At 40.0% G+C, this 131,012-nt stretch overlaps 6 protein-coding genes and 2 long non-coding RNA genes across 14 annotated transcripts in view; all 8 read right to left on the bottom strand.

The window, feature by feature from the left end:
* Positions 1-3,968: 3,968 nt before the first annotated feature.
* On the bottom strand, positions 3,969-4,490 carry LOC307170830. Its single transcript, XR_013823455.1, has 3 exons — positions 4,459-4,490; positions 4,188-4,325; positions 3,969-4,012 (listed from the first exon to the last, which is right to left on the bottom strand). It is a non-coding gene; the product is annotated as an uncharacterized lncRNA (long non-coding RNA).
* A 502-nt stretch (positions 4,491-4,992) lies between these two features.
* Positions 4,993-7,364, bottom strand: LOC307169291. Its single transcript, XR_013823081.1, has 3 exons — positions 7,287-7,364; positions 5,431-5,620; positions 4,993-5,099 (listed from the first exon to the last, which is right to left on the bottom strand). It is a non-coding gene; the product is annotated as an uncharacterized lncRNA (long non-coding RNA).
* Positions 7,365-15,158: 7,794 nt separating this feature from the next.
* Positions 15,159-23,406, bottom strand: LOC307159152 (uncharacterized protein). Of its 2 annotated transcripts, none has more exons than XM_079872364.1 (4): positions 23,347-23,406; positions 22,386-22,587; positions 20,482-20,741; positions 15,159-18,683 (listed from the first exon to the last, which is right to left on the bottom strand). In XM_079872364.1, the coding sequence occupies exons 3-4, from the start codon at positions 20,537-20,539 to the stop codon at positions 16,582-16,584; spliced, it is 2,160 nt and encodes a 719-aa protein (XP_079728490.1). In that variant the 5' UTR covers positions 20,540-20,741; positions 22,386-22,587; positions 23,347-23,406; the 3' UTR covers positions 15,159-16,581. The 2 variants fall into 2 exon arrangements, with proteins under 2 accessions (XP_079728490.1, XP_079728489.1); XM_079872363.1 differs by having other exon boundaries at positions 23,366-23,406.
* A 13,729-nt stretch (positions 23,407-37,135) lies between these two features.
* Positions 37,136-51,747, bottom strand: LOC307158061 (uncharacterized protein). Of its 2 annotated transcripts, XM_079870256.1 has the most exons (4): positions 51,623-51,747; positions 50,717-51,403; positions 41,350-41,609; positions 37,136-41,010 (listed from the first exon to the last, which is right to left on the bottom strand). In XM_079870256.1, exons 3-4 carry the CDS (start codon positions 41,405-41,407, stop codon positions 38,735-38,737), a joined length of 2,334 nt encoding a protein of 777 aa, XP_079726382.1. In that variant the 5' UTR covers positions 41,408-41,609; positions 50,717-51,403; positions 51,623-51,747; the 3' UTR covers positions 37,136-38,734. The 2 variants fall into 2 exon arrangements, with proteins under 2 accessions (XP_079726382.1, XP_079726383.1); XM_079870257.1 differs by lacking the exon at positions 50,717-51,403 and having other exon boundaries at positions 51,623-51,737.
* A 20,852-nt stretch (positions 51,748-72,599) lies between these two features.
* LOC307163537 (uncharacterized protein) lies at positions 72,600-82,630 on the bottom strand. 3 transcript variants are annotated; one of them, XM_079879622.1, is made up of 4 exons: positions 82,568-82,630; positions 81,607-81,807; positions 76,173-76,424; positions 72,600-75,822 (listed from the first exon to the last, which is right to left on the bottom strand). In XM_079879622.1, exons 3-4 carry the CDS (start codon positions 76,228-76,230, stop codon positions 74,927-74,929), a joined length of 954 nt encoding a protein of 317 aa, XP_079735748.1. In that variant the 5' UTR covers positions 76,231-76,424; positions 81,607-81,807; positions 82,568-82,630; the 3' UTR covers positions 72,600-74,926. The 3 variants fall into 3 exon arrangements, with proteins under 3 accessions (XP_079735748.1, XP_079735747.1, XP_079735749.1); XM_079879621.1 differs by having other exon boundaries at positions 82,587-82,630; XM_079879623.1 differs by having other exon boundaries at positions 81,607-81,785; positions 82,587-82,630.
* Positions 82,631-84,120: 1,490 nt separating this feature from the next.
* Positions 84,121-94,151, bottom strand: LOC307161920 (uncharacterized protein). Of its 3 annotated transcripts, none has more exons than XM_079876880.1 (4): positions 94,089-94,151; positions 93,128-93,328; positions 87,694-87,945; positions 84,121-87,343 (listed from the first exon to the last, which is right to left on the bottom strand). In XM_079876880.1, the coding sequence occupies exons 3-4, from the start codon at positions 87,749-87,751 to the stop codon at positions 86,448-86,450; spliced, it is 954 nt and encodes a 317-aa protein (XP_079733006.1). In that variant the 5' UTR covers positions 87,752-87,945; positions 93,128-93,328; positions 94,089-94,151; the 3' UTR covers positions 84,121-86,447. The 3 variants fall into 3 exon arrangements, with proteins under 3 accessions (XP_079733006.1, XP_079733005.1, XP_079733007.1); XM_079876879.1 differs by having other exon boundaries at positions 94,108-94,151; XM_079876881.1 differs by having other exon boundaries at positions 93,128-93,306; positions 94,108-94,151.
* A 2,563-nt stretch (positions 94,152-96,714) lies between these two features.
* Positions 96,715-105,552, bottom strand: LOC307172048 (uncharacterized protein). The gene is made up of 4 exons (XM_079894075.1): positions 105,509-105,552; positions 104,529-104,729; positions 99,095-99,346; positions 96,715-98,744 (listed from the first exon to the last, which is right to left on the bottom strand). The coding sequence occupies exons 3-4, from the start codon at positions 99,150-99,152 to the stop codon at positions 97,969-97,971; spliced, it is 834 nt and encodes a 277-aa protein (XP_079750201.1). The 5' UTR covers positions 99,153-99,346; positions 104,529-104,729; positions 105,509-105,552; the 3' UTR covers positions 96,715-97,968.
* Positions 105,553-119,242: 13,690 nt separating this feature from the next.
* The window catches only part of LOC307160353 (uncharacterized protein), a 15,930-nt gene continuing 4,160 nt past the window's right edge, over positions 119,243-131,012 (bottom strand). The window contains exons 3-5 of the mRNA XM_079874407.1: positions 123,553-123,868; positions 121,793-123,201; positions 119,243-121,629 (exon numbers count right to left, since the gene is read on the bottom strand). Of these exons, the coding sequence (XP_079730533.1) occupies positions 121,576-121,629; positions 121,793-123,201; positions 123,553-123,775 (1,686 nt within the window). The 5' untranslated portion in view covers positions 123,776-123,868 and the 3' untranslated portion in view covers positions 119,243-121,575. The remainder of the gene's footprint in view (positions 121,630-121,792; positions 123,202-123,552; positions 123,869-131,012) is intronic.

The raw sequence follows: 131,012 nt of genomic DNA, 5'->3' as shown, positions 1-131,012 counted from the left end.
CACACACAAACAACTAATAGGTCTGGTGCTAATTATTAATGTGTGCACAACTACCCATCTATTTGACAAATTCACAAATGTGCGTCACTACATTTAAACTAATACAATACAACTTCTGCGTGCAAAATCCAAAATCACATGAATGTGCAGCATTTTGTACAAATAGAGACATAGTTGTTAATACAAAACCTCGATTTTGTATTAATGTAGGCCAGAATTTGTGCATGCAACAAGTAAGATGTGTATTTGTGGATGAGGTGACACGAATTTAGTACACAATATAGGCCTACCTTATTAATAAAGCATACTTTATAGAGGCAAACAGATTATGAACAACACCCATAGAAAACCATTATAAAATGCTTAACGTGCAATAGCGCGTTGCATGTTCAATAAGGTGTATTGGCTACTGAGTTTAAATATCACTGTCATTACTGCATTAACTTGAAGCTTTTTCTTTATAATATGCTCTATGGGAGGAAAACTATAGCCTACAGACAAGAGCCTATATGAACGCGACGCGCGGCGTTTCACGTTAATGGCATAGCCTACCCTTCCTGAGCCTGTTAAAAAGAAAAAGCTTAACATGGCATAAGCTTGGCATTTTTTCCTGTAAAAAAAAACCGTGAAATTTCGCAGTTGCGTGGCTTATTTTTATCTGACTACACATTGTATTCATAGTAGCTATACAAGCTTTGGAATTTGAAAATGTCTGTTTTTAAATGTTAAAGACGATTTTCGCAGTACATTTGTTTTCCCTTGACCCTTAAGCCACTGTTATAGGCTATAGTCTTACTATAGGACGATGAGTTTTAACAATATGCAACCATTGTATATCGACATGAAATATTAATTGAAAATCAACTGGCCCTACGTAGCTGCATATTTATACATGAGAATGATTTGTCGCGCTAACCACAGCTTATGATGCACAAGGGAACGTCTGCCAATTCCACTAACTGCGTTAAAACGTATAATTTGTTTTAATTCAAATTACTTTTAATATTTAAAAACAGACATTTTCAAATTCCAAAGCTCGTAGAAGGTTCCTGTAAGACTGACTTACAAGTAAAATTTGGACAATACTTCCCTTCATGTATGTAGCCTGTATTCTGCAGAAAAATACTTTAATTCACCAAAAGAGATTTTTTCCTGTTCAAAATGGTTGTAGTTAGTGATGCACCGAAATGAAAATTTAGGATGCACTTGGCCGAAAACCGAAACTGAAGCCGAAAATGGCTTCTTTTAAAAAACTTATACATTTTATATATCTATTTAAATTGCTTGAAATTAATGGATCTTAAATGAAAAATCACAATATAACAATCAAACTTTTATTAACAGTTACATAACAAAACATAAAATAGTTTAATAATAAATATAAATAATAATACCAAATAATATTATCCTTCAAGTTTTATGTTCCATTAAATAAAATAGTTTTTTAAAAGTTGAGCAAAAAAAAAAAATCCACAATTTTGGAGATTTTTGCAGAACAAATGTTATAGCTATATTGCAACTTTGGTGTCCTCACGTATAGGGCTGTCACTTCTGTGAAAAAAATCCTGTTCGATTTTTGAGACATACGTGTTCATTGAATCGTTAGTAAATTGCCTATATTTGGCGTTTATCCGTTTTCAACATAGGCAAATCCACGGACAACTAAACAGGCATTAGGACGAACGTAAAGAGAGCGCTTGAGACGCACACAAGTCAGCAATGTGGACTGCCATAACATCAATGAAAAACATTACTGAAGGCTACATTTATTATGCACTATATTATACATAAATAGGCTATTTTGTGAGTGAGTGAGTGAGTGAGTGAGTGAGTGTGTGTGTGTCAGAACCTGCAGTTGCTGTGTGACGTCCGTTCGCTGCGGGCGTATCGTGACGAGCTGGACGCGCTCCGAGGCCGTTCCCTATTTTTGTTTTCGAAACATGTGTTGGTTAGTCCGATCGCTTGTGCAATAAGTGACAGCCCTCTGACATGCTTAATCTTTGATAGGCAGACGCGTTAAAACAGCTCGACCGTGAGTGAAACCTACCCACACAGCAAAAGGACTCCGCAGCGGATCGGCCGCGGAGGTATCGCGGCTTCCGGAACGGACCCGTGAAACGGACCCGTATCGGCGTCCACTTGCGCGCAGTGACGGATCCGCAACGAAGGCGGATCGCGGATCCGCTGTGGCTCCGCGCTGCATCCGCGATTAAAACCTTGCATCCGCGGCGGGTCCTTTTGGGACCCGAAACGGACTCATAAAAATTCTGGCTCATCTGGCCCGGGTCCGTTTTGGACCCGTTTATCTCATTTTCAAAATCCCTTCTTTTCTTGCTGTAGGATTAACTAAACAATAGGATAAAACCCGAACTATCACTGGGTCTATAGCCAAGGCTACTACAGCAATATAGACCTATATTAAGCTTAAATCTGCATTGCCTTGTATTTTTAACCTAACAATATTGTAAATAGGCTTAACAGAAAAGTTTCAATACAAGACATCAATTTACTGTACACAAATAATCACTACTCAATGGAAATATAAAATTGACATTTACATTTATGGAAAGTTATAGGTTATAGCCTATTCTGTTTTCAAGTAGCCTATGTTGGCTAGGCTAATCTACATTAATTTTGTGGTCAAAACCTAATTTAGTGCTTTATATGCCTAGGTCTGTGCAAACATAAAATATTTTATCTATTAAGCTACAACTTCAATGAAATGCTGCACTATAAACAGCTAAAATATCAGAAAATGAATAACTGGTGAACGACAAGAAGTTCAATAAAAACATGGTTTATTACTCCTATTAATCAGTTTGTCTGGATGGAGGCGGGACACGTCTTCTCGTAGCCCGATCTGTCGCCAGGTTGAACCACCTGATTGCATGCTTGGTGACCTCCGCATCTGTAGCTGAGCGGGTCACAGTATTTTTTCTCACAGCACCTGTAATCAAACAGACAGATATGTTTATGTTTATGTAGCGTCCAAAGCCAAGTATGCTTACACAATACAATATATGAGATAGGTATTAAGGAGATTAAATTTAAAAAGAAACATGACTTAAAGTTATAAACAGGGCTGTGGTGGTTAAAATAAGAGGTGGGTAAACTATGAATTCGTGATCAGGGTAAGGTGTGCCGCGCCTTTCGCTATCGGATGTTTAAAAAAGACATCCAAAATGTTCAAACAATATCAGTGGTATTCAATGGTTCCTTGTTCAGAGCACATGTTGTATGTGGATAAATCAGCGTGGTATATTTAAAGTGTTTCCAAAAAAGGACATCAAACATCAAAAAAGTCTATGGTATAGTAGCCAGTCTAAAAAAGGCTACACGGTCATATTGGCAAGACCGTTGCTGCGAGGCCGCCCTAAAATTTACAAACTATTTACTTTGTATTAAATATTACTTCGAATTATATACTTACTGAAAAGCAAGGTCTTTGTTGCCATTCTACTGAAGGGCTTTTTGTTATGAACACCCTTCCAGTTTATCTGATGGGACACCTCATCTGTGAAGAGCCTGCCCAAGATGTTCCAGGTCACCCTCTTCACATCCTGGCCTCCAATGGTGGCCAAAGAAGAAATCTAAAAGTCAAAGACATATTTTTTCAAATAGACAGCAAGGTAAACATTTCTAAGCTCAAGTTGAATTTAAAGGTGCATTTAAAATGTTTTGTTCCTTTTGAAAGTGTCCAGAGACGTAGAAAAAGATAGAAAACTTCTGTTTCTACTTTTTCCATTAAAGAAAAAAAACTGGAAAACTTTTTCTTTTCTAAATGATGTTTTATTAACAAAGTTCGGGAGGAGCACGTTCAGATAATTAACACGAGTGGAGAGCACTAAGCAATCAATGATAAAAGGTGTATATATACATTCAGCAGTCTCACCTCAATCCATTGACAGTTTTGCAGTATCCCTCCACCTCCACGGGTAGTTCACCTTTGCCATAAGCTGGTCTTGTTGCTGTTTAATGGTTTCCAGCAGGCTTAGGATGTGTACCTCAGCTGCTGTTGACAAACATGAAATATAGCTAAAATGCAGTGTATAAAATATATCACGTTTCAGTGTTTATCCTCATTAATCATAATACTGACATTAGTTATTGACATTAGTTAATGACAAAAGTTATTGACAAAGTTTGAAGAAAACATGTAATGGTTGTATTTGTCAGTTATTGCTCACCAGAGCAGGGAATGGTATCGGTCATTCTTCCCCCTTGCCATGTTGGTCTATACGACAGGCTTGGGCAGGCTTCCTCTGTTCGCCGCATGTTGATGGCTGGTGCGGGGGGTGGAGGGAGTTGTGGAGGGACTGCCATTCCTAGCCCATAGTGAGGTGGGTGGTGTGCGAGAGGGGGGATTTTTTTTATTAAATGGTAGTCATCTGTTAACCATGACTGATAATACACATGGGTTATTTTCTATTCACTAAAATTTCCGAAATCAGTCCCTACCTTGAGTAACTCTCCGCATGTTAAATGCCGGTACAGGGAGTTGAGGTGGTGAAGGGTGTTGCTGTCCTGCCCCATGGTCAGGTGCTATGGGAGAAATGCTATGCTTGGCACTCGGCGAGATGGTGGCGCTGAAGGAATGGATACAAGGAGAGGGGAATATCTTTAGCACTAAGAATGGTAACCATAATATTAATATTATGATTTGTTATTTCAATGTTAAGAGATTATTCCTTACTCTGCCAGTGCAATTGGCTTGGGTTTGAGGCTTCAACTGATACACCAGGCAAGTTGGAAGGTTGTGGCATCCTCAGAGATGCAAAGTCACCATTTTCTGGCTATTTTTCACTCTCATCAGAGTCCCCAAAACGATGGCTGTTAAGTAACCATTATGGTTATTGCAATCCCAAAATTGCCAAATATACATATAGTACAAGCATCTCTGGCCTATTTTTGAATGCTACGGGAAATAACCTTCCTATTACTGTAGAAACAAAACAAAAACAAGACAGAACACCCTTACACTGGCTTCCTGGGTCTTTTCTCTGGCAGCGCACCGTCCTGCTCTGCATCAGACTGTAGCTCAGAGGTGTTGCAGCCGGTCTGATATTGAGTCATAAGCCTAATGGCGTCTTTGTAGTTGTCTAAAATTGAAAATGTTAAAATGAACATGAGTTTCAAATTAGCTGTAGAGCTGCACATAATATTATTATTATTGATGATGATGATTTTAATAATTATTGTTATTGTCATCTTATTTAACCAGGTTGGTATCATTGAGAACACAAAATATATCTTACAAAAGAGACCTGGCCAAGAATATCATCAGTAGATATAAATGGAAAATTTTAAACACTACAAGGCAAAGACAATTTCATGTGCATTTTCAGAACATAGAAATAATACTTTATTCCAAGCAGAAGGAGAAGCAACCATGAAATTATTTTTAAAAAAGAATTTTATGAATTGGCATACCACAAGTTCTGACGACCTTTACATCATATCTTGGCCAGTTTGGCTCATGCTTCTTCTTGTTAGCAGCTGCCCTTTTCACACGTTCAGTGCTCTTAAAGCTGGGCCAGTACACCATCCCGTCGTCGTACCAGTCAATTGGCACAACAGCAATGTACCGCTCGCTTGAAATTCAATTAGATGAAAAGGCATCCTTAATGTAGAAAGAAAGAAAAGGGGTATTTATTAATCATCAAAAAAAGAATAACATGGACTAAAGCATGCACAAGTGTCCAGTGGATGCCGCTTTTAGCCAGGCAAATAAGTTATTATATCAATTTATATACAATTTTAGCACATATTTAAATAAAATAGGACTTCTTCTATTAGTAATTATTTTATATTATTTGATTAAAAAAGCTTTATCAAATATAAATCAAGTAAGTTAACGAAGATCATAGACATAATACAAAAAAACAAAACATTAAGCTAAACTTGAAATTATAAATTTGTACATTTATAAATATAATTTATGAATGAGTGTACATGTTTGTTAAATAATGAAATATATGTACAGAAAGAAATGCCTAGTATGGCGTAATCATATTGTATATTTATTAAAATGTCGCTTGACTTCCAGTTACATGTGATTGGTTGCTGCTACGTTGGACGATACTGATTGGATGCCACAAAATAGCAGGTCCCTCCTAATTTGGCAGGGCTTCCGGTTGGGCAGCTACCCATTTTGGCGGGCAGCTGTCCTGATTGGTTCAAGCGTCTGAGCCGCCTCACCAAAGGTCCATGCAGTTGCTGCGCAACAGCCAATGACCGCGCTAGACACAGTTGCTGTGCAGCTTCACTGCGTTATTTAAAAATGTGGCTTCAATATTCTCGAGAAAAGGAGTTTTGCCTTACGCAATATACAAGAGACCTCTCGAAAGGGAACACAAATTTAATTGAGAAGGGTCATAGCACTTGTTGTCCTACTGTTAGTTTAACTGCTTTTATTTGTCTTATTTGTAAGTCGCTTTGGATAAAAGCGTCTGCTATGAATAAATGCAAGTCACAGGTCTTCAGCTGTTTATGAAAAGTCATAAAGTCGTAATTACACGACTGCAGAGCTGTCTGCTCTAACGTTACTGAATGGCGAGTACTACTTGTCACTCAATCTTATTTATATTAATATATTAGAATATAAATAGGCAAAGTGACAGCGACGAAAGCCGCGACATGAAATCCGCACTCACGTGGGTCCCGTGGAGTATGACATGGAAAATAGCATTGTGGACACTGAATTTGATGAATTTACTGTTTATCAAACCCCAGACGACACAAGAAAGTTAGTGAACTCCACGTTAGTGAACTCTCTGCGGTCCCTCTGCCCGTGTCTCCCCGCTGCGGGGGAGACGCGCTCAAAACCAACATGAAAAACGTAGCTATGTTCACTTAGCGTTTTGTTTAGTTTTTAAACTGTGTAAAATGAGCGGTGACGTTAATCACATACAGTACCGTCAATTTGCTGGATGGTTTCAAGGTAAGACGGTAACGTTAGCTAACATTAGCAGATAAGCCCGTACTTTTTGACGTTCAAACAGGCGCCAATACCCATTAGTTGTCTGAACCGACTCAAACAGTGATTAAAATGCCGAAGCTTAATTTTCAGTATAAAGAGGATGGCAGATAGACACTACACGGGACAAAAATTGCCAAAATGCAAACTTAATAATGCACAGCTAGCTAAAAGCTATAGCGCTAAACCATTATACCACGAGTGAACATGCTAAAGTTGTCCTAATGTCAAACAACGTCATTACAATCATTAGTACACGACGATTAAAAAACAATGTTTACTGTGAATGTCGCAATAAATCAATACTTACTCAAAAGAGGGTTCAGCGCAACCGTGTCCCAGCGAAGAAAGTCTCGACTGATATCGGCTCTTGGTGTGTGTGCGTAGTTCACCCGTTACAGAAAAGGCGCGTGCGCGTCCGAGGATCCGACATGGGTCCGCTCTGGATCCGCTGTTTGACAGTAGATTTTACGGCGCCGCCCGGAGGCGGAGCTGATCCTCTGGGCGGTGCCATAACGAATGTGACAGTCACGCGGGTTTGGCGACTTGAACGCGGATCCGTTTAGGAGTCTCCTGCTGTGTGGGTAAGCGCTTGCGCACGGATGGGAGGGGCGGGTGCATTCACTTTTGGTTTACGTTTTCGGCAGTTTTTTTTATTTCGGCCCGAAACCGATAATGGCATTTTCGGCCGAAAATTTCGGCGACCGAAATTTCGGTGCACCCCTAGTTGTAGTATGTTTCTAGTGACTAGACTGGCTTACTACAGGAGAAATTGTTCAAATACCTCCCTTCATGTAGCCTATTTACAGTAAACAATTATTATTTTATACAAAAAATACTGTAATTAACCAAACGGGTTTTTGGTGACTTACTACAGGTGAATAATGCAAAATTTCACCTGACTATCATTAGGAACGTACTACAACCTTTGGAACATGAATAGAAAAACAATTTACAGTAATTAAAAAAATTGTACTGTTCAATCGAGATATTGGCGAGATATTAGCCTCTCCAAGTCAAAATTTTCTAGTGACTGATTAGAGGTAAAAACTATATAAATACTGTTCGTTTTCTCACATAAACCGCTCGTTTCGTGTCTTAGGCCATCAATGTGTACTTACGATGGGGAATTGTTTAATTTGGACTCTGTGCACGCTCTTTGAGACAGTGACCACAGACCTGCATGAAATGACTGACAGACAAGAACGGTTTGACCTAAAAATATCAAAATTGAAACTACTGTGGAAAAAAAAGACACCTACATCTTGGATGCCCTTGAGGTAAGCTAAAACATACCAAAATTTAATTTCAAAGTGAACTATCCCTTTAAGAATGTTCAGAGATTCACATTTATGCACATTATATGAAAGTGGTAAGAAACAATACTTGACAAATGTAGCAGACTTCAAGTGGTAACCACAGGACACCATGGAAACACGACCACACAACGATTGAAGTGATGATACTCTGGGATATTTATTCACCTTAAACAGAGTAGTGAGGCACAATTAGGGACATTCGAGAAGGCCTACTCTCTCATTCCTCCGCTTCCCCGTCTGCATACACCATGCGTCTGAGCGCGAACACTTCACAAAGGCATTATATAGCATTTAACATGTAAACAATGGTGCTGAATTACCCCACATAACAGGACAGCACTCACAAGGAAAATAAATGGAAATAAAATAAAAAATTTGAGAAAGTTAACATACACACGTTAAATTCACTTAAATGCACATATAAATGTTCTTTAAACTGATTGTTGAACTACTGTGTGTATAATAAAGTTCCTTTTTTACACAAACAGTCTCATTGCTTGAAGATATACACAAGGCATTTTAGTATGAAATTAGCCCTAGTATATACTGGAGGTAACGTTACACAACTATCAAGTTTAACTCACACTTTACATAGTAAACAGTCAAGTGAAAGATCACAAATTGGAAAAACATACCTTAAACAGAGTAGTGAGGCACAATTAGGGACATTCGAGAAGGCCTACTCTCTCATTCCTGCATTGAAAGACGCACGTGAAAATGAGGCTCTAACTTTAACGCGGTTAAAAGAGCAACTTACAAAGAAAATAATCGAATCACACTGATACACATTATGACATAACCTCTTAACAGTGTTTTGACATCATAAATAAAGTGATTTCATTACCGAAAATCAGTCAATACAAGACAAATAGAAGAGAGAAAAACTACCTCCGCTTCCCCGTCTGCATACACCATGCGTCTGAGCGCGAACACTTAAAGGAGAAGCGATATAGTTTCCGTAGGTGTCCCACTAATTAAAGCCCCACATACAACAATTAATAGGAACTCTCGATCGGAACCATTGAGAACAGTACATTGAAAACAAGTTTTGCTGAAGTTAACAGTATATACATTTCTTATTACACATAAAAAAAAATGAAATTAAATAAAAAACTCAAATGCCTAAATTGACCGGCTACATACTTCCCCCTTAACTTCACAAAACTTGAGCTTGCACCTTTGTGTTGAATAAAGGAGCAACTAGGGTAATTAGATTGTTACTTGACAACATCATTCTGTCATACAACATTCATGTTTCCCGACACTCACGGGAAAAAGAACATAAGAAAGTTGATCAGGCTCTCAGATATTCTTTTGCTCAAGAGGTGCCTTATACACCACTCAATGTGACTTAATTTACACTTTTTTTTGTTGTTGCCTCACATTCTTATTACTGGGCCCACATAACTTAAAACCTCTTAAAATAAAAGAGACTTAGAAACATCTTTAACTGCGTTGTGAGTTGTTCTTTGAGTCATATTTTAAATCAGTCTGTTTACCGGTCTAACTAACCTACCAACCCGTGTTCGTACCTGGGTCACATCTTTAACTGCGTTGTGAGTTGTTCTTTGAGTCATATTTTGAATCAGTCTGTTTACCGGTCTAACTAACCTACCAACCCGTGTTTGTACCTGGGTCACTATTTCAGATACATTAGGGGGTGCGCTAGAGATGGACAGGGTGCTGGTGGATCTCAACTGCTCTCTAGCACTGGGCATTGCGTCAACTGCACGCACTTGGTCTTGAGAGTCTGTAAGATTTGATGGGATGATTTGGGAGTCAGACTGAGGGAAATTAATTTCAGACCCTGGGTCAGAATCGGCTGGTTTACTCTCAGGCTTTCCAGGATCCATTACACTCTCCTGTTCTCCTGCATCTAATCGCCCTTCCACCGAATTATCTGTGTCAGGTAAGGAAGCAGTACGCTCTGTTTCAGGAAGGTCGCTCCCCAGTGCAGAATTCTGTGTCAAAGCTTCACCTGACTGCTCCTGGCTGGTTAGGGAGTCATAGTGGAGAGACTCATCTTCAATTTCTCCTTCCTCAAGAGGCAGAAAGTTGGCTTGCAACATAAGGTTACGGTGTACTACCTTCTCTTGACCCGTACTGATATTCTTAACACGATAAGTGTGGCATCTAGGGTCTTTAGAAACCACCACATAGGGCACTGATTCCCACTTATCAGACAGTTTTCTCCGTCCTCTTTCACCCTTGTTGGCTAACAGTACTCTGTCTCCTTCCTCAATGTCGCATCCCTTCACTCTCTTATTGTAGTATTCGGTCTGTCGTTGCTGACTTGCACTAGCATTAGCCTGAGCAAGGTTAAGAGCCTCCTTGAGATCGTCTCTCATTTTTGCAACGTAGCTGCCATAGTCTGTGATGTTGTCATCTCTTCCAACACTACGGAACATAACATCTATTGGCAGACGAGGGATCCTTCCATACATCAGATAGAATGGTGCGTAACCCGTTGATTCATGAGCGGTGCAATTATAGGTGAATGTCAGCGTTTGTAACATCTGAGGCCACTTTTGCTTAACTCTTGGGGGTAAGGCTCGTATCATACTGCCTAGTGTGCGATTAAACCGCTCAGTGTGACCATTCCCCATGGGATGATAAGCCGTCGTTCTCGACCTCTTGACACCTGCAATCTGCATCAACTCCTGGATCAGTTCACTCTCGAAGTTCGCACCCTGATCTGAATGGATCCTCTCTGGGAATCCATAGATGCAGAAATATCTGTCCCACAGTTGGCGAGCTACTTGCCTGGCTGTTTGGTTTTTGCATGCAAAGGCGTGTGCCATTTTGGTGAAATGGTCTGTAATCACCAACACATCAACACTTCCACCTCTGCGATCTTCTGCAGACCAATAGTCTATACACACCAGCTCTAGAGGCCTGGTTGTCTTAACACTCTCGAGTGGGGCTCTTGCTTCTGGCTCAGGTGTCTTGCTCACCACGCAGCGCTTACAGCATCTGACATGCTCTCTGACATCTCGCTCCATGTCTACCCAAAAGAATCTTTCCCTGGTCAAGTGAAGTGTTCTGGCCTGGCCCTGATGACCAGCATAGTCATGTACTCCCCGCAGGACTTGTTGGGTGAGTGAAGCTGGGACGACGTACTGCCAACGTTTCTTTCCTGTTAGCTGATCTTTGCACACACGATACAGAACCCCATCCAACATTTTCAATCTCTCCCACTGTTTAAGAGTCTTCAGGATCTTCAGCGAATCTTTTGTCCTCTCGCGTCTTGATGGCCTTCTGCCACGGGAGACATAAGAAAGAACTCGTGCCAAAACAGGATCTTCTGACTGTTTATCCTGAAGCTCTTTCAGTGTAAATACTGGCAGCGCACTTTGACCAGCTGGAACCAAATTGTGCACATCCTGAGCCAGCCAATAATGCACTTCTCCCTTTGGCCCTGCACTCCACTCTACCTGGTTCATCAGTATGGCTGACACTACATCTGAGGAGAACGAGAAATCATTTGGCTCTTGGTCAGAGACAGGGGGTTCAACACTTTGACACTTAGCACTGATTCTGAAAGCGTGCTGTACTACGTCCTCTTTGAAGTGATTGGCCTCCTCCAGCAGTCTCGCGTAAGGTTCTGTTACCAACCTCCGACTTGCACGTCTTTGGACAAAAGGTTGTCGACTCATGGCATCTGCCACCACGTTCTTGCTCCCAGGGATGTACTGGATACTAAAGTCATATGGTGCCAACTTGGCAACCCACCTCTGCTCACACGCAGGTTAGCGGATTATTATCCGTCCATACGGTGAAGGAATGGCCTTTCAGCCAGTGGCTGAATTTGTCGCAGACAGACCACTTTAAAGCCAGGAACTCCAAGCGGTGGGCAGGGTAATTGCTTTGTGCACGTGAAAGGGCCTTACTAGCGAAAGCGACAGGACGTGCTCTAGTTTCGCCTTCCGAGACTTGAGAAAGTACAGCGCCCAATCCATCCAGAGAGGCGTCTGTTGACAGGATGAAAGGGCGGTTGAAATCTGGGTGTGCAAGCACTACTGACTCCAAAAGGGCTGACTTTAGCTGATTGAAGGAGTCACGCTGTTCCCTCTTCCAATCGCTTGGGTTCAGCTTCCTGAAGGCAGATGGCTTTGTTCCGCTAATCTTTTGTCCCCTCGGTGCAGCGGTCAGTGCGAACAAGGGTTTAGCTATGCTAGAGCAGTTCTGTATGAATCGCTGATAAAACATAACCATGCCCAGGAACGACTTTACCTTTTTTTGAGACGGCGTAACCCCATCTTCCATCATAAGGTCTGTTTCGGATATCGCTGTAATGGCTTGAACTTTGTCGGGGTCGGCCGTTACCCCTCTCTCATCAATCACATGACCTAGGAACCGTACACTCCGACGTAGCAGGTGGCACTTTTTCGGGGCAAGTTTTAGACCATGGGTTCTCAGGCGGCTGAACACCACCTCGAGCCTTTCCATCATCACACTCTCATTTGGTGCAAATACTAGGAGGTCGTCTAGGTAACAGAGAATAGTAAGAAAGTTCTGGTCCCCGAATATGCCCATCATGAGACGCATAAAACTTGCAGGACTGTTGCACAAACCTTGAGGGAGTCGGTTGAACTCATAGAGTCCCATTGGTGTTGTGAACGCAGTGAATGTTTTATCTTCCTCCGCCATCTCTATATTGTAGAATCCTGAGGTAAGATCCATAGCACTTAATATGGCATTGCCGCCAAGCGCAGCTAGACAATCAGCCTGATGTGGCAAAGGATGGGCGTCTTTAGTAGTTCGGGCATTCAGCCATCGATAGTCGACACAGATGCGTAAGTCTCCGCTTTTCTTCCAGACGAGCACTAGCGGGGAGGCCCACTCACTTGAGGATTTACGGATTATCTCAAGCTCCTCCATTTCTGAAAGAACATGTCTGAGCTTGTGGTAATGGGCTGGTGGCACACGTCGGTAAGGCAGTCTAAAGGGGTGACTATCCGCCAGATGTATTCGGTGAGAGAAACCCTTCGCTTTGCCGCAGTCTAATTTACTCTTTGAGAACACATCCTCGTATTTGCATATCAGCTGCACAAGTTGTTCCTTCCAATGCGGTGACACCTCGCAAGATTCAACATCAAGGTCGCTTAAACCGAGTTTGCGCAGTCTATCGCAGAGACTTGAATCAGGGAACCCACTGTCAGCGACTGAAACACCTGTAGTTTGGTTCATGACTTTCAGCTCATTACTGGATAGATGCTGGGGACTGATATCCAAGTCCTCCAAAGCTACACAAGGGTATACGTCAGCCAACTTGGTGTTCCTCCGCAATGTTATGGGCTTTTCTGTAGCATTTAGCACCTTGACTGGCACCCATCTGTCACCACTCATGGATGCTACCACCCGCCCAATGACAATGTTCTTATGTGACTGAGACTTTGCAGGTTCCACAAGGACAGCACTTCCCTCAGAAACAGGTGTTCTTTAAACTGATTGTTGAACTACTGTGTGTATAATAAAGTTCCTTTTTTACACAAACAGTCTCATTGCTTGAAGATATACACAAGGCATTTTAGTATGAAATTAGCCCTAGTATATACTGGAGGTAACGTTACACAACTATCAAGTTTAACTCACACTTTACATAGTAAACAGTCAAGTGAAAGATCACAAATTGGAAAAACATACCTTAAACAGAGTAGTGAGGCACAATTAGGGACATTCGAGAAGGCCTACTCTCTCATTCCTGCATTGAAAGACGCACGTGAAAATGAGGCTCTAACTTTAACGCGGTTAAAAGAGCAACTTACAAAGAAAATAATCGAATCACACTGATACACATTATGACATAACCTCTTAACAGTGTTTTGACATCATAAATAAAGTGATTTCATTACCGAAAATCAGTCAATACAAGACAAATAGAAGAGAGAAAAACTACCTCCGCTTCCCCGTCTGCATACACCATGCGTCTGAGCGCGAACACTTAAAGGAGAAGCGATATAGTTTCCGTAGGTGTCCCACTAATTAAAGCCCCACATACAACAATTAATAGGAACTCTCGATCGGAACCATTGAGAACAGTACATTGAAAACAAGTTTTGCTGAAGTTAACAGTATATACATTTCTTATTACACATAAAAAAAAATGAAATTAAATAAAAAACTCAAATGCCTAAATTGACCGGCTACATAAAGACACATGGCAAACATGAGGGCTTAAATACACAGACTAATGACAAGACAAGGGACACCTGTGAACAATGATCAGACAAAGAAAAGACACATGGCAGGATCACATGACAAACAGGGAATCGCATGACAGACATGGAAACATGACATGAACAAACCCAAAACGTGACAAATAACCGGCAGAAAATTCCACAATTTTGGCTTAGCTAAATAATCGTGTTTTTAAATTATCAGGTACAGTTCCTGATTCAAGACATTTATTTATTAAATTCTAAAAGGTTTTCACATTTTAACAAGGCGAGGAGGAATTACGTCAAGAGAGGAGCCAGTGGGTTTTAGCTTGTTTATAATTCTCTGCAAAGACGAGAGAGAAATTGGTGTGAATTGATTGAAAACCACATGACATGCAGCACAGCTGGGTCAGGTGTTGAAGGCAAGATATTCAATCTTATGTCCCTGTAGGGTTAATAAGAGTGATTCTGACTGGTCAATTTAGCTCAAAGGGATTACTGATTAATTTATAGGGAATTCGAAAGAATCACTTATTACAACCGAGCAAATGACTCGTTCGCGGTTCATTTGAACTGGCTGTAATTCTTCAACGGATATAAATATCCAAACTATAGTGAAACACTATAGTTAACAAGGTAACTTAGATCAGCAGTTTAAGACATTAATGTTGTAAGCACATAACACAAGTAACACTTCTCTTTAAAAATACAAGACTTTATTGATTATTCTAACACAGACTAAAACTAATATCTAACACAAACACACGCGCACACACACGAGTTACAGAAAGGAAGAGAGTGAGGAAAGATTGAGATGATGAAATCCCAAGATTCTATGCACTTATAAGACATAACCTGAACGAACCATCAATTATTAATTTAACCCTTCTTAGGTGGGTTATTAAATCAATACAATACACCAGTTCAGCTTTTGGTCTGGAGGTTACTTGTGTTGTGTTGCGTAGGGATTCCCTTTTGTCGGCGTTCGTTGGTTGATGTCCTCGTGCTTGAACAGATGTCTGGGGCGGCCAATCACGTGGTGTGCTGGCGAATGAATGAAAGTCTTTGTTGAAGCTGGCTTTGCAGAAGAAACGTGGGCCGAAATCTTGTCACAAACTTAACTTAGAACTGAGACTCACAACGGAAAATAAGAAACTAAGAAAAGAAAGGAAATTGAGACGAGAGTAGTTATATGGCTTGAATGAAGCTGTTGAACCCGTTCTTCTGATCTTGATTTGGGTTCTTTGTCTCTGCGCTTCTACATGGTTACTGTCTTTCTGTTCTCTTCTCCCTTCGCGCACCTTTTCAACCTTGTTGAAAATTCTTTCACCGAGAGAGCGCGCAAACTTTGTTCGGGTCTAAGATTTTTAAACTCACATGTTTGTCCAGCATCCTAAGAGAACTGACCAATTAAGACACTGGCTTAATTTAGGAGGTGGTGTTCTCTTCATCTCTTATCATAAATCAAGCTTATCTGTGCTCTCCTTACTCTCTAAGCTCTAGCAGAGAGGAAAGAGGCCACAGTTTAGACATTATTACTATTATAAGAATACGGAACATTTCACACAGATTTCACTCAAGCCATCTTTTGAATTAAGAACATACGATCGTACCGATAGGAAGCACGACACACTTTCATTCAAGCATCTAATAGTTACAACAATTACATGAATTATATGGGATCTAAGCATATTAGACATGCCCACATATTGTAAAAACAACAGAATTATGTAGTTGCATGATGTTTGATTATAAGTCCATCGACAATTGTTCTGAATGACTTGATCCCAGAGTCAAAGTCTCAGTCTCTTTGGTTTGAAGTGATTTCAACACTGGGTCATTCATAGGTCTCCTTAAGGAGACTGGGGTCTGCTTTGTGTCTGTGTGGAGTCCAGCAGCTTCTCTGCTGTTATCTTGATCGAGCACAGAGCTTTAGCCATCTCTGAACCAATCAGTCTTTGGAACCAATCTAACATTGACACGTTCTTCCTTTAGTTGGGCTCATCTCTTTGAAGCTTGCATGGCCATAAAGTTCTTAGTTGGGGTTTTTCGTTGGTTAGCGTAGACTGATTTTATGGCTCTGGATTGGTGATTTAAGTTCTGGAATGTTGAGTCCTGTGTGGAGTTATGTTTGAACAAAACACCTGGAAGCTTCATTTGTGTTTGATTCGCACTCAGTCGTTACACTAGTGTGGATCCTCTCATGTGTTTTCAGAAGTAATGAGTGACTGAATCTCTTGTCACAGTGTGAACACTTGTAAGGTTTTTCTCCAGTGTGGATCCTCTCATGTGATTTCAGATGTGATGACTGACTGAATCTCCTGTCACAGTGTGAACACTTGTAAGGTTTTTCTCCAGTGTGAATCCTCTCATGTGATTTCAGATGTGATGACTGACTGAATCTCTTGTCACAGTGTGAACACTTGTAAGGATTTTCTCCAGTGTGGATCCTCTCATGTGATTTCAGAAGTAATGAGTGACTGAATCTCTTGTCACAGTGTGAACACTTGTAAGGTTTTTCTCCAGTGTGGATCCTCTCATGTGATTTCAGATGTGATGACTGACTGAATCTCTTGTCACAGTGTGAACACTTGTAAGGATTTTCTCCAGTGTGGATCCTCTCATGTGTTTTCAGATTTGCTGGCTGACTGAATCTCCTGTCACAGTGTGAACACTTGTAAGGTTTTTCTCCAGTGTGGATCCTCTCATGTGATTTCAGATGTGATGACTGACTGAATCTCTTGTCACAGTGTGAACACTTGTAAGGTTTTTCTCCAGTGTGGATCCTCTCATGTGATTTCAGAAGTAATGAGTGACTGAATCTCTTGTCACAGTGTGAACACTTGTAAGGTTTTTCTCCAGTGTGGATCCTCTCATGTGATTTCAGATGTGATGACTGACTGAATCTCTTGTCACAGTGTGAACACTTGTAAGGATTTTCTCCAGTGTGGATCCTCTCATGTGTTTTCAGATTTGCTGGCTGACTGAATCTCCTGTCACAGTGTGAACACTTGTAAGGTTTTTCTCCAGTGTGAATTCTCTGGTGCAGTTTTAAACTGCCCGCTGTAGTAAAAGTCTTCTCACACTCAAAGCACATGTACTCTCTCGCACCAGTGTGAGTTTTCTCATGTCTATGTAAATATTGCCGCTGTGAAAAACTCTTTCCACACACAGAACATGAATGTGGCTTCTCCTTCATATGAACTGTCAGGTGTTTCTTCAGGTTTGATGCACAGATAAATGTTTTGCCGCATTGATCACATGAGAACGGCTTCTCTCCGGTGTGGATCCTCATGTGTCCTTTAAGGTGTGAAGATCGACTGAAATCTTTCCCACATTTATCACACTTAAACGGTTTCTCTCCAGTGTGAACTCTCATGTGTATATTCAGTGTACTTTTAACAGCAAAACTCTGTCCACACTGATCACACGTGTACGGTTTCCCTCCAGTGTGGTTCATCTCATGTGTTTTCAGATTTGCTGGCTGACTGAATCTCTTGTCACAGTGTGAACACTTGTAAGGTTTTTCTCCAGTGTGAATTCTCTGGTGCAGTTTTAAACTGCCCGCTGTAGTAAAAGTCTTCTCACACTCAAAGCACATGTACTCTCTCGCACCAGTGTGTGTTTTCTCGTGTCTATGTAAAGTTGGCAGCTGTGAAAAACTCTTTCCACACACAGAACATGAATGCGGCTTCTCCTTCGTATGAACTGTCAGGTGTTTCTTCAGCTCTGATACACAGATAAATGTTTTGCCGCATTGATCACATGAGAACGGCTTCTCTCCAGTGTGGATCCTCATGTGAAGATTAAGGGATGATGATCGACTGAAATCTTTCCCACATTTATCACACTTAAACGGTTTCTCTCCAGTGTGGATCATCATGTGAACATCAAGACCATATTTGCTTGTGAAACTCTTTCCACACTGAGTGCAGGTGAAAGATTTCTTGTCTCTTCTTTTCTTTAAAAGTGTATTTTTAGTCTTTGAGCGACTCAGAGGTTTTTCTCCAGGTTTGACATGATGTTCCTCCTCCACTTCACTCAGTTCTTCACTCTCCTCCTCCACTTCACTCAGTTCTTCACTCTCCACCTTCACTTCACTCAGTTCTTCACTCTCCTCCTTCACTTCACTCAGTTCTTCACTCTCCTCCTTCACTTCACTCAGTTCTTCACTCTCCTCCTTCACTTCACTCAGTTCTTCACTCTCCTCGCTCTCTTCCATCAGGTCTGACATGAAAGAAAAATGTATTAAATAAAATTCAGTACATCAAAATAATTCATTGAAAGAAATATAAATTGAAAGGGCATGAAAGTGAGCCCTAAAGTAATAGTAGAAAGTAGACAACTGTTTTAAATATTATGATCATTTGCTGCCTTTTAATAAATTGATTATTTATCAGTTAAAATAGTAGTGGTGCAACGGATCATCATTGATCCGTGATCCGTTCGGATCAATATCTTCGGTTCGGCACACACGTCATCCGCGGATTAATTTATGAAAAAAAAAACGTTGTGCGCATGTTCAGTCCACACATAGCATGGTCATGGCGAGCGGAGGAACGGAGGAGCTTGAACGCCGGCGTCATTTAAATCCCCTGTATGGGAGCATTTTGGCTTCCCTGGAACACGCGTCTATTTCGCTTCAAACGCTCGCTTTATCATTATACGCGCGCGGTGCGTCCTATTCGCTTTGGACGCGCGAAAGGATTCAAACTGTTCAAGCATCGAACTAGACACGAATTTGACGCTCTATTCGCGTATGGTGTGAACGCAGCAAAATGAACAGGCTGCGATGTATGCTGGAATGTGTGTGTGTGTCAGAGAGAGAGAGAGAGAGAGAGAGGCATGGGCGCGATCGAACAATCACACACACACACACACACACGCTGTTTAAACGCAGCAAAATGAACAGGCTGCGATGTATGCTGGAATGTGTGTGTGTCAGAGAGAGAGAGAGAGAGAGAGAGAGAGAGAGAGGGGCATGGGCGCGATCGATCACACACACACACACACACATGCTGTTTAAAAGCAAAAATTATCTCATCTTTTGGACAATCATCATATTGCATTGGTTTTCATTTCTTGTCCTCAAACAGAGCACTAATCTGTTTATTTTGAAGTTACACATTCTACATTGATTAAAAAAGAAAATCAAATGTGTTTTTAATGGTAGTAGGCTATCATTTTATACAGAAATAAATTTATAATTCAGATGAGAATAACGTTAAAGTTAATTAAAATTTTAAGGAAACAAATATATTGATCTGAAATATAGCAAATTAATTTTAAATTCATTCAGGTAGCCTACAATTACCAAACATATCTCAAGGTCTTTTGAATAAAGGCTGGCAGTCTTTCATTATCAACTGTTGTTGTGGACTATATACTGGAGAAGTATTTGTTCTCCATTTGAGTGAGATGTTTTTATGTGGCTAATTGAGCAAAGTGCTTCCATATATTTTATTATTAGTAGTATTAGTTCAAGAATAAAATAAAAATATCGGATTGATATCGGTATCGGCAAATAGCCCAAGCTGCGGCATCGGTATCGGAAGTGAAAAAGTGGTATCGGGACATCCGTGGAAACACATCAACAGATGTCCCGATACCACTTTTTCACTTCCGATACGATACCGATGCCGCAGCTTGGGCTATAAACAAAAAGACAAAACTTGTGAAAAAGACAAAACACCCTTTAAACAAAAAGACAAAACTTGTGTTTATTTGTCTTGTCTTGTCTTTTTTTTTTTTTTTTTGCTGATCCGAAAAATGATCCGATCCGTGACTCTGATCCGAGAAACGATCCGAACCGTGAGTTTTTTGATCCGTTGCACCCCTATAAAATAGTATTAGCTTGATCTAATGTTGATAATCAATATTAAAATTTCTCAAACCTCCCTTTACTGACCATTTGTTGAAGAAAAACCAAGAACATTGTGTACCATTTCATAGTTGAACTGTTTATCTAAATGTGATGAAGTGCTTGAATGTTTCTAACATGAATGAATGAAGAATAAACACCAACCTCTTTGTTCTTCAGGATCTTCAGTGTGTTTCATTCTGCAGGGTTCTGGATCACTCATGTTCTCACTGTCCTCTTTAATAAACTCAGTCTTTGCAGATTTCAGCTCTTCCTGATGCTCTGATGCTCGTCTTCACTTGTAGCTGATGGGAATTTACAGCATTTATTGGAGAGTTGATGTGGGAGGAGCTTCACTGACCATGTGACTGATGTGGGAGGAGCTTCATTGATGATGCAATTGGTGTGGGAGGAGCTTCACTGATCTGCCCAAAATAAAAAATATATCAGTTACTGAGTTTGTTTTTATACTAACTGACACTTGAAAATTTCCTTGAACGAGGGAGATTGGCATGGGGTACTTTCCATAAGATCATCTCTCAATGCAAATAAAACTAGCTTTTAGGCTAACTGAAATAAAACCATGCCAATCTCTAGGTATGATGAAGGCTATGTGATGATGTGGGGCTATTTTAATTCCAAAGGCCAAGGGAACTTTATCAGGATGCATAGTATCCTGGATCCATGAAGTAACTGGCCTTTAAAAATAAAAATCTGCCTGCCTCTATGGGAATTTAACATAGGGGTGTACACACTTATGCACCATGTATTTTAAGGAAGAACATTTATTTATTTACGATACATTATTCATTCACAAAGAAAATTGGTGTCCTAAAAGGTTGGATTTTTCCTAATTTTTTAAATTAAGGCATTAAGTTCAATTTCCAAAATATGATTTTTTATTCCTCTTTTTAGTCAATTTTAGCATGGGTGTATTCACTTATGCATTGCACTGTATATACAGAAAGACAGAATAAGAAAGTCTCTATGTGCTTTTCAATAAAAAGGAAAGGTCAATGAAAATTTTAGAATAAAGATTGATGAGAAGGAGATAGATGAGGTACATGAAGTAACATTTCTATGGGTTGCTTTAGATTCTCATCTTAAGTTTGATACACATGTAAAGAGACTGTGCAGAACTGTCAGGAAGACAAATTTAAACTGCTTCCCATTAATAAGACTATAGATACTCATTAAGGCAGTTTATGCATTCTCTGATATTTACTCATCCACCATATTGCATTACTGTTTGGGGACAGGCCAATCAAACAACAATTACACCCGTTAGGTCATTATATAAACAGGCATTAAAAGTAATGGACCAGAAACCTGTAAGATGGCACCATTGCCTCATTCTAAGGAAGCATAATGTTTAGAGTTTTGACAATTTTGTAAATTATTAATTTCTAAACCTACTTTTTAAGTGTGTGAACAACCTTGCACCAGAAATATTCTGTGAACTAGTAGTGAAACAAAAGAGCGGAATAAGAACTAGAGGCACAATAAGTGGAAACTGTACAGCCGCAAAACGTAGAACAACATTTGGTCAGACATCATTTTCAGTAAGAGGCAAACTGTGGAAAACATTAATAGAGCTCAAGGTTTTTAATGCACATTTACAGCAATGGCTGAAACTGAAACAATTGTGTGAACACTGACTGTACAGGATACAACACAACGCATACAAACATAAAGTTTTGTGTTGTTGTATTGTTAAATGTGTCTAGATTTCTACATCTATTTAAGCCCATATCTTATTGCATGTATAGGATGTATTTATTGTATGTATTTTAATAGTTATAATCTTTTAAATTCAATACTCTGTAATTTCTGTTTTAATTTTACAAGCCTAACCAGGGACAGGGTTTGCAAATTAGTCATGACTATAAACCTGTATGCATGGCATCTACTTTGTATTCTTTATAAATCAATGTTCTATGCATTTGTCCCTGTTAAATAAACAATAAATAAATAGTGTAACTGTTTAAATCTAAATGTGATGAAGTGCTTGAATGTTTCTAACATGAATGTTCTTCAGCATCATGAATGAATGAAGAATAAACACCAACCTCTTTGTTCTTCAGGATCTTCAGTGTGTTTCATTCTGCAGGGTTCTGGATCACTCATGTTCTCACTGTCCTCTTTAATAAACTCAGTCTTTGCAGATTTCAGCTCTTCCTGATGCTCTGATGCTCGTCTTCACTTGTTTTCCAGCATTTATTGGAGAATTGCAGTGGGAGGAGCTTCACTGATGACGAATTTACAGGAGATCTAATAAATGAGGTGAAAACAGGAACTATTGTCATGAAATAAAGAGTGTTTTCAGCAGATCTGTTCATATTGATGAGCCTCAGACTATCAACACGCATTCAACAAGCCATTCAGGATCATCAGCAGATCATCTCACTTTATTCTGAGTGTTTGCTGTTAGAAACACATTATTTGAGTCAGGATACATGATAAAAGCCTGTAAAACTGCTCTACAGATAAATAATTACAGAAGCATAATATGTACATTTGAATAGTTACATTTTATGACAATCACGAAGTACTTAAATTGTTAAAATATTACATTTTGTGTGCGCTGAAACTGATCATAAAACGTTTAAAAATAAAGAGCATCACAAAGCAATATTGTTCAAAGAGTAAAGCGCTATTCATTTATTAATATTAACATTTAAGAGTTGATTTAATGTCTCACGTGGCTCATTATAGGCTCAACGTAAAGTAAGAGATCAATTCCCCTCACAGATCTCAAACTTTACCTCTTAACTCTTGACATTCAGTAACAGTTCTCACACAAACATCGAGACAATCACACAAACGAACACAAACTCGCTCAGGTCTGAATGAACTCAACATATTCTCCTCATGCTCGCTGCTGCTGCACTAAATGTTTATTTCAGAAGGAAGACGCCAGAAAAGACGCACAAGTATCGCTGTGATCGATGAAAACAATACAGAAATGAGTCTGTCGCTTAATCAAACTGTATAAAGTGTGTGTGATGGTTGTGTAAATATGAGAAATACCGTGAACTGCTCTCCTCACCTCAGAAGACTCGACGCTGAAACTTTTCTTTTTCTTCTTCTGGTGTTTAATGGCGGATTGGCAGACCAACATAAATGGTGCATTTCCGCCACCTACTGATCTGGAGTGTGGAGTATACTTGGCTTTGGGAGAAAAAAATATATAAATCTATTTATTATTCCTGTTTTATTTAGATATTTAAATATTAATTCATGAATTCTTGATTGTCTTGACCCATTTCCTAACAATACTTTTATTGAAATTGTATCAACTCCCATCCATCGTAACTCTTGACTTAACTGTTGTCTCTCCCTTTCATATGCAGCACTTTCTAAAAGAATATGCTGCACTGTTTCTAAATCCTCACAATTATCACAGTTTCCTGTATCATGCTTCCCTATTTTATAAAGACTATAATTTAATGCAGTGTGACCAATTCTTAACCTTGTAATAATGACATCTTTATTCCTATTTCCATATCTTGTCCTCTCATTTCCAACCCGTTCCTGAATTTGATAAAGATGTCTTCCTTTAGAGTCACTATTCCATATCTTTTACTAATTTCAATTGCTATTAATCTCTTGATTTCTGATTTACTTAGTGGTACATTAACTTCTATTTGTGGATGATTTAATGCCTTCTTTGCCAACTTGTCTACCTCCTCATTACCATCCACACCCACATGTGCTGGCACCCAGAGGAAGAATACCAACACCCCTAACTGCCTTGCTCTAAATAAACATTGCAAAACTTCAAATATTAAATCTTGCCGAGATTCAGATTTTCCACCTCATAAGCAGTGGTGGAAGTAACGAATTACAACTACTCACGTTACTGTAATTAAGTCGTTTTTTTGGGTACTTGTACTTTTTTGAGTATATTTTTTAATCTGTAATTTTACTTGTACTCAAATACATATTAAACTAAGTAATCTACTTCGCTACTTGTAAAATCACATTTCGTTACTGAGTAGGCCTACAATTTGAATTGATATCTTTGACCGGCATTTCGGTAGCCAATAAAAATATTCGATCGTAAACGGACCAATAAAACCCCTGATATTTGGACTGAATTAAAGCCGCCGCAGTCGCAGCAGGTTTTGAAGAGCTGATCATAAGTGAAGGAGGCTTGGAGCTGAGTGATTAATGGCTGGACTGAAAGTTTGGAGAAACAACAATCTACATAGTAGTAGGCTATTGTCAAAATATCTATATTTTGATACATATCAATACTTAAATATCTGTCAATGCTCATTTTGGCCAATACACCGATACAATACCAGCTGCGCGTTCTCATTCTCTCATCTCAACGACAGCGAGTTTGACACACCCGCCTCCTCTCAGCGCGGGACTGCAGGTAGGCCTATTACGCATAATTTTATTAATACCTGCAAGTTTCTATGGCATATTTTAATGGCAAATGACACGAGTGCAATATTATAACGCGAGGGCACATTCATGTAATCGCAGAAAACTGGACGCGAGCTCTCAATATACGAATGAACTGGACTCGGATATTGAGTGTGCGCTCTCGGACTGTCATATCGCAATCGCGATTCGCGAATCTCTCCAAGTGGTTCTCACTGCAGACTCAAATGACGTCCAGCTCCAATCTCTCCATGCTCTTAAATTAAACGTTGTCAAAAGTTATGAAAAATCTAGTCTTTTTTGCAAATTAAATTCAGTTTGAAATCAAGCTTCCTTGTGCTGTGTGTGAGCTATTGCAACAGTTAACGTTACCCTATTGTAAAGACAAATACACTTGAGTGAGTAAATATTTAAGTTAGATTATTGTAATGGTTATTGATAAATTTTTAAATATGTAAACAAAAGCCCAAATTAAAATCTCACCGTATAAAGTGGACGTGTCTCTTCAGAAGACTTGAATTAAACTTTTCCATTCTGTTTAAACATTTAACATTTAAACATTACTGTTACAATGAGTGATGTGCTTTTGGATGCTTGAAAATAATGATTGCCTTGACAAAATGGATGGACAAAAATGTAGATATTAAAATATTTAGTATGTGGTAGTTTTCCCGATGGTATTAAAAATTATAGGCTAGGCCTACTGAATACTGACATATTTCAAGGTGTCATATTGAAGTTAGAAATTCCAGTATCATGACCACTAATTAATGTCCTTCGACAATAAGGTAAAAACGTGTTAAAAGTAGCTATTTTCTACATAAATCTATGATTTGGTTGAATATTTATTGGTAATACATTAACTATCGCCAGCTAAAAACTAGTAACTAGTACTCCGAGTAGTTTTTGAGAAGAGTAATTTGTACTTTTACTTAAGTACTTTTTTGACCCCAGTACTTTTACTTGTAATTGAGTATTATTTCAGCAATGTAACTGTACTTGTACTTGAGTACAAATTTTCAGTACTCTTTCCACCTCTGCTCATAAGACTAGTGAGAGCAGCCATTGAATCAGTACATATAGTTCTTGCTGGTTGAACTTCTTCAATCCACTGTAGTGCTAATATGATAGCTAGTAATTCAGTAGTAAATAATGACACATGATCCGATATTCTTTTTGCAATTTTTATATTAAATGTAGGAATGAATTCTGCTGCTGCAGTTCTACCAGACTTTGGTTCCTTTGACCCATCTGTAAATACCTGTAGTATTGAATAATACTCTCGATTTACAAACTGTTTAACTACTAACTCAGTTGGTATGCTTATTGGTTTATTTATTTCTTTATGTATTTGTAAGTCAATTAATGGCATAGGATACATCCAAGGGGGAACTGCTGGTATTGGAACAGAAGGGGCTATTAAATATTCTTTCAATCCCAAGCTGTTTGCCTCCTTCCCTACTACCCAACCAAAGCTTGCTATTTCTTTGTATTCATACTCCCAACACTCCTTCAGAAGTATTTTTACTGGATGACTTTCCTGATGTCCACATACACCAGACCAGTATCTCATCCTCAATTGAAGTCTATGTTGTTCCAACGGTAATTCTCCTAATTCAACTTGTAGTGATACTACCGGAGAGGATCTAAATGCTCCACAACAAATTCGCAAGGCCTGATTTTGTATTACTTGTATTTTTTTAAGTAAAGTTTTATTAGCAGAATAGAGTCTATATTTGACCTGATCACTGCATAGTAAATTATTTTCAGTGACTGCCAACTTGCCCCCCAATCGGCACCTGACAATCATCTTAAAACATTTATTCCTTTTTTACACGTTTCTATCAATTTCTGAATATGAACTCCAAAATTTAATTTATAATCCATCCACATATCCAGAAATCTTACTACTTTAACTTGTTCCAGCTGATTACCATACATTTAAATATTTAACATTACTTTTCTTATTTGAAAAACAAATTACTTGTGTTTTAACCACATCCGAAAACCCCAAATTTGCCCATTTCTCCACCTCCTTCACTGCTTTTTGCATTTTATTTTCTACAAATGGCATATTACGCCCCCTTTTCCACAATGCCCCGTCGTCTGCATACAATGATCTTCCTATTCCAGTCTCAATATTACTAAATATATCATTAATCATGAAGTTAAAAAGAATAGGGCTGCTCACACTCCCCTGGGAGTTCCATTCTCAATTGAGAAACTCCTAGAATATCCAGACCCCACTCTAACTTGAATCGTTCTTCCAAACAAAAAACTTGAAATCCAGTTATACATTTTCCCTCAAATCCCAAACTTTCCAATTTCATTAACAGCCCTTCTTACCACAACATATCATAAGCCTTTTCAACATCGAAAAAGACTCCCACCAACATTTCTTTATTAATTTGAGCTTTTCGAATTTCCGCCTCCAAACTCAGAATTGAGTCCATCGTATTTCGCCCTTTTCTAAATCCGCTTTGAAACGCTGACAGAATACTCTTACTCTCCATTTCATACGTCAACCTATTCATAACCACCCGTTCCATAAGTTTGCATAAATTGGATGTCAAAGCAATAGGTCTATAACTAACTGGCTGGGAATGATCTTTTCCAGGTTTAGCGATTGGAACTATTACTCCATGTTTCCAATTCACAGGAATATTCCCTGAATCCCAAATTTTATTAAAAAGTCTTAAAATTATATTCAATGATACATCTGACAATTGCTTAATCATCTCATAACAGATTTCGTCCTTTCCTGGGGAAGTATGTTTAACCCCTACAAGTGCTCTCTTTAACTCAAATAAAGTAAATTTTGAGTCTAACTTCCTGATGGAATCTTCTTTTCATATATATGCTCATTCTCTTTCACTTTCTGTTCCCTATACTTCTTCATATTATCTGTAATATTATCATTACTATGCACTTTTACAAATGCTTCCACTAACATCTCTGCTTTATCACTATCGTTTATCGCTATTTTCCCATTTCCTACTAAAACTGGAATATTAATATTTCTCTGGATCCCTCCCATCTTCCTAATCATGTTCCAAACATCATTTATGTCAATGTCTTCCCCTATTCTATTGCAATATTCTCTCCCGAACATTCTTTTTGCTATTCTTATTTTCTCTCCTTACCATAGCCTGAGCTCTCTTAAAAATAATGTAATCAGTAAACAATACAGTTTTTCTGGCTTTCTTCATTGCTTTATTTCTTTCCCTCACTGCCTTACTACATTTTTCATTCCACCACGGGACTGCTTTACTACTACTTATAATTGTCTTTTTTCCTATTACTTCCTCTGCCGTATTTCTTAACACTTTAGTTATTTTCATACTTAACTCTTCTATTTCTCCCATTTCATTCATATTGTTATTACACAGTTCTTTAAAAAGCTCCCAATTAGCTTCCTTAAATTTCCATCTTGGCATTCTCTCCACCACGGTTTGTACAATATCCACACCAATTTGACACCATATTGGATAGTGATCACTTCCCGAACTTTGCTTGATTACATTCCATTCACATTTTCTAGCTAGACTTTCTGAAACTAGAGTAATGTCTAACGCTGAAATACGCCCATTACTCACATCTATTCTTGTTATACTTCCATTATTAATACATACTAACTGTCCCCAATCTAGCATTTCTTCCACTATCAACCCATTATAATGTTTTAACACTCCCCCATAATGTATTATGTGCATTTCTTCCACTATCAACCCATTATAATCTGTTTTAACACTCCCCCATAATGTATTATGTGCATTGAAATCACCACACCATACTACCTTCTGATTAGTATTACCTCTTATTCTTTCCATTGCTTTCTTACATAACTTTTCCCATGGATTATAAAAATTAATTATTTTAATACTTTGATTCCCTTCCCATACTTCCATCATCAACAACTCTTGATCCTCACTCACTTCTACATTCCTGTATCCCACCCCTTGTTTTATAAATGTTGCTACCCCACCTCCATTACCTTTTTTCCTATCTTTCCTAATTAATTGATACTCTTGTAAAACTAAATTTAACTGAGGTTTGAGCCATGTCTCCTGCATACATATAATATCTGGTCTTTTATCCAGATCAGAGATGATTTTTTTAAACTATTGTCCATTAGCAATTAAGCTTCTTGCATTCCACTGGAATATTAAAAACACCATTATGAACCACCACATCCTGCTTTTGTAGCATGTCTGGAACGGACTCTCTGACACACAAGGACCAAACGACCACTCAATGATGAGATCCAGTATTTTTAATCTGTAAACAGACAAACATCATCAGTGGATGATGGCACCGGGGCAATGGCTTCTCTCTCACTCTCAGAAGAATGTTCACGAGAGAAGTGACGTGCATGCGCTCATCAGCCTTGCGCAAATAGACTGACCAAATTGTACAATAAAATAAAAAATAAAATAAAAATAAATACATGTAAATAAAAAGCTAATGACAATATATAAATTTCTTGTCTTCCGTGTGATACATCACATTAACATTCTTCTCAACGCACTCAAAATAGTGTATAATACATTACAAGTAATATATTACAATATTTTATATACTAGATTACATTTAAACATGCATTAATTCAAATATTCATATGATATAACATAATATAATAAAAAAATGAAGATGAAAATTAGAAAATGAAACATTCAATAGACATTTAGCACCATACCACGTGCAGGCCTCACCACGCACAGCGCGAATCATCAAAATGGATTCTTACCCCTTAAAACACCATGTACAATACATGTTTATCAACAGTCAACTAGATCTCTTTTCTTTCAAGAACATAACTAATTAAACAACATACCTGTAAACAGACAAATATCATCAGTGGATGATGGCACCGGGGCAATGGCTTCTCTCTCACTCTCTATCTAGACATTGAGCGTAATATGATAATTATGACCGGCGCTAGCGTAGCTAGCGAAAGCGGTCATATAGGGATTGTCAAAGTTTTTTTTTTTTTTTTTTTCCCGTCACCTACTGAATTTTTCGTCAACGATACCAGGGACACCGAAGCACCGGGGAACATGAAATTTTGTGGGCATGTAGCCCCACTAGATTTTTACGGAAAAATTTCGTTTGGTCCCCGGGGGCCACTCCCCCCCCCCCCCCCCCGAGCTGGGGCCCCCCAAACCCCAAAAATGCAGTTTTTCCTACATAACTACCTGAACCGTGGCACCGAGGATGACTAATTTTTTTATGGTATGTTGGTCTTAAGGGCCCACATCAATCTAGCCCATAATCGATTGTCAAAGTTTTTTTTGTTTTTTTTTCCCCGTCATCTACTGAATTTTTCGTCAACGATACCAGGGACACTGAAACACCGGGGAACATGAAATTTTGTGGGCATGTAGCCCCACTAGACTTTTACGGAAAAATTTCGTTTGGTCCCCGGGGGCCACTCCCCCCCCGAGCTGGGCCCCCCCAAACCCCAAAAATGCAGTTTTTCCTACATAACTACCTGAACCGTGGCACCGAGGATGAAGAAATTTTTATGGTATGTTGGTCTTAAGGGCCCACATCAACCAAGCCCATAATCACTCATTTGTGATTTACGCCCCTCCCATAAAAAATGAAAATGCAATATTATTCTACTTTAATCGCCCCTATCTTCAGTTGAGATGTTCAGAACTGCACCATATTTCATGTGTATGATTAACTTGACATCCTCTGGGGGTATGCTAAGTTTCGTAGAATTTCATCCATGGGGGGGTATAAAATAAATTAATTTATGTGCACATTTAGTGACTGTACACTCATCGGCCTGTAGATGGTGGTGTTGAGCGAAGGGTTGCTGGTTTAGGATGATACTGTCACACACACTGACATCCACACGCACAGACACACACCCATACACACACATACAAATCCACATGCACAGACACACACACACAAACACACACGCGCACACACATATACGCACGCACACATACACGCACAGACACACACAGACACACACATACACAAACACACACACAGACATGCACATACTACTACTTTTTTTAGGTATATACATAAACACGCAATACAGCCAAATTGCTCCACGTCATTTATTTTTGTGGAAAGCCAGTGCAGGCCTGAGCGGCGGTCATATTTTGTACCGCCCTGCGGTACATCTAGTTAGTAAGCGCTATGATGAAGTTCATGAAAATCGAATTACAATTAAACACACTTCATCACAACCAACACAATCAAATGTTGCTATCACTTAAATCACACTTGTTGAGCAAAGAAATATGCATTTGGACGATAAACATCAGCATACCAGAAGAATGTTCACGAGAGAAGCGACGTGCATGCGCTCATCAGCCTTGCGCAAATAGACTGACGCAATCATAGATATCATATAAAGGCTAGATGTCTCGTCCGCGCTGCTGGCCAATGGAGGTCGACGTCCGCACACGGCGGCCATCTTACCACAGGGTGCTCGCTCACTCGTAACATGGTGCATGCACTTTTAAATAACCATAACTTGCTCAATTTTCTACCGATTTTCAAACGGTTTGGTTTGTTATAAACGTCAGAGATGTAGCTATGAAACTGCATACATATGAATAATTATACAAATGGACTTCCATATGAAAGAATTATAGCCACGGTAATGACGTTTGTAAGAAACCAAACCGTTTGTAAATCCGTCCAGATTTCAGCGAGATAAGAGGATTTGTGTGTGTGCTGCTCACTCACCTTAATTCACAGAGCCCTGTGGTAAGATGGCCGCCGGTGATGCCGGAAGTGACTCCGCCTTAAGACATCTAGCCTTTATATGATATCTATGGACGCATTCGCATATTGCATGTCCAAGAGGAAACCCCGGTGGTGTTCCACCGATGACCCTCCCACCCCAAACAAAGACCCAAAGAAATGTTCCTCTACTTTAACGTTATATTCTTACTCATGAACAATAATATGAACAAAATTTCGTGAGGTTCATTAATCCATTCTAAATACAAAAGTAGAAAAAAACTTAGTATAAACAGTAAATTAAAGAAAATAATACAATGTAAGAAAAACAAATCAAAGGATAATTCACACCAGTTACATTCTCCACCCTGAACTTCACAAATTTTGACTTATACAGGGATCGTATACACTGGAGCTATTAGACCAGCTGTTATCCAGAACATAGTGCAACAAAATGTTTCCCACTCACAGGGAAGGTGAGTACAGCAGGTTGATCAGGCCCACTGCAATCACCTACAAAAGGTGCCTTAAACACCATTCATCTCAAATGAAACTTCATCTTAGATCTGGAACAACAAATGAAATGCACTGACTCACAGAGACTTAACCTAACAACTTAAAGAAAAACAATATTGTAATACAATGCAATATTCTAATACAATAAATTCTCATTTCAATAAAGATCTTACAACCCCACCAACCGGATTCAGTGTTATAATAATCAGTTCTATATGATGCAGACATAATGATAGCCTATATATTTTAGCACCTTTTTTGACTATTACAAAGCATTTGATTGTTTAGAATATGATTTTATTATGTTAGAGGCAGAAACACAGTCCCGGGGCTCGTTCTTCGCACGTCGCTAACTCAGTTAGCTGGATTTGATTGTTGGCGATTTGGCATGATCTTGGATTTTTTGGTTCTTTGACGCTCATCCTGGACTTGCTGTCATAGCAACAGGTGCGCAAGCTTAAACCTGCTCGGGAGCTTATTTCATGTAAACAGTATAGGGCTTGGGCGTCGTGACGTCATACTTGGCGTGGCGGCCATGTTGATGGCCTCGACGCGAATGTAAACATACAGCAAGTCGAACGAGGAGAAGCAGAGTTGGGAGAAAGAAAAAAGATGTTAAAATCCCGAAAAGGATGTGGAATTTACCAGGATATGTTAGGGAAACCATGGACTAGTATGTGGAAAAATTTTCCTGTAAAATAGCCCGTATTTTAATACCTTACTCTCTCATAACATTAATGTTAGCCCTTCCATCGGACCTGTCAGTCTCTGTAACGTTACTGTTGTCCTGTTGCCCCTACTCCCTTGCCCTTCCAGCGAAACACATGTTTTCAAAGCATCGTTTTGCTTACTTGAAGACAACCTTAGCGTGATATTGGTCTTTTTAAGATAACAGCGTGGTTGTTGTGAGAGCACGATTTCACGCCAAGCTGTAAGCAAAGTCACATTAGATCTAGCTTAACAACTCACTTAAGTTAGTTAATGCTGCAGTTTTGTAGTACGGGATAGGGATGCAGAGGGATAGCGACAGACAGATGAATGTTGAAATTTTCATTTTTCGGGATATTTTATAGGAAAATACTAAAACGGGAAGACAGCGGGAAAAGCTCAAATGCGTGAGAAACCCGGAAAAACGGGAGGGTTGACAGCTACTAACTACACTTTGTGACAGTGCAGTAAACTATACGGCCATGTTTACGTTTACTTTCACTTTCACTTTTAACGGAAAGGGTGGAGTGAGTAATTAATGGCGGAAAGGGAAATGGAGGTGAGGCCTATTTAGTCAGGTGGAAGGAGGACACGTCACAGGAGGATGTTTCGATTCGTGAGAAGGAGAGTGAAGTAAATGGTTACCATGTGGAGTGGAAGACGGCGTTTGTTTTCCCGCGCACGCTGTCTGATTTCGACGTGGAGTCTGGCGATTCCATAGCGACGCACCTTAAAGATCGGCTGTTGTTGGTGAGCGGTTCACTCTCAAACGAGTCCAAGGCCGTTAAACTTCCTTCCTGGAGCCAGGCGAGGTCCAACTACACTCTCCAGTTTGCGATTCCATCCGCCAAAATTGGTCAGTGTGCCCGACGCGCAATCTCACACTACACTCATTCACACGCTATCAGACACACACACATTCCATTCAGATCCGCACATTTGTTTATTGCTTATTCGTGCTTTTTGATTAAGTTGAATGCCTTATCGTTGATCTGTAAAGTTTTGCATTTTGTTTGAGTTTTCAACCGCGAAATGTGAATTCAAAATGTTTTTTTTTTCCCTCTTTCTCTTTTGTTATATGTAAAGTTTGCCGTGAATATGGACACACGAATCTGCCAGTGTTGACGCCCAGCTAGAGGGTGACCAGTATGACCTGGGATTTCGTTTATAGCGTTTATGTGATTGTGTGAACACTGATTTTGAACTGTGAAATTTAACTGTTACGTTAAGAACTATATCTATATATTTCTTTATTTACTGGTTGTTTGGTTGTTTTTTTTCGAAATAAGTATTTTTTTTTAATAATGTTTATGGACATTATGTAATAAATTCCAGTTAAATTGAAACTTGTTTAGAAATACTTGTTTTTGTGTGTAATCAGTGGTTTTCTTTTGCTATCCTGGGTTGTTTGATTTTTGTCAGTTTTAGAAAATAATAATAATTATAATTATAATTCGTTACATTTATATAGCGCTTTATCTGAGACCTCAAAGCGCTTTACATAGATGGGGGAATCTCCTCAACCACCACCGATGTGCAGCATCCACTTGGATGATGCGACGGCAGCCATATTGCGCCAGAACGCCCACCACACACCAGCTTACTGGTGGAGAGGAGACAGTGATGAAGCCAATCAGTATACGGGGATGATTAGGAGGCCATGATGGACAGGGGCCAAGGGGCAAATTTGGCCAGGATGCTGGGGTTACACCCCTACTCTTTTTCGAAGGACATCCTGGGATTTTTAATGACCACAGAGAGTCAGGACCTCGGTTTAACGTCTCATCCGAAGGACGGTGCTCTTTTGGCAGTATAGTGTCCCCGTCACTATACTGGGGGCATTAGGACCCACACAGACCACAGGGTGAGCACCCCCTGCTGGCCTCACTAACACCTCCTCCAGCAGCAACCTGGCTTTTTCTCAGGAGGTCTTCCATCCAGGTACTAACCAGGCTCAGCCCTGCTTAGCTTCAGTGGGCAACCAGTCTTAGGCTACAGGGTGATATGGCTGCTGACTGTCTGGCGCCCGAATTTTTCGTTAAAAAAATGATTTAAGTTTAGGGCAGCCACCACCACTGTTACAACGTTTTTGCCGATTTTGTCCACATAACGTTACTGGTCCCTGGCTTCCCTATTTAACGTATCCCCGTAAATTCCACATCCTTTTCGGGACTTTAATATCTTTTTTCTTTATTTTCTTTCTCCCAACTCTGCTTCTCCTCGTTCGACTTGCTGTATGTTTACATTTCGCGAGGCCACCAACATGGCCGCCATGCCAAGTATGACGTCACGACGCCCAAGCCCTATAGAGCATCACAGTCCCGTCCACAGCCCGAGAGCGCTTAGGTGCCGGAAGTAAATTTCCCATTCATTTCTCCCATTGACGTTTTCGAAAATCCGTATCTAAAGAGTTTTGGAGCATGTCTGAGGATAACCAGCTACGGCTGAACTCATAGGCATACAACATATCATTTCGAGTGAAAAAACGGCGAGAAAATCCCCAAAAAAGTCAAAGGTACAAGACTGTGTACATATTTTCATTTCCGAGCGAAGGAACTACTCATCCCATAAACCACCGCGCCTCACTGAAGTCGACTGAAGCCACAACCGCGAAAGAGCCTTTAGAGCGACTTTAAAATCTGACGACAGCCACGCGCACTTTTTCTTGTGCCGTTTATAGCAGTTCTTTCAGTAGTAATTGTGTAAATAGACTGGAAAGCACGGCTGGCGGTCCGCGGCTCACGGGTGCAGATCTGGCAGTCCGCGCGGCGTTCTGCTCATCAGTTTTAGCGGCCCACGGGCTGGTTGCTGACAAATGCCTTTTGCTGAAAAATAAAAGGCATTTATCTCAAAACAAGGTTAGTGCCCCATGAACTTTTGGCGGTTATATGAGCATATACAATCGCTTAGTACTGCCGTAGCTGGTTTTAAGTCTACCATGTATGGTTACGTTTTTATGGCTTATACCCCAACTGTCAATGGAGAAATTGTATTGAATTTTTACTTCCGGCACCGGCTGTGGGCGGGACTGTGATGCTCTATTAGACTGCGGCTCATAAGTGGAGCTGATACAGGAAGTCCAGCGCAGCGCGATAGTGCACTTTCTGAGATATGTATTTTTTCTCGTGACTCGTGAGGTTGACGTTTATATTATTAATTTGTTGGAAACGCACATTTATTTTCGACTTGTCGGAGTCGGGCTTTAACTACAGCACAAACTGTTTGCATTGCCTAAGATTATTTGCAAGTGGCTCTTACCTTTACACTATTGGAGATGCGGAGAACTTGATGGAAAGTGCTGTCTGTCGTGTCATTCGGAGTTTACCTGGCACTTTTAGGTTTAAAAAAGTTTTAGGTTTTTTGTGGCATTTCCAAGCCACTTAAGACCCAATGTTGTAAAGCAGTTTTTTTTTTAGGCTATCATCATTTTTTATGAAGATCATGCAATCATCATGACCATGCCGATTACAGTATATGTCACTCAGGCTTCACTAACGTGATTGGTACCATAGACTATAGGCTAGACCATCAAGGCCTCAATGAAGGGGATTATGTGAACAGAAAGGGGGTCCATAATGTAAATGTGCAGCCCAGTTACTATTGGGATTTTTAATTCCAGATTAGTAATATTATATCAAATAAATAAGGCAGTTGACTAAAATCTTCCATATCCCAAATCTGAACGCAAAATGGCCAGGATCTATGCATGACTTAAGAATGTTCAGAGATTCACATTTATGCACATTATTTGAAAGTGGTAAGAAACAATACTTGACAAAGACACATGGCAAACATGAGGGCTTAAATACACAGACTAATGACAAGACAAGGGACACCTGTGAACAATGATCAGACAAAGAAAAGACACATGGCAGGATCACATGACAAACAGGGAATCACATGACAGACATGGAAACATGACATGAACAAAACCAAAACGTGACAACTAACCGGCAGAATATTCCACAATTTTGGCTTAGCTAAATAATAGTGTTTTAAATTATCAGGTACAGTTCCTGATTCAAGACATTTATTTATTAAATTCTAAAAGGTTTTCACATGTTTAACAAGGCGAGGAGGAATTACGTCAAGAGAGGAGCCAGTGGGTTTTTAGCTTGTTTATAATTCTCTGCAAAGAGAGAGAGAAATTGGTGTGAATTGATTGAAAACCACATGACATGCAGCACAGCTGGGTCAGGTGTTGAAGGCAAGATATTCAATCTTATGTCCCTGTAGCGTTAATAGAGTGATTCTGACTGGTCAATTTAGCTCAAAGGGATTACTGATTAATTTATAGGGAATTTGAAAGAATCACTTATTACAACCGAGCAAATGACTTGTTCGCGGTTCATTTGAACTGGCTGTAATTCTTCAACGGATATAAATATCCAAACTATAGTGAAACACTATAGTTAACAAGGTAACTTAGATCAGCAGTTTAAGACATTAATTGTGTAAGCACATAACACAAGTAACACTTCTCTTTAAAAATACAAACAAGACTTTATTGATTATTCTAACACAGACTAAAACTAATATCTAACACAAACACACGCGCACACACACGAGTTGCAGAAAGGAAGAGAGTGAGGAAAGAGTGAGTTTAAGAGTGAGATGATGAAATCCCAAGATTCTATGCACTTATAAGACATAACCTGAACGAACCATCAATCATTAATTTAACCCTTCTTAGGCGGGCTATTAAATCAATACAATACACCAGTTCAGCTTTTGGTCTGGAGGTTACTTGCTTGTGTTGCGTAGGGATTCCCTTTTGTTGGCGTTCGTTGGTTGATGTCCTCGTGCTTGAACAGATGTCTGGGGCGGCCAATCACGTGGTGTGCTGGCGAATGAATTAAAGTCTTTGTTGAAGCTGGCTTTGCAGAAGAAATGTGGGCCGAAATCTTGTGACAAAACTTAACTTAGAACTGAGACTCACAACGGAAAATAAGAAACTAAGAAAAGAAAGGAAATTGAGACGAGAGTAGTTAGATGGCTTGAATGAGACACCAATGTGTCCCTGAGCAAGACACTTAACCCCTAGTTGCTCCAGAGGCGTGCGACCTCTGACATGTATAGCAATTGTAAGTCGCTTTGGATAAAAAGCGTCAGCTAAATGAATAAATGTAAAATGTAAATGTAAATGAAGCTGTTGAACCCGTTCTTCTGATCTTGATTTGGGTTTTTTGTCTCTGCGCTTCTACATGGTTACTGTCTTTCTGTTCTCTTCTCCCTTCGCGCACCTTTTCAACCTTGTTGAAAATTCTTTCACCGAGAGAGCGCACAAACTTTGTTCGGGTCTAAGATTTTTAAACTCACATGTTTGTCCAGCATCCTAAGAGAACTGACCAATTAAGACACTGGCTTAATTTAGGAGGTGGTGTTCTCTTCATCTCTTATCATAAATCAAGCTTATCTGTGCTCTCCTTACTCTCTAAGCTCTAGCAGAGAGGAAAGAGGCCACAGTTTAGACATTATTACTATTATAAGAATACGGAACATTTCACACAGATTTCACTCAAGCCATCTTTTGAATTAAGAACATACGATCGTACCGATAGGAAGCACGACACACTTTCATTCAAGCATCTAATAGTTACAACAATTAAAAGAATGATATGGGATCTAAGCATATTAGACATGCCCACATATTGTAAAAACAACAGAATTATGTAGTTGCATGATGTTTGATTATAAGTCCATCGTCAATTGTTCTTGGATAATTTTATGTATTTTTGTGAGTCAAAGTCTCAGTCTCTTTGGTTTGAAGTGATTTCAACACTGGGTCATTCATAGGTCTCCTTAAGGAGACTGGGGTCTGCTTTGTGTCTGTTTGGAGTCCAGCAGCTTCTCTGCTGTTATCTTGATCGAGCACAGAGCTTTAGCCATCTCTGAACCAATCAGTCTTTGGAACCAATCTAACATTGACACGTTCTTCCTTTAGTTGGGCTCATCTCTTTGAAGCCCGCATGGCCATAAAGTTCTTAGCTGGGGGTTTTCGTTGGTTAGCGTAGACTGGCTGGCGCCTGATTTTATGGCTCTGGATTGGTGATTTAAGTTCTGGAATGTTGAGTCCTGTGTGGAGTTATGTTTGAACAAAACACCTGGAAGCTTCATTTGTGTTTGATTCGCACTCAGTCGTTACACTAGTGTGGATCCTCTCATGTGTTTTCAGATGTGATGAGTGACTGAATCTCTTGTCACAGTGTGAACACTTGTAAGGTTTTTCTCCAGTGTGGATCCTCTCATGTGATTTCAGTTGTGATGAGTGACTGAATCTCTTGTCACAGTGTGAACACTTGTAAGGTTTTTCTCCAGTGTGGATCCTCTCATGTGATTGCAGATGTGATGACTGACTGAATCTCTTGTCACAGTGTGAACACTTGTAAGGATTTTTTCCAGTGTGGAACCTCTCATGTGTTTTCAGATTTCCAGACTGACTGAATCTCTTGTCACAGTGTGAACACTTGTAAGGTTTTTCTCCAGTGTGAATTCTCTGGTGCAGTTTTAAACTGCCCGCTGTAATAAAAGTCTTCTCACACTCAAAGCACATGTACTCTGTTAAACCAGTGTGAATTTTCTCATGTTTATGTAAATATGGCAGCTGTGAAAAACTCTTTCCACACACAGAACATGAATGCGGCTTCTCCTTCATATGAACTGTCAGGTGTGTCTTCAGCTCTGATGCCCTAAGAAATGTTTTGCCGCATTGATCACATGAGAACGGCTTCACTCCGGTGTGGATCCTCATGTGTTCTTTAAGGTTTGAAGATCGACTGAAATCTTTCCCACATTTATCACACTTAAACGGTTTCTCTCCAGTGTGAACTCTCATGTGTCGCTTCAGTGTACATTTAAGAGCAAAACTCTGTCCACACTGATCACACGTGTACGGTTTCCCTCCAGTGTGGATCCTCTCATGTGACCTCAGATATGCTGATCGACTGAATCTCTTGTCACAGTGTGAACACTTGTAAGGTTTTTCTCCAGTGTGGTTCATCTGGTGCTGTTTTAAACAGTTTGCTGTAATAAAAGTCTTCTCACACTCAAAGCACATGTACTCTCTCACACCAGTGTGGATTTTCTGATGTGTATATAAATTACACCGCTGTGAAAAACTCTTTCCACACACAGAACATGAATGCGGCTTCTCCTTCGTATGAACTGTCAAGTGTTTCTTCAGCTCTGATACACAGATAAATGTTTTGCCGCAGTGATCACATGAGAACGGCTTCTCTCCGGTGTGGATCCTCATGTGTTTTTTAAGGGATGATGATTGACTGAAATCTTTCCCACATTGATCACACTTAAACGGTTTCTCTCCAGTGTGAACTCTCATGTGTAGCTTCAGTGTACTTTTAAAAGCAAAACTCTGTCCACACTGATCACACGAGAACGGCTTCACTCCGGTGTGGATCCTCATGTGAACACTAAGGTGTGAAGATCGACTGAAATCTTTCCCACATTTATCACACTTAAACGGTTTCTCTCCAGTGTGAACTCTCATGTGTCGCTTCAGTGTACTTTTAAGAGCAAAACTCTGTCCACACTGATCACATGTGTACGGTTTCCCTCCAGTGTGGATCCTCTCATGTGACCTCAGATATGCTGATCGACTGAATCTCTTGTCACAGTGTGAACACTTGTAAGGTTTTTCTCCAGTGTGAATTCTCTGGTGCAGTTTTAAACAGTTTGCTGCAGTAAAAGTCTTCTCACACTCAAAGCACACGTACTCTCTCACATCAGTGTGTATTTTCTGATGTGTATATAAATTACACCGCTGTGAAAAACTCTTTCCACACACAGAACATGAATGCGGCTTCTCCTTCGTATGAACTGTCAAGTGTTTCTTCAGCTCTGATACACAGATAAATGTTTTGCCGCACTGATCACATGAGAACGGCTTCTCTCCAGTGTGAATCATCATGTGAACATCAAGACCATATTTGCATGTGTAACTCTTCCCACACTGAGTGCAGGTGAAAGATTTCTTGTCTCTTCTTTTCTCTAAAAATGTCTTTTTAGTCTTTGAGCGACTCGGAGGTATTTCTCCAGGTTTGACATGATGTTCCTCCTCCACTTCACTCAGTTCTTCTCTCTCCTCCTCCACTTCACTCAGTTCTTCACTCTCCTCCTCCTCTTCACTCAGTTCTTCACTCTCCTCCTCCACTTCACTCAGTTCTTCACTCTCCTCCTCCTCTTCACTCAGTTCTTCTCTCTCCTCCTCCACTTCACTCAGTTCTTCACTCTCCTCCTCCTCTTCACTCAGTTCTTCACTCTCCTCCTCCACTTCACTCAGTTCTTCACTCTCCTCCTCCACTTCACTCTGTTCTTCACTCTCCTCGCTCTCTTCCATCAGGTCTGACATGAAAGAAAAATGTAGTAAATAAAATTCAGTACATCAAAATAATACACTGAAAGAAATACAAATTGAAAGGACATGAAAGTGAGCCCTAAAGTAATAGTAGACAACTGTTTTAAATATTATGATAATTTGCTGCCTTATTTATCAGTTAAAATGTTGATAATCAATATAAAAATTTCTCAAACCTCCCTTTACTGACCATTTGTTGAAGAAAAACCAAGAACATTGTGTACCATTTCATAGTTTAACTGTTTGTCTAAATGTGATGAAGTGCTTGAATGTTTCTAACATGAATGTTCTTCAGCATCATGAATGAATGAAGAATAAACACCAACCTCTTTGTTCTTCAGGATCTTCAGTGTGTTTCATTCTGCAGGGTTCTGGATCACTCATGTTCTCACTGTCCTCTTTAATAAACTCAGTCTTTGCAGATTTCAGCTCTTCCTGATGCTCTGATGCTCGTCTTCACTTGTAGCTGATGGGAATTTACAGCATTTATTGGATAATTGATGTGGGAGGAGCTTCACTGACCATGTGACTGATGTGGGAGGAGCTTCATTGATGATGCAATTGGTGTTGGAGGAGCTTCACTGATCTGCCCAAAATTAAAAATATATCAGTTACTGAGTTTGTTTTTATACTAACTGACACTTGAAAATTTCCTTGAACGAGGGACATTTTTCTTCCAATTATTTTTAAAACATTATCAAATCTGAATCCAGGGACAAATCCCATTGTTGCCATATTTTGACACCAACTTTGAGATTGATATTTATTTTACTAAAAACGTTTTGAATTATTAATGCCCGTTCACACTACACTTTTCCTTCCACTGACTTCCATTCATACGCATGTGAAAGTGGGACACCAGAAACACAAGCTCAAGTGAATAACCCTGTGAGAAATAACAATCCATTCATTAATTGTATTGCTAATCCTAACATTATTCTGTTTCTTCATTAAAATACAGGGATCTAGAAATAAAAGAATATAACTAATTAAAATACTTACCAATATGAATAATGGCAAGAAAAAGTTAAAATCATAAACACAGAAATAAATGTACATATAGTAACCATCAAATCCCCTCAGTCTGATGACACCAATGAAATGAGCTTTAAGTGTCCATTTACAGGAGATCTGAAGACATCAGCATAATAAATGAGGTGAAAACAGGAACTATTGTCATGAAATAAAGAGTGTTTTCAGCAGATCTGTTAATATTGATGAACCTCAGACTATCAACACTCATTCAACAAGCCATTCAGGATCATCATCAGATCATCTCACTTTATTCTGAGTGTTTGCTGTTAGAAACACATCATTTGAGTCAGGATACATGACAAAAGCCTGTAAAAAACTCTATTGAAAGACAATACTCTTATTTCTCAAACTATAACATGGATAAAACATCAATAACACAAAACAATGACACTCATCTTCCTCAACCACTACAGATTACAGCAGCATAATGTCCAAATCAATCTAAATAAATAGTTTGATCTTATAATAACTAAATTAATCACTGCACAGTGAATTTGAGATCCGGAAATCAACACCAATGTACTTAATTTCAACACTTTAAATGTGTAAATATGGGAACAACCCTCAAAGTGTTAGTTCGACACTTTCAAGAGCGTTGCCTCTCGCAACACCGACGACACAGAGTTACAACATGAACACTAAGAGAGTGAAATATGAACACCTATTCTGCATTACCTACTTTAAAGAACTGTAAAATACACTGACAAATCATGTAATCTGAAAAAATAAATTCACTTTGAAATAAACATCACTTTATATTACTCTTTAAAAACTTTATTTCAAAACAATTCAGAAATTTAAATTGTAGGCTAACCTTAGTCTGGGATCATAAAAGTGGTTCTCTTACGAGAGGTTCTCTCGTATTGCGTAGTTGCTACGCTACGGGAAAGCCTTTCTTTCTCGAGATACTGAAGCCAAAAAATTATCCTTAATTTTTATAATCTTGTCAACGCAGTGCGGCAGCCTGCAGACCTAGGGCAAGCTTACTAGCGTGCCCATTGGCTGCCCTGCGGCAACTGCAGCAGCCTACCGCTGAGCCCTTGGCGTGACGTCACGACCAATGAGCGCGCTTGGCGCGCTTAATGCGTCACAGCCCGCGAAAAGGGGTGTGGCTTAGCGTATATAAACAGGGCTCGGAGGCTGCTTCTCTGGTTTCTGTCTTTTCAGCGAAGCTCTACGCATCGCTGCTCTCTGAGGAGGCCGCCGTCGAAGCAAGCGACCAGCACGCCGAGGATCTCAGCCTGAGGACGCCGGCCGCCTTCGCCGCCTTCAGGCTTCCCTGCCTGCTTCGCTATCCGGCAAATATATCCTTTTACCGCTCTGTGTTGTATGTGTTTGTGTGTTCGCCCCGCGACACACTCTGCATCTAAAAGAGCGCGAGGCGTTGTTTCAAATGCCTCGCTCGTCCTGTGGCTCGTGCAGAGCCACGCTCAGCGACAGAGACCGCCATGTATCTGCGCTCTCTGCCTGAGCTTCGACACGCAGCCCGCCTTCCTCGGGCGGCTGCGAACAGTGTGAGGATTTGCCAATGTCGACCCTGCGGGCTCGACTCGCCATGTTTGATGATCCTCCCCCTTCTCCGGCTGCCTCTTCCGGGCCGCGTAAGAAGAAACGCCGCTCTCAAAGGCCTTCCGAACCGGTTATGACAGCTGAGCGCTCGCCGGAGCCCCTCCCGCGAGCCTCGCTATCTCCTTCTCCCCCCCACCTCCCGACGCGCAGCGGCCGGCTTCGCCTGCACTGCCGTCGCCTCAGGGGATGAAGCAGTCCAGCTGGTTACTCCCTTCTGTCAAGCCGCGCAAACGGCGCCGCTCACAAGGGATGTCAGTACGGACGGTCACGGGCTATAGCTTCCTTTACGTTACAAGAAAGCTACCCCCCCCCCGGATGACGCACGCCCTCTCCCCCTCTGTTCGAGCCGCGCAAGGCGCCGCTCACAAGGGATGTCAGAAGTAGACTGTCACGGGCTGGCTTCCTTTACGTTATAAGAAAGCTACCCCGCGTCTCGGTCGCGCGCGTCACTCACCGGCCACCTCCGTTTCTCACACATTTCTCAGTCCCCTCCTAAGCTCAGGCGACTAGAAATATCTATATTGCAAACGAGCCTGTTTTTATACACGCACGCCTGCAAACAAACGATGTCACAGCACATGATGACATCTTCCCGCTCTCTCTCCCTTTGTTCGGGCCGCGCAACTGCGCCGTTCTCAAAGGATATCAGAGCGGACGTCACGAGCATCGGCGACAGGAGGAAGAGAGTGTTCTCGTCCCGCCTAGGCTGGACTACCTCCAATTTCTCGCATATTTCTCAGTCCCCTCTCAGTTCAGGCGGCTGGAAATACTAATACTGCAGTAAACGAGCCTGTTTTAATACACGCGCGCCTGCAAACAAACGCCGAAACGAAACACGCCGATCGGTCATATGCTCGCACTGACTGGAAGCTCATGTGTGCCCCTGTGGCTCAGTGGCAGAACATTAGGCTTCCACACCAGAGATCCGTGTTCGAATCCGGCTCTGGCGGCAGAAAAACTTTTTTCTGCTTGCTTCTCCGAGCTCGCGACCAGCTTTCTTACATACAGAAAGCAAACCCGCATCTCACGGGATACATATTTCTCAGTCCCCTCTAAGTTCAGGCGGCTGGAAATACTATACTGCAGTAAACGGGCCTGTTTTAATACACGCGCGCCTGCAAACAAACACCGAAACGAAACACGACGCTCGGTCATATGCTCGCACTAACTAGAAGCTCATGTGTGCCCCTGTGGCTCAGTGGCAGAATATTACGCTTCCGCACCGGAGACCCGTGTTCGAATCCGGCTCTGGCGGCAGAAAAATATTTTTTTCTGCTGGCTTCTCCGAGCTCGCGGCCAGCTTTCTTACATACAGAAAGCGAACCCGCATCTCACAGGATGGTGCTTGAGTATTTATGAGCGTCTAAACATATGAGCCATCAAAGCATTTGCTCTATAACACCGATGGTGTTACAAGTGTAGAAAATGTGCCCACTCCCATATGCTCACTGCTACACACAAACACGGTCTCCCCGGCAACGCTCACAGAGCGCACTCTCATAAAGCGGACACATGCCGCTTGAGTACTAAGTGTAGTAAATGTGCCCACAACTCTGTGCTCACACCTAGCTGCTGCCCGCTCTATCACACAGTTACCCCGGGTTGCAGATCCTCTAAAGCTCACAAACATTCCGGCTCTGGCCGAAGGTGTCATAAGTGTAGAAAATGTGCCCACTCCCATGTGCTCACTGCTTCACACAAACATGGTCCCCATGGTAACGCGCGCAGAGCGCTCTCTCATAAAGCGGACGCAAGCCGCTCGAGTATTAAGTGTAGTAAATGTGCCCACAACCTTGTGCTCACACCTACCCGCTGCTCGCTCTGCCAGTCAGTTACCATCCGATGGGACCGAGCTACTGAACGCTGTACAGTCGGCCAATACTGTTTACCAGCCCCCGTGTTCGAGCACCAGCGGCGCGCACGCCGCTCCATCCTCTCTGATACAGGTTCCCCATCCCGCGCAGCGCGGCGATCTGAACCCAGAGACCATTCGACCCCTAGCCATGCATGCGGAAGCATGGGAGGCGATTCAGGGCGCGTCAGAATGGGTGCTGAATACTATAAAACACGGCTATTCGCTTCAATTCGCTCGTCGCCCTCCGCGCTTTATAGCACAGACGGAGACGAGAGTGAGTCCAGAAGCTGCGCACCTGCTTCAAGCAGAAATAGCTAAGCTGCTGCGCAAAGGGGCTATAGAACAGGTTCATCCTTCTCTGAGCGAGTCGGGCTTTTACAGCCGCTACTTCCTCGTACCCAAGAAGGACGGAGCGTTAAGACCTATTTTAGATCTGAGACATCTGAACAAAGCCCTCATGAGACGGCCGTTCAAAATGATCACAACCAGAAAAATCCTCGCGCAGATTCGCCCAGGAGACTGGTTTATCTCTCTCGATCTAAAAGACGCATACTTTCAGATACAGATATATCCCCGTCACAGGCCATTCTTGAGATTCGCCTTCAACGGTCGAGTATATCAGAACACAGTCCTGCCCTTCGGCCTGTCTTTGGCACCCCGTACATTTACGAAATGCATGGACACGGCCCTCGCTCCCCTGAGAAAACAGGGAATGCGAATACTGAATTATCTGGACGATTGGCTTATTCTAGCGCAGTCAGAGACGGAACTTGTGTCTCACAGAACAGCGCTTCTCAGCCATCTGGAGGAGCTGGGTCTCTCGGTCAACTGGACCAAGAGCTCGCTATCGCCCCGTCAGTCAATTTCCTTTCTTGGAATAGAACTGGACTCAATGGCTATGACGGCCAGACTGTCAGAGCAGCGCGCGCGCCGCATCCCTCCAAATAGGCAGCCGGGCTCCGCTGAGGACATTCCAGCGTATCCTGGGGCATATGGCCTCAGCTGCAGCAGCGCTCCAGCTGGGCTTACTGCGCATGCGCCCGCTTCAACGCTGGCTGAAAGCGCGCGTGCCCCGCCGAGCCTGGGCGGCCGGCGGCTTGCGAGTCAGAGTGAATCAGAGCTGCATTTCAGCCCTGCAGCCCTGGCTGGCAGCCGAATGGTATCTCACAGGAGTGACTATGGGAGTGATTTCACACCGGAAAGTTGTCTCGACAGACGCTTCCAACCTAGGTTGGGGAGCGCTCTTCGAAGGCAGACCGGTCTGTGGCCGCTGGTCAGACCAGGAGAATCTCCTACACATAAACTGTCTAGAGATGCTCGCGGTCGAGAAAGCGCTCAAACACTTCCTCCCATTCCTCCACGGTCACCATGTTCTAGTCCGCACGGACAATACATCGGTAGTGGCCTATGTGAATCGCCAGGGCGGTGTCAGATCAAAGACGCTCTGCACCCTGGCGGAACGCCTCCTCGTGTGGGCTCAGCACTCTCTGCGCTCGCTGAGAGCCGCGCATGTGCCTGGCCACCTGAACGAGGGCCCCGACAGACTGTCCAGGGACAACGTTCCCCCTGGGGAGTGGTCTCTACACCCCCAAACAGTCCAGTCGCTGTGGCGCCGTTTCGGCAAAGCGAAAGTCGACCTTTTTGCGTCAAAAGACAACGCTCATTGCCCAGAGTTCTTCTCGAAGAACGAGGACGCGCTGGCCCAGACCTGGCCCAGCGGCCCGCTGTACGCTTTTCCCCCGGTCTCTCTGCTGCCTCAGGTCATCAAGAGAATCAGGGAAGCGCGCCACACAGTGCTCCTCATAGCCCCATACTGGGAGAACCAAGCTTGGTTCCCGGATCTAATACAGCTGGCAGACTCAGCCCCCTGGCCGATACCGGTGAAGAGAGACCTTCTCTCTCAAGCCCGCGGCTCGATATGGCATCCCCATCCAGAGCGCTGGTCTCTGCATGCGTGGAGCCTCAACGATTACACGCTGATCTGCCAGACGGGGTCATGAACACGATCATACAATCTAGAGCCCCCTCTACGAGGCGGCTCTACATGTCGAAATGGTCAGTGTTTAACAGATGGTGCACTGCTAAGGGGCTCGATCCGCAGACATGTGGGGTATCGCGAGTACTGTGTTTCCTTCAAGAGCTACTGGACGCGGGCAGGTCCCCCTCCACGCTCAAAGTCTATGTTGCGGCCATTTCAGCGCTCTCTGTTTCAGAGCTGGGCCGCGCATTAGGAAGGATCGAGTTGGTCATCCGGATGAACCCCCCGCGACCCCCCTCGGTTCCTATGTGGGATCTTTCTCTGGTCTTGGAGGCCCTGAGAGCGCATCCCTTCGAACCCTTGGAAACTGTGGATATGAAATACCTCACGCTCAAGACCGTTTTTCTGATAGCACTGTCTTCAGTCAAACGAGTGGGAGACCTTCACGCGTTATCTATTAACGCCGCGTGCCTCGAGTTCGGACCTAATGACTCCAAAGTCATTCTCAGACCGAGGCATGGGTACGTTCCCAAAATTTTGGCCACTCCCTTCAGAGCACAGGTCATTTCTCTCTCAGCCCTGCCAACTCACGGCAGCGAGGCCGATAGTAATCTCCTCTGCCCGGTCAGGGCGTTGAGAAACTACATTTCACGGTCCGCCGCTTTCAGGCGCTCGGAGCAGCTCTTTGTTTCGTTTGGTGGGCGCACCAAGGGTCTCGCCGCCTCGAAACACAGCCTGTCCAGATGGATAGTGGACTCTATTGCTGATGCTTATGCATCTAAAGACCTGCAGTGCCCATTGGGCATTCGAGCTCACTCCACCAGAGGCATGGCCTCGTCGTGGGCATGGTCCAGCGGGATTCCCATTCATGACATTTGTGCAGCGGCAGGCTGGGCCTCCCCCTCCACATTTGTCGGGTTTTACAACCTGGATGTTCCCGCCTTGCAGGCGAAAGTGTTATCAGTCTAAGTCTCGCGTATGCCAGCCCACTATCTGTGCGCGGGCTACGTTGTGTGATTTAGCTTTACTGGTTGAGCTGCACTATGCAGGGAATTGTCAGTTCGGACCGGCCGTGCCGCTCCTAACCCCCTAGTGTGTGCTTATGTATGGAGCTAGCCCTCTTTGGGCCGCCCGGCTCTCTGCTATCACGTTCCCCGGGCTCTCCCTGGGACTCATTCAGTGGATGCTGGGCGCGCACGGCGTTGACAAGGGCGTTCCCGTAGCGTAGCAACTACGCAATACGAGAGAACCCTCGTAAGAGAACGTTTCGGTTACTAACGTAACCTCTGTTCTCTCTAGAAGAGGGAACGAGTATTGCGTAGCCCGCCGTGCTCGCGCCACGAGCTCATTTCGCTTCATGCGACAGAAACCAGAGAAGCAGCCTCCGAGCCCTGTTTATATACGCTAAGCCACACCCCTTTTCGCGGGCTGTGACGCATTAAGCGCGCCAAGCGCGCTCATTGGTCGTGACGTCACGCCAAGGGCTCAGCGGTAGGCTGCTGCAGTTGCCGCAGGGCAGCCAATGGGCACGCTAGTAAGCTTGCCCTAGGTCTGCAGGCTGCCGCACTGCGTTGACAAGATTATAAAAATTAAGGATCATTTTTTGGCTTCAGTATCTCGAGAAAGAAAGGCTTTCCCGTAGCGTAGCAACTACGCAATACTCGTTCCCTCTTCTAGAGAGAACAGAGGTTACGTTAGTAACCGAAACGTTTTCTCAATTAAAATAATAACATTTTATATGCGCAGAAACTGAAAATGATCAGATAAAGATCACCACAAAGCACTATTGTTCCAAGAGTAAAACACTATTCATATTTATTTAGTATTGATTTAATGTCTCACGTGGCTCAACATAGGTTCAATGTAAAACATTGAGCAGTATCTTTTCCTTTAATAAATCATTGCTATGCATTTAAAATTAGTTTAATATTCTAAAATCTATTAAAATTACAGCTTAATAACATTTAGATTTTTAAATCATTTTAATCAAACACTGGTGAAACAACCACTTATGTCTGTAATGGTGACTTGATAGCTAGGACTGTAACAGTAGCTAGTTGAGTATATGTGACCACTGGTGCATCGGTAAGAATGCAATCGAATACTCTAATGCTCTTCAATAGATTTATTGACAGCCAGCAGATGATTATCTGTCTTCGTGAGTATATAGTATGATGCAATAAGTAAAGCTAGTAAATGGTAGCCTGATTAGTACAACTTTCCTTTCAAGTAACTTTAGCTGCTTATATAACCAAATAATATACCAGATAACACACATTAGCTAATAACTATACAATGTCAGGTGAGACCACACATAAACACACTAGTAGTGTAACACTATACTAGGTATTAGCAGAATGCTAGCGAACTTTATGCTAACATACTGCATTTCAACTGAGTATCCCAGAATAGACAACACTCATAAAAAACCTAAGGCACCAAAATACACATACAGTGCTATGCATAAGTTTAGACACCCATACTAAAGTTGACTAAAAAGAGGAATTAAAAAAATCATCTTTTGGAAACTGAACTTAATGCCTTAATTTAAAAAAATAGGAAAAATCCAACCTTTAAGGACACCAATTTTCTTTGTGAATGAATAATGTATCGTAAATAAATAAATGTTCTTCCTTAAAATACAGGGTGCATAAGTGAGTACACCCCTATGTTAAATTCCCATAGAGGCAGGCAGATTTTTATTTTTAAGTATTTTTTTTTTTTTTTTTTTTTTTTAGGATACTATGCATCCTGATAAAGTTCCCTTGGCCTCTGGAATTAAAATAGCCGCACATCATCACATAGCCTTCACCATACCTAGAGATTGGCATGGTTTTATTTCAGTTAGCCTAAAAGCTAGTTTGATTTGCATTGAGAGATGATCTTGTGGAAAGTACCCCATGCCAATCTCTAGGTATGGTGAAGGCTATGTGATGATTGTAATGGTTCACGATTAATGCCGTTCCCAATTATTCCCAAATCCTCATCAGAGTTTATAGAAATAATCTCGCGGTATAACTAAAGAGCCTATCCTTTAGTCGTGACCTTAAGGAGTTAGACGATCAGTCTATACAAGATAATAATCTACTATAAAAATAATAGATATATCACAAGTATTATAAGTCTGTCTTTTGAGGTACTCCTTAAACCTTTTTCGCAATATAACATCACTCTGTTACATGCTGCCTCTTTGGCTAGGCTATATGATCAAATCAACACACATGGTAATAATACTTTCAACAGAAAGAATGCTCACCCCACGTGTGCGTCTCCTTCAGCAAAAGATTTCCTGTCCCAGGCAGAAGAAGACGGTACTCAAAAAATCCAAGGTCCAGACAGATGATTATAAAAAATGTTTAACAAACTTTATTAAAATAATCAAATGATAAGGATACTTGTTACAGATTATAGATGAGTACTAACTAACAGATGTAAAAAATAGCTAAAGATAGCTTGCTTCTTGCGCCTGGTAAAGCTGGCGTACCAGGTTGCTGGTTGCAAGGAAGAGCAATAAATCTTCCTTTGTTTGAGTCTTATATAGTCTTGAGTTCCTTTGAACTCAGGTTCTGCCTTTAAAAATAGTTTTCTAAGCACCATGCAGCATAGCTCTAAAAAGCAAATCTAATGGCATAACATTTAGTAGTCACTGATGCTGATCTTCCGCACAAGCTCGAGCATTTCAGCTTCCGTCATCTCATGCAGGGCTGGTGGTTTCCTGTTCTGCTGCGTTGCCCCAGCCACGACGTTTGCAAAGGAAATGTCATCATCACACACTCTGTGTACAGCATTCTTCACATGATGTGGGGCTATTTTAATTCCAAAGGCCAAGGGAACTTTATCAGGATGCATAGTATCCTGGATCCATGAAGTAACTGGCCTTTAAAAATAAAAATCTGCCTGCCTCTATGGGAATTTAACATAGGGGTGTCCAGACTTATGCACCCTGTATTTTAAGGAAGAACATTTATTTATTTACGATACATTATTCATTCACAAAGAAAATTGGTGTCCTTAAAGGTTGGATTTTGCCTAATTTTTTAAATTAAGGCATTAAGTTCAATTTTCAAAGGTTTTTTTATTCCTCTTTTTAGTCAACTTTAGCATGGGTGTCTAAACTTATGCATAGCACTGTATATGTAAACATTAAGACCAGGGTACTCACATGTCTCTGAACGCACACATGCACAGATAACGGCACAGAAGACAACTATGCACTTCAGAAATATCTACGATGTGCTGCCCGTGGTCACTCTCTCACTACTAACTCAAAACGAAACCTTCTTCTTCTTCTTCTTCTTTTGGATTTTTACAGCAGCTGGCATCCTTTGAGTTGCATTACTGCCACCTTTCGGTTTTATTTATCCTTTTTTTTTTTTCATTCATACTAAATCCGCCTATCTAATCCAGTTATCCTCAAAAAAACAAATAACCATTTCCTACCCTCCGCACTCTCTCCATACCCCAATAAACTTTTTAATGTATTTTCTACCCGTCCTATTTTTTTTAACTGTGTTATCATTTCTCTTCTTTCCTGTGCAAATTTCCTGCATGTTGTAAGAATATGTTCTACTCTTTCAGCTTCCAGACAATGCTCACACATTCCTGTAGGATGTTTTCCTATAATTAACAGTGTACCGTTAAGATTGCTATGCCCAATTCTCAGTCTGCTTATTATCACCTGCTCTTTCCTCTTTGTTCCACTACTTCTTGATATACCTACTTTGCTTTGAATTTAATGTAAATGTCTCCCTTTTATTGCATTATCCCAGCTCTGTTGCCATTGTTGCTTTATACTTCTCCACACCTTTCCCCTCTAATCTCCTTTTTTAACTGCTTCTTTTGCCACATTATCTGCTTTCTCATTTCCCTGAATTCCAGAGTGTGCAGGGAGCCACAGAAATGTGTAATTTTTCCCCTGTCTAACGAGTCTTGAGTTCACAAATAACACTTCATACAAAATGTCTAGATGACTTTTAGTTACACCTGTCTTCATGCTTATAAGAGCTGCCACAGAGTCACTACATATTAAGATTTCCTTCTCACTAATATGTCCATTCCAACGCCATCAATATGGCAAACAGTTCAACTGCAAACACACTCAGACTATCAGTTGTTCTTTTACTAAATTCCACCTGATATCTAGGAACAACAACTGCAGCTCCTGTTGCATCTGTTTGCATGTCCTTTGACCCATCTGTGAAAATCTAAATACTTTCCTTATACTTATTTTCCATACAGATGGTGGACAACCAGAATGATACTTTTACCGCCGCCGAAATTGGGATGTGTATTTGCTGCCTTTTACCGCTGAGTGGCGCTGTAATCACAGACTTTTAAAAGTGTCAGTTTATTCTCTTTATGACGTAATCTGCCGCGGCAGTAATCTGAGCTGAGGTCACAGATAAATTCAAGATAAATATTGTGGTTAAACGAATTCAAATTCATTAAATTTAAACAAAGTAGACACACGTTAACTTTGTGTGCCCAGTTTTTCTATAATTTAGAAAGGCTATGTCAATAGGTTACTTGTCATTTACTTCGTGTTATTTTAATGTGTTTGTAGATTTATTAACTGAAACATAACAGTGAAATAAATTAAAATAATTTACCGTAAAATTAAAACATTTTCAGGACTTGCAGTTACTAACCGATGTTAGTCGGTTTAAGCATTCTTTGTTATATTCAGAATTAAATAGGCTTACATGTTGTTATGATTATCAATTGAATTCTTTAATAAATAATCAACCACAATGCCTATTACTGCCGCAGCAAAAATAAACCAGTCGAATTTCAAAGTCGTTCGCGAAATGACTAGGCTATACCGGGTGGCGCAAGTGACAGGGCAAAACAGCAGCAACTGCGGCATTCTAAAAAGTAAGTTTCCTATGTGTTTATTTTAAAAAAAAAACAAAAAAAAAAAAAAAAAACATGGCGCAAGATCTTGTAAAAAAAACAAAAACTTTTTTTCATTATTTGAACAAAAATGAGACTGATTGAATATGTAAAAATATAAACAAACAAAGCAGAGAAAATAGTAGACCTAGGCTATACAGACTATAGCTCTGTGGTCAATGCATTAACAAGAGCCTCTCGGAGCTTCAAACGATCTGAGATCGAATCTCAGTGTAGCCGACAGTGTTTATGTTTTTCCGTTCTTGATGCTTAAATATGCATCTGTTTATTAAAGTCAATCATCTTGTTTAATTATCAATTGTACATTACAACATAAATTTGCTACATTCCAGTTGAGCCGCTGCAAAGACGACACATCTGATGAAGGAAGACTGTCAGTCGATTGCACCAGAAAATGAAGATGATGATGAAGCTCGTCTTGAATCTGCTAAAAAATTTTTTGTGTGTGTGTGAATCATTCACGAGATTGAGATGACTGGCAGTGATACCCGGCCATAGCAACGGAAGACATTTTTCAAAACAGATCGAACAAATCAGAAAAATACTTTCAATACAGTATTGCTTTCAATTAAAAAATAAACAATGAAAATGTAAAAGAAAAAGAAAATTAATTAAGTTTGAAAACCCATCGCACATTTCAAGGTATGAATAAAGTGTCGGGACAGTTTATTTATTTAAACAGGGTTCCATAGAGTTTATTCCCTTTGTGATGCAAAATAAGAAACACAGAATCTTATTCTTGCAACATTGTCAAAGAAATTGCAGCTAAATTAAAAAATTAAGAAAAAAGTTCAAAGCAAAATAAATTAAGAACAGGCGTTTTTCTTTGCCTCTCTCGCGCTGGATATTTTTTTAGTAAGTTTGGTCTCCCTCACTGCGCGCGGCGGGTCTTTCTCGAAATTAAGCATTTCAGCATAAAAAAACACCATACAGCTGATAATACTGTATATGTCGCTGTGTGTCTGTAACGACATTAGCTCTAAGGGGAAATATTAATAATAATCCATAATTACCAATTATGATTAATTATTAATATTTTGGTCAGTTAATTAGATTAACTTTGAGGCAAGCCAAATTAATATTACAATCAATTAATCAGTTCCAACGAACTCTTTGATTATTCATTTATTCTAAGGAAAATGTATTGTTCATGGTCACTGAAAAATAATTATTCCTTATGTACAGCAATTAGCATGTAGCAAGATCAAAATCGTAAAAGGGACTTTGTATGCAAACAGAGGATCAGAAACCAAATTCATAATTGTGCACAAGTTTTATTAACTAAATCACAAACATAACTAACACTAAACAAACATAAATACATTCATACATCCATACATACATGCATAGGTAAATGGGTGAGTGATGTGGAACCGGAAACAGGAAATAGAACTATGGAATACGATCTATTTCAGTATGGAAAGAAATGAAAGAACCATCAGCTTATTTCATAGCAATCTCATCAAAGAATACTTGCATGGCAGTTGCAATCGTGGAAAATTCTTGGATTGGATTGGATTCGTTGATTGGGTCTATGGTCTTGAAGAAAAGCATGGTGGCTTCGAGCACATGGCTGTCGTGAGTCGAAGCCTGCTGTCCTGGCTTGAAGACCAGGAGTGGATCGTTGAGTCAGTGATGGTAAAGTTGCAGTTGTTTTCTAGATTGAAGAAAAGTCTGACTCCCTTTTTGGAGTATGAAAGCATGGCAGGCATTGCTCAGGCCTGTTTGGGCCCAGGGAGCTGGGCCCAAGTGGGGGGGAAGGGGTCCAGCCCCTCCCCCAGTAACAGCAGAAGCTGCCTTGTTGTCGGATGAGAAGCGTTGAGAAGAGAGCGCGGTCACTGTGGTCAGTCTCTAATAAAGCCTGAGAAATGGCCACCCCTCTCTGGGTTTGCTGTACCAATGAGAAGGGTGGACTGTCTGGCGGGAGTTTCTTCTGTCACCAGGATTTACAAGCCTTTGTCTTAAGCGTGCTCACTCGGACTGGCATGCTGGATTGGTGTTTAATGACACTACTAAGGAAGATTCTTAGTAATTCTAATGTGTTGCACAGCTATTGGCATATCATGTACACAATCATTTCGATCTTCAAAGCACCAATTTATCGAGACCAAACATGGTTACATAGACAGTTGGTCTTGTAATAACTACATAGTATCAAAGAGATCATAGTATCAACAGAATTATTAAAAGACAAAACACACAACAGTAAATCATTCTCAAAATGTTCTGGAATGCCTGTTCATTTCATGTCAGTCAGTTCATCAATAAATGAATGCAGGAGAGTTTGTTCTGATATCTGTGGCAGAGTTAGTTACTTGTTAGCATTCCTGAGAGTCATAAAACATCCTATCTGATCGCGGCCATGGCAACCAGGCCCCTTTCACCCCGCCTGGGGGTTGGGACCCTGCTCTCGGATGGAAGTTTTAAAGATTGGTGTGTGCATATGGCAAATAATTGTGTCTGATTTGTCTCAGTCGCTACAGTCATCCACACAAATCACGAAAGAAAAAACTGTAACAAATAGCTAGGGCTGTACCAGAATATTCGAGTATGCAAATATTCGTTCGGTGGGTTGGTATTCGATTTTCAAATTTGACATTCGAATATTCGTTTTAAATTTTTTTTTTTTTCACACCTGGCATCCCCCTAGAAACGGTTCCCATTCGCGCTTGAATGGGGCTGTCATGCGTTTTCTCAGATCGGATAGTTCTCTCTGATTTATCAATATGAACAATGAACACATAAATGTGTTTTTGCAAAACGGATATGAATCCGAACTTCAAATCCCGCGCTATAGGCAGATGTAATAGAGTGCACGTCACTAGCAACAGATAAGCTGCATTTTACTGATCGCCAGCTAAAATTTCTAAATCAAAGACCGCAATAAGAGAGCGGCAAGAGCCCTGGTAAGATCATTTCGGTTCTTTACTTTTAATGAAGTTGAGTGTGTGTTAAAGCATCTGCGACCCACTTTCACTTTGATTTGCGATGGTTTGCAGGTTGGCTTGATGATGCTGATCTGCGGTGACGCGTGCTGTAAGCGTCGTCATATCTGGCTTTAACATGATATAGCCTAAAACACGCTCTCACACGGTTATTTTTTTAGCATTTTTGGGCGAAATACAATACTCTTATTTTAGAGCGCAGAACAGTGGAGTTTGTATGGGCAGAAGTGCATGCCTGAGCTTGTAGGCTATAAGCTGCGTTGCTTTGACATTGTGGAAATAGAATAGAAACAATATATTAGCCTACCCTTTACTGTGTCAGTAATTACTGTGCTGCTGATTTCTGATTTGAGAGTTATTTGTTACTCAGAAAAATATTAGGCTGTGTTTTGTATCACTAGTGCAGTGTCTGTTCTCGGAGCCCTGCGCGTGAGGAGCGCGCGTGCTTCCCGCTCGCGCTGTTCTGTATTAATAAAGTTTATTAATTCTGAACGTGTCACGTCTCGCGTGTCTATATTGCACCAAATGTGACACTGCACTCGTGAAGTCGATTGGATGAACGGTTCTAAATGCAAGATAAATAATCTAAATGCAAACAGACAGACGCATAGAGATTCCTGCCTTTATTAGAGAGAAGATATGTTCAGCCCCCTCCGTCCGAAGCTTCGAATATTCGATGTTAATTCCTATCGAAGCTTCGAAGCTCAAAAAATGGTATTCGGACCAGCCCTACAAATAGCTTTTGTTCCTTCAAAGATACAACATGCCTTGCTGAATTCACCTTACAATAAAACGAGGTGGTTCGCGAATTAAAGAGCTCTGTATCTGCTAAATTGAAATTGTGCGTGGAAAACCTTTAAATACAATCAATAAAACTACAATATATAATTTAATCAGATATAGGGCCTACTGTACATAGGCTATGGACTTTTGGAGATTTTGAGATTAAACCTTAAAATAACTTTGCCTTTGCCTCAGGCTGGCTCCGACACTCTCCATATGAAAGACGGAACATTAACACCTCTGTCCTGCACCCCCATGATAAAGCAACTATTGCCTTCTCCAAACCCCCCACAGGCTAGCTGAGTTTGCAAAACAAAACAAAGAGTTTGCCACTCGTCGTGGTGTGCCAAAACACTTCATTATAAACTTCAATATTTCATTCAAAACAATCTCAAAACGCTTTGTGACATTTTGAAAAGCCGTGGATGCATTACCGCCACTGGAACCATGAACGCAACAGAATACTGGTTCTGATTTTATTGTTTGTCGTTTAAACGTCACACACACACACACACACACACACACACACACACACATATATATATATATATATATATATATATATATATATATATATATATATATATGGGTGATTCTATAATTGGAGATACATTTTGCATTTCAATTTTTAAAAAAAAAAAGGTTGTCATACAGAACCATTGTTTAAGAATTACCTTGAAAACACTTTAAAGTTGATATATTCAGTGCTATAGAAATACAGATAGTTTATTATTTTCTCTATTTTATCAAAATATCACCTGTTCATGGTTTTTCTCGTCAATTCTGTTACGGACGAACAACCAAATATATAGAAGTAACAGTACATCAAAAAATGATAAATCTTTTTAGTTTCATTTGTCATGTAGTCCTTTTATTCAGGCCTTTAAAACAGATATTAAATGTTATATTTATACAACTTCAAAATTAGATTCACCCCCAGGCAATAGTGGATTATCCAAAGGGTGCACTTGTTTTTTTTATCAAATTACTTGAACATTACAGGGTAGAGATAAAACTATAACATATATCTTACTCTTGCACAATATAAAAATAACAATATTAAGTAGTTTGATATTTCATTGTATTATCTCATTAATATTCAAGATGAAAGACTAAAAACAGAATTGACACATCTGGCAACAGAATTGACGGGGGTAACAGAATTGACCCAAACCAACCAGAACATGCCTATAACAAGAAAATAACTGCTGAGTTATTGAGAAATACTCGACCAGATATCCCTCTGGATCTCTACATGCCGTGTTGCAACCTTGGTCGGGGGTGGAATTAATCTGAGGATGTCCTCATGTGGGTACCAATGAACATCTTCACGACCAGGCCAAAATAATCTATTTTTTCCTATTTGGTGCATGCACTTGACCCTCACATGAGTCTCATTGACCTCCAGGATGGTACCAGGATAGATATCATGGTCATATGTGAGGACACACCATTGTCCAACCACATCCTGGCTCTCCCAGTGTATGTCTGTCTGTTGGTCTTCATCTCTCTCTTCAACGGCTCTCTCTTCTCCAACGGCTCTCTCTTCTCCAACGGTTCTCTCTTCTCCAACGGCTCTCTCTTCTTCAACGGCTCTCTCTTCTCCAACGGCTCTCTCTTCTCCAACGGTTCTCTCTTCTCCAACGGCTCTCTCTTCTCCAACGGCTCTCTCTTCTCCAACGGTTCTCTCCTCTCCAACGGCTCTCTCTTCTTCAACGGCTCTCTCTTCTCCAACGGCTCTCTCTTCTTCAACGGCTCTCTCTTCTCCAACGGCTCTCTCTTCTCCAACGGCTCTCTCTTCTCCAACGGCTCTCTCTTCTCCAACGGTTCTCTCTTCTCCAACGGCTCTCTCCTCTCCAACGGCTCTCTCTTCTTCAACGGCTCTCTCTTCTCCAACGGCTCTCTCTTCTTCAACGGCTCTCTCTTCTCCAACGGCTCTCTCTTCTCCAACGGCTCTCTCTTCTTCAACGGCTCTCTCTTCTCCAACGGTTCTCTCTTCTCCAACGGCTCTCTCTTCTCCAACGGTTCTCTCTTCTCCAACGGTTCTCTCTTCTCCAACGGCTCTCTCTTCTCCAACGGCTCTCTCTTCTCCAACGGCTCTCTCTTCTCCAACGGCTCTCTCTTCTCCAACGGTTCTCTCTTCTCCAACGGCTCTCTCTTCTCCAACGGCTCTCTCTTCTTCAACGGCTCTCTCTTCTCCAACGGCTCTCTCTTCTCCAACGGTTCTCTCTTCTTCAACGGCTCTCTCTTCTCCAACGGCTCTCTCTTCTCCAACGGTTCTCTCTTCTCCAACGGCTCTCTCTTCTTCAACGGCTCTCTCTTCTCCAACGGCTCTCTCTTCTCCAACGGTTCTCTCTTCTCCAACGGCTCTCTCTTCTCCAACGGCTCTCTCTTCTCCAACGGCTCTCTCTTCTTCAACGGCTCTCTCTTCTCCAACGGTTCTCTCTTCTCCAACGGCTCTCTCTTCTCCAACGGTTCTCTCTTCTCCAACGGTTCTCTCTTCTCCAACGGCTCTCTCTTCTCCAACGGCTCTCTCTTCTCCAACGGCTCTCTCTTCTCCAACGGCTCTCTCTTCTCCAACGGTTCTCTCTTCTCCAACGGCTCTCTCTTCTCCAACGGCTCTCTCTTCTCCAACGGTTCTCTCTTCTCCAACGGCTCTCTCTTCTCCAACGGCTCTCTCTTCTCCAACGGCTCTCTCTTCTCCAACGGCTCTCTCTTCTCCAACGGTTCTCTCTTCTCCAACGGTTCTCTCTTCTCCAACGGCTCTCTCTTCTCCAACGGCTCTCTCTTCTCCAACGGCTCTCTCTTCTCCAACGGTTCTCTCTTCTCCAACGGCTCTCTCTTCTCCAACGGTTCTCTCTTCTCCAACGGTTCTCTCTTCTCCAACGGCTCTCTCTTCTTCAACGGCTCTCTCTTCTCCAACGGCTCTCTCTTCTCCAACGGTTCTCTCTTCTTCAACGGCTCTCTCTTCTCCAACGGCTCTCTCTTCTCCAACGGTTCTCTCTTCTCCAACGGCTCTCTCTTCTTCAACGGCTCTCTCTTCTCCAACGGCTCTCTCTTCTCCAACGGTTCTCTCTTCTCCAACGGTTCTCTCTTCTTCAACGGCTCTCTCTTCTCCAACGGCTCTCTCTTCTCCAACGGCTCTCTCTTCTCCAACGGTTCTCTCTTCTCCAACGGCTCTCTCTTCTCCAACGGTTCTCTCTTCTCCAACGGTTCTCTCTTCTCCAACGGCTCTCTCTTCTTCAACGGCTCTCTCTTCTCCAACGGCTCTCTCTTCTCCAACGGCTCTCTCTTCTCCAACGGTTCTCTCTTCTCCAACGGCTCTCTCTTCTCCAACGGCTCTCTCTTCTCCAACGGTTCTCTCTTCTCCAACGGTTCTCTCTTCTCCAACGGTTCTCTCTTCTCCAACGGTTCTCTCTTCTCCAACGGTTCTCTCTTCTCCAACGGCTCTCTCTTCTCCAACGGCTCTCTCTTCTCCAACGGTTCTCTCTTCTCCAACGGTTCTCTCTTCTCCAACAGCTCTCTCTTCTCCAACGGTTCTCTCTTCTCCAACGGTTCTCTCTTCTCCAACGGCTCTCTCTTCTCCAACGGCTCTCTCTTCTCCAACGGCTCTCTCTTCTCCAACGGCTCTCTCTTCTCCAACGGCTCTCTCTTCTCCAACGGCTCTCTCTTCTCCAACGGTTCTCTCTTCTCCAACGGTTCTCTCTTCTCCAACAGCTCTCACTTGTCCAACTCTCTGCTTTCCATTTAATGTGAGAGGATCAGCAGGGAACTTGAATGTCTTTGTTTGGTGGCACTGGCACACCAACTTTTGCTGAGTGGAACAGGAGCAACTCACATCCCGGTAAATTAGCTGATATGGGAAGACCGTGACCACTTGGTGGATTTTCATGGTGAAGGGTACGACAGGAAGTGACTTTGGCATCAACTCCATTGCGATGTTAATGGCATGTTCTTCAATGTAGAACAGCTTCACTGATGATGGTGCATCCACCAATGCTTGAAAAAGTTTTTGTGCATTTGGCACATCTTTCCCACTGTTAGCTAATGCGTCCGCTCTGCGTTTCAGTGATCCTCCAACTCCATCTGGTGCCCCCTTGCCATGACTGGCCTCAAAAAAACTCCATGTTCCAGCTATGAAACCAAGTTGGTAAATTTTTTGGCTCAAAAGAAAGAAATTACCCTTTTGGCGGTACTGGGTGCAAGGCCCATCACTGAAAAAATGGAGCACCGACACTGTGGGATGGTGTTGCTTCAGGTGATCTAAGATGGGAGAGAGGTGGGCCCATATAGCAGCGGGACCCTTCTCCTTTGAGGGTGAAATGGTGCAGAAGCACATATGGTCTTCAACCCCTCCAAAGTAAAGCACTCCCGTGTGGAGTGTTGCCTGCACCTGGGAGGAAGCAAAATGCACTGATTGGATCTCAGTTGCATATTTGCAGGCGTAATTCTCGGAGAAATCCACATGAATTAGGCACTCGTGTGACTTCATCCCTTGCCTTAGCTCATTATAGCAACTGACTCCTCATTGTAAAAAGGTGCTTTTAAAAAAATGTGAGCTGGTTAGCAAACAAGTCAAGCAACCCTTCCAATGTAGTTTCACACACCTTTTTTATAGTGACCCTAACAGGCAGTTTTTCTGGCATTTGATCTTTTGATTTCCTTCTCCTTTCTACCATTTCAGTTGTCCACTGTGGGTATGACACCAAAGCCTCAGGGTCATAATCAGCCATTGCTTGGACCTCCTTATTTTTACAGGCATCACAATCTCCATACATGCATTCTTTTTTCTCAATGCTACAGCAGGTTGCCTCCACAATTGATTCCAAGTTGGTGCTGTCAATCACTTTATGATGACGCAACTTTTCAACAAGGAATTTTATGTTCTCATGAACTTTGCATAAGCATGTCTCCCTGTCTGTGTTGGTAGGAGTTACCACCGAGAATGGTTTCTTGCGGCAAAACAGGGAGTAGGATATTTCTGTTGCAGGATTTTCGATTAAGAAACGCTTGTGTAAATTTCTTACATTATCACATAGGAAGCGCTTTTGCTTTTTTTCTTTCATTTTAGTAACTGTCTGACTTTTTCCAGCTGTCAAGCGACTGACATCATCCCTGTTGTAGAACGCACATACTCTATCTTGCAACCTAATCCTCTTAGATGCATATTTTTTTCGTTGGAAAGCCAGTTTGTCATTGTTGGTCTTGCTTTGGTTGAACCTCTTTCTTGACAATCCTAGTGTTTCCTGAACCTTGGCCTGGAATCTGTATTTTCTGACAATTCTGCCAGACACAATTTGTGAAATTATTTGCCTGCTTTTCTCTGATGTGGATCCATGATAATTTTCTTTAATTGTACGCACAAGAGCATGGTGGTAGGTAAGGGTTTTTCTGACATTCTCTGACACATGGCGTCTACCAACTAACTTCTTGGTTATACTTTTAGGATAATGCCTATCTACTTTCAGTCTCTCACAACGTTTGCGGTACATGTCAGTCTTTCTCTTCTGTGTTGTCAGTGCCTGTTGTAACTTCTTTATCTCTCTGTACACTTTTGAGGTCCTGCGCTTTGCTCTCCTTTGTCCTGACCTCTGCCTGAAATTATATGAAAAGCCTTATTAAAATAATTTCTCAAATAGTTGATTGTGTATCAGCAAATTACATAAGAATAATGTTCTCTGATCAAAAGTAAATTTAAATTCTCCAATATACTAAACTCTGTGCATTCCAAATACAAAACATACTCCATCAACTTTCATTGCACATCAACCACCAACCTCCATTTATTTTTCTGATGTGGACTCTGGGATGACTGTGACTGATCAGAATTCTCTGAAGTGGTAAGGTCTCTACACTGCTCTCGCCTGGCTCGACTGGCAGCCTGGGCATTCCTCCAGTATTTCTGCTGTCTCCTCCTCTCTCTTGGTGTTAAGTCTGCAACCAATCTGACTCTTCCCATTTCTTTCTTGTGCCTCCATCTTTCCCTATCCTTTTTTAAGTTCTCCTCTCTTCTCTCTGGGTAGCATCACGTCTCGCTCGATATCTACTCTGTTTCTCCGCAGCAGAGAGTGGCATGTCTGAGGCACACATTTTTACATTATATTACATTGTATTACATTATTATTATTATATTATTGTACGATAGCATGACAAATAACCACACATGCTTGGGTGGATGGTGCATGTGTGTGTCTCTGTGTGTGTTGAAATCCTCTGATCATGGTAGAATAACCCAATTGATCAGTGTGTCTCTGTGTGTGTGTGTGTGCGTGTGTGTGTGTGTGTGTGTGTGTGTGTGTGTGTGTGTGTGTGTGTGGCTATAAACACACATTATGCATTTTTGTGTGTGTTTGCATCATTGTGTGATTGGAACCAAGGCAGGGTGAAAACCAAGGCATGGACATTGGTCAATTCTGTTACCGTACCTTGGTAACAGAATTGACAGTAACAGAGTTGACATTTTTAGCATTTTTTACTAATAACACCACATGCTAGCATAAAGGCTAAGAGCACATGGCCTGATACTAAAGATGATTTTAAAAACTTTTAATACCTCCTTTTGTTAATATCTTTGAACTTTGCTTTTCCTATGAGATTGTTGAAACAGTTTTGACATGTTATATAAGAACTCTTGGTGCAAGTGCCTGTAAGATTACATGTCTTCAGAGAGAACAAAACACATACCTCCTAGTTCTTCAGAGTTTAATACCAAAAGGGAAGTGACATCATCTTGCGTTGCTAAGGATACTGATGCGACAGATCAGCATAATTTAAAGAGACAATAACATGTAGTAACAGAATTGACACAGGATTTATGGATTGGTATTTATCAACAATAAAAGTTACTTTTAAACAAATTAATTTAGCATAATTTGGAAACTGTCACCAATAATAATTTATAAACAAAATAATTAAAACCCCAACCTGAAATTTGTAATTTAAAACATGTTTAATGCATATTTTACCCTTGTTTGATAAAAGTACCACCCACTAAGGACAGTATGATATCATGACTTTCAGCATCATGAAATAGCTTTTAAAATAAAATATTTTCTAGTTTTACACTCTAACATTTTGTGACTCTTAAAGGTCCCGTTCTATGCCCCTTTTCACAAGATGTAAAATAAGTCTCTGATGTCCCCAGAGTGTGTATGTGAAGTTTGAGCTCAAAATACCCAACAGATCATTTTTTACAGCATGTTTAAATTTACATTTTTTGGGGCTCAGAAAAACGAGCCGTTTCAGTGTGTCCCCTTTAAATGCAAATGAGGTGCTGCTGGACGACACAGGGGGCGGAGCTTCATGAGCTCGCGCTCAGTCTGTCAGGAAAAATTCATCTCACGGAATGATGATAATATCAGAAACTATCAGTAACGGCATTCATTTCGAGTCGGACAATAATGCCTACAGAGTCAGATTGCTGTATAGAGATGAAACAGGTATGGTTTAGTAGTTTAATTACGGTTATTATAACGTATTTGTCATCTGCTTGTAGGCTATGTATCCATTATTTATTAATAGCCTACAAGTCTGCTGTCTGAATGATGATCAAACATGTACTGATGAGTTTAATAAAGTTTATTGTACATCACACAAAAGATGAAGCGTCAGTTTTACTTAAGAAAATCACCGTAAGAGCTGAGTAAACACAGTAGGCTAAGTTATAAGAAGTGCACAAGTAGCCAGTAGAGATGAGGGAGCATTCCTGTGGGCGGAGGTTAGTCAAGAAACGGTCCTGGTGACGTCACTAAAGCAGGATGTAGAGGGGTGTAGTCCAATCGAGCAGTTTTTTGTAGTCAACTTCTGTTAAATAAAATATCTCGCTTGGCATTGAACTTTGAGCTTTATCATTTTACAGATATTATTTATGCTCTAACAGCAACATTACACACTAACTAAAGTTTGAAACATGGAATCGCATGCAACGGGACCTTTAAAAAGATTTTTAAAAAAATAAAATGTGTTTTTGGAGTAAAATTTTGGTAAAGCTGTTAAAAATAAATGGCTTCGGACTTCAAATGTATCTCCAATTAAAGAATCACCCATATATATAATTTTTTTTTTTTTTTTTTTTCTTTTTTTTTTTAAAGAACTGCTTTTGAAATTACGATTGGAATTATTATAGACTACAGAAGTAAAGTCATTGTATAATATTTGTTCCTTAGTGTAAAATGGAAATGCATGGTGATTTTATTTTGTAAATAGGCTATAAGCAAAAAACTATGTTTTAGAACTAGACAAATCTCTCTGCATCAACAATAGACTAAAAAATGCATTAATAGGCTAATATAAAAATATCAGTAGTCCAAGTTAGTTCGGGATTCGAACCCGTGTCATCTAAATGATCGTAACGTAAGTTCAACCACTCGGCCACGATTCACTCGTTGCGGCATGGCCTAACGTTCCAGTGTGTGTTCGCTCACACAAGCGAGAAGCGCTCTTCATTCAAATGAACGCGCCGCCGCGTTTGTCGAACACTAATTCAACATGCCAGAATAAAACCTGGCTTTAGAACAATGCATAGCGCCACTCGTCGTGGTGTGCCAAAAAATGTACAATAATTTAGTTTCATTTATTTCAGTGTTAATGTTTGAGTTAAAAAAAATCCTCTACAAATTAAATTAACACAAAGTCGGCTATAAGAGTCCTTTATAGGCTACGTAAAAAAGCAAAGGGTCTTACAGTCTTAACATTTAGGCTACTTTGCTTCAATTCGATACATTTATTTTCAGTAGGGCCCAATAAATTTGTAGGGATGTAATTTCAGTATGCTTTACCAACGCTATGTATTCAATTAAAGTTCCAAGAGGTCTGGTCTCTATATTTCCTTCCCAGCTGACACTAATATGCAAGTGCACAGGAAAAATCACATCTCCCTGCGCCGCAGGACCTCTAGACGCGCATAAACGCGTCTTTACATTGAAATTTAAATCACTTGCGCCAGACGCTCAAGAGTGAGTGAGTAATCAAAAAACCTTTGCTTTAGCCTCAATTGAGTGAAACACCGTGTGTAACTTCGGCCATTCTCAGTGATGTGACTCATGACTGGGACACTATCTGCTTGTCATCATAGAAACAGATAATCAGATTGTGATGTTTATTCCCGCTTCTTCAGTAATATGCTGAATAAGATGCCTTCCTTTCGAAACACGACACACTGCCCAGCGGACCTGCAACCGTCTCGCAAGAGTTGATAGGCTATTACTCGTGAGGTGTAACCAATCAGATAGCGCCGTGGGCGGGGCATTGAGCAAGTCTGCAGAGTGGTACAGAGAGGCTGCGGCAGCTATATAAGTAGCGCATTTTAAAATAAAATTGACTTAATCAAACCACGGATCCGTGATAAGTTTTGTGATCCGTCTCGCCACTAGTGTAGTAGCACTGATCACTTTGAGGGGGGGATAAATGTATCCCCACCGGGAATAAAAATAATTAAATAAAATAAAAAAACAGATAAGATGAGAAATAGGTAAATAAGATATGTATTGCACTGTATGTGTGCTTTTGTGTATCAATAGCAGTTCATTGGAACGAAACCGTAGCCAAGGCGACATCTATGTATATATCTATACCCGCCCGCGCCGTCAGATCATTTGGACGTCTGCTGTTTTCAAGAGATAACAACGATATAAATACTGTTCGTTTTCTCACACAAACCGCTCGTTTCGTGTCTTAGGCCATCAATGTGTACTTACGATGGGGAATTGTTTCATTTGGACGATGGGGAATTGTTTTAATTTGGACTCTGTGCTTGTGTTTTGAGCCAGTGACCATAGACCTGCATTATATGACTGACAGACAAGAACGGTTTGACCTAAAAATATCAAAATTGAAACTACTGTGGAAACAAAGACACCTACATCTTGGATACCCTTGAGGTAAGCTAAAACATATCAAAAATTAATTTCAAAGTGAACTATCCCTTCAACATATTCTCCTCATGCTCGCTGCTGCTGCACTAAATGTTTATTTCAGAAGGAAGACGCCAGAAAAGACGCACAAGTATCGCTGTGATCGATGAAAACAATACAGAAATGAGTCTGTCGCTTAATCAAACTGTATAAAGTGTGTGTGATGGTTGTGTGTGAGAAATACCGCGAACTGCTCTCCTCACCTCAGAAGACTCGACGCTGAAACTTCTTCTTCTTCTTCTTCTTCTTTGGTGTTTATTGGCGGTTGGCAACCTAGCTTATTGGTGCATTACCGCCACCAACTGGAATGGAATATGGATCAAGTTATTTGCTTTTATACAAAAAAAAATAAACATAACAACCAAGCAAAACAAATAAACAAACTGGAAATAAAACATAACAAATAAACAAAAAACAAAACAAAATAAACTAACTGGCTGGGAATGATCTTTTCCAGGTTTAGCGATTGGAACTATTACTCCATGTTTCCAACGCTATATTCTATTATATAAATTACTCTGTTTCACAAATTTAATGATTTCATCATACAACTTACTATCTGTTTCCCTTAATAGACCTGATAAAGTAAAGTCATGATGTTTTACTTTCTTCAATGCTTGAATAAGGTGACATCTCTCATTATTATATTTCCTACAATGGATTAATACATGCTCAACTGTTTCTTGTTGGCTACAATGTATGCATTCCCCACTTGGGTGTTTTCCAATTTTATAGTGTACTGTTAAGTCCAGTATGACCTATTCTCATCCGAGTTATGATACTTCCTTCTCTTCGATTCCTACTCTCCCTCCTCCCAGCACCAACTTGTTTTTGTATATTGTATAAATGTCTACCTGTTTCATTATCATCCCAATATACCTGCCATACTGATTGTGCATATGTTCTTATGAGTACTTTTGCTTCTGCTTTACTTAATGGAACCTGAAAATCTACTTGCTTTGTTCTTAAAGTTTGTTTTGCCAGAATATCCACCTTCTCATTTCCTTCCACACCAACATGAGCAGGAACCCAAATGAAACGCGTAGAAATACCCATAACTTCCATATTATACATTTTACTGAACGGCGCTGAAACTCTTCTTCTTCTGGTGTTTAATGGCGGATTGGCAGATCAACATAAATGGTGCATTTCCGCCACCTACTGATCTGGAGTGTGGAGTATACTTGGCTTTGGAAGAAAATAAATAAATAATTCAATTCTATTTATTATTCCTGTTTTATTTAGATATTTAAATATTAATTCATGAATTCTTGATTGTCTTGACCCATTTCCTAACAATACTTTTATTGAAATTGTATCAACTCCCATCCATCGTAACTCTTGACTTAACTGTTGTCTCTCCCTTTCATATGCAGCACTTTCTAAAATAATATGCTGCACTGTTTTTAAATCCTCACAATTATCACAGTTTCCTGTATCATGCTTCCCTATTTTATAGACCTTATGTAGCTCCGCCCCTTTTCAGCGCTGCGCTCATTAGCTGTGACCCAATGTTGAAGGCTGCATCCTTCGAAGGACGCACCATGTAGCCTTCCTAGGATTTCCTAATTGTGCAACCAGGTGTTCCCGATCACCGCTCCTGGCGCCAAGCAACGGTGCGAGAGGACAGCTGCTATCCTGATCATTCATTTTGATAACTGAGTAAACAGCTATGGAGCCAGAATTGGCTATTGTCATTTTTATGTTTTATATTTTACTGGAGGTCATGACTCATGGTGTGCCCCGGCGCTGCCGGATCATGTATTTTCGGTTTAGCCCTGTTTGAATACAAAACCCAATTTAATATATCTGCAGCTGTCACGGTTGCCTGGCGACAAGAACAATCCTTCGTAGGCTAGACCGGTCCGAGCGCGTCAGATGCGCCCTTTGATATGGGACGCTGCTGTAGTTAGCAACAATTTGTTAATATTGTGACAATAAGCCTACATTTTGTTACTTTAATTTTCGGAACTGCATATTTCGTTAAGTATTCACTAAGTGAATTTCACTTACAAATGTGAAGTAACCTGAAGTACCTTTTTCCCTCACATCACAATGTGATTACATTACACTACACAAAAGTATATAATGTAACAACCAGATATTACTGTATATTGAAAATATACAGAAGTAAAATGCAACATAGCCTACGCAGTAATGCAGTAGTAGCCTAATATAAATGCAGTAGTTATTAAAAGTACTTTTTTCAGAAAGCCGTCGATTGAATCAGCCCTGCAAACCTGTTGGTAGACAACTTAGTGGATAGTGGAAATATGCACTTTAACACTCTGGAGACCATCCCAGATGATGTCCCACCAGCAGGAGGCCTTACCAGGGGCAGCCCATCCCGGTCCAGCAGCTCAGCTCAATAGAGTCTACATCATTTTTTTTCTTATTTTATGTATTGTAAAATTAAATGTTTATGTTGATTTTGATATGTTTAACGTATTTTGTAAATAGTTGGAAAAAGTACTTTAATGTAGCCTATAGAACAAATAATTTACATTTACCAATTTTAGTTGAAAAAATAAAAAGGTATAGAATTTGTTTCATGCAGAAAGTATTAGTCATTACAAAAATAAACAATGTCCAGAACAATTAATTCTCTTTTATTTACACAATTAAAGTTGCATAAAAATAAATGTACATAATTTTTCTTTTAAAAAATAAAAGTGAAAAAAGTTCAACAAGAATATGTAGAATATATATATATATTTCAATCATTCTCTCAAGAAGAGAAAACAGCCTGTCCATCCTCTCCCTTCTTTCCTGTGCACTCCTCGCCTCTGCCTCCCTCTGTAGTTGCATTTCTTCTCTGATCAAGTCCAAAAACTCGTCCTGTCTCGCCGCCTTTGTGCTGGTGCTGGTGCTGGTGCTACTGGTGGTGCTGGTGCTGCTGCCCCTGGCTCCTCCTCACCGTGGGTACCCACTACTGAACTCGGCCCTGGTGTGTCCTCAGGGATTGAGGCGATGAAGACAGGGGGGTTGGTGCAATGCATCTGTCCCAACACCTCATCCATGAGGACAAACCATGGCCAAGCTTCAGCAGTGGGTTTCCCACTCACACCCTCTCCTGTCCCAGGACACTTGCAATCCTAAAGGCAGAGCAAATGAACCATGGCTTGTTAACAACAACAGGACAAAACATTTCAGCAAAGATGTGTGTATTACTTTTCTTTATATATATATATATATATATATATATATATATATATATATATATATATATATATATAGACCCATTTTTTCCTGAATTGTTCTAAAAAAGCAGAAAAGGGTACTTAAAACAGAGGAGCAATCTTAAGTGCATTGTTAACACTGCAAAATATGACACATCAAGACATGCATACAAAATACTTAAGAAATCATATTTCTGTATACTAAAATTTCATTAAAACCACATAGCTTGCATGACAGCACTACAAAAACACATAAACGTGAAACCCCATTGCCTTATCTACTGCTTTTCTTATTGTTTTGGGCTTTATTGGGTGAGTGATATTTCTTATAATACACAAGTGCAAATATTACAAATAAGTCGTTAAACTAATAACGTTATTACCACAAGTTTTGCCTAAAACTACCTGATAAATGAAGCCACGCAATGGTGACGAAGGAGTTAAGAAGAAGTTTATAAGAAATTTTAACTCTGGTTTCGCTAGCTATTTGAGTAAATGAAAACATAATACTTACATTTAAATGTGAATTTGCTGTCCACCACCGAACTCTAGTCTCGGCCGCCTTTAAAAATAAATAAATAAATGCTGTCTTCAACGGCGCGCAATGACTTATGGGGTAGGATAGGCCGCTAAGTGTCCATTTATGTATCCTTCTTTTCACGGGGAAACGAAGGGTGCATTTGGCGTCGATTTTGAATCAGGGAAGCCTTCGTCGCGGCGCGATGACGCAACCGGCCTTCGAATACGGCCTTCGAAGGATGGAGAATTGAATTGGGACAGCCTTCATCGAGCCGCGGTGACGCAATCGGCCTTCAAATGCGACCTTCCAAGGATGCAGCCTTTGAATTGGGACGTCCTTCGTCGCGCCGCGGTGACGCAATCGGCCTTCAAATACGGCCATCCGGCCTTCAAATACGGCCTTCGAAGGACGCAGCCTTCACTTTGGGACACAGCTACAGTCTTTTGACTTCCGGTCTGTATTTTCACAGCGTTTTGCGTGTTTATTAATGAACGGCTCGTTTTAAAATCTTCCCGGTCGATTTACATTTGTTAAGTCATCTGCTTTAAACATTACAGTCCTCATGATAACTTTCGTTAACTTTACATTAAGTAAATCCACTTAAAAAGCTAATTACTCCTGGACAGAAATGCCATATAAATATACAGAGCGACCGCAAAACGGAAGTTAAAAGACAATTTTCCAAAGATGGCGGCGCCCTTGTTTCTCTGGTGCATAAGGTCTATAAAGACTATAATTTAATGCAGTGTGACCAATTCTTAACCTTGTAATAATTACATATTTTACCTATTTCCATATCTTGTCCTCTCATTTCCAACCCGTTCCTGAATTTGATAAAGATGTCTTCCTTTAGAGTCACTATTCCATATCTTTTGCCATCTTTTACTAATTTCAATTGCTATTAATCTCTTGATTTCTGATTTACTTAGTGGTACATTAACTTCTATTTGTGGATGATGTAATGCTTTCTTTGCCAACTTGTCTACCTCCTCATTACCATCCACACCCACATGTGCTGGCACCCAGAGGAAGAATACCAACACCCCTAACTGCCTTGCTCTAAATAAACATTGCAAAACTTCAAATATTAAATATTGCCGAGATTCAGATTTTCCACCTCATAAGACTAGTGAGAGCAGCCATTGAATCAGTACATATAGTTCTTGCTGGTTGAACTTCTTCAATCCACTGTAGTGCTAATATGATAGCTAGTAATTCAGTAGTAAATACTGACACATGATCCGATAATCTTTTTGCAATTTTTATATTAAATGTAGGAATGAATTCTGCTGCTGTAGTTCTACCAGACTTTGGTTCCTTTGACCCATCTGTAAATACCTGTAGTATTGAATAATACTCTCGATTTACATACTGTTTAACTACTAACTCAGTTGGTATGCTTATTGGTTTATTTATTTCTTTATGTATTTGTAAGTCAATTAATGGCATAGGATACATCCCAGGGGGAATTGCTGGTATTGGAACAGAAGGGGCTATTAAATATTCTTTCAATCCCAAGCTGTTTGCCTCCTTCCCTACTACCCAACCAAAGCTTGCTATTTCTTTGTATTCATACTCCCAACACTCCTTCAGAAGTATTTTTACCGGATGACTTTCCTGATGTCCACACACACCAGACCAGTATCTCATCCTCAACTGAAGTCTATGTTGTTCCAACGGTAATTCTCCTAATTCAACTTGTAGTGATACTACCGGAGAGGCTCCACAACAAATTCGCAAGGCCTGATTTTGTATTACTTGTATTTTTTTAAGTTAAGTTGTATTAGCAGAACTGTATACCATACTTCCATAGTCTATATTTGACCTGATCACTGCATAATACATTATTTTCAGTGACTGGCAACTTGCCCCCCAATCAGCACCTGACAAGCATCTTAAAACATTTATTCATTTTTTACACTTTTCTATCAATTTCTAACCATGCCGATTACAGTATATGTCACTCAGGCTTCACTAATGTGATTGGTACCATAGACTATAGGCTAGACCATCAAGGCCTCAATGAAGGGGATTATGTGAACAGAAAGGGGGTCCATAATGTAAATGTGCAGCCCAGTTACTATTGGGATTTTTAATTCCAGATTAGTATTATATCAAATAAAAAAGGCAGTTGACTAAAATCTTCCATATCCCAAATCTGAACGCAAAATGGCCAGGATCTATGCATGACTTAAGAATGTTCAGAGATTCACATTTATGCACATTATTTGAAAGTGGTAAGAAACAATACTTGACAAAGACACATGGCAAACATGAGGGCTTAAATACACAGACTAATGACAAGACAAGGGACACCTGTGAACAATGATCAGACCAAGAAAAGACACATGGCAGGATCACATGACAAACAGGGAATCATATGACAGACATGGAAACATGACATGAACAAACCCAAAACGAGACAACTAGCCGGCAGAATATTCCACAATTTTGGCTTAGCTAAATAATCCTGTTTTAAATTATCAGGTACAGTTCCTGATTCAAGACATTTATTTATTAAATTCTAAAAGGTTTTCACATGTTTAACAAGGCGAGGAGGAATTACGTCAAGAGAGGAGCCAGTGGGTTTTAGCTTGTTTATAATTCTCTGCAAAGACGAGAGAGAAATTGGTCTGAATTGATTGAAAACCACATGACATGCAGCACAGCTGGGTCAGGTGTTGAAGGCAAGATATTCAATCTTATGACCCTGTAGCGTTAATGGAGTGATTCTGACAATTTAGCTCAAAGGGATTATTAATTCATTTATAGGGAATTTGAAATAATCACTTATTACAACCAAGCAAATGACTTGTTCGCGGTTCATTTGAACTGGCTGTAATTCTTCAACGGATATAAATATCCAAACTATAGTGAAACACTATAGTTAACAAGGTAACTTAGATCAGCAGTTTAAGACATTAATGTTGTAAGCACATAACACAACTAACACTTCTCTTTAAAAATACAAACAAGACTTTATTGATTAATCTAACACAGACTAAAACTAATATCTAACACAAACACACGCGCACACACACGAGTTGCAGAAAGGAAGAGAGTGAGGAAAGAGTGAGTCTAAGAGTAAGATGATGAAATCCCAAGATTCTATGCACTTAATCACGTGGTGTGCTGGCGAATGAATGAAAGTCTTTGTTGAAGCTGGCTTTGCAGAAGAAACGTGGGCCGAAATCTTGTCACAAAACTTAACTTAGAACTGAGACTCACAACGGAAAATAAGAAACTAAGAAAAGAAAGGAAATTGAGACGAGAGTAGTTAGATGGCTTGAATGAAGCTGTTGAACCCGTTCTTCTGATCTTGATTTGGGTTCTTTGTCTCTGCGCTTCTACATGGTTACAAGTCTGTCTGTTCTCTACTCCCTTCGCGCAACTTTTCAACCTTGTTGAAAATTCTTTCACCGAGAGAGCGCGCAAACTTTGTTCGGGTCTAAGATTTTAAACTCACATGTTTGTCCAGCATCCTAAGAGAACTGACCAATTAAGACACTGGCTTAATTTAGGAGGTGGCGTTCTCTTCATCTCTTATCATAGATCAAGCTTATCTGTGCTCTCCTTACTCTCTAAGCTCTAGCAGAGAGGAAAGAGGCCACAGTTTAGACATTATTACTATTATAAGAATACGGAACATTTCACACAGATTTCACTCAAGCCATCTTTTGAATTAAGAACATAGGATCGTACCGATAGGAAGCACGACAGACTTTCATTCAAGCATCTAATAGTTAACAACAATTACATGAATTATATGGGATCTAAGCATATTAGACATGCCCACATATTGTAAAAACAACAGAATTATGTAGTTGCATGATGTTTGATTATAAGTCCATCGTCAATTGTTCTGAATGATTTGATCCCAGAGTCAAAGTCTCAGTCTCTTTGGTTTGAAGTGATTTCAACACTGGGTCATTCATAGGTCTCCTTAAGGAGACTGGGGTCTGCTTTGTGTCTGTGTGGAGTCCAGCAGCTTCTCTGCTGTTATCTTGATCGAGCACAGAGCTTTAGCCATCTCTGAACCAATCAGTCTTTGGAACCAATCTAACATTGACACGTTCTTCCTTTAGTTGGGCTCATCTCTTTGAAGCCCGCATGGCCATAAAGTTCTTAGCTGGGGGTTTTCGTTGGTTAGCGTAGACTGATTTTATGGCTCTGGATTGGTGATTTAAGTTCTGGAATGTTGAGTCCTGTGTGGAGTTATGTTTGAACAAAACACCTGGAAGCTTCATTTTTGTTTGATTCGCACTCAGTTGTTACACTAGTGTGGATCCTCTCATGTCTTTTCAGAGATGATGAGTGACTGAATCTCTTGTCACAGTGTGAACACTTGTAAGGTTTTTCTCCAGTGTGAATTATCTGGTGCTGTTTTAAACTGCTCGCTGTAGTAAAAGTCTTCTCACACTCAAAGCACATGTACTCTTTTACAACAGTGTGAATTTTCTCATGTTTATGTAAATATGGCAGCTGTGAAAAACTCTTTCCACACACAGAACATGAATGCGGCTTCTCCTTCGTATGAACTGTCAGGTGTTTCTTCAGGTTTGATGCACAGAGAAATGTTTTGCCGCACTGATCACATGAGAACGGCTTCTCTCCGGTGTGGATCCTCATGTGAACAATAAGGTGTGATGATCGACTGAAATCTTTCCCACACTGATCACATGAGAACGGCTTCTCTCCGGTGTGGATCCTCATGTGAACATCAAGACCATCTTTGCGTGTGAAACTGTTTCCACAATGAGTGCAGGTGAAAGATTTCTTGGCTCTTGTTTTCTTGAAAAAAATATTTTTAGTCTTTGAGCGACTCAGATGTTTTTCTCCAGGTTTGACATGTTCCTCCTTCACTTCACTCAGTTCTTCTCTCTCCTCCTTCACTTCTCTCAGTTCTTCTCTCTCCTCCTTCACTTCACTCAGTTCTTCTCTCTCCTCCTCCACTTCACTCAGTTCTTCACTCTCCTCCTTCACTTCACTCAGTTCTTCACTCTCCTCCTCCTCTTCACTCAGTTCTTCTCTCTCCTCCTCCTCTTCACTCAGTTCTTCACTCTCCTCCTCCACTTCACTCAGTTCTCCACTCTCCTTCTCTTCCATCAGGTCTGACATGAGAGAAAAATGTATTAAATAAAATTCAGTACATCAAAATAATACACTGAAAGAAATACAAATTGAAAGGACATGAAAGTGAGCCCTAAAGTAATAGTAGAAAGTAGACAACTGTTTTAAATATTATGATAATTTGCTGCCTTTTTATAAATTGATTATTTATCAGTTAAAATAGTATGTTGATAATCAATATAAAAATTTCTCAAACCTCCCTTTACTGACCATTTGTTGAAGAAAAACCAAGAACATTGTGTACCATTTCATAGTTGAACTGTTTATCTAAATGTGATGAAGTGCTTGAATGTTTCTAACATGAATGAATGAATGAAGAATAAACACCAACCTCTTTGTTCTTCAGGATCTTCAGTGTGTTTCATTCTGCAGGGTTCTGGATCACTCATGTTCTCACTGTCCTCTTTAATAAACTCAGTCTTTGCAGATTTCAGCTCTTCCTGATGCTCGTCTTCACTTGTAGCTGATGGGAATTTACAGCATTTATTGGATAATTGATGTGGGAGGAGCTTCACTGACCATGTGACTGATGTGGGAGGAGCTTCGTTGATGATGTAATTGGTGTGGGAGGAGCTTCACTGATCTGCCCAAAATAAAAAATATATCAGTTACTGAGTTTGTTTTTATACTGACACTTGAAAATTTCCTTGAACGAGGGACATTTTTCTTCCAATTATTTTTAAAACATTATCGAATCTGAATCCAGGGACAAATCCCATTGTTGCCATATGTTGACACCAACTTTGAGATTGATTTTACTAAAAACGTTTTGAATTATTAATGGCCGTTCACACTAGACTTTTCCTTGCACTGACTTCCATTCATACGCATGTGAAAGTGGGACACCAGAAACACAAGCTCAAGTGAATAACCCTGTGAGAAATAACAATCCATTCATTATTTGTATTGCTAATCCTAACATTATTCTGTTTCTTCATTAAAGGTCCCATGACATGCTACTTTTTGTAGGCTTTAATATAGGCCTTAGTGGTCCCTAGTACTGTATCTGAAATCTCTTTTAAAAAATTCAGCCTCGGTGCAGAATTATAGCCACTACAAGCCAGTCCCAGAATGAGCTTCCTTCAGACAGGCCGTTTCGGTGTCTGTAGCTTTAAATGATAATGAGGAGGAGAAAGGCGCCGCAAGGTGGAGGGTGGGTGTGGCCTTGACCATCTTGCGCAACGGTACCGGTCCGTGCATGTTTACGTTGGATATTGCAATGGCACGAAGACACGCAGTCGTTCAAGCATTTCAGTTTGACCCAGAATCTGATCCGGATGGAGAAGCAACAACTCAGCGGTTCCAGCAGGACGTTTCCGAATGGTTAGTTTAAAATATTATGTCTGGATACGGTACTTTATTCGGATGGTTTACAGTTATTATCATGTAGCTAACGCTAACCTACTGTTGCCTTTTCATGAGAGATCTGTAACGCCTGTATTTATCTTATTACAATTACATCATCAAGCTCTGCGATCTTGAAATGCGGATATCGCGCGCGCCGTATAACCAACAGGAAAACGGTTATCCAAATAACAAAGAAGTGTACAACACTCGCGTTACAGTGTGTGTATTCACACACATAAACTGCATAGCTGCATAGCTAATGTGACACATTCTACGTGTAACAGTCTAGGGCCTAGGCAACCATAAACAGTAAAGCAACACACTTATATATCATTAGTTGACTTACATGTCCGAGGTGTGTAGCTGAGCCAAAGAGAGTGATCCAGACTTTAGTTTCAGACGTTCAGCAAGCCCAGCTCTGTATTAACCCTTCGGTGTTCATTTGTACATCCAATTATTGAGCAAGTGTTATGCTTCGCTCGCTCAAAAGCCATGATATCTCTCGTCTCGTGGACAAACTAAAATCTCGCGCGCGCGTTCCTACTTCCTATCGCATTTTCTCATGGGCGGAAAATATTCTCTGGGCGGGCAAAGCAGAGACAAGGGAGGTAACATTCCTCCTTGTAACGTCACAAGGAGGAGATTCAAGATCAGCGCGTATGAGCGTCCATTTTCTCAAAGGCAGAGAAAGATAGCAAAAGCTTGATTTACACCGATTGAAATTTCTAGAAACTTGGGGACCATATACAGGCTAGGGGAACTCATATTAATGTTAAAAAACCTCAGAAAGTGAAAATTTCATGTCATGGGACCTTTAAAATACAGGTATCTAGAAATAAATAAAAGAATATAACTAATTTAAATTCGTCCAAATATGAATAATGGTAAGAAAAACAGTTAAAATCATAAACACAGAAATAAATGTACATATAATAGCCAGCAAATCCCCTCAGTCTGATGACACCAATGAAATGAGCTTTAAGTGTAAATTCACAGGAGATCTGAAGACATCAGCATAATAAATGAGGTGAAAACAGGAACTATTGTCATGAAATAAAGAGTGTTTTCAGCAGATCAGTTAATATTGATGAGCCTCAGACTATCAACACTCATTCAACAAGCCATTCAGGATCATCAGCAGATCATCTCACTTTATTCTGAGTGTTTGCTGTTAGAAACACATTATTTGAGTCAGGATACATGATAAAAGCCTGTTAAACTGCTCTACTGAAAGACAATACTCTTATTTCTTAAACTATGACATGGATAAAACATCAATAACACAAAACAATGACACTCATCTTCCTCAACCACTACAGATTACAGCAGCATCATGTCCAAATTAATCTAAATATATAGTTTGATCTTATAATAACTACATTAATCACTACACAGTAAATTTGAAATCCGGAAATCAACACCAATGTACATAATTTCAACACTTTAAAAGTGTAAATATGGGAACAACCCTCAAAGTATTAGTTCGACACTTTCAAGAGCGTTGCCTCTCGCAACACCGACGACACAGAGTTACAACATGAACACTAAGAGAGTGAAATATGAACACCTATTCTGCATTACCTACTTTAAAGAACTGTAAAATACACTGACAAATCATGTAATCTGAAAAAAATAAATTCACTTTGAAATAAACACATCACTTTATATTACTCTTTATAAACTTTATTTCAAAACAATTCAGAAATTAAATTGTAGGCTAACCTTAGTCTGGGATCATAAAAGTGTTTTTCTCAATTAAAATAATAACATTTTATATGCGCAGAAACTGAAAATGATCAGATAAAGATCACCACAAAGCACTATTGTTCCTAGACTAAAACACTATTCATATTTATTAGTATTGATTTAATGTCTCACGTGGCTTATCATAGGCTCAAAGTAAAACATTTAGCAGTATCTTTTCCTTTAATAAAGCATTTCTATGCATTTAAAATTAGTTTAATATTATATATCTATTAAAATTGCAGCTTAATAACATTTAGATTTTTAAATCATTTTAATCAAACACTGGTGAAACAACCACTTATGTCTGTAATGGTGACTTGATAGCTAGGACTGTAACTGTAGCTAGTTGAGAATAGGTGACCACTGGTGCATCGGTAAGAATGCAATCGAATACTCTAATGCTCTTCAACGGATTCATTGACAGCCAGCAGATGATTATCTGTCTTTGTGAGTATATAGTATGATGCAATAAGTAAAGCTAGTAAATGGTAGCCTAATTACTACAACTTTCCCTTCAAGTAACTTAAGCTGCTTATATAACCAAATAATATACCAGATAACACACATTAGCTAATAACTATACAATGTCAGGTGAGTCCACACATAAACACACTAGTAGTGTAACATTATACTAGGTATTAGCATAATGCTAGCGAAATTTATGCTAACATACTGCATTACAACTGAGTATCCCAGAATAGACAACACTCATAAAAAACCTAAGGCACCAAAATATACATACAGTGTTATGCATAAGTTTAGACACCCATACTAAAGTTGACTAAAAAGAGGAATAAAAAAATCATCTTTTGGAAACTGAACTTAATGCCTTAATTTAAAAAAATAGGAAAAATCCAACCTTTAAGGACACCAATTTTCTTTGTGAATGAATAATGTATCGTAAATAAATAAATGTTCTTCCTTAAAATACATGGTGCATAAGTGTGTACACCCCTATGTTAAATTCCCATAGAGGCAGGCATATTTTTATTTTTAAAGGCCAGTTACTTCATGGATCCAGGATACTATGCATCCTGATAAAGTTCCCTTGGCCTTTGGAATTAAAATAGCCCCACATCATCACATAGCCTTCACCATACCTAGAGATTGTCATGGGGTACTTTCCATAAGATCATCTCTCAAATCAAATAAAACTAGCTATTAGGCTAACTGAAATAAAACCATGCCAATCTCTAGGTATGGTGAAGGCTATGTGATGATGTGGGGCTATTTTAATTCCAAAGGCCAAGGGAACTTTATCAGGATGCATAGTATCCTAAAAATTTATTTAAAAAAAAAAACACTTAAAAATAAAAATCTGCCTGCCTCTATGGAAATTTAACATAGGGGTGTACACACTTATGCACCATGTATTTTAAGGAAGAACATTTATTTACGATACATTATTCATTCACAAAGAAAATTGGTGTCCTAAAAGGTTGGATTTTTCCTAATTTTTTTAATTAAGGCATTAAGTTCAATTTCCAAAATATGATTTTTTATTCCTCTTTTTAGTCAATTTTAGCATGGGTGTCTAAACTTATGCATTGCACTGTATATCTATAAAGACAGAATAAGAAAGTCTCTATGTGCTTTTCAATAAAAAGGAAAGGTCAATGAAAATTTTAGAATAAAGATTGATGAGAAGGAGATAGATGAGGTACATGAAGTACAATTTCTATGGGTTGCTTTAGATTCTCATCTTAAGTTTGATAGACATGTAAAGAGACTGTGCAGAACTGTCAAGAAGACAAATTTAAACTGCTTCCCATTAATAAGACTATAGATACTCATTAAGGCAGTTTATGCATTCTCTGATATTTACTCATCCACCATATTGCATTACTGATTGGAGTCAGGCCAATCAAACAACAATTACACCCGTTAGGTCATTATATAAACAGGCATTAAAAGTAATGGACCAGAAACCTGTAAGATGGCACCATTGCCTAATTCTAAGGAAGCATAATGTTTAGAGTTTTGACAATTTTGTAAATTATTCATTTCTAAACCTACTTTTTAAGTGTGTGAACAACCTTGCACCAGAAATATTCTGTCAACTAGTAGTGAAACAAAAGAGCGGAATAAGAACTAGAGGCACAATAAGTGGAAACTGTACAGCCGCAAAACGTAGAACAACATTTGGTCAGACATCATTTTCAGTAAGAGGCATAAAATTGTGGAAAACATTAACAGAGCTCAAGGTTTTTAATGCACATTTACAGCAATGGCTGAAACTGAAACAATTGTGTGAACACTGACTGTACAGGATACAACACAACGCATACAAACATAAAGTTTTGTGTTGTTGTATTGTTAAATGTGTCTAGATTTCTACATCTATTTAAGCCCATATCTTATTGCATGTATAGGATGTATTTCTTGTATGTATTTTAATAGTTATAATCTTTTAAATTCAATACTCTGTAATTTCTGTTTTAATTTTACAAGCCTAACCAGGGACAGGGTTTGCAAATTAGTCATGACTATAAACCTGTATGCATGGCATCTACTTTGTATTCTTTATAAATCAATGTTCTATGCATTTGTCCCTGTTAAATAAACAATAAATAAATAGTGTAACTGTTTAAATCTAAATGTGATGAAGTGCTTGAATGTTTCTAACATGAATGTTCTTCAGCATCATGAATGAATGAAGAATAAACACCAACCTCTTTGTTCTTCAGGATCTTCAGTGTGTTTCATTCTGCAGGGTTCTGGATCACTCATGTTCTCACTGTCCTCTTTAATAAACTCAGTCTTTGCAGATTTCAGCTCTTCCTGATGCTCTGATGCTCGTCTTCACTTGTTTTCCAGCATTTATTGGAGAATTGCAGTGGGAGGAGCTTCACTGATGACAAATTTCAGGAGATCTAATAAATGAGGTGAAAACAGGAACTATTGTCATGAAATAAAGAGTGTTTTCAGCAGATCTGTTAATATTGATGAGCCTCAGACTATCAACACGCATTCAACAAGCCATTCAGGATCATCAGCAGATCATCTCACTTTATTCTGAGTGTTTGCTGTTAGAAACACATTATTTGAGTCAGGATACATGATAAAAGCCTGTAAAACTGCTCTACAGATAAATAATTACAGAAGCATAATATGTACATTTGAATAGTTACATTTTATGACAATCACGAAGTACTTAAATTGTTAAAATATTACATTTTGTGTGCGCTGAAACTGATCATAAAACGTTTAAAAATAAAGAGCATCACAAAGCAATATTGTTCAAAGAGTAAAGCGCTATTCATTTATTAATATTAACATTTAAGAGTTGATTTAATGTCTCACGTGGCTCATTATAGGCTCAACGTAAAGTAAGAGATCAATTCCCCTCACAGATCTCAAACTTTACCTCTTAACTCTTGACATTCAGTAACAGATCTCACTCCAAACATCGAGACAATCACACAAACGAACACAAACTCGCTCAGGTCTGAATGAACTCAACATATTCTCCTCATGCTCGCTGCTGCTGCACTAAATGTTTATTTCAGGAGGAAGACGCCAGAAAAGACGCACAAGTATCGCTGTGATCGATGAAAACAATACAGAAATGAGTCTGTCGCTTAATCAAACTGTATAAAGTGTGTGTGATGGTTGTGTAAATATGAGAAATACCGTGAACTGCTCTCCTCACCTCAGAAGACTCGACGCTGAAACTTTTCTTTTTCTTCTTCTGGTGTTTAATGGCGGATTGGCAGACCAACATAAATGGTGCATTTCAGCCACCTACTGATCTGGAGTGTGGAGTATACTTGGCTTTGGAAGAAAAAAAATATAATTCTATTTATTATTCCTGTTTTATTTAGATATTTAAATATTAATTCATGAATTCTTGATTGTCTTGACCCATTTCCTAACAATACTTTTATTGAAATTGTATCAACTCCCATCCATCGTAACTCTTGACTTAACTGTTGTCTCTCCCTTTCATATGCAGCACTTTCTAAAAGAATATGCTGCACTGTTTCTAAATCCTCACAATTATCACAGTTTCCTGTATCATGCTTCCCTATTTTATAAAGACTATAATTTAATGCAGTGTGACCAATTCTTAACCTTGTTTCTATTCCCATATCTTGTCCTCTCATTTCCAACCCGTTCCTGAATTTGATAAAGATGTCTTCCTTTAGAGTCACTATTCCATATCTTTTGCCCTCTTTTACTAATTTCAATTGCTATTAATCTCTTGATTTCTGATTTACTTAGTGGTACATTAACTTCTATTTGTGGATGATGTAATGCCTTCTTTGCCAACTTGTCTACCTCCTCATTACCATCCACACCCACATGTGCTGGCACCCAGAGGAAGAATACCAACACCCCTAACTGCCTTGCTCTAAATAAACATTGCAAAACTTCAAATATTAAATCTTGCCGAGATTCAGATTTTCCACCTCATAAGACTAGTGAGAGCAGCCATTGAATCAGTACATATCACAGTTCTTGCTGGTTGAACTTCTTCAATCCACTGTAGTGCTAATATGATAGCTAGTAATTCAGTAGTAAATACTGACACATGATCCGATATTCTTTTTGCAATTTTTATATTAAATGTAGGAATGAATTCTGCTGCTGTAGTTCTACCAGACTTTGGTTCCTTTGACCCATCTGTAAATACCTGTAGTATTGAATAATACTCTCGATTTACATACTGTTTAACTACTAACTCAGTTGGTATGCTTATTGGTTTATTTATTTCTTTATGTATTTGTAAGTCAATTAATGGCATAGGATACATCCCAGGGGGAATTGCTGGTATTGGAACAGAAGGGGCTATTAAATATTCTTTCAATCCCAAGCTGTTTGCCTCCTTCCCTACTACCCAACCAAAGCTTGCTATTTCTTTGTATTCATACTCCCAACACTCCTTCAGAAGTATTTTTACCGGATGACTTTCCTGATGTCCACACACACCAGACCAGTATCTCATCCTCAACTGAAGTCTATGTTGTTCCAACGGTAATTCTCCTAATTCAACTTGTAGTGATACTACCGGAGAGGCTCCACAACAAATTCGCAAGGCCTGATTTTGTATTACTTGTATTTTTTTAAGTTAAGTTGTATTAGCAGAACTGTATACCATACTTCCATAGTCTATATTTGACCTGATCACTGCATAATACATTATTTTCAGTGACTGGCAACTTGCCCCCCAATCAGCACCTGACAAGCATCTTAAAACATTTATTCATTTTTTACACTTTTCTATCAATTTCTAACCATGCCGATTACAGTATATGTCACTCAGGCTTCACTAATGTGATTGGTACCATAGACTATAGGCTAGACCATCAAGGCCTCAATGAAGGGGATTATGTGAACAGAAAGGGGGTCCATAATGTAAATGTGCAGCCCAGTTACTATTGGGATTTTTAATTCCAGATTAGTATTATATCAAATAAAAAAGGCAGTTGACTAAAATCTTCCATATCCCAAATCTGAACGCAAAATGGCCAGGATCTATGCATGACTTAAGAATGTTCAGAGATTCACATTTATGCACATTATTTGAAAGTGGTAAGAAACAATACTTGACAAAGACACATGGCAAACATGAGGGCTTAAATACACAGACTAATGACAAGACAAGGGACACCTGTGAACAATGATCAGACCAAGAAAAGACACATGGCAGGATCACATGACAAACAGGGAATCATATGACAGACATGGAAACATGACATGAACAAACCCAAAACGAGACAACTAGCCGGCAGAATATTCCACAATTTTGGCTTAGCTAAATAATCCTGTTTTAAATTATCAGGTACAGTTCCTGATTCAAGACATTTATTTATTAAATTCTAAAAGGTTTTCACATGTTTAACAAGGCGAGGAGGAATTACGTCAAGAGAGGAGCCAGTGGGTTTTAGCTTGTTTATAATTCTCTGCAAAGACGAGAGAGAAATTGGTCTGAATTGATTGAAAACCACATGACATGCAGCACAGCTGGGTCAGGTGTTGAAGGCAAGATATTCAATCTTATGACCCTGTAGCGTTAATGGAGTGATTCTGACAATTTAGCTCAAAGGGATTATTAATTCATTTATAGGGAATTTGAAATAATCACTTATTACAACCAAGCAAATGACTTGTTCGCGGTTCATTTGAACTGGCTGTAATTCTTCAACGGATATAAATATCCAAACTATAGTGAAACACTATAGTTAACAAGGTAACTTAGATCAGCAGTTTAAGACATTAATGTTGTAAGCACATAACACAACTAACACTTCTCTTTAAAAATACAAACAAGACTTTATTGATTAATCTAACACAGACTAAAACTAATATCTAACACAAACACACGCGCACACACACGAGTTGCAGAAAGGAAGAGAGTGAGGAAAGAGTGAGTCTAAGAGTAAGATGATGAAATCCCAAGATTCTATGCACTTAATCACGTGGTGTGCTGGCGAATGAATGAAAGTCTTTGTTGAAGCTGGCTTTGCAGAAGAAACGTGGGCCGAAATCTTGTCACAAAACTTAACTTAGAACTGAGACTCACAACGGAAAATAAGAAACTAAGAAAAGAAAGGAAATTGAGACGAGAGTAGTTAGATGGCTTGAATGAAGCTGTTGAACCCGTTCTTCTGATCTTGATTTGGGTTCTTTGTCTCTGCGCTTCTACATGGTTACAAGTCTGTCTGTTCTCTACTCCCTTCGCGCAACTTTTCAACCTTGTTGAAAATTCTTTCACCGAGAGAGCGCGCAAACTTTGTTCGGGTCTAAGATTTTAAACTCACATGTTTGTCCAGCATCCTAAGAGAACTGACCAATTAAGACACTGGCTTAATTTAGGAGGTGGCGTTCTCTTCATCTCTTATCATAGATCAAGCTTATCTGTGCTCTCCTTACTCTCTAAGCTCTAGCAGAGAGGAAAGAGGCCACAGTTTAGACATTATTACTATTATAAGAATACGGAACATTTCACACAGATTTCACTCAAGCCATCTTTTGAATTAAGAACATAGGATCGTACCGATAGGAAGCACGACAGACTTTCATTCAAGCATCTAATAGTTAACAACAATTACATGAATTATATGGGATCTAAGCATATTAGACATGCCCACATATTGTAAAAACAACAGAATTATGTAGTTGCATGATGTTTGATTATAAGTCCATCGTCAATTGTTCTGAATGATTTGATCCCAGAGTCAAAGTCTCAGTCTCTTTGGTTTGAAGTGATTTCAACACTGGGTCATTCATAGGTCTCCTTAAGGAGACTGGGGTCTGCTTTGTGTCTGTGTGGAGTCCAGCAGCTTCTCTGCTGTTATCTTGATCGAGCACAGAGCTTTAGCCATCTCTGAACCAATCAGTCTTTGGAACCAATCTAACATTGACACGTTCTTCCTTTAGTTGGGCTCATCTCTTTGAAGCCCGCATGGCCATAAAGTTCTTAGCTGGGGGTTTTCGTTGGTTAGCGTAGACTGATTTTATGGCTCTGGATTGGTGATTTAAGTTCTGGAATGTTGAGTCCTGTGTGGAGTTATGTTTGAACAAAACACCTGGAAGCTTCATTTTTGTTTGATTCGCACTCAGTTGTTACACTAGTGTGGATCCTCTCATGTCTTTTCAGAGATGATGAGTGACTGAATCTCTTGTCACAGTGTGAACACTTGTAAGGTTTTTCTCCAGTGTGAATTATCTGGTGCTGTTTTAAACTGCTCGCTGTAGTAAAAGTCTTCTCACACTCAAAGCACATGTACTCTTTTACAACAGTGTGAATTTTCTCATGTTTATGTAAATATGGCAGCTGTGAAAAACTCTTTCCACACACAGAACATGAATGCGGCTTCTCCTTCGTATGAACTGTCAGGTGTTTCTTCAGGTTTGATGCACAGAGAAATGTTTTGCCGCACTGATCACATGAGAACGGCTTCTCTCCGGTGTGGATCCTCATGTGAACAATAAGGTGTGATGATCGACTGAAATCTTTCCCACACTGATCACATGAGAACGGCTTCTCTCCGGTGTGGATCCTCATGTGAACATCAAGACCATCTTTGCGTGTGAAACTGTTTCCACAATGAGTGCAGGTGAAAGATTTCTTGGCTCTTGTTTTCTTGAAAAAAATATTTTTAGTCTTTGAGCGACTCAGATGTTTTTCTCCAGGTTTGACATGTTCCTCCTTCACTTCACTCAGTTCTTCTCTCTCCTCCTTCACTTCTCTCAGTTCTTCTCTCTCCTCCTTCACTTCACTCAGTTCTTCTCTCTCCTCCTCCACTTCACTCAGTTCTTCACTCTCCTCCTTCACTTCACTCAGTTCTTCACTCTCCTCCTCCTCTTCACTCAGTTCTTCTCTCTCCTCCTCCTCTTCACTCAGTTCTTCACTCTCCTCCTCCACTTCACTCAGTTCTCCACTCTCCTTCTCTTCCATCAGGTCTGACATGAGAGAAAAATGTATTAAATAAAATTCAGTACATCAAAATAATACACTGAAAGAAATACAAATTGAAAGGACATGAAAGTGAGCCCTAAAGTAATAGTAGAAAGTAGACAACTGTTTTAAATATTATGATAATTTGCTGCCTTTTTATAAATTGATTATTTATCAGTTAAAATAGTATGTTGATAATCAATATAAAAATTTCTCAAACCTCCCTTTACTGACCATTTGTTGAAGAAAAACCAAGAACATTGTGTACCATTTCATAGTTGAACTGTTTATCTAAATGTGATGAAGTGCTTGAATGTTTCTAACATGAATGAATGAATGAAGAATAAACACCAACCTCTTTGTTCTTCAGGATCTTCAGTGTGTTTCATTCTGCAGGGTTCTGGATCACTCATGTTCTCACTGTCCTCTTTAATAAACTCAGTCTTTGCAGATTTCAGCTCTTCCTGATGCTCGTCTTCACTTGTAGCTGATGGGAATTTACAGCATTTATTGGATAATTGATGTGGGAGGAGCTTCACTGACCATGTGACTGATGTGGGAGGAGCTTCGTTGATGATGTAATTGGTGTGGGAGGAGCTTCACTGATCTGCCCAAAATAAAAAATATATCAGTTACTGAGTTTGTTTTTATACTGACACTTGAAAATTTCCTTGAACGAGGGACATTTTTCTTCCAATTATTTTTAAAACATTATCGAATCTGAATCCAGGGACAAATCCCATTGTTGCCATATGTTGACACCAACTTTGAGATTGATTTTACTAAAAACGTTTTGAATTATTAATGGCCGTTCACACTAGACTTTTCCTTGCACTGACTTCCATTCATACGCATGTGAAAGTGGGACACCAGAAACACAAGCTCAAGTGAATAACCCTGTGAGAAATAACAATCCATTCATTATTTGTATTGCTAATCCTAACATTATTCTGTTTCTTCATTAAAGGTCCCATGACATGCTACTTTTTGTAGGCTTTAATATAGGCCTTAGTGGTCCCTAGTACTGTATCTGAAATCTCTTTTAAAAAATTCAGCCTCGGTGCAGAATTATAGCCACTACAAGCCAGTCCCAGAATGAGCTTCCTTCAGACAGGCCGTTTCGGTGTCTGTAGCTTTAAATGATAATGAGGAGGAGAAAGGCGCCGCAAGGTGGAGGGTGGGTGTGGCCTTGACCATCTTGCGCAACGGTACCGGTCCGTGCATGTTTACGTTGGATATTGCAATGGCACGAAGACACGCAGTCTTTCAAGCATTTCAGTTTGACCCAGAATCTGATCCGGATGGAGAAGCAACAACTCAGCGGTTCCAGCAGGACGTTTCCGAATGGTTAGTTTAAAATATTATGTCTGGATACGGTACTTTATTCGGATGGTTTACAGTTATTATCATGTAGCTAACGCTAACCTACTGTTGCCTTTTCATGAGAGATCTGTAACGCCTGTATTTATCTTATTACAATTACATCATCAAGCTCTGCGATCTTGAAATGCGGATATCGCGCGCGCCGTATAACCAACAGGAAAACGGTTATCCAAATAACAAAGAAGTGTACAACACTCGCGTTACAGTGTGTGTATTCACACACATAAACTGCATAGCTGCATAGCTAATGTGACACATTCTACGTGTAACAGTCTAGGGCCTAGGCAACCATAAACAGTAAAGCAACACACTTATATATCATTAGTTGACTTACATGTCCGAGGTGTGTAGCTGAGCCAAAGAGAGTGATCCAGACTTTAGTTTCAGACGTTCAGCAAGCCCAGCTCTGTATTAACCCTTCGGTGTTCATTTGTACATCCAATTATTGAGCAAGTGTTATGCTTCGCTCGCTCAAAAGCCATGATATCTCTCGTCTCGTGGACAAACTAAAATCTCGCGCGCGCGTTCCTACTTCCTATCGCATTTTCTCATGGGCGGAAAATATTCTCTGGGCGGGCAAAGCAGAGACAAGGGAGGTAACATTCCTCCTTGTAACGTCACAAGGAGGAGATTCAAGATCAGCGCGTATGAGCGTCCATTTTCTCAAAGGCAGAGAAAGATAGCAAAAGCTTGATTTACACCGATTGAAATTTCTAGAAACTTGGGGACCATATACAGGCTAGGGGAACTCATATTAATGTTAAAAAACCTCAGAAAGTGAAAATTTCATGTCATGGGACCTTTAAAATACAGGTATCTAGAAATAAATAAAAGAATATAACTAATTTAAATTCGTCCAAATATGAATAATGGTAAGAAAAACAGTTAAAATCATAAACACAGAAATAAATGTACATATAATAGCCAGCAAATCCCCTCAGTCTGATGACACCAATGAAATGAGCTTTAAGTGTAAATTCACAGGAGATCTGAAGACATCAGCATAATAAATGAGGTGAAAACAGGAACTATTGTCATGAAATAAAGAGTGTTTTCAGCAGATCTGTTAATATTGATGAGCCTCAGACTATCAACACTCATTCAACAAGCCATTCAGGATCATCATCAGATCATCTCACTTTATTCTGAGTGTTTGCTGTTAGAAACACATTATTTGAGTCAGGATACATGATAAAAGCCTGTTAAACTGCTCTACTGAAAGACAATACTCTTATTTCTTAAACTATGACATGGATAAAACATCAATAACACAAAACAATGACACTCATCTTCCTCAACCACTACAGATTACAGCAGCATCATGTCCAAATTAATCTAAATATATAGTTTGATCTTATAATAACTACATTAATCACTACACAGTAAATTTGAAATCCGGAAATCAACACCAATGTACATAATTTCAACACTTTAAAAGTGTAAATATGGGAACAACCCTCAAAGTATTAGTTCGACACTTTCAAGAGCGTTGCCTCTCGCAACACCGACGACACAGAGTTACAACATGAACACTAAGAGAGTGAAATATGAACACCTATTCTGCATTACCTACTTTAAAGAACTGTAAAATACACTGACAAATCATGTAATCTGAAAAAAATAAATTCACTTTGAAATAAACACATCACTTTATATTACTCTTTATAAACTTTATTTCAAAACAATTCAGAAATTAAATTGTAGGCTAACCTTAGTCTGGGATCATAAAAGTGTTTTTCTCAATTAAAATAATAACATTTTATATGCGCAGAAACTGAAAATGATCAGATAAAGATCACCACAAAGCACTATTGTTCCTAGACTAAAACACTATTCATATTTATTAGTATTGATTTAATGTCTCACGTGGCTTATCATAGGCTCAAAGTAAAACATTTAGCAGTATCTTTTCCTTTAATAAAGCATTTCTATGCATTTAAAATTAGTTTAATATTATATATCTATTAAAATTGCAGCTTAATAACATTTAGATTTTTAAATCATTTTAATCAAACACTGGTGAAACAACCACTTATGTCTGTAATGGTGACTTGATAGCTAGGACTGTAACTGTAGCTAGTTGAGAATAGGTGACCACTGGTGCATCGGTAAGAATGCAATCGAATACTCTAATGCTCTTCAACGGATTCATTGACAGCCAGCAGATGATTATCTGTCTTTGTGAGTATATAGTATGATGCAATAAGTAAAGCTAGTAAATGGTAGCCTAATTACTACAACTTTCCCTTCAAGTAACTTAAGCTGCTTATATAACCAAATAATATACCAGATAACACACATTAGCTAATAACTATACAATGTCAGGTGAGTCCACACATAAACACACTAGTAGTGTAACATTATACTAGGTATTAGCATAATGCTAGCGAAATTTATGCTAACATACTGCATTACAACTGAGTATCCCAGAATAGACAACACTCATAAAAAACCTAAGGCACCAAAATATACATACAGTGTTATGCATAAGTTTAGACACCCATACTAAAGTTGACTAAAAAGAGGAATAAAAAAATCATCTTTTGGAAACTGAACTTAATGCCTTAATTTAAAAAAATAGGAAAAATCCAACCTTTAAGGACACCAATTTTCTTTGTGAATGAATAATGTATCGTAAATAAATAAATGTTCTTCCTTAAAATACATGGTGCATAAGTGTGTACACCCCTATGTTAAATTCCCATAGAGGCAGGCATATTTTTATTTTTAAAGGCCAGTTACTTCATGGATCCAGGATACTATGCATCCTGATAAAGTTCCCTTGGCCTTTGGAATTAAAATAGCCCCACATCATCACATAGCCTTCACCATACCTAGAGATTGTCATGGGGTACTTTCCATAAGATCATCTCTCAAATCAAATAAAACTAGCTATTAGGCTAACTGAAATAAAACCATGCCAATCTCTAGGTATGGTGAAGGCTATGTGATGATGTGGGGCTATTTTAATTCCAAAGGCCAAGGGAACTTTATCAGGATGCATAGTATCCTAAAAATTTATTTAAAAAAAAAAACACTTAAAAATAAAAATCTGCCTGCCTCTATGGAAATTTAACATAGGGGTGTACACACTTATGCACCATGTATTTTAAGGAAGAACATTTATTTACGATACATTATTCATTCACAAAGAAAATTGGTGTCCTAAAAGGTTGGATTTTTCCTAATTTTTTTAATTAAGGCATTAAGTTCAATTTCCAAAATATGATTTTTTATTCCTCTTTTTAGTCAATTTTAGCATGGGTGTCTAAACTTATGCATTGCACTGTATATCTATAAAGACAGAATAAGAAAGTCTCTATGTGCTTTTCAATAAAAAGGAAAGGTCAATGAAAATTTTAGAATAAAGATTGATGAGAAGGAGATAGATGAGGTACATGAAGTACAATTTCTATGGGTTGCTTTAGATTCTCATCTTAAGTTTGATAGACATGTAAAGAGACTGTGCAGAACTGTCAAGAAGACAAATTTAAACTGCTTCCCATTAATAAGACTATAGATACTCATTAAGGCAGTTTATGCATTCTCTGATATTTACTCATCCACCATATTGCATTACTGATTGGAGTCAGGCCAATCAAACAACAATTACACCCGTTAGGTCATTATATAAACAGGCATTAAAAGTAATGGACCAGAAACCTGTAAGATGGCACCATTGCCTAATTCTAAGGAAGCATAATGTTTAGAGTTTTGACAATTTTGTAAATTATTCATTTCTAAACCTACTTTTTAAGTGTGTGAACAACCTTGCACCAGAAATATTCTGTCAACTAGTAGTGAAACAAAAGAGCGGAATAAGAACTAGAGGCACAATAAGTGGAAACTGTACAGCCGCAAAACGTAGAACAACATTTGGTCAGACATCATTTTCAGTAAGAGGCATAAAATTGTGGAAAACATTAACAGAGCTCAAGGTTTTTAATGCACATTTACAGCAATGGCTGAAACTGAAACAATTGTGTGAACACTGACTGTACAGGATACAACACAACGCATACAAACATAAAGTTTTGTGTTGTTGTATTGTTAAATGTGTCTAGATTTCTACATCTATTTAAGCCCATATCTTATTGCATGTATAGGATGTATTTCTTGTATGTATTTTAATAGTTATAATCTTTTAAATTCAATACTCTGTAATTTCTGTTTTAATTTTACAAGCCTAACCAGGGACAGGGTTTGCAAATTAGTCATGACTATAAACCTGTATGCATGGCATCTACTTTGTATTCTTTATAAATCAATGTTCTATGCATTTGTCCCTGTTAAATAAACAATAAATAAATAGTGTAACTGTTTAAATCTAAATGTGATGAAGTGCTTGAATGTTTCTAACATGAATGTTCTTCAGCATCATGAATGAATGAAGAATAAACACCAACCTCTTTGTTCTTCAGGATCTTCAGTGTGTTTCATTCTGCAGGGTTCTGGATCACTCATGTTCTCACTGTCCTCTTTAATAAACTCAGTCTTTGCAGATTTCAGCTCTTCCTGATGCTCTGATGCTCGTCTTCACTTGTTTTCCAGCATTTATTGGAGAATTGCAGTGGGAGGAGCTTCACTGATGACAAATTTCAGGAGATCTAATAAATGAGGTGAAAACAGGAACTATTGTCATGAAATAAAGAGTGTTTTCAGCAGATCTGTTAATATTGATGAGCCTCAGACTATCAACACGCATTCAACAAGCCATTCAGGATCATCAGCAGATCATCTCACTTTATTCTGAGTGTTTGCTGTTAGAAACACATTATTTGAGTCAGGATACATGATAAAAGCCTGTAAAACTGCTCTACAGATAAATAATTACAGAAGCATAATATGTACATTTGAATAGTTACATTTTATGACAATCACGAAGTACTTAAATTGTTAAAATATTACATTTTGTGTGCGCTGAAACTGATCATAAAACGTTTAAAAATAAAGAGCATCACAAAGCAATATTGTTCAAAGAGTAAAGCGCTATTCATTTATTAATATTAACATTTAAGAGTTGATTTAATGTCTCACGTGGCTCATTATAGGCTCAACGTAAAGTAAGAGATCAATTCCCCTCACAGATCTCAAACTTTACCTCTTAACTCTTGACATTCAGTAACAGATCTCACTCCAAACATCGAGACAATCACACAAACGAACACAAACTCGCTCAGGTCTGAATGAACTCAACATATTCTCCTCATGCTCGCTGCTGCTGCACTAAATGTTTATTTCAGGAGGAAGACGCCAGAAAAGACGCACAAGTATCGCTGTGATCGATGAAAACAATACAGAAATGAGTCTGTCGCTTAATCAAACTGTATAAAGTGTGTGTGATGGTTGTGTAAATATGAGAAATACCGTGAACTGCTCTCCTCACCTCAGAAGACTCGACGCTGAAACTTTTCTTTTTCTTCTTCTGGTGTTTAATGGCGGATTGGCAGACCAACATAAATGGTGCATTTCAGCCACCTACTGATCTGGAGTGTGGAGTATACTTGGCTTTGGAAGAAAAAAAATATAATTCTATTTATTATTCCTGTTTTATTTAGATATTTAAATATTAATTCATGAATTCTTGATTGTCTTGACCCATTTCCTAACAATACTTTTATTGAAATTGTATCAACTCCCATCCATCGTAACTCTTGACTTAACTGTTGTCTCTCCCTTTCATATGCAGCACTTTCTAAAAGAATATGCTGCACTGTTTCTAAATCCTCACAATTATCACAGTTTCCTGTATCATGCTTCCCTATTTTATAAAGACTATAATTTAATGCAGTGTGACCAATTCTTAACCTTGTTTCTATTCCCATATCTTGTCCTCTCATTTCCAACCCGTTCCTGAATTTGATAAAGATGTCTTCCTTTAGAGTCACTATTCCATATCTTTTGCCCTCTTTTACTAATTTCAATTGCTATTAATCTCTTGATTTCTGATTTACTTAGTGGTACATTAACTTCTATTTGTGGATGATGTAATGCCTTCTTTGCCAACTTGTCTACCTCCTCATTACCATCCACACCCACATGTGCTGGCACCCAGAGGAAGAATACCAACACCCCTAACTGCCTTGCTCTAAATAAACATTGCAAAACTTCAAATATTAAATCTTGCCGAGATTCAGATTTTCCACCTCATAAGACTAGTGAGAGCAGCCATTGAATCAGTACATATCACAGTTCTTGCTGGTTGAACTTCTTCAATCCACTGTAGTGCTAATATGATAGCTAGTAATTCAGTAGTAAATACTGACACATGATCCGATATTCTTTTTGCAATTTTTATATTAAATGTAGGAATGAATTCTGCTGCTGTAGTTCTACCAGACTTTGGTTCCTTTGACCCATCTGTAAATACCTGTAGTATTGAATAATACTCTCGATTTACATACTGTTTAACTACTAACTCAGTTGGTATGCTTATTGGTTTATTTATTTCTTTATGTATTTGTAAGTCAATTAATGGCATAGGATACATCCCAGGGGGAATTGCTGGTATTGGAACAGAAGGGGCTATTAAATATTCTTTCAATCCCAAGCTGTTTGCCTCCTTCCCTACTACCCAACCAAAGCTTGCTATTTCTTTGTATTCATACTCCCAACACTCCTTCAGAAGTATTTTTACCGGATGACTTTCCTGATGTCCACACACACCAGACCAGTATCTCATCCTCAACTGAAGTCTATGTTGTTCCAACGGTAATTCTCCTAATTCAACTTGTAGTGATACTACCGGAGAGGCTCCACAACAAATTCGCAAGGCCTGATTTTGTATTACTTGTATTTTTTTAAGTTAAGTTGTATTAGCAGAACTGTATACCATACTTCCATAGTCTATATTTGACCTGATCACTGCATAATACATTATTTTCAGTGACTGGCAACTTGCCCCCCAATCAGCACCTGACAAGCATCTTAAAACATTTATTCATTTTTTACACTTTTCTATCAATTTCTAACCATGCCGATTACAGTATATGTCACTCAGGCTTCACTAATGTGATTGGTACCATAGACTATAGGCTAGACCATCAAGGCCTCAATGAAGGGGATTATGTGAACAGAAAGGGGGTCCATAATGTAAATGTGCAGCCCAGTTACTATTGGGATTTTTAATTCCAGATTAGTATTATATCAAATAAAAAAGGCAGTTGACTAAAATCTTCCATATCCCAAATCTGAACGCAAAATGGCCAGGATCTATGCATGACTTAAGAATGTTCAGAGATTCACATTTATGCACATTATTTGAAAGTGGTAAGAAACAATACTTGACAAAGACACATGGCAAACATGAGGGCTTAAATACACAGACTAATGACAAGACAAGGGACACCTGTGAACAATGATCAGACCAAGAAAAGACACATGGCAGGATCACATGACAAACAGGGAATCATATGACAGACATGGAAACATGACATGAACAAACCCAAAACGAGACAACTAGCCGGCAGAATATTCCACAATTTTGGCTTAGCTAAATAATCCTGTTTTAAATTATCAGGTACAGTTCCTGATTCAAGACATTTATTTATTAAATTCTAAAAGGTTTTCACATGTTTAACAAGGCGAGGAGGAATTACGTCAAGAGAGGAGCCAGTGGGTTTTAGCTTGTTTATAATTCTCTGCAAAGACGAGAGAGAAATTGGTCTGAATTGATTGAAAACCACATGACATGCAGCACAGCTGGGTCAGGTGTTGAAGGCAAGATATTCAATCTTATGACCCTGTAGCGTTAATGGAGTGATTCTGACAATTTAGCTCAAAGGGATTATTAATTCATTTATAGGGAATTTGAAATAATCACTTATTACAACCAAGCAAATGACTTGTTCGCGGTTCATTTGAACTGGCTGTAATTCTTCAACGGATATAAATATCCAAACTATAGTGAAACACTATAGTTAACAAGGTAACTTAGATCAGCAGTTTAAGACATTAATGTTGTAAGCACATAACACAACTAACACTTCTCTTTAAAAATACAAACAAGACTTTATTGATTAATCTAACACAGACTAAAACTAATATCTAACACAAACACACGCGCACACACACGAGTTGCAGAAAGGAAGAGAGTGAGGAAAGAGTGAGTCTAAGAGTAAGATGATGAAATCCCAAGATTCTATGCACTTAATCACGTGGTGTGCTGGCGAATGAATGAAAGTCTTTGTTGAAGCTGGCTTTGCAGAAGAAACGTGGGCCGAAATCTTGTCACAAAACTTAACTTAGAACTGAGACTCACAACGGAAAATAAGAAACTAAGAAAAGAAAGGAAATTGAGACGAGAGTAGTTAGATGGCTTGAATGAAGCTGTTGAACCCGTTCTTCTGATCTTGATTTGGGTTCTTTGTCTCTGCGCTTCTACATGGTTACAAGTCTGTCTGTTCTCTACTCCCTTCGCGCAACTTTTCAACCTTGTTGAAAATTCTTTCACCGAGAGAGCGCGCAAACTTTGTTCGGGTCTAAGATTTTAAACTCACATGTTTGTCCAGCATCCTAAGAGAACTGACCAATTAAGACACTGGCTTAATTTAGGAGGTGGCGTTCTCTTCATCTCTTATCATAGATCAAGCTTATCTGTGCTCTCCTTACTCTCTAAGCTCTAGCAGAGAGGAAAGAGGCCACAGTTTAGACATTATTACTATTATAAGAATACGGAACATTTCACACAGATTTCACTCAAGCCATCTTTTGAATTAAGAACATAGGATCGTACCGATAGGAAGCACGACAGACTTTCATTCAAGCATCTAATAGTTAACAACAATTACATGAATTATATGGGATCTAAGCATATTAGACATGCCCACATATTGTAAAAACAACAGAATTATGTAGTTGCATGATGTTTGATTATAAGTCCATCGTCAATTGTTCTGAATGATTTGATCCCAGAGTCAAAGTCTCAGTCTCTTTGGTTTGAAGTGATTTCAACACTGGGTCATTCATAGGTCTCCTTAAGGAGACTGGGGTCTGCTTTGTGTCTGTGTGGAGTCCAGCAGCTTCTCTGCTGTTATCTTGATCGAGCACAGAGCTTTAGCCATCTCTGAACCAATCAGTCTTTGGAACCAATCTAACATTGACACGTTCTTCCTTTAGTTGGGCTCATCTCTTTGAAGCCCGCATGGCCATAAAGTTCTTAGCTGGGGGTTTTCGTTGGTTAGCGTAGACTGATTTTATGGCTCTGGATTGGTGATTTAAGTTCTGGAATGTTGAGTCCTGTGTGGAGTTATGTTTGAACAAAACACCTGGAAGCTTCATTTTTGTTTGATTCGCACTCAGTTGTTACACTAGTGTGGATCCTCTCATGTCTTTTCAGAGATGATGAGTGACTGAATCTCTTGTCACAGTGTGAACACTTGTAAGGTTTTTCTCCAGTGTGAATTATCTGGTGCTGTTTTAAACTGCTCGCTGTAGTAAAAGTCTTCTCACACTCAAAGCACATGTACTCTTTTACAACAGTGTGAATTTTCTCATGTTTATGTAAATATGGCAGCTGTGAAAAACTCTTTCCACACACAGAACATGAATGCGGCTTCTCCTTCGTATGAACTGTCAGGTGTTTCTTCAGGTTTGATGCACAGAGAAATGTTTTGCCGCACTGATCACATGAGAACGGCTTCTCTCCGGTGTGGATCCTCATGTGAACAATAAGGTGTGATGATCGACTGAAATCTTTCCCACACTGATCACATGAGAACGGCTTCTCTCCGGTGTGGATCCTCATGTGAACATCAAGACCATCTTTGCGTGTGAAACTGTTTCCACAATGAGTGCAGGTGAAAGATTTCTTGGCTCTTGTTTTCTTGAAAAAAATATTTTTAGTCTTTGAGCGACTCAGATGTTTTTCTCCAGGTTTGACATGTTCCTCCTTCACTTCACTCAGTTCTTCTCTCTCCTCCTTCACTTCTCTCAGTTCTTCACTCTCCTCCTCCTCTTCACTCAGTTCTTCACTCTCCTCCTCCACTTCACTCAGTTCTCCACTCTCCTTCTCTTCCATCAGGTCTGACATGAGAGAAAAATGTATTAAATAAAATTCAGTACATCAAAATAATACACTGAAAGAAATACAAATTGAAAGGACATGAAAGTGAGCCCTAAAGTAATAGTAGAAAGTAGACAACTGTTTTAAATATTATGATAATTTGCTGCCTTTTTATAAATTGATTATTTATCAGTTAAAATAGTATGTTGATAATCAATATAAAAATTTCTCAAACCTCCCTTTACTGACCATTTGTTGAAGAAAAACCAAGAACATTGTGTACCATTTCATAGTTGAACTGTTTATCTAAATGTGATGAAGTGCTTGAATGTTTCTAACATGAATGAATGAATGAAGAATAAACACCAACCTCTTTGTTCTTCAGGATCTTCAGTGTGTTTCATTCTGCAGGGTTCTGGATCACTCATGTTCTCACTGTCCTCTTTAATAAACTCAGTCTTTGCAGATTTCAGCTCTTCCTGATGCTCGTCTTCACTTGTAGCTGATGGGAATTTACAGCATTTATTGGATAATTGATGTGGGAGGAGCTTCACTGACCATGTGACTGATGTGGGAGGAGCTTCGTTGATGATGTAATTGGTGTGGGAGGAGCTTCACTGATCTGCCCAAAATAAAAAATATATCAGTTACTGAGTTTGTTTTTATACTGACACTTGAAAATTTCCTTGAACGAGGGACATTTTTCTTCCAATTATTTTTAAAACATTATCGAATCTGAATCCAGGGACAAATCCCATTGTTGCCATATGTTGACACCAACTTTGAGATTGATTTTACTAAAAACGTTTTGAATTATTAATGGCCGTTCACACTAGACTTTTCCTTGCACTGACTTCCATTCATACGCATGTGAAAGTGGGACACCAGAAACACAAGCTCAAGTGAATAACCCTGTGAGAAATAACAATCCATTCATTATTTGTATTGCTAATCCTAACATTATTCTGTTTCTTCATTAAAGGTCCCATGACATGCTACTTTTTGTAGGCTTTAATATAGGCCTTAGTGGTCCCTAGTACTGTATCTGAAATCTCTTTTAAAAAATTCAGCCTCGGTGCAGAATTATAGCCACTACAAGCCAGTCCCAGAATGAGCTTCCTTCAGACAGGCCGTTTCGGTGTCTGTAGCTTTAAATGATAATGAGGAGGAGAAAGGCGCCGCAAGGTGGAGGGTGGGTGTGGCCTTGACCATCTTGCGCAACGGTACCGGTCCGTGCATGTTTACGTTGGATATTGCAATGGCACGAAGACACGCAGTCTTTCAAGCATTTCAGTTTGACCCAGAATCTGATCCGGATGGAGAAGCAACAACTCAGCGGTTCCAGCAGGACGTTTCCGAATGGTTAGTTTAAAATATTATGTCTGGATACGGTACTTTATTCGGATGGTTTACAGTTATTATCATGTAGCTAACGCTAACCTACTGTTGCCTTTTCATGAGAGATCTGTAACGCCTGTATTTATCTTATTACAATTACATCATCAAGCTCTGCGATCTTGAAATGCGGATATCGCGCGCGCCGTATAACCAACAGGAAAACGGTTATCCAAATAACAAAGAAGTGTACAACACTCGCGTTACAGTGTGTGTATTCACACACATAAACTGCATAGCTGCATAGCTAATGTGACACATTCTACGTGTAACAGTCTAGGGCCTAGGCAACCATAAACAGTAAAGCAACACACTTATATATCATTAGTTGACTTACATGTCCGAGGTGTGTAGCTGAGCCAAAGAGAGTGATCCAGACTTTAGTTTCAGACGTTCAGCAAGCCCAGCTCTGTATTAACCCTTCGGTGTTCATTTGTACATCCAATTATTGAGCAAGTGTTATGCTTCGCTCGCTCAAAAGCCATGATATCTCTCGTCTCGTGGACAAACTAAAATCTCGCGCGCGCGTTCCTACTTCCTATCGCATTTTCTCATGGGCGGAAAATATTCTCTGGGCGGGCAAAGCAGAGACAAGGGAGGTAACATTCCTCCTTGTAACGTCACAAGGAGGAGATTCAAGATCAGCGCGTATGAGCGTCCATTTTCTCAAAGGCAGAGAAAGATAGCAAAAGCTTGATTTACACCGATTGAAATTTCTAGAAACTTGGGGACCATATACAGGCTAGGGGAACTCATATTAATGTTAAAAAACCTCAGAAAGTGAAAATTTCATGTCATGGGACCTTTAAAATACAGGTATCTAGAAATAAATAAAAGAATATAACTAATTTAAATTCGTCCAAATATGAATAATGGTAAGAAAAACAGTTAAAATCATAAACACAGAAATAAATGTACATATAATAGCCAGCAAATCCCCTCAGTCTGATGACACCAATGAAATGAGCTTTAAGTGTAAATTCACAGGAGATCTGAAGACATCAGCATAATAAATGAGGTGAAAACAGGAACTATTGTCATGAAATAAAGAGTGTTTTCAGCAGATCTGTTAATATTGATGAGCCTCAGACTATCAACACTCATTCAACAAGCCATTCAGGATCATCATCAGATCATCTCACTTTATTCTGAGTGTTTGCTGTTAGAAACACATTATTTGAGTCAGGATACATGATAAAAGCCTGTTAAACTGCTCTACTGAAAGACAATACTCTTATTTCTTAAACTATGACATGGATAAAACATCAATAACACAAAACAATGACACTCATCTTCCTCAACCACTACAGATTACAGCAGCATCATGTCCAAATTAATCTAAATATATAGTTTGATCTTATAATAACTACATTAATCACTACACAGTAAATTTGAAATCCGGAAATCAACACCAATGTACATAATTTCAACACTTTAAAAGTGTAAATATGGGAACAACCCTCAAAGTATTAGTTCGACACTTTCAAGAGCGTTGCCTCTCGCAACACCGACGACACAGAGTTACAACATGAACACTAAGAGAGTGAAATATGAACACCTATTCTGCATTACCTACTTTAAAGAACTGTAAAATACACTGACAAATCATGTAATCTGAAAAAAATAAATTCACTTTGAAATAAACACATCACTTTATATTACTCTTTATAAACTTTATTTCAAAACAATTCAGAAATTAAATTGTAGGCTAACCTTAGTCTGGGATCATAAAAGTGTTTTTCTCAATTAAAATAATAACATTTTATATGCGCAGAAACTGAAAATGATCAGATAAAGATCACCACAAAGCACTATTGTTCCTAGACTAAAACACTATTCATATTTATTAGTATTGATTTAATGTCTCACGTGGCTTATCATAGGCTCAAAGTAAAACATTTAGCAGTATCTTTTCCTTTAATAAAGCATTTCTATGCATTTAAAATTAGTTTAATATTATATATCTATTAAAATTGCAGCTTAATAACATTTAGATTTTTAAATCATTTTAATCAAACACTGGTGAAACAACCACTTATGTCTGTAATGGTGACTTGATAGCTAGGACTGTAACTGTAGCTAGTTGAGAATAGGTGACCACTGGTGCATCGGTAAGAATGCAATCGAATACTCTAATGCTCTTCAACGGATTCATTGACAGCCAGCAGATGATTATCTGTCTTTGTGAGTATATAGTATGATGCAATAAGTAAAGCTAGTAAATGGTAGCCTAATTACTACAACTTTCCCTTCAAGTAACTTAAGCTGCTTATATAACCAAATAATATACCAGATAACACACATTAGCTAATAACTATACAATGTCAGGTGAGTCCACACATAAACACACTAGTAGTGTAACATTATACTAGGTATTAGCATAATGCTAGCGAAATTTATGCTAACATACTGCATTACAACTGAGTATCCCAGAATAGACAACACTCATAAAAAACCTAAGGCACCAAAATATACATACAGTGTTATGCATAAGTTTAGACACCCATACTAAAGTTGACTAAAAAGAGGAATAAAAAAATCATCTTTTGGAAACTGAACTTAATGCCTTAATTTAAAAAAATAGGAAAAATCCAACCTTTAAGGACACCAATTTTCTTTGTGAATGAATAATGTATCGTAAATAAATAAATGTTCTTCCTTAAAATACATGGTGCATAAGTGTGTACACCCCTATGTTAAATTCCCATAGAGGCAGGCATATTTTTATTTTTAAAGGCCAGTTACTTCATGGATCCAGGATACTATGCATCCTGATAAAGTTCCCTTGGCCTTTGGAATTAAAATAGCCCCACATCATCACATAGCCTTCACCATACCTAGAGATTGTCATGGGGTACTTTCCATAAGATCATCTCTCAAATCAAATAAAACTAGCTATTAGGCTAACTGAAATAAAACCATGCCAATCTCTAGGTATGGTGAAGGCTATGTGATGATGTGGGGCTATTTTAATTCCAAAGGCCAAGGGAACTTTATCAGGATGCATAGTATCCTAAAAATTTATTTAAAAAAAAAAACACTTAAAAATAAAAATCTGCCTGCCTCTATGGAAATTTAACATAGGGGTGTACACACTTATGCACCATGTATTTTAAGGAAGAACATTTATTTACGATACATTATTCATTCACAAAGAAAATTGGTGTCCTAAAAGGTTGGATTTTTCCTAATTTTTTTAATTAAGGCATTAAGTTCAATTTCCAAAATATGATTTTTTATTCCTCTTTTTAGTCAATTTTAGCATGGGTGTCTAAACTTATGCATTGCACTGTATATCTATAAAGACAGAATAAGAAAGTCTCTATGTGCTTTTCAATAAAAAGGAAAGGTCAATGAAAATTTTAGAATAAAGATTGATGAGAAGGAGATAGATGAGGTACATGAAGTACAATTTCTATGGGTTGCTTTAGATTCTCATCTTAAGTTTGATAGACATGTAAAGAGACTGTGCAGAACTGTCAAGAAGACAAATTTAAACTGCTTCCCATTAATAAGACTATAGATACTCATTAAGGCAGTTTATGCATTCTCTGATATTTACTCATCCACCATATTGCATTACTGATTGGAGTCAGGCCAATCAAACAACAATTACACCCGTTAGGTCATTATATAAACAGGCATTAAAAGTAATGGACCAGAAACCTGTAAGATGGCACCATTGCCTAATTCTAAGGAAGCATAATGTTTAGAGTTTTGACAATTTTGTAAATTATTCATTTCTAAACCTACTTTTTAAGTGTGTGAACAACCTTGCACCAGAAATATTCTGTCAACTAGTAGTGAAACAAAAGAGCGGAATAAGAACTAGAGGCACAATAAGTGGAAACTGTACAGCCGCAAAACGTAGAACAACATTTGGTCAGACATCATTTTCAGTAAGAGGCATAAAATTGTGGAAAACATTAACAGAGCTCAAGGTTTTTAATGCACATTTACAGCAATGGCTGAAACTGAAACAATTGTGTGAACACTGACTGTACAGGATACAACACAACGCATACAAACATAAAGTTTTGTGTTGTTGTATTGTTAAATGTGTCTAGATTTCTACATCTATTTAAGCCCATATCTTATTGCATGTATAGGATGTATTTCTTGTATGTATTTTAATAGTTATAATCTTTTAAATTCAATACTCTGTAATTTCTGTTTTAATTTTACAAGCCTAACCAGGGACAGGGTTTGCAAATTAGTCATGACTATAAACCTGTATGCATGGCATCTACTTTGTATTCTTTATAAATCAATGTTCTATGCATTTGTCCCTGTTAAATAAACAATAAATAAATAGTGTAACTGTTTAAATCTAAATGTGATGAAGTGCTTGAATGTTTCTAACATGAATGTTCTTCAGCATCATGAATGAATGAAGAATAAACACCAACCTCTTTGTTCTTCAGGATCTTCAGTGTGTTTCATTCTGCAGGGTTCTGGATCACTCATGTTCTCACTGTCCTCTTTAATAAACTCAGTCTTTGCAGATTTCAGCTCTTCCTGATGCTCTGATGCTCGTCTTCACTTGTTTTCCAGCATTTATTGGAGAATTGCAGTGGGAGGAGCTTCACTGATGACAAATTTCAGGAGATCTAATAAATGAGGTGAAAACAGGAACTATTGTCATGAAATAAAGAGTGTTTTCAGCAGATCTGTTAATATTGATGAGCCTCAGACTATCAACACGCATTCAACAAGCCATTCAGGATCATCAGCAGATCATCTCACTTTATTCTGAGTGTTTGCTGTTAGAAACACATTATTTGAGTCAGGATACATGATAAAAGCCTGTAAAACTGCTCTACAGATAAATAATTACAGAAGCATAATATGTACATTTGAATAGTTACATTTTATGACAATCACGAAGTACTTAAATTGTTAAAATATTACATTTTGTGTGCGCTGAAACTGATCATAAAACGTTTAAAAATAAAGAGCATCACAAAGCAATATTGTTCAAAGAGTAAAGCGCTATTCATTTATTAATATTAACATTTAAGAGTTGATTTAATGTCTCACGTGGCTCATTATAGGCTCAACGTAAAGTAAGAGATCAATTCCCCTCACAGATCTCAAACTTTACCTCTTAACTCTTGACATTCAGTAACAGATCTCACTCCAAACATCGAGACAATCACACAAACGAACACAAACTCGCTCAGGTCTGAATGAACTCAACATATTCTCCTCATGCTCGCTGCTGCTGCACTAAATGTTTATTTCAGGAGGAAGACGCCAGAAAAGACGCACAAGTATCGCTGTGATCGATGAAAACAATACAGAAATGAGTCTGTCGCTTAATCAAACTGTATAAAGTGTGTGTGATGGTTGTGTAAATATGAGAAATACCGTGAACTGCTCTCCTCACCTCAGAAGACTCGACGCTGAAACTTTTCTTTTTCTTCTTCTGGTGTTTAATGGCGGATTGGCAGACCAACATAAATGGTGCATTTCAGCCACCTACTGATCTGGAGTGTGGAGTATACTTGGCTTTGGAAGAAAAAAAATATAATTCTATTTATTATTCCTGTTTTATTTAGATATTTAAATATTAATTCATGAATTCTTGATTGTCTTGACCCATTTCCTAACAATACTTTTATTGAAATTGTATCAACTCCCATCCATCGTAACTCTTGACTTAACTGTTGTCTCTCCCTTTCATATGCAGCACTTTCTAAAAGAATATGCTGCACTGTTTCTAAATCCTCACAATTATCACAGTTTCCTGTATCATGCTTCCCTATTTTATAAAGACTATAATTTAATGCAGTGTGACCAATTCTTAACCTTGTTTCTATTCCCATATCTTGTCCTCTCATTTCCAACCCGTTCCTGAATTTGATAAAGATGTCTTCCTTTAGAGTCACTATTCCATATCTTTTGCCCTCTTTTACTAATTTCAATTGCTATTAATCTCTTGATTTCTGATTTACTTAGTGGTACATTAACTTCTATTTGTGGATGATGTAATGCCTTCTTTGCCAACTTGTCTACCTCCTCATTACCATCCACACCCACATGTGCTGGCACCCAGAGGAAGAATACCAACACCCCTAACTGCCTTGCTCTAAATAAACATTGCAAAACTTCAAATATTAAATCTTGCCGAGATTCAGATTTTCCACCTCATAAGACTAGTGAGAGCAGCCATTGAATCAGTACATATCACAGTTCTTGCTGGTTGAACTTCTTCAATCCACTGTAGTGCTAATATGATAGCTAGTAATTCAGTAGTAAATACTGACACATGATCCGATATTCTTTTTGCAATTTTTATATTAAATGTAGGAATGAATTCTGCTGCTGTAGTTCTACCAGACTTTGGTTCCTTTGACCCATCTGTAAATACCTGTAGTATTGAATAATACTCTCGATTTACATACTGTTTAGTTTAACTACTAACTCAGTTGGTATGCTTATTGGTTTATTTATTTCTTTATGTATTTGTAAGTCAATTAATGGCATAGGATACATCCAAGGGGGAATTGCTGGTATTGGAACAGAAGGGGCTATTAAATATTCTTTCAATCCCAAGCTGTTTGCCTCCTTCCCTACTACCCAACCAAAGCTTGCTATTTCTTTGTATTCATACTCCCAACACTCCTTCAGAAGTATTTTTACTGGATGACTTTCCTGATGTCCACATACACCAGACCAGTATCTCATCCTCAATTGAAGTCTACGTTGATCCAACGGTAATTCTCCTAATTCAACTTGTAGTGAGACTACCGGAGAGGATCTAAATGCTCCACAACAAATTCGCAAGGCCTGATTTTGTATTACTTGTATTTTTTTAAGTAAAGTTTTATTAGCAGAATAGAGTCTATATTTGACCTGATCACTGCATAGTAAATTATTTTCAGTGACTGGCAACTTGCCCCCCAATCGGCACCTGACAATCATCTTAAAACATTTATTCCTTTTTTACACGTTTCTATCAATTTCTGAATATGAACTCCAAAATTTAATTTATAATCCATCCACATATCCAGAAATCTTACTACTTTAACTTGTTCCAGCTGATTACCATACATTTTAATATTTAACATAGATTACTTTTCTTATTTGAAAAACAAATTACTTGTGTTTTAACCACAGAAAACCGAAAACCCCAACTATTTGCCCATTTCTCCACCTTGTAACGACAATGAGAAGAAACCAGCCACAGATTAATGTTCTTCCAGAATATTAATTCAAACAGAATATTAATTCAAGATTTGGTCAGGACTTCGTATCCTCATCCATCTTGTCACGGGACCCAGGCGCCAACCAGACTGACTAGACTGGGCTTGAAGGAGCCCTCAGCACTAACACATAACTGGTCAATGGCTAGCTTTGTGGCCAACTGACCCCATCTTGGTCCCTTGAGAGATGAACAAAACCTCTCTTCAGCAAGAACTATCCATGACCTCAGATTGGAATGTCTAAACTTTACACACCAAAAAGACTTTACCTATCAAGATCCATAAAACTCATTCAAGAACAATTTTCAATGGACTCATGATCAAACAATCATGCAACAACCTAATCCTGTGTTGTTTCCACCACTTATATGCATATTTTAATAAGATAATATGTTTTGATCCCATTTAATTCATGTAATTGTTATAATTATAATTATTAGACGTGTGAATGTGTGAAGTGTGTACTGTTTCATATCAATGCTATCTTACGAACACAACTAGCAAGATGACGGGAATTAGATCTGTGTAAAAATGTTCATATTCTGATAATTAGAAATCATGCCTAAAATGTGGCATCTGGTCTTTTAGTTTCGTTAGAGAAACCCCTCAGGGAATACATGATTTACGACTCTGAAAACAAAGAACAGTGTCTAATTGGTCCGCTCTCTTCAGAAGGGGGGGGGGACAAATTTTAGTTTAAAACCTTAGACCCAAAAAAAAAAGTTCTCTCTCTCGCTGCTCTCGAAGTTCTCTCTCTCTCCAAGTTCGCTCTGGGAGTTCAAAAGTTAGTTCGTTCAAAATGTTCTGATAAAGAAGAGCTCTCAACGAGTGCAGAACAAAGACGGAGACGGCAGACGATGGTTTTAGTAACCATGTAACGTTAACAGACGAGCAGATCAACCCAAATTAATATCAGATATGGGTTAGATTCAATTTCCAGTCATCTAGCTCCTTTCCGTATCTTATTTTCTTTCTTTCTTTTGTGTTATTCTTCTTTTCCGATTGAAAGTCTCGGTTTTAAGTTAAGTTTTGCTGCAAAGTTTCGTTCCACGATTCACGGCTGCAACGCACGCTTTCAACTTCAAAGACGCATCAACCATCCGCGACCGCCAGCCACACGTGACTGGTCCTCGCCCCATCTATCCAGGCACGAGGAGACTAACCAACGAACGAACCCTGACGCTGACCAAAGGAATTCCCAAAAGGAACGCAAAAGCAAAGACGCAAGTAGACTGCCTCCAGACTAAAATCTTAACTGGTGTTTTGATAAATGTAATAACCTGTCTAAGAAACGATAGAAGGGTTAAATTAATGATTGATGGTTCGTTCATGTCATGTCTTACAAGTGCATATAGAAATTCGGAATTTCCTTCCTCTTACCCTTAAACCCATTTTTCCAAAACTCATTCTTCTGTTTGTATTTCTTTCTTTATTACTCTCTTCCTTTCTGCAACCTGTATGAATGTGTGTGTGTGCGTGCGCGTGTGTTTGTGTTAGTTGTTAGGATAATCAATAGAGTCTTGTTTGTGTTAGTTATGAGTTAGTATATAATCAATAAAGTATGGTTTGTATTTGAAAAGATATATTGCTTGTGTATGTGCTTATCAGATTTACTGTCTTGAACTTCGATCAAAAGTTACCTATGCTTTTACCCTATTTCTTAATTTACTGTTGGGGGTTATTCTTTCTTGGCCAGGAAGATATTATATTTCCTAGAGTTAATAATTGTTTATGCCTTCTGTTCATTGGATGAACTGATAAATGATCATATTATTGATTCTGTTACAGTAAATTTTGAAAATAATTAAATTATTAATTATTGATCATAATTCGTTATGAATAATAATTAATTATATTTATACGTGGGCGTATAAACGCTACAACCTCCTTCACTGCTTTTTGCATTTTATTTTCTACAAATGGCATATTACGCCCCCTTTTCCACAATTCCCCGTCGTCTGCATACAATGATCTTCCTATTCCAGTCTCAATATTACTAAATATATCATTAATCATTAAGTTAAAAAGAATAGGGCTGCTCACACTCCCCTGGGGAGTTCCCTTCTCAATTGAGAAACTCCTAGAATATCCAGACCCCACTCTAACTTGAATCGTTCTTCCAAACAAAAAACTTGAAATCCAGTTATACATTTTTCCTTCAAATCCCAAACTTTCCAATTTCATTAACAGCCGTTCTTTCCACAACATATAAGCCTTTTCAACATCGAAAAAGACTCCCACCAACATTTCTTTATTAATTTGAGCTTTTCGAATTTCCGCCTCCAAACTCAGAATTGAGTCCATCGTATTTCGCCCTTTTCTAAATCCGCTTTGAAACGCTGACAGAATACTTTTACTCTCCATTTCATACGTCAACCTATTCATAACCACCCGTTCCATAAGTTTGCATAAATTGGATTTCAAAGCAATAGGTCTATAACTAACTGGCTGGGAATGATCTTTTCCAGGTTTAGCGATTGGAACTATTACTCCATGTTTCCAATTCACAGGAATATTCCCTGAATCCCAAATTGTATAAAAAAGTCTTAAAATTATATTCAATGATACATCTGACAATTGCTTAATCATCTCATAACAGATTTCGTCCTTTCCTGGGGAAGTATGTTTACAAGTGCTCTCTTTAACTCAAATAAAGTAAATTTTGAGTCTAACCTACTTCCTGATGGAATCTTCTTTTCATATATATGCTCATTCTCTTTCACTTTCTGTTCCCTATACTTCTTAATATTATCTGTAATATTATCATTACTATGCACTTTTACAAATGCTTCCACTAACATCTCTGCTTTATCACTATCGTTTATCGCTATTTTCCCATTTCCTACTAAAACTGGAATATTAATATTTCTCTGGATCCCTCCCATCTTCCTAATCATGTTCCAAACATCATTTATTTCAATGTCTTCCCCTATTCTATTGCAATATTCTCTCCAGAACATTCTTTTTGCTATTCTTATTTCTCTCCTTACCATAGCCTGAGCTCTCTTAAAAATAATGTAATCAGTAAACAATACAGTTTTTCTGGCTTTCTTCATTGCTTTATTTCTTTCCCTCACTACCTTACTACATTTTTCATTCCACCACGGGACTGCTTTTCTACTACTTATAATTTTCTTTTTTCCTATTACTTCCTCTGCCGTATTTCTTAACACTTTAGTTATTTTCATTCTTAACTCTTCTATTTCTTCAATTTCTCCCATTTCATTCATATTGTTATTACACAGTTCTTTAAAAAGCTCCCAATTAGCTTCCTTAAATTTCCATCTTGGCATTCTCTCCACCACGGTTTGTACAATATCCACACCAATTTGACACCATATTGGATAGTGATCACTTCCCAACGAATTTTGCTTGCTTACATTCCATTCACATTTTCTAGCTAGACTTTCTGAAACTAGAGTAATATCTAACGCTGAAATACGCCCATTACTCACATCTATTCTTGTTATACTTCCATTATTAATGCATACTAACTGTCCCCAATCTAGCATTTCTTCCACTATCAACCCATTATAATGTTTTAACACTCCCCCATAATGTATTATGTGCATTGAAATCACCACACCATACTACCTTCTGATTAGTATTACCTCTTATTCTTTCCATTGCTTTCTTACATAACTTTTCCCATGGATTATAAAAATTAATTATTTTAATACTTTGATTCCCTTCCCATACTTCCATCATCAACAACTCTTGATCCTCACTCACTTCTACATTCCTGTATCCCACCCCTTGTTTTATAAATGTTGCTACCCCACCTCCATTACCTTTTTTCCTATCTTTCCTAATTAATTGATACTCTTGTAAAACTAAATTTAACTGAGGTTTGAGCCATGTCTCCTGCATACATATAATATCTGGTCTTTTATCCAGATCAGAGATGAATTTTTTAAACTATTGTCCATTAGCAATTAAGCTTCTTGCATTCCACTGGAATATTAAAAACACCATTATGAACCACCACATCCTGCTTTTGTAGCATGTCTGGAACGGACTCTCTGACACACAAGGACCAAACGACCACTCAATGATGAGATCCAGTATTTTTAATCTGTAAACAGACAAACATCATCAGTGGATGATGGCACCGGGGCAATGGCTTCTCTCTCACTCTCAGAAGAATGTTCACGAGAGAAGTGACGTGCATGCGCTCATCAGCCTTGCGCAAATAGACTGACCAAATTGTACAATAAAATAAAAAATAAAATAAAAATAAATACATGTAAATAAAAAGCTAATGACAATATATAAATTTCTTGTCTTCCGTGTGATACATCACATTAACATTCTTCTCAACGCACTCAAAATAGTGTATAATACATTACAAGTAATATATTACAATATTTTATATACTAGATTACATTTAAACATGCATTAATTCAAATATTCATATGATATAACATAATATAATAAAAAAATGAAGATGAAAATGAGAAAATGAAACATTCAATAGACATTTAGCACCATACCACGTGCAGGCCTCACCACGCACAGCGCGAATCATCAAAATGGATTCTTACCCCTTAAAACACCATGTACAATACATGTTTATCAACAGTCAACTAGATCTCTTTTCTTTCAAGAACATAACTAATTAAACAACATACCTGTAAACAGACAAATATCATCAGTGGATGATGGCACCGGGGCAATGGCTTCTCTCTCACTCTCTATCTAGACATTGAGCGTAATATGATAATTATGACCGGCGCTAGCGTAGCTAGCGAAAGCGGTCATATAGGGATTGTCAAAGTTTTTTTTTTTTTTTTTTCCCCGTCATCTACTGAATTTTTCGTCAACGATACCAGGGACACCGAAGCACCGGGGAACATGAAATTTTGTGGGCATGTAGCCCCACTAGACTTTTACGGAAAAATTTCGTTTGGTCCCCGGGGGCCACTCCCCCCCCGAGCTGGGCCCCCCCAAACCCCAAAAATGCAGTTTTTCCTACATAACTACCTGAACCGTGGCACCGAGGATGAAGAAATTTTTATGGTATGTTGGTCTTAAGGGCCCACATCAACCAAGCCCATAATCACTCATTTGTGATTTACGCCCCTCCCATAAAAAATGAAAATGCAATATTATTCTACTTTAATCGTCCCTATCTTCAGTTGAGATGTTCAGAACTGCACCATATTTCATGTGTATGATTAACTTGACATCCTCTGGGGGTATGCTAAGTTTCGTAGAATTTCATCCATGGGGGGGTATAAAATAAATTAATTTATGTGCACATTTAGTGACTGTACACTCATCGGCCTGTAGATGGTGGTGTTGAGCGAAGGGTTGCTGGTTTAGGATGATACTGTCACACACACTGACATCCACACGCACAGACACACACCCATACACACACATACAAATCCACATGCACAGACACACACACACAAACACACACGCGCACACACATGTACGCACGCACACATACACGCACAGACACACACAGACACACACATACACAAACACACACACAGACATGCACATACTACTACTTTTTTTAGGTATATACATAAACACGCAATACAGCCAAATTGCTCCACGTCATTTATTTTTGTGGAAAGCCAGTGCAGGCCTGAGCGGCGGTCATATTTTGTACCGCCCTGCGGTACATCTAGTTAGTAAGCGCTATGATGAAGTTCATGAAAATCGAATTACAATTAAACACACTTCATCACAACCAACACAATCAAATGTTGCTATCACTTAAATCACACTTGTTGAGCAAAGAAATATGCATTTGGACGATAAACATCAGCATACCAGAAGAATGTTCACGAGAGAAGCGACGTGCATGCGCTCATCAGCCTTGCGCAAATAGACTGACGCAATCATAGATATCATATAAAGGCTAGATGTCTCGTCCGCGCTGCTGGCCAATGGAGGTCGACGTCCGCACACGGCGGCCATCTTACCACAGGGTGCTCGCTCACTCGTAACATGGTGCATGCACTTTTAAATAACCATAACTTGCTCAATTTTCTACCGATTTTCAAACGGTTTGGTTTGTTATAAACGTCAGAGATGTAGCTATGAAACTGCATACATATGAATAATTATACAAATGGACTTCCATATGAAAGAATTATAGCCACGGTAATGACGTTTGTAAGAAACCAAACCGTTTGTAAATCCGTCCAGATTTCAGCGAGATAAGAGGATTTGTGTGTGTGCTGCTCACTCACCTTAATTCACAGAGCCCTGTGGTAAGATGGCCGCCGGTGATGCCGGAAGTGACTCCGCCTTAAGACATCTAGCCTTTATATGATATCTATGGACGCATTCGCATATTGCATGTCCAAGAGGAAACCCCGGTGGTGTTCCACCGATGACCCTCCCACCCCAAACAAAGACCCGAAGAAATGTTCCTCTACTTTAACGTTATATTCTTACTCATGAACAATAATATGAACAAAATTTCGTGAGGTTCATTAATCCATTCTAAATACAAAAGTAGAAAAAAACATAGTATAAACAGTAAATTAAAGAAAATAATACAATGTAAGAAAAACAAATCAAAGGATAATTCACACCAGTTACATTCTCCACCCTGAACTTCACAAATTTTGACTTATACAGGGATCGTATACACTGGAGCTATTAGACCAGCTGTTATCCAGAACATAGTGCAACAAAATGTTTCCCACTCACAGGGAAGGTGAGTACAGCAGGTTGATCAGGCCCACTGCAATCACCTACAAAAGGTGCCTTAAACACCATTCATCTCAAATGAAACTTCATCTTAGATCTGGAACAACAAATGAAATGCACTGACTCACAGAGACTTAACCTAACAACTTAAAGAAAAACAATATTGTAATACAATGCAATATTCTAATACAATAAATTCTCATTTCAATAAAGATCTTACAACCCCACCAACCGGATTCAGTGTTATAATAATCAGTTCTATATGATGCAGACATAATGATAGCCTATATATTTTAGCACCTTTTTTGACTATTACAAAGCATTTGATTGTTTAGAATATGATTTTATTATGTTAGAGGCAGAAACACAGTCCCGGGGCTCGTTCTTCGCACGTCGCTAACTCAGTTAGCTGGATTTGATTGTTGGCGATTTGGCATGATCTTGGATTGTTTGGTTCTTTGACGCTCATCCTGGACTTGCTGTCATAGCAACAGGTGTGCAAGCTTAAACCTGCTCGGGAGCTTATTTCATGTAAACAGTATAGGGCTTGGGCGTCGTGACGTCATACTTGGCGTGGCGGCCATGTTGATGGCCTCGACGCGAATGTAAACATACAGCAAGTCGAACGAGGAGAAGCAGAGTTGGGAGAAAGAAAAAAGATGTTAAAATCCCGAAAAGGATGTGGAATTTACCAGGATATGTTAGGGAAACCATGGACTAGTATGTGGAAAAATTTTCCTGTAAAATAGCCCGTATTTTAATACCTTACTCTCTCATAACATTAATGTTAGCCCTTCCATCGGACCTGTCAGTCTCTGTAACGTTACTGTTGTCCTGTTGCCCCTACTCCCTTGCCCTTCCAGCGAAACACATGTTTTCAAAGCATCGTTTTGCTTACTTGAAGACAACCTTAGCGTGATATTGGTCTTTTTAAGATAACAGCGTGGTTGTTGTGAGAGCACGATTTCACGCCAAGCTGTAAGCAAAGTCACATTAGATCTAGCTTAACAACTCACTTAAGTTAGTTAATGCTGCAGTTTTGTAGTACGGGATAGGGATGCAGAGGGATAGCGACAGACAGATGAATGTTGAAATTTTCATTTTTCGGGATATTTTATAGGAAAATACTAAAACGGGAAGACAGCGGGAAAAGCTCAAATGCGTGAGAAACCCGGAAAAACGGGAGGGTTGACAGCTACTAACTACACTTTGTGACAGTGCAGTAAACTATACGGCCATGTTTACGTTTACTTTCACTTTCACTTTTAACGGAAAGGGTGGAGTGAGTAATTAATGGCGGAAAGGGAAATGGAGGTGAGGCCTATTTAGTCAGGTGGAAGGAGGACACGTCACAGGAGGATGTTTCGATTCGTGAGAAGGAGAGTGAAGTAAATGGTTACCATGTGGAGTGGAAGACGGCGTTTGTTTTCCCGCGCACGCTGTCTGATTTCGACGTGGAGTCTGGCGATTCCATAGCGACGCACCTTAAAGATCGGCTGTTGTTGGTGAGCGGTTCACTCTCAAACGAGTCCAAGGCCGTTAAACTTCCTTCCTGGAGCCAGGCGAGGTCCAACTACACTCTCCAGTTTGCGATTCCATCCGCCAAAATTGGTCAGTGTGCCCGACGCGCAATCTCACACTACACTCATTCACACGCTATCAGACACACACACATTCCATTCAGATCCGCACATTTGTTTATTGCTTATTCGTGCTTTTTGATTAAGTTGAATGCCTTATCGTTGATCTGTAAAGTTTTGCATTTTGTTTGAGTTTTCAACCGCGAAATGTGAATTCAAAATGTTTTTTTTTTCCCTCTTTCTCTTTTGTTATATGTAAAGTTTGCCGTGAATATGGACACACGAATCTGCCAGTGTTGACGCCCAGCTAGAGGGTGACCAGTATGACCTGGGATTTCGTTTATAGCGTTTATGTGATTGTGTGAACACTGATTTTGAACTGTGAAATTTAACTGTTACGTTAAGAACTATATCTATATATTTCTTTATTTACTGTTTGTTTGGTTGTTTTTTTTCGAAATAAGTATTTTTTTTTAATAATGTTTATGGACATTATGTAATAAATTCCAGTTAAATTGAAACTTGTTTAGAAATACTTGTTTTTGTGTGTAATCAGTGGTTTTCTTTTGCTATCCTGGGTTGTTTGATTTTTGTCAGTTTTAGAAAATAATAATAATTATAATTATAATTCGTTACATTTATATAGCGCTTTATCTGAGACCTCAAAGCGCTTTACATAGATGGGGGAATCTCCTCAACCACCACCGATGTGCAGCATCCACTTGGATGATGCGACGGCAGCCATATTGCGCCAGAACGCCCACCACACACCAGCTTACTGGTGGAGAGGAGACAGTGATGAAGCCAATCAGTATACGGGGATGATTAGGAGGCCATGATGGACAGGGGCCAAGGGGCAAATTTGGCCAGGATGCTGGGGTTACACCCCTACTCTTTTTCGAAGGACATCCTGGGATTTTTAATGACCACAGAGAGTCAGGACCTCGGTTTAACGTCTCATCCGAAGGACGGTGCTCTTTTGGCAGTATAGTGTCCCCGTCACTATACTGGGGGCATTAGGACCCACACAGACCACAGGGTGAGCACCCCCTGCTGGCCTCACTAACACCTCCTCCAGCAGCAACCTGGCTTTTTCTCAGGAGGTCTTCCATCCAGGTACTAACCAGGCTCAGCCCTGCTTAGCTTCAGTGGGCAACCAGTCTTAGGCTACAGGGTGATATGGCTGCTGACTGTCTGGCGCCCGAATTTTTCGTTAAAAAAATGATTTAAGTTTAGGGCAGCCACCACCACTGTTACAACGTTTTTGCCGATTTTGTCCACATAACGTTACTGGTCCCTGGCTTCCCTATTTAACGTATCCCCGTAAATTCCACATCCTTTTCGGGACTTTAATATCTTTTTTCTTTATTTTCTTTCTCCCAACTCTGCTTCTCCTCGTTCGACTTGCTGTATGTTTACATTTCGCGAGGCCACCAACATGGCCGCCATGCCAAGTATGACGTCACGACGCCCAAGCCCTATAGAGCATCACAGTCCCGTCCACAGCCCGAGAGCGCTTAGGTGCCGGAAGTAAATTTCCCATTCATTTCTCCCATTGACGTTTTCGAAAATCCGTATCTAAAGAGTTTTGGAGCATGTCTGAGGATAACCAGCTACGGCTGAACTCATAGGCATACAACATATCATTTCGAGTGAAAAAACGGCGAGAAAATCCCCAAAAAAGTCAAAGGTACAAGACTGTGTACATATTTTCATTTCCGAGCGAAGGAACTACTCATCCCATAAACCACCGCGCCTCACTGAAGTCGACTGAAGCCACAACCGCGAAAGAGCCTTTAGAGCGACTTTAAAATCTGACGACAGCCACGCGAACTTTTTCTTGTGCCGTTTATAGCAGTTCTTTCAGTAGTAATTGTGTAAATAGACTGGAAAGCACGGCTGGCGGTCCGCGGCTCACGGGTGCAGATCTGGCAGTCCGCGCGGCGTTCTGCTCATCAGTTTTAGCGGCCCACGGGCTGGTTGCTGACAAATGCCTTTTGCTGAAAAATAAAAGGCATTTATCTCAAAACAAGGTTAGTGCCCCATGAACTTTTGGCGGTTATATGAGCATATACAATCACTTAGTACTGCCGTAGCTGGTTTTAAGTCTACCATGTATGGTTACGTTTTTATGGCTTATACCCCAACTGTCAATGGAGAAATTGTATTGAATTTTTACTTCCGGCACCGGCTGTGGGCGGGACTGTGATGCTCTATTAGACTGCGGCTCATAAGTGGAGCTGATACAGGAAGTCCAGCGCAGCGCGATAGTGCACTTTCTGAGATATGTATTTTTTCTCGTGACTCGTGAGGTTGACGTTTATATTATTAATTTGTTGGAAACGCACATTTATTTTCGACTTGTCGGAGTCGGGCTTTAACTACAGCACAAACTGTTTGCATTGCCTAAGATTATTTGCAAGTGGCTCTTACCTTTACACTATTGGAGATGCGGAGAACTTGATGGAAAGTGCTGTCTGTCGTGTCATTCGGAGTTTACCTGGCACTTTTAGGTTTAAAAAAGTTTTAGATTTTTTGTGGCATTTCCAAGCCACTTAAGACCCAATGTTGTAAAGCAGTTTTTTTTTTAGGCTATCATCATTTTTTATGAAGATCATGCAATCATCATGACCATGCCGATTACAGTATATGTCACTCAGGCTTCACTAACGTGATTGGTACCATAGACTATAGGCTAGACCATCAAGGCCTCAATGAAGGGGATTATGTGAACAGAAAGGGGGTCCATAATGTAAATGTGCAGCCCAGTTACTATTGGGATTTTTAATTCCAGATTAGTAATATTATATCAAATAAATAAGGCAGTTGACTAAAATCTTCCATATCCCAAATCTGAACGCAAAATGGCCAGGATCTATGCATGACTTAAGAATGTTCAGAGATTCACATTTATGCACATTATTTGAAAGTGGTAAGAAACAATACTTGACAAAGACACATGGCAAACATGAGGGCTTAAATACACAGACTAATGACAAGACAAGGGACACCTGTGAACAATGATCAGACAAAGAAAAGACACATGGCAGGATCACATGACAAACAGGGAATCACATGACAGACATGGAAACATGACATGAACAAAACCAAAACGTGACAACTAACCGGCAGAATATTCCACAATTTTGGCTTAGCTAAATAATAGTGTTTTAAATTATCAGGTACAGTTCCTGATTCAAGACATTTATTTATTAAATTCTAAAAGGTTTTCACATGTTTAACAAGGCGAGGAGGAATTACGTCAAGAGAGGAGCCAGTGGGTTTTTAGCTTGTTTATAATTCTCTGCAAAGAGAGAGAGAAATTGGTGTGAATTGATTGAAAACCACATGACATGCAGCACAGCTGGGTCAGGTGTTGAAGGCAAGATATTCAATCTTATGTCCCTGTAGCGTTAATAGAGTGATTCTGACTGGTCAATTTAGCTCAAAGGGATTACTGATTAATTTATAGGGAATTTGAAAGAATCACTTATTACAACCGAGCAAATGACTTGTTCGCGGTTCATTTGAACTGGCTGTAATTCTTCAACGGATATAAATATCCAAACTATAGTGAAACACTATAGTTAACAAGGTAACTTAGATCAGCAGTTTAAGACATTAATGTGTAAGCACATAACACAAGTAACACTTCTCTTTAAAAATACAAACAAGACTTTATTGATTATTCTAACACAGACTAAAACTAATATCTAACACAAACACACGCGCACACACACGAGTTGCAGAAAGGAAGAGAGTGAGGAAAGAGTGAGTTTAAGAGTGAGATGATGAAATCCCAAGATTCTATGCACTTATAAGACATAACCTGAACGAACCATCAATCATTAATTTAACCCTTCTTAGGCGGGCTATTAAATCAATACAATACACCAGTTCAGCTTTTGGTCTGGAGGTTACTTGCTTGTGTTGCGTAGGGATTCCCTTTTGTTGGCGTTCGTTGGTTGATGTCCTCGTGCTTGAACAGATGTCTGGGGCGGCCAATCACGTGGTGTGCTGGCGAATGAATTAAAGTCTTTGTTGAAGCTGGCTTTGCAGAAGAAATGTGGGCCGAAATCTTGTGACAAAACTTAACTTAGAACTGAGACTCACAACGGAAAATAAGAAACTAAGAAAAGAAAGGAAATTGAGACGAGAGTAGTTAGATGGCTTGAATGAGACACCAATGTGTCCCTGAGCAAGACACTTAACCCCTAGTTGCTCCAGAGGCGTGCGACCTCTGACATGTATAGCAATTGTAAGTCGCTTTGGATAAAAAGCGTCAGCTAAATGAATAAATGTAAAATGTAAATGTAAATGAAGCTGTTGAACCCGTTCTTCTGATCTTGATTTGGGTTTTTTGTCTCTGCGCTTCTACATGGTTACTGTCTGTCTGTTCTCTTCTCCCTTCGCGCACCTTTTCAACCTTGTTGAAAATTCTTTCACCGAGAGAGCGCACAAACTTTGTTCGGGTCTAAGATTTTAAACTCACATGTTTGTCCAGCATCCTAAGAGAACTGACCAATTAAGACACTGGCTTAATTTAGGAGGTGGTGTTCTCTTCATCTCTTATCATAAATCAAGCTTATCTGTGCTCTCCTTACTCTCTAAGCTCTAGCAGAGAGGAAAGAGGCCACAGTTTAGACATTATTACTATTATAAGAATACGGAACATTTCACACAGATTTCACTCAAGCCATCTTTTGAATTAAGAACATACGATCGTACCGATAGGAAGCACGACACACTTTCATTCAAGCATCTAATAGTTACAACAATTAAAAGAATGATATGGGATCTAAGCATATTAGACATGCCCACATATTGTAAAAACAACAGAATTATGTAGTTGCATGATGTTTGATTATAAGTCCATCGTCAATTGTTCTTGGATAATTTTATGTATTTTTGTGAGTCAAAGTCTCAGTCTCTTTGGTTTGAAGTGATTTCAACACTGGGTCATTCATAGGTCTCCTTAAGGAGACTGGGGTCTGCTTTGTGTCTGTGTGGAGTCCAGCAGCTTCTCTGCTGTTATCTTGATCGAGCACAGAGCTTTAGCCATCTCTGAACCAATCAGTCTTTGGAACCAATCTAACATTGACACGTTCTTCCTTTAGTTGGGCTCATCTCTTTGAAGCTTGCATGGCCATAAAGTTCTTAGCTGGGGGTTTTCGTTGGTTAGCGTAGACTGATTTTATGGCTCTGGATTGGTGATTTAAGTTCTGGAATGTTGAGTCCTGTGTGGAGTTATGTTTGAACAAAACACCTGGAAGCTTCATTTGTGTTTGATTCGCACTCAGTCGTTACACTAGTGTGGATCCTCTCATGTGTTTTCAGATGTGATGAGTGACTGAATCTCTTGTCACAGTGTGAACACTTGTAAGGTTTTTCTCCAGTGTGGATCCTCTCATGTGATTGCAGATGTGATGACTGACTGAATCTCTTGTCACAGTGTGAACACTTGTAAGGATTTTTTCCAGTGTGGAACCTCTCATGTGTTTTCAGATTTCCAGACTGACTGAATCTCTTGTCACAGTGTGAACACTTGTAAGGTTTTTCTCCAGTGTGAATTCTCTGGTGCAGTTTTAAACTGCCCGCTGTAATAAAAGTCTTCTCACACTCAAAGCACATGTACTCTGTTAAACCAGTGTGAATTTTCTCATGTTTATGTAAATATGGCAGCTGTGAAAAACTCTTTCCACACACAGAACATGAATGCGGCTTCTCCTTCGTATGAACTGTCAGGTGTGACTTCAGCTCTGATGCCCTAAGAAATGTTTTGCCGCATTGATCACATGAGAACGGCTTCTCTCCGGTGTGGATCCTCATGTGTTTTTTAATGGATGATGATTGACTGAAATCTTTCCCACATTGATCACACTTAAACGGTTTCTCTCCAGTGTGAACTCTCATGTGTAGCTTCAGTGTACTTTTAAAAGCAAAACTCTGTCCACACTGATCACACGAGAACGGCTTCACTCCGGTGTGGATCCTCATGTGAACACTAAGGCAGTGGTTCCCAAACCTGTCCTGGAGGACCACCAACACTGCACGTTTTCTTTTTCTCCCTTGTCAAACACACCTGATTCAACTCATCAGCTCATTAACCCATGTGATAATGAGCTGATGAGTTGAATCAGGTGTGTTTGACTAGGGAGAAAAAGAAAACGTGCAGTGTTGGTGGTCCTCCAGGACAGGTTTGGGAACCACTGCACTAAGGTGTGAAGATCGACTGAAATCTTTCCCACATTTATCACACTTAAACGGTTTCTCTCCAGTGTGAACTCTCATGTGTCGCTTCAGTGTACTTTTAAGAGCAAAACTCTGTCCACACTGATCACATGTGTACGGTTTCCCTCCAGTGTGGATCCTCTCATGTGACCTCATATATGCTGATCGACTGAATCTCTTGTCACAGTGTGAACACTTGTAAGGATTTTCTCCAGTGTGGATCCTCTCATGTGTTTTCAGATTTGATGATCGACTGAATCTCTTGTCACAGTATGAACACTTGTAAGGTTTTTCTCCAGTGTGAATTCTCCGGTGCAGTTTTAAACTGCCCGCTGTAATAAAAGTCTTCTCACACTCAAAGCACATGTACTCTGTTAAACCAGTGTGAATTTTCTCATGTTTATGTAAATATGTCAGCTGTGAAAAACTCTTTCCACACACAGAACATGAATGCGGCTTCTCCTTCGTATGAACTGTCAGGTGTGACTTCAGCTCTGATGCCCTAAGAAATGTTTTGCCGCATTGATCACATGAGAACGGCTTCTCTCCGGTGTGGATCCTCATGTGTTCTTTAAGGTTTGAAGATCGACTGAAATCTTTCCCACATTTATCACACTTAAACGGTTTCTCTCCAGTGTGAACTCTCATGTGTCGATTCAGTGTACATTTAAGAGCAAAACTCTGTCCACACTGATCACATGTGTACAGTTTCCCTCCAGTGTGGATCCTCTCATGTGACCTCAGATATGCTGATCGACTAAATCTCTTGTCACAGTGTGAACACTTGTAAGGTTTTTCTCCAGTGTGAATTCTCTGGTGCAGTTTTAAACAGTTTGCTGCAGTAAAAGTCTTCTCACACTCAAAGCACATGTACTCTCTCACACCAGTGTGTGTTTTCTGATGTGTATATAAATTACACCGCTGTGAAAAACTCTTTCCACACTGATCACATGAGAACGGCTTCTCTCCAGTGTGAATCATCATGTGAACATCAAGACCATATTTGCATGTGTAACTCTTTCCACACTGAGTGCAGGTGAAAGATTTCTTGTCTCTTCTTTTCTCTAAAAATGTCTTTTTAGTCTTTGAGCGACTCTGAGGTATTTCTCCAGGTTTGACATGATGTCCCTCCTCCACTTCACTCAGTTCTTCACTCTCCTCCTTCACTTCACTCAGTTCTTCACTCTCCTCCTCCACTTCACTCAGTTCTTCACTCTCCTCCTCCTCTTCACTCAGTTCTTCACTCTCCTCCTCCTCTTCACTCAGTTCTTCACTCTCCTCCTCCTCTTCACTCTGTTCTTCACTCTCCTCCTCCTCTTCACTCAGTTCTTCACTCTCCTCCTCCTCTTCACTCTGTTCTTCACTCTCCTCGCTCTCTTCCATCAGGTCTGACATGAAAGAAAAATGTAGTAAATAAAATTCAGTACATCAAAATAATACACTGAAAGAAATACAAATTGAAAGGACATGAAAGTGAGCCCTAAAGTAATAGTAGATAGTAGACAACTGTTTTAAATATTATGATAATTTGCTGCCTTATTTATCAGTTAAAATAGTATGTTGATAATCAATATAAAAATGTCCCAAACCTCCCTTTACTGACCATTTGTTGAAGAAAAACCAAGAACATTGTGTACCATTTCATAGTTTAACTGTTTGTCTAAATGTGATGAAGTGCTTGAATGTTTCTAACATGAATGTTCTTCAGCATCATGAATGAATGAAGAATAAACACCAACCTCTTTGTTCTTCAGGATCTTCAGTGTGTTTCATTCTGCAGGGTTCTGGATCACTCATGTTCTCACTGTCCTCTTTAATAAACTCAGTCTTTGCAGATTTCAGCTCTTCCTGATGCTCGTCTTCACTTGTAGCTGATGGGAATTTACAGCATTTATTGGATAATTGATGTGGGAGGAGCTTCACTGACCATGTGACTGATGTGGGAGGAGCTTCACTGACCATGTGACTGATGTGGGAGGAGCTTCACTGACCATGTGACTGATGTGGGAGGAGCTTCGTTGATGATGCAATTGGTGTGGGAGGAGCTTCACTGATCTGCCCAAAATTAAAAATATATCAGTTACTGAGTTTGTTTTTATACTGACACTTGAAAATTTCCTTGAACGAGGGACATTTTTCTTCCAATTATTTTTAAAACATTATCAAATCTGAATCCAGGGACAAATCCCATTGTTGCCATATTTTGACACCAACTTTGAGATTGATATTTATTTTACTAAAAACGTTTTGAATTATTAATGGCCGTTCACACTACACTTTTCCTTCCACTGACTTCCATTCATACGCATGTGAAAGTGGGACACCAGAAACACAAGCTCAAGTGAATAACCCTGTGAGAAATAACAATCCATTCATTAATTGTATTGCTAATCCGAACATTATTCTGTTTCTTCATTAAAATACAGGGATCTAGAAATAAATAAAAGAATATAACTAATTTAAATTCTTCCCAATATGAATAATGGTAAGAAAAACTGTTAAAATCATAAACACAGAAATAAATGTACATACAGTAACCATCAAATTCCCTCAGTCTGATGACACCAATGAAATGAGCTTTAAGTGTCCATTTACAGGAGATCTGAAGACATCAGCATAATAAATGAGGTGAAAACAGGAACTATTGTCATGAAATAAAGAGTGTTTTCAGCAGATCTGTTAATATTGATGAGCCGCAGACTATCAACACTCATTCAACAAGCCATTCAGGATCATCATCAGATCATCTCACTTTATTCTGAGTGTTTGCTGTTAGAAACACATCATTTGAGTCAGGATACATGACAAAAGCCTGTAAAAAACTCTATTGAAAGACAATACTCTTATTTCTCAAACTATAACATGGATAAAACATCAATAACACAAAACAATGACACTCATCTTCCTCAACCACTACAGATTACAGCAGCATAATGTCCAAATCAATCTAAATATATAGTTTGATCTTATAATAACTAAATTAATCACTGCACAGTGAATTTGAGATCCGGAAATCAACACCAATGTACTTAATTTCAACACTTTAAATGTGTAAATATGGGAACAACCCTCAAAGTGTTAGTTCGACACTTTCAAGAGCGTTGCCTCTCGCAGCACCGACACAGAGTTACAACATGAACACTAAGAGAGTGAAATATGAACACCTATTCTGCATTACCTACTTTAAAGGGTTACTTCAGGATTTAGCATTAAGCTTTGTATTAGTAGAAAACCTGTAGTATTTTCGAATTACCATGCTTTCCCCCCTCATATCCCCCTGAGACAAGAGATTTATGTATTTTTTGTCTGGAAAAAATCCTCCGATGACGCAAATATCGTCATTTTGCGTCATCGGAGGATTTTCTGGACAGAGGCTAAAGACTACAGCCAGTAGATGGCGTTGTTCCGCATGTTTACAACCCGCCCATACAGGGTGGGATCTCACTCACAGAATGTACACAGTGTCAGCCTTCTTTCTTTGGAAGCTAAGCTAGCAGGCTCTTGTTCTGTGGAGAAAGCTGAATAGTAGGAGAAAGCTGAGTAAGTAACCATCCTCCTTTCCCCGGACTTGTCCGGCGGGCGAGATCGTTCAAAATGTACGGGATTCAGCTTTTGCTTTCTGCGGTCGCCATTCATTGTTTAACGTTACATGCACACCTTTCAATCTAACTGAATTCATTCCGATTGGTGAATTTGAATGTAGTGTTTACATGAACGCTAAACAAGTGATCGGTTGATGTGCGTTTTACCATTGTTAAGAAAAATTCCCGCTCCTCCGTGAGAGATGCGAGACCCGGCGCGTCTCAGAAATCATTGCACCGGCCTCGCGCTGTTCTCCCGCGGCCGTCAGCCTCATCCTGCTCGCCACAGTAAGCATGAATGAATGGCGACTGTAGAACGCAAAAGCCGAATCCCGGACATTTTGGACGATCTCTAATCCCTCGCAAACTCATCACGTAGGCTAGCTATTGTTGTTGCTAGCCTACGCACTCTTACCGGTAGGCGTGGCCTCCTAAGGCAGCGAAGCAAGTGCATTCTGGGAGTTGTTGTCTTTCATCCACATAAGCCAAAAATACATTTTCTGGCTTTTCTCAGTCTAGAAAGCTCCAAATTCAAAAATTTCTTCACATTTCTTCTACTTAAATGACCTATTTTAAATACACATTCATCTTCCCAGAGGTGAAGTATCCCTTTAAAGAACTGTAAAATACACTGACAAATCATGTAATCTGAAAAAATAAATTCACTTTGAAATAAACATCACTTTATATTACTCTTTAAAAACTTTATTTCAAAACAATTCAGAAATTTAAATTGTAGGCTAACCTTAGTCTGGGATCATAAAAGTGGTTCTCTTACGAGAGGTTCTCTCGTATTGCGTAGTTGCTACGCTACGGGAAAGCCTTTCTTTCTCGAGATACTGAAGCCAAAAAATTATCCTTAATTTTTATAATCTTGTCAACGCAGTGCGGCAGCCTGCAGACCTAGGGCAAGCTTACTAGCGTGCCCATTGGCTGCCCTGCGGCAACTGCAGCAGCCTACCGCTGAGCCCTTGGCGTGACGTCACGACCAATGAGCGCGCTTGGCGCGCTTAATGCGTCACAGCCCGCGAAAAGGGGTGTGGCTTAGCGTATATAAACAGGGCTCGGAGGCTGCTTCTCTGATTTCTGTCTTTTCAGCGAAGCTCTACGCATCGCTGCTCTCTGAGGAGGCCGCCGTCGAAGCAAGCGACCAGCACGCCGAGGATCTAAGCCTGAGGACGCCGGCCGCCTTCGCCGCCTTCAGGCTTCCCTGCCTGCTTCGCTATCCGGCGAATATATCCTTTTACCGCTCTGTGTTGTATGTGTTTGTGTGTTCGCCCCGCGAATTTCAAATGCCTCGCTCGTCCTGTGGCTCGTGCAGAGCCACGCTCAGCGACAGAGACCGCCATGTATCTGCGCTCTCTGCCTGGGCTTCGACACGCAGCCCGCCTTCCTCGGGCGGCTGCGAACAGTGTGAGGATTTGCCAATGTCGACCCTGCGGGCTCGACTCGCCATGTTTGATGATCCTCCCCCTTCTCCGGCTGCCTCTTCCGGGCCGCGTAAGAAGAAACGCCGCTCTCAAAGGCCTTCCGAACCGGTTATGACAGCTGAGCGCTCGCCGGAGCCCCTCCCGCGAGCCTCGCTATCTCCTTCTCCCCCCCACCTCCCGACGCGCAGCGGCCGGCTTCGCCTGCACTGCCATCGCCTCAGGGGATGAAGCAGTCCAGCTGGTTACTCCCCTCTGTCAAGCCGCGCAAACGGCGCCGCTCACAAGGGATGTCAGTACGGACGGTCACGGGCTATAGCTTCCTTTACGTTACAAGAAAGCTACCCCCCCCGGATGACGCACGCCCTCTCCCCCTCTGTTCGAGCCGCGCAAGGCGCCGCTCACAAGGGATGTCAGAAGTAGACTGTCACGGGCTGGCTTCCTTTACGTTATAAGAAAGCTACCCCGCGTCTCGGTCGCGCGCGTCACTCACCGGCCACCTCCGTTTCTCACACATTTCTCAGTCCCCTCCTAAGCTCAGGCGACTAGAAATATCTATATTGCAAACAAGCCTGTTTTTATACACGCACGCCTGCAAACAAACGATGTCACAGCACATGATGACATCTTCCCGCTCTCTCTCCCTTTGTTCGGGCCGCGCAACTGCGCCGTTCTCAAAGGATATCAGAGCGGACGTCACGAGCACCTGCGACAGGAGGAAGAGAGTGTTCTCGTCCCGCCTAGGCTGGACTACCTCCAATTTCTCGCATATTTCTCAGTCCCCTCTAAGTTCAGGCGGCTGGAAATACTAATACTGCAGTAAACGAGCCTGTTTTAATACACGCGCGCCTGCAAACAAACGCCGAAACGAAACACGCCGATCGGTCATATGCTCGCACTGACTGGAAGCTCATGTGTGCCCCTGTGGCTCAGTGGCAGAACATTAGGCTTCCGCACCAGAGATCCGTGTTCGAATCCGGCTCTGGCGGCAGAAAAACTTTTTTCTGCTTGCTTCTCCGAGCTCGCGACCAGCTTTCTTACATACAGAAAGCAAACCCGCATCTCACGGGATACATATTTCTCAGTCCCCTCTAAGTTCAGGCGGCTGGAAATACTATACTGCAGTAAACGGGCCTGTTTTAATACACGCGCGCCTGCAAACAAACACCGAAACGAAACACGACGCTCGGTCATATGCTCGCACTAACTAGAAGCTCATGTGTGCCCCTGTGGCTCAGTGGCAGAATATTACGCTTCCGCACCGGAGACCCGTGTTCGAATCCGGCTCTGGCGGCAGAAAAATATTTTTTTCTGCTGGCTTCTCCGAGCTCGCGGCCAGCTTTCTTACATACAGAAAGCGAACCCGCATCTCACAGGATGGTGCTTGAGTATTTATGAGCGTCTAAACATATGAGCCATCAAAGCATTTGCTCTATAACACCGATGGTGTTACAAGTGTAGAAAATGTGCCCACTCCCATGTGCTCACTGCTACACACAAACACGGTCTCCCCGGCAACGCTCACAGAGCGCACTCTCATAAAGCGGACACATGCCGCTTGAGTACTAAGTGTAGTAAATGTGCCCACAACTCTGTGCTCACACCTAGCTGCTGCCCGCTCTATCACACAGTTACCCCGGGTTGCAGATCCTCTAAAGCTCACAAACATTCCGGCTCTGGCCGAAGGTGTCATAAGTGTAGAAAATGTGCCCACTCCCATGTGCTCACTGCTTCACACAAACATGGTCCCCATGGTAACGCGCGCAGAGCGCTCTCTCATAAAGCGGACGCAAGCCGCTCGAGTATTAAGTGTAGTAAATGTGCCCACAACCTTGTGCTCACACCTACCCGCTGCTCGCTCTGCCAGTCAGTTACCTCGGGTCGCAGACCCTCAAAAGCTCCTAAACACTGGCCGTGTCATAAGTGTAAACTCTGCGCCCGCTCACGAGCACGCGCACTCACTGTTAGACATTATAATCCCCACGCCGCTCTCGCGCCTGGGATGTTTGACAGCAAATCACGCTCCATCCGATGGGACCGAGCTACTGAACGCTGTACAGTCGGCCAATACTGTTTACCAGCCCCCGTGTTCGAGCACCAGCGGCGCGCACGCCGCTCCATCCTCTCTGATACAGGTTCCCCATCCCGCGCAGCGCGGCGATCTGAACCCAGAGACCATTCGACCCCTAGCCATGCATACGGAAGCATGGGAGGCGATTCAGGGCGCGTCAGAATGGGTGCTGAATACTATAAAACACGGCTATTCGCTTCAATTCGCTCGTCGCCCTCCGCGCTTTATAGCACGGAGACGAGAGTGAGTCCAGAAGCTGCGCACCTGCTTCAAGCAGAAATAGCGAAGCTGCTGCGCAAAGGGGCTATAGAACAGGTTCATCCTTCTCTGAGCGAGTCGGGCTTTTACAGCCGCTACTTCCTCGTACCCAAGAAGGACGGAGCGTTAAGACCTATTTTAGATCTGAGACATCTGAACAAAGCCCTCATGAGACGGCCGTTCAAAATGATCACAACCAGAAAAATCCTCGCGCAGATTCGCCCAGGAGACTGGTTTATCTCTCTCGATCTAAAAGACGCATACTTTCAGATACAGATATATCCCCGTCACAGGCCATTCTTGAGATTCGCCTTCAACGGTCGAGTATATCAGAACACAGTCCTGCCCTTCGGCCTGTCTTTGGCACCCCGTACATTTACAAAATGCATGGACACGGCCCTCGCTCCCCTGAGAAAACAGGGAATGCGAATACTGAATTATCTGGACGATTGGCTTATTCTAGCGCAGTCAGAGACGGAACTTGTGTCTCACAGAACAGCGCTTCTCAGCCATCTAAAGGAGGAGCTGGGTCTCTCGGTCAACTGGACCAAGAGCTCGCTATCGCCCCGTCAGTCAATTTCCTTTCTTGGAATAGAACTGGACTCAATGGCTATGACGGCCAGACTGTCAGAGCAGCGCGCGCGCCGCATCCGCCTCCTCGCCGCATCCCTCCAAATAGGCAGCCGGGCTCCGCTGAGGACATTCCAGCGTATCCTGGGGCATATTGCCTCAGCTGCAGCAGCGCTCCAGCTGGGCTTACTGTGCATGCGCCCGCTTCAACGCTGGCTGAAAGCGCGCGTGCCCCGCCGAGCCTGGGCGGCCGGCGGCTTGCGAGTCAGAGTGAATCAGAGCTGCATTTCAGCCCTGCAGCCCTGGCTGGCAGCCGAATGGTATCTCACAGGAGTGACTATGGGAGTGATTTCACACCGGAAAGTTGTCTCGACAGACGCTTCCAACCTAGGTTGGGGAGCGCTCTTCGAAGGCAGACCGGTCTGTGGCCGCTGGTCAGACCAGGAGAATCTCCTACACATAAACTGTCTAGAGATGCTCGCGGTCGAGAAAGCGCTCAAACACTTCCTCCCATTCCTCCACGGTCACCATGTTCTAGTCCGCACGGACAATACATCGGTAGTGGCCTATGTGAATCGCCAGGGCGGTGTCAGATCAAAGACGCTCTGCACCCTGGCGGAACGCCTCCTCGTGTGGGCTCAGCACTCTCTGCGCTCGCTGAGAGCCGCGCATGTGCCTGGCCACCTAAACGAGGGCCCCGACAGACTGTCCAGGGACAACGTTCCCCCTGGGGAGTGGTCTCTACACCCCCAAACAGTCCAGTCGCTGTGGCGCCGTTTCGGCAAAGCGAAAGTCGACCTTTTTGCGTCAAAAGACAACGCTCATTGCCCAGAGTTCTTCTCGAAGAACGAGGACGCGCTGGCCCAGACCTGGCCCAGCGGCCTGCTGTACGCTTTTCCCCCGGTCTCTCTGCTGCCTCAGGTCATCAAGAGAATCAGGGAAGCGCGCCACACAGTGCTCCTCATAGCCCCATACTGGGAGAACCAAGCTTGGTTCCCGGATCTAATACAGCTGGCAGACTCAGCCCCCTGGCCGATACCGGTGAAGAGAGACCTTCTCTCTCAAGCCCGCGGCTCGATACGGCATCCCCATCCAGAGCGCTGGTCTCTGCATGCGTGGAGCCTCAACGATTACACGCTGATCTGCCAGACGGGGTCATGAACACGATCATACAATCTAGAGCCCCCTCTACAAGGCGGCTCTACATGTCGAAATGGTCAGTGTTTAACAGATGGTGCACTGCTAAGGGGCTCGATCCGCAGACATGTGGGGTATCGCGAGTACTGTGTTTC

The sequence above is a fragment of the Squalius cephalus genome (assembly GCF_949319135.1).
Source record: "Squalius cephalus genome assembly, chromosome: 1".
Classification (NCBI taxonomy): Eukaryota; Metazoa; Chordata; class Actinopteri; order Cypriniformes; family Leuciscidae; genus Squalius; species Squalius cephalus.
Note: the sequence above shows the minus strand (reverse complement) of the source record. Positions and strands in the feature narration are given on the sequence as shown.

What these genes read in the sequence shown, in the direction of transcription:
- LOC307159152 (XM_079872364.1), bottom strand. Translation starts at nt 20,539, where the DNA reads ATGAGTGATCCAGAACCCTGCAGAATGAAACACACTGAAGATCCTGAA. An exon ending in AGATCCTGAAGAACAAAGAG is followed by an intron (nt 18,684 to 20,481) that starts GTTGGTGTTTAT and finishes CTTTCATGTCAG; the next exon opens with ACCTGATGGAAGAGAGCGAG.
- LOC307158061 (XM_079870256.1), bottom strand. Translation starts at nt 41,407, where the DNA reads ATGAGTGATCCAGAACCCTGCAGAATGAAACACACTGAAGATCCTGAA. An exon ending in AGATCCTGAAGAACAAAGAG is followed by an intron (nt 41,011 to 41,349) that starts GTTGGTGTTTAT and finishes CTTTCATGTCAG; the next exon opens with ACCTGATGGAAGAGAGCGAG.
- LOC307163537 (XM_079879622.1), bottom strand. Translation starts at nt 76,230, where the DNA reads ATGAGTGATCCAGAACCCTGCAGAATGAAACACACTGAAGATCCTGAA. An exon ending in AGATCCTGAAGAACAAAGAG is followed by an intron (nt 75,823 to 76,172) that starts GTTGGTGTTTAT and finishes CTCTCATGTCAG; the next exon opens with ACCTGATGGAAGAGAAGGAG.
- LOC307161920 (XM_079876880.1), bottom strand. Translation starts at nt 87,751, where the DNA reads ATGAGTGATCCAGAACCCTGCAGAATGAAACACACTGAAGATCCTGAA. An exon ending in AGATCCTGAAGAACAAAGAG is followed by an intron (nt 87,344 to 87,693) that starts GTTGGTGTTTAT and finishes CTCTCATGTCAG; the next exon opens with ACCTGATGGAAGAGAAGGAG.
- LOC307172048 (XM_079894075.1), bottom strand. Translation starts at nt 99,152, where the DNA reads ATGAGTGATCCAGAACCCTGCAGAATGAAACACACTGAAGATCCTGAA. An exon ending in AGATCCTGAAGAACAAAGAG is followed by an intron (nt 98,745 to 99,094) that starts GTTGGTGTTTAT and finishes CTCTCATGTCAG; the next exon opens with ACCTGATGGAAGAGAAGGAG.